The sequence below is a fragment of the Phocoena phocoena genome, chromosome 9 (assembly GCF_963924675.1).
Source record: "Phocoena phocoena chromosome 9, mPhoPho1.1, whole genome shotgun sequence".
NCBI lineage: Eukaryota > Metazoa > Chordata > Mammalia > Artiodactyla > Phocoenidae > Phocoena > Phocoena phocoena.
Genome location: NC_089227.1, coordinates 78874587 through 79018765, shown reverse-complemented (window position 1 = coordinate 79018765; position 144179 = coordinate 78874587). Strand labels below are relative to the sequence as shown.

Below are 144179 nucleotides of genomic sequence, written 5' to 3'. Positions count from 1 at the left end.
GTGACTAAATGCTATTATGCACGATGGTGATCCAGCATATTGTATTGTCTTGGTAGAGTTTTAACACGCCTACGGAAGTTCCTCTTCAGGATCTTAAAGAGTTGTCTGAATACAGATGTGCACTCATCCAGGTCATAAAGTCATAGTAGTGAGAAGCATAGGTACTTCTCAAGATTTCTTCAAGATCCTTAAATGGTATTTAAAGAACCTTTATATTTGGTTCACAATTATCTTGCCAAATTTACATTTGTCCCCTGTCACACCTAACCTACCCACAGCAGCATGAAACAAACTTTTCTGGCATTGCTTCTTTGTACAAACAATTGTCTTTGCCTGGAAATACTGCTACTCCTTCTGTGTCTGTGAGCACTTTAACGTTCTCTACTCACATAGCACCTCCTCAGTGAAGTACTTTTCAATGACCTTGGTGGGGTGGTGTTGAGCAGTTACCCTCTCTGTGTTTTACTAACACTTTGTTTATACCTGTGTTACAGTACTTGACAGGATAATGTGTGCTCTACCACTAAACTCCACTAACATTTACAGAATTTTGTAAATGTGACAAGAACTAGAAATACAATTAGAAAAAACAACCAATCAACCAAAACTTGGGGAAAAGTCCCTGATAGAGGAGGCAAATCAATCCATATAATTATGTGCAACTTGAGGCTAATGATCATGCCTGATTCATCTTTGAATTATCAGTACTAGGCCAGGACTTGACGTATAAAAGGCATAAAGTGAAAATTTATTGAATTGAATCAGAATTTCAGAGCTGAAACTCAGATTTCCTGATCATGAATAAAAGAGGAACATTTCCTTAAACAGGTATCTGTTCATGTCATTGCTACACTCTAGAAAAAGGCAGAGGTATATTATATATTTTATAGAGGTATAAAGGTACAAATATTTTATATTTATTTTCATAATGATAAAAAATAATTGCAACTATTAGTTAAAAATCTGGCCTTGAAAAATTCTAAGTATGGTTAAACCAGTTTTAAGTGTGTTCTGTGGGATGTTAATATGTATTACAGGAAAAAAGGAATTCCACAATTAAGTAAATTTAGGAAACATTGAGTTAAATGAAGTTAAACAAGTTTCTTTATTGTATAACTTCTCAACTGCTGGTATGTGTTGTAAACTTCTAAGAGAAGGATGGAGTGTGATTCATTTCCTAAACTTATCTGACGAAGGAATCTTTTCATCAATGAGGATTTCAAACTGAGCAACTGCTCTTGAATGCAAGAGAGAGCTGTTAATAATTATGTCAGGACAGTAGGTGTAAACTGGGATTATGCCTGGCAAAACAGGATGTATGGTCATCCTAATTCTACAGGATTAGTTTTCTTTTGGAATGCACTTTGAAATAAAACTAAACTAACAGGTCAAAGTTCAAAACTATTTGTATGTTAATACATATCCAATATTAGTATTTGAGTTGAAAACAGCAACAGGAAGATCACAAAACTATTAAACACAATGATATATTTTTATTTTTCCAGCACAAGAATCCTCACCATTTTTACCACTTTTCCTTTGAAACTGTATAATTTGAATGATGGAAGTGATGACAGAGTTATGCTGTTGGGGAAGAATAATACACAGTGGAATTCCTCACTTAGCAGCTGGGAAGATGATTGAAAAATATTGGCTTCTGCCCGTGAGGTCATCCCCATGCCACTCAAAATACTAGGATTGCAGAGACTAATGCTTTCTCCTTTCTTTTACATTATGAGCATTGACCATATTGTAAATGATTTCAACTACAGAAAGGTAGCAGTATTTCACACTTTGGTGCAAGGGTTAAAAAAAGCTCCATAAGCAAGTCAGCATTTGTGAAGTAACCCAAATTCTAGACTAGCACCGTCCATACAAACACAACGAGAGCCACTATGTAATTTTAAATGCTCCAATAGTCACCTTACAGAATGTTTTAAAATAACAGGTGGGACCTAGAGACTGTCATACAGAGTGAAGTAAGTCAGAAAGAGAAAAACAAATACCGTATGCTAACACATACATATGGAATCTAAAAAAAAATGTTCTGAAGAACCTAGGGGCAGGACAGGAATAAAGATGCAGATGTAGAGAATGGACTTGAGGACACGGGGAGGGGGAAGGGTAAGCTGGGACGAAGTGAGAGAGTGGCACGGACATATATACACTACCAAATATAAAATAGATAGCTAGTGGGAAGCAGCCACATAGCACAGGGAGATCAGCTCAGTGCTTTGTGACCACCTAGAGGGGTGGGATGGGGAGGGTGGGAGGGACACACAAGAGGGAGGGGATATGGGGATATATGTATACATATAGCTGATTCACTTTGTTATACAGCAGAAACTAACACACCATTGTAAAGCAATTATACTCCAATTAAGATGTTAAAAAAAATAATAAAATAAAATAAAATAACAGCTGGAATTCACTTCAATAATATTTTTAACTCAACATAGCCATAGTAATATTATTTTAATATATAATCAATGTATTATTGAGATATTTTCTTTTTCATACTAAATCTTTGAAGTCTGGTGTGTATTTTACACTTACAGCCCAACTCAATTCTGACCAGCCACATTTCAAGGGCTCAGTAGCCACATGTGGCTAGTGGTTACCAAACTGGAGAGCGACTTCTACTATCCAGATGATTTCTGGGTAAAAATAAAAATATATCATTGTTTTTTTGGCATTTCTTATTTTCCTACATGCTAGCCACTTGTGTCAAGTGTTTTACATACATTGTCTGATGTAATCCCTGTGCCTGTGAGGTAGCTACTATTTGTATCCCTATTTTATGAAAGAGAAAACTAAGGCTGAGAGAGAAGAAATAATTTGTCCAAGGCAGTTAGGTGATAAATAGGGCAATGTAGTGCAGTGGATAAAGCAAGGATTCTGATCCAGCTGATCCAGTGCCCCAGCTTCGAATTTCTGCTCAATCCCTTATCAAATGTGATCATTTGGCAGGTCATTTCCTAAGCAGAGTAACTTCTGGTTCTGTGGTAAGGATTCAGTGAATGCACTAATGTAAAGACTTAGCACAGGGCTTCCCTGGTGGCACAGTCGTTGAGAATCTGCCTGCCAATGCAGGGGACACTGGTTTGAGCCCTGGTCTGGGAAAATTCCACAGGCCGCGGAGCAACTAAGCCCGTGCACCACAGCTACTGAGCCTGTGCGTCTGGAGCCTGTGCTCCGCAATAAGAGAGGCCGCGACAGTGAGAGCCCCGTGCACCGCAACTAGAGAAAGCCCTCGCACAGAAATGAAGATCCAACACAGCCAAAAATAAATAAATAAAATTATTTAAAAAAAAAAAGATTTAGCACAAAACCTATCACATATTAAGCTCAATTAATGTTGGCCTTGTTAGTACGTTATTTCTGTTATTGTTATTATAAATATTATGAAGTAGCAGAGCCAGGAATCAAACTCAGGTCTTTCTGATTTTATGGTAATATATAGTTCACGACAGCTAATTCCAAAAATACAATAATATTACTTGTCATTTTATGAGTTTTTGATGTGTACTCAATGTACTTGTTTTTATTTTGCAAACTTCCCTAAGATGTTCAAAAGGTCAAAGAAATATATAATATTCGTGTTGTAAAGACCAGTCAAGGTCAATCAGTTTGAACTTTTTAGAAGAAAGATATTTACATAAATCCAAGAAAGTATAATTAACATGTTTTAAATTATTATGACATTTCAGGCAATCAAGCTTGATTCTTTCCTAAGTCCATAACATTAAAAAGTTTATCTAGAGATGAAACATTTAAAATAAATTTGAAAATCTTCAAACATACTCAAAATAGAATTTTATAATGAACCCATATGTACCAACCACGCAGCTTCAACAGTTAAAGCACAATCTCATTTCATCTATACCCCTACCACCACCACACCACCATTTTTGCCATTGTATTATTTTAAAGCAAATGTCAGACATCACATTATTCCACCTCTCATTACATACTTTTTTTTAACATCTTTATTGGAGTATAATTGCTTTACAATGGTGTGTTAGTTTCTGCTTTATAACAAAGTGAATCAGCTATACTTCTAAAAGATAAGACTTTTCTGTGGAGAATCTCAGGCTTATACTGAAGATACTACTGTCCAAAAGATAGACTTCATTTGAGAACCTCAGTTACAATTTCCCCTCATTGTCACTTTCCTAAGAAATTTCCAGATTATAGCAGTGATGTCAGCATTTCACTTGGTTCTGGACAATAGTTCTCAAACTTTTTGTTCTCAAGTTCCCTTTACACCCTCAAACTTATTGAGGATCTCAGAGAGCTTTGGTTTTTGTGAGTTCTTCCTATTGATGCTTACTATATTAGAAATTGTTGCTGAGAAATTTCTTAAAAATTCATTCATTTAAAAATAACAGTGAAGTTTAGTTGAAATGTGGAATCATAAACCCGATAATACATTAATATGAGTAGCATATTTTTATGGAAATAGCTCTATTTCCCAAAACAAAAATAAACTAGTAGAAGAGTAGCATTGTTGCACATTTTTGCAAATCTCTTATTGTCTGCTGGATAGAATTCATCTGGATTCTCATATCTATTTCTGTTATTTAATCTGTTGCAATATATTGCTAGTTGAAGAATATAAAGTATAGTTAATTCAGGTAAGAATCATCAATATAGGATAAAAATAAGGGTGAAAGTTTGAAGAGGAATAGGACATTTAGATAGTTAAAGTATCTCCCTCCTAATTATTTATGAAGTACAAATTCATAAAAATTAAAATTTGGGAACTGCAATTGTAACTTAACAGTGGAGAAACCTAGTGGACACCACCTTTATGGAGCTGACATCATCAAAATGGGAAACCGACATCATGTTCTCCTGATGTGGTTCCTGAGAAGATCACAGCATCACCTTTGTTATACTTGTGTCAAAAGATTCAAAATCTGCCTTCTAATCGCTAGGAAACTCCTATCAAAGAACACCATACAAAACAACTGTCCCAGACTCTTAAAAATATCACTGTCATGAAAGACCATACCAGAACAAACAAACAAAAGGCTGGGGAACTTGCTCTAGATTAAAAGCAACTGAAAAAGACATGGCAATTAAATGCAGTGCATGCTCTTGAATTGGACCCTGGATTGGTAGGGGTCGGGGGGTGGGGAAGTAGGGGGTGGGGATGGAGGTATAACACAAAGACAATTGCCAAAATTTAAATATGTATCGATTAATAGATAATTGCATTAAATTAGTGTTAAATTTCATAAGTTTGATCATTGTACTATGATCTTATAAGAGTATCCTTGTTCTCAGTAAATACTAACTTAAGTATTTTGGGGTAAAATAGTATGTCTATGTCTCTCTCTCAAATGGTTCATGAAAAAATTAATAATATGGATAGACAGATAAAGGATAAAATACAGAGTAATAAAGCAAATGTGGCAAAATGTAAATAATTGATGAATCTGATTGAAGGGTACACAGGAGTTTCTTGTACTCTTCTTATGTCTTCTGTGGGAAAATTATTTCAAAATAAGTAGTTAAAAATACTAATTTGGAATTTTAGAAATTCAGCTAAAATTTCTCCCAATTAGACTAAGTTATCAAAAGGCTTATAGAAATAAACACATTAATGAAGAAAATAGCCCTAATGCCTTTCTTAACTTTCATTTTAAAAAATATAAAGCAAGAAAATGGATAAATGAGCTCATGATGGAATTAAAGTAATTGTTATTTATTAGCACATTTTCTGAATTGAATACTTTTGATAACAATACCAAGTTCTGTTTATAACCAAAATACACTTATCTAGGACACAATCTAAAAGTATGTCACAGTTTTATAGAAATAAACAAATAGTCTTTTTAAATCAATTTAAATGAACATGCATGTAGTAAAACCTATCACATACTATCAGTGATACAAGTACCTGGAAAAAATGAAAAATAGAAACAGAGAACTTATCCTTAAGGAGTTTATAATTTTAGCAACCTAAAAATTTTTGTATGCATAACTTAAAAAGTAAAATAAATGGCATATGATTGATTGGCTAAATGTTAATTATCGGTTAGCCTTGTCCAATGGAAATACAATGTAAGCCACTTATGTAGTTTTTAATTTTCTAGAGCCACATTTAAAAAAGTAAAAAGAAACAGATGAAGTTAATTTTGGTAATCTGTTTTATTTAACCCACTATAACCAAAATATTACTTCCACATACAATCAATATAAAAATTATTGAGATATTTTACATTCTTTTTTTAATACTAAGTCTCAGAAATCATTATTTTATATTTACAGCACATTTCAATTCAGATCAGCCACAATTCAAGTACTCAACAGACCAGTATGGCCAGTGGCTACAATTTTGCACAGAGCAAGTACAGATCATGATGGGAGAATTTCTTCCATTAAAAAAAAAAAAAGCAAAAAACAAACAAGCAAAAAAAGTAGACACATATGGAACAGGATATGTGGAACAGATCAATGGAACAGGATAGAGAGCCCAGAAATAAACCCATGCACTTAAGGTCAATTAATCTATGACAAAGGAGCAAGAATATACAATGGAGAAAAGACAGTCTCTTCAGTAAGTGGTGCTGGGAAAACTGGACAGCTACATGAAAAAGAATGAAATTAGAACACTCCCTAACACCATATCCAAAAATAAACTCAAAATGGATTAAAGACCTAGATGTAAGACCAGATACTATAAAACTCCTAGAGGAAAACATAGGCAGAACACTGACATAAATTGAAGCAATATTTTTTGGGATCCCTCTCCTAAAGTAAAGAAAATAAAAGCAAAAATAAACAAATGAGGGGGCTTCCCTGGTGGCGCAGTGGTTGGGAGTCTGCCTGCCGATGCAGGGGACACAGGTTCGTGCCCTGGTCCGGGAAGATCCCACATGCCGCGCAGCAGCTGGGCCCGTGAGCCATGGCTGCTGAGCCTGTACGTCCGGAGCCTGTGCTCCGCAACGGGAGAGGCCACGACAGTGAGAGGCCCGCGTACTGCAAAAAAAAAAAAAAAAAAAAAAAAACAAATGAGACCTAATTAAACTTAAAAGCTTTTGCACAGCAAAGGAAACCATGGACTAAACAAAAAGACAACCTACTAAATGGGAGAAAATATTTGCAAATGATATGACCAATAAGGGATTAACATCCAACATATACAAACAGCTCATACATCTCAACATGAAAATAAACAGCCCAATTAAAAATGGGTAGAAGAACTGAATAGACATTTTTCCAAAGAGGAAATGCAGATGGCCAACATTTACATGAAAAGATGCTCAACATCGCTAATCAACAAGGAAATGCAAAACAAAACCACAATGAGATATCACCTCACACCTGGCAGAAGGACTGTCATCAAAAAGAACACAAATAACAAATGTTGGTGAGAATATGGAGAAAAGGGAACCCTCTTACACAGTTGATGGGAATGTCAATTGGTATAGCCACTGTGGAAAACAGTTCAGAGGTTTCTCAAAAAGTAAAAATAGAACTACCATATGAGCCAGCAATTTCATTCCCGGTTATATATCTAAAAAAAAGCAAACACACTAATTCAAAAAGATTCATGTACCCCAATGTTCATAGCAGCCAAGATATGGAAGCAACCTAAATGTTTATTAACAGATGAATGGATAAAGAAACTGTGCTGTGTATATATGTATACACACACACACACACACACACACACACACACACATATATGTATATATATACACACAGCCATAAAAAAGAATGAAATTTTGCCATTTGGAGCAACAAGGTTGGACTTGAAGGACATTACGCTAAATGAAATAAGTCAGAGAAAGACAAATACTGTGTGATATCATTTATATGTGGAATCTAAGAAATACAACAAACTAGTGAATGTAACAAAAAGAATCAGACTCACAGATATAGAGAAAAGCTTGCGGTTACCAGCTGGGAGAGGGAAAAGGAGAGGGACAATATAGGGGTAGGCGAGTAAGAGGTACAAACTATTATGTATAAAATAAGTTACAAGGATATATTGTACAACACAGGCAATTAGCCAATATTGTATAATATCTATAAATGGAGTATAACTTTTAAAACCTGTGAATCACTATAGTGTACATCCATAACATATAATATTGCACAGCAACTATACTTCAGTAAAAAATAAAACAACAAAATTAAAAAATAGCACAGGGCTTCCCTGGTGGCGCAGTGGTTGAGAGTCCGCCTGCCGATGCAGGGGACACGGGTTCGTGCCCCGGTCCGGGAAGATCCCACATGCCGCGGAGCGGCTGGGCCCGTGAGTCATGGCTGCTGAGCCTGCGCGTCCGGAGCCTGTGCTCCGCAACGGGAGAGGCCACGACAGTGAGAGGCCCGCGTACCACAAAAAAAAAAAAAAAAATAGCACAATGGTAGTTATGGCTTAGACTGTACCTATATGACCCTTTGGTAAATTTAATCCAAGTTTTCCCTGGTGTCATCATCCTAGGGATACGAAAGAGTTGTTTTTATTGATAGCAATTACTCAGATTTGGTGAGCTTGTTGTTCTTTACACTTCACAGGACAATAGTCTGTTGCAATATTCCCCTTCACCAGCATATTTTTTCAGTGTCCAGGGATGTCTTGCCTGTGTTCACAGCCAACCCCCATACCTACTTCAGTTAAGAAGCCACTTGAAGGCATGCATCATCATTGTCAAAAGCTGTGTCTCCCAGTGCATCCCAAATCTGCAGTTGAAGGATCAGAAGTGGCACCACATTCCAGTCACAATTTATGGTGCCAGTGCAGCAATGTCTTGCTCCAAAATGTAGAAAATGTCCCTCTCCCAAATCTCATCTTTGGTCATAAAAACAGCTCCTTCAGCTTCCACCCAAATCACTTCTTCCCCAAAGACTCTCATTTAATAGGAGATCGGGAAAGAGACATGGTGCCCTCCATAGCATTTGTTTCTAGAGCCCAGGCTCCCATGCACTAAACTTCCTCAGACTTCCCATAACTCCAAACCAAAGTCCTCCTGACAAGCAACCCATGAAAAGCAGGCTCTTCTGAGGCTTGTGCAAGCAGTTTTCAAGAGATGCTTAGTCAAGACTAAATCCTGGCGGTGGACCCAGTCCACTTTGAAGTTGAGATCCCTGTCACATAAGGATTTACATGCAAGTTAAGGTAATTCAAATGCAGAGACCTATAGAAATATACCTTACTTTATGTAGTATTTTCCTGAAACTTTTATATAAATTGAAAATTTGTAAATTAATTCCTATTTAAAATGGAATGTAGAATGGTAAGTATTTGATGTTCTCTGGGAATAGCCTCTTCTGATCCAATTCCTCTAATTTCCCAGATGAATAAAGTGGCCCAACCAGTTTAAGCCTGCCCTTGAGATAAATGTAGTCTCCCCTATTTTTCCAAATTGCTGCAGGTCTTCCACTTCTGGTTCAGTGGGCTTTCCATTACACCAGTTGTCTAGGAATGTTTGCTACTTTAAGGATTCATACGGAGAATGATGACAAAAAGGTGTGTGTGTTTGGGGGGGCACTCTTTTTGTGTGTCATTTAATGGGGGAAAAAAAGAAAAGGGAATCCAGAGATTGAAATTAAGAAACCTAAATCTAAGTCCCTGTCGAAGATGGGCTGCACTCAGCATTTTATACATGACACAAAGTAAAGTGACTCTATTCCTGCATGTATTTTTTTTTTGTCTTATTCCAGACATGGTTGAGAACTAACAACAAAGTCATTAGTTATTTTCTATTTATAATCCTAGTATGGAGTATAGAACATAGACTCTAATGGCATTTTTTAAGATTTAGAAGGTTTTTTTTAATATTTGAGATACTTGATGAGTTGTTCACGTGTTCAATCATTCATTCATTCAACAAGTACTTATTTAACACTTATAATGTAACAAGTACTAAGCCAGTTTCCAGGTATAAAGAGTGGAAAAGACAATTCCCTTGCCTCATAAAGACAAGAAGAGACATAAAAACAAGAAGACAAGGATATAAAGGATAGAAGGACAAGAAGAGTTTCAGGGAGGAAGTATCAAGAGATGAGGCAGGTGAGATATACTTGAGTCAGATCAGGAAAAGGCTTGAAGAATGTTAATGATATTGACTTCACTGTAGGAGAATGGAAGGTTTCCAAGGGGTTATGAGTAGCTGGTTTGCATTTCAGAAAGATCCTATGACTGCAGAGCTGAATAAGAATCAGAGGAAGAGAGATTCATCAGTCGTAGGTATCCCAATGACAAAAGATAGACACTTGATCTAGGAATGTGGTAACAGAGACAGGCAGGAGCAGCAAAGGACAGATTTAGCAGTTGAAAAAGAGGAGGACTTGACAGGATTTGCTCACTAACTGAAGGGCAGGGTAGGGGAGCATACCTCACTGGTGAGCAAAGCATAGAGGCAAGAATCTGGCTTGTGAGGTAATGTCCATTCACTGCCTAGCCAACTGCCATGCAGGACATAGTGTGAAGCAAATATTTTATGAACGGATGGGTGAATATGGATTCACTGATTGACTGACTACTTAAATTTATTCATTAAAAAAGCACAGAACCTGAGGGGAGAGATTAAAACAAAGAATGAACATTGCTAAAGAAGAAGAAAGCTTAATTTGAACAACTCGAAATTCCCATCTAGGCTGAGATTTCTGTGGTATCTTGTGAGATCTGAATCATAAGCTTAAGGGATTTAAGTAAAGCAAATAGTAAAGATTTGACTCAAACAATGCATTGGTTGATGTAAAGAGAACACACACACACACATACATACACTAATGTAAAACTGAGAAAGCTAATACCATGTGAGAAATGCATGCTAAGTAAAAACATTTTATGTGATGAGCATATAAATACACTGTAGTTATCCTTTTCCAAACTAGTATAAAATTGAGCTAGTACAATTTAATATAAAATTTAAAAACTAATAATGTAATCTCAGGTAGTGATACTTTATACTTATCTTATTTTCCATAGAAAAGAGGGAAAGAAATTAAAAAGAATAACAGAGCAAACTTTACATTATTCCTTCATATATTATTCATAATTATAATTATTAAATAACTGAAACAGTAAATGTCTAATTTTTTTAAAGTGTAAAACTAGGGACTTCCCTGGAGGTGCAGTGGTTAAGAATCTGCCTGCCAATGCAGGGAACACGGGTTCGATCCCTGGTCTGGGAAGATGCCACATGCCGCGGAGCAACTAAGCCTGTGCACCACAACTACTGAGCCTGTGCTCTAGAGCCCGTGAGCCACAACTACTGAGCCCACGTGCCACAACTACTGAAGCCTGCACACCTAGAGCCCGTGCTCTGCAACAAGAGAAGCCACTGCAACGAGAAGCCCACACACTACAATGAAGAGTAGTCCCTGCTCGCCGCAACTAGAGAAAGCCCACACATAACAACGAAGACCCGATGCAGCCAAAAATAAACAAATAATAAATTAAATAAATTTGTTTAAAAAAATGTAAAACTAAGGCTCAAGCCTGATAAACTACAGCTTGTGCAATTCTTTCCCATACAAGTGCACAAACAGGAACTCATACAAGAAGAACATGGACCATTGTATTAACAGCAAAAACTTCTGAATTGACTGCCAAATCTAAAGAAGCAAGTAATAAGACTGAGCGAGAACCAGGAAAAAGGTTAAAGGCTGCCAGTAGCTTCCACAGACAAGAATAGACTTCAACCATTGTAAAAATATTCTACTGAGGCAATACAGGTTCCAGTGACATAGAAAAAAGAAAATCAAATCAAGACAACCAATGAATCTTAGGAGACATCATGTTGTGTCATCAATAGTTGGTACTATGAATCTTCTTTCAGAGGTGTTGTATAGCCTGCCATCAAATCCAGTTTTTTAACTGGAACATCGGCTATCAGCTTCCATTGCTCATCAGTTGGCAGATAGCCCTCTGGGTTCTTTGATCTGCTCACCCCATGGCACTTCCACTTTGACTTGAGGCAGAAAGTGCCCAAGAAGCTTTCATCAGGCAAAGTTTAGTTTTAAGCCAGTTTTCTATAATTCTGTTCCAGAGATACCTAACTTACCATTGGTTTCCCTTACTATTCCATAAGTCACAATTTCTATACCACATAGTTCAACTAATGGGACCTCTGTGCTGTCCAGAATTCTCAGTTTCAATTCCAGTTTTTTGCCTAGTTGCTGATTCCCACCACTTAGATTAGGGGCCATTTATTTTTTTAAACTTCAGTCTTTGGGTTTGAAATTTTGTTCTAGGAACATCATTTTAATGGTTGGAAATGCTATTATTTGTGCACCACCCTCACAGATGACAATTACATCTAGACGTCAGAGTATCACATGTCTGATGATGCTTTTTCCACCCACTGTAAATTTTGGTGCCCACCTTACTTGAATTGTGACCGGATATTGCAGTTATCCATGGATTCTATCCACTAACCACTCAGCTTCCAGTCTTAGTGACCTCTCTCCAAATCCAAGTAATTAGAATCATGTACAAACTACCCATAACAAAAATGTCAAAATATTATAACAACCAAAATGTTCTAAACTGCAACCAATATACTAGCAGGAAGGTGAAATGCTATAGCATAGCTCAACTATAAGAATATATATGGAGGAAAATTATAGAATTACAAACATATGCAAATGATGAGCTGAAGAGAAGAACAACAATTGATATGGATTGAAATCAAATACAATTTCAAACATAAATAATGGCTGTAGAATTATGTGTGAGAGCAGCAACTGACAGATTCCCCTGATGTACAGTAAAGTTGTTTTCTCTCCTTTGTCATGCAAAATAATTATGAACCCATGAGGTAGAGATACAGAAGCACAAGCAATAAATTCAATAAATCTCAGCAGTGACCATACAACTAAGGATAGTCTTTATGTAGATGTAATAAGGAAGGAAATGTTGGTCATGGAGTAGTTATAATACCATCAATAGCATTTTACCATTAATCACAAACCTGGATCAGCAATGAGGCTCATTTCTAACTGTAAATGTCATTACATCTGTACATCTATATCTACATATATTGCAGTGGTTCTCAGCTGGGGAAACTTTTCCTCCCAGGGGGATTTGGCAATGTCTGGGAACATTTTTGGCTGTTACAATGGAGGATGCTACTGGCATCTAGTGGATAGAGGCCAGAGATGTTGTTAAACATCTTAATGCTGCACAGATGCTGCATTAAGCAGCATTTATTATATAAACATGGCTGCACTTATTTAAACAGTTGTCCTTGGGGGAGGGGGAGGGAAGACTGGGAGGTTGGGATTGGCATATACACACGACTATATATAAAATAGATCAGGGGTCCCCAAGCCCTGGTCCGCGGCCTGTTAGGAACTGGGCCACAGCAGAAGGTGAGCAGCGGGTGAGGGAGCGAAGCTTCACGTGCAGCCCCCCCATCGCTCGCATTACCACCTGAACCCCCCACCGCTTCCGTGAAAAAACTGTCTTCCACGAAAGTGGTCCCTGGTGCCAGAAACGTTGGGGACCACTAAAATACATAACAATAAGGACCTACTGTATAGCACAGGGAACTCTACTCAATACTCTGTAATGACCTATATGGGAAAAGAATCTAAAAACGAGTGGATACATGTATAAGTATAACTGACTCACTTTGCTGTGCAGTAGAAGCTAAACAACATTGTAAATCAACTATACTCCAATAAAAATTTTTAAAAATAAAAAAACACAACAAAAACAACAAAAAAGTAAACAGTTATCCTTGATTCTGATATTTCAACCAAACTTTTAGTTTAAAAACCCTCCAAAGCGAGAATTAGCCAGTCCAAAATATCAATAGTGCCGAGGCCCAGCAACCCTAATATATAGTTGCTGAAATCCCACTCTTGAAGGTTTCAGCCTCATGACCAAATTACCTCCCCAAAGCACCACCTCCTGATACCATCATGTTGGGGGGATTAGGATTTCAACATATGAATTTGGGGGAGAGGAGACATAAACATTAAGTCTATTACAGCTGGTAACCATACCCTTTTTTACTTTAGAAACTATCTACCCTAGTACTCTTATATCTGCTGTGGGTGGAACTGACCCATCTTCCCCAGGGGCATGATGCAAATTTATTAGTCAGACACTGCAAAACTCCGTGCTACAATGATTAGTTAAGTAACACGATGCTTGTCAGAGTAATGAGAATCAGACCTAAGACTTTTGCTCTAGTTGTGCGAAAAGAGGAATTTGCTTGTGTGTTTTCCCCTGGAATTATTGCTAAACTGGTAGGTGATAAGTCCTGGAGCTGCAGGGAGCCAGTACACTGAGAGTCTGACCAAGAATCATGGCCACATAGAACAAAGCTGAAAGGTAGAGAATGAAGGGCAGAGACCTACTGACATCAATGAATGACAGATCCAGCTAAGCCTTAAGAGGTCTATCTTGAACTTGTCAGTTACAGACCCAGTTCTCTCTCTCCCTCTCCTTTCTCCTTCTTCTTCTTCTTTTCTTTACATATGCTAGTTGCACTTAGATTCTGACACCTGCAGTCAAGAGTCCCTTTTATCAAAGATATTTTGAGGCAACAAAAAGCATACACAATAAAATTATTTAAAAGAAAATCAGAACCAGGTATAGGAGAGCAAAATAAACTAATCCTAAGCTAACACAGTTCAATGTTTTCTAGTGCATGATATGTGTACTACTGATAGTATGTGAGATGATTTTAAGCATTATACAAATCATTTATTTTGACAGTTTAATAATATTTTGATGTGGATTAAAAATATAGCTAGGGGCTTCCCTGGTGGCGCAGTGGTTGACAGTCTGCCTGCCAATGCAGGGGACGGGAGTTCGTGCCCGGGTCTGGGAGGATCCCACGTGCTGCGGAGCGGCTGGGCCCGTGAGCCATGGCCGCTGGGCCTGCGTGTCCGGAGCCTGTGCTCCGCAACGGGAGAGGCCGCAGCAGTGAGAGGCCCGTGTACCGCAAAAAAAAAAAAAAAAAAAAATATATATATATATATATATAGCTAGCATATCAAACCCAAGTTTTCTTTTAAAATACATTTGTTAAAGTAAAAAACTGCTTTGATTAAAATTAGAATATAAATTCTTCTGGAGGTAATGAGGATATAGCAAACGTCATGAAGGTATCATGCAAATGTCTGAAATTTTGAAAGCATTGACATAGTTGATATGATAGCATCAAATTTTGCTCTGAGTATTTGAGCAGCCTGAGGTGGGGCAGGTGGGGTTGGGAGGGGGTGTGTGGAAAGAAATACATTATTTTACAACTATCATCAGAAAAGAGAAATTGTACCAATGCTTCTGGACAGCTTATTCTCTGTAACTAAATTCTGAAAGAAACTTCTCACTTAGCACTCTTATAGAGAGACTATTAACTTATATTGCTTAAGGAAAATATCCTGAACAATAGTTTTATCATCAATATAAAAGAGAATGCATAATACTTTTTCTTACAATAATCTTCTATTAAAACCAAGAGTTTTTACACTATAACTTAGTGCACTTGATTCTATAAGAGGCTTAAGTTAATGCAGTACAACCATGCGGCCTCCCAGGGATTGAATTTAATGCAAAAATAAAAGTTAAGTTACCTAGGGGTTTCGATGGAGAGCATTTCCATTGAAAACTTTTCAAAATCCCACATTTCTCACTGGGTTTTGAGAGTAGCTGAATAGCAAAAAATTATGGTTTATGCTGTCTGAGGTGGTTTTGAAGGACTGGTGTTCTACATTTCTACTTGAGGACAGACTCTGACGTTTTCAAAATCAAGAAAACAAAGGCAACTATTATTGATGACCAAAAGAAAAGGCTTTTTGTAATTCAAAGAGTTCTGTAGCAACTACAATTAGGAACCTTGTCATAATAGGTAAGATATCAACATAATGTCCCTCAAAAGAGAAAATAAGCTATTAGAAATCCAAATTTAGTAGGCCTCTTCAGTTAGGAAATATAGGAATAGAAGTTGGAGAGTGGGAAACCTAACAATCTATTTGTTGGAGAAAGAATAAGTATTATAATGGAACAACAGCAACAGGCAAATGAGAGAAACATCAGGACTTGGTCTTGGAAAGCTTATCTTCAGAAGGAAATTAAAATAGCTTTAGGAAGAGTAAAGCAATAAAAAATGAAACCTGACCTAACAGAATAGAGTGATAGAACATATCGATAGACTAAAGCTCCTTGGGACGATGTTTTGCTATACTAAGGAAGCAAGAAGAGTATATTGCTTTCTATGTTTAGGTATGAAAATAGTTTTAATCATAGCCTTAGTTTAAATAAATATGAAGACTAGGATAAAGACCTGAACTGTTTTTGTAGTGAATTAGTTGAAGAAATGATGACTCTAGAAAGATGGACTACAAAAGCAGTTATTCCTTTAAGTCTTTGTTTCTGGTAATTTAAACATGTAAGTTATTTTTTCTTTTACTTGCATAAATATTTGCAGGAAAAACTACTTCATTAGCATATACTACTTCTCAGAAATTTATGGAAACTAAGAAGGGAATTAAAGGCAAAATATTAGAGTAAGAGACCATAAGTCCCTTTCTTATCATATTTCCCATAGAATTAACAGATACTCAATAGTGTCTTTTTTTTTTTTTTTTTGGCGGTACGTGGGCCTCTCACTGTTGTGGCCTCTCCCGTTGCGGAGCACAGGCTCCGGACGCGCAGGCTCAGCGGCCATGGCTCACGGGCCCAGCTGCTGCGCGGCATGTGGGATCTTCCCGGACCAGGGCACGAACCTGTGTCCCCTGCATCGGCAGGCGGACTCTCAACCACTGCACCACCAGGGAAGCCCCAATAGTGTCTTAAGAGCAGTGATTTCTCCACCCAATGATTACATTTTAAACCCTTGACTTGCAAAAACCCCTAACATACTGTATCCCCAACAACTATATACTGTCAATTTCTCTATTTACTTATACTGACATGGTCCCTCTTTCCTACTCCTGCCCAACTTGCTTAGAAAACAAGAAGATTGTTCTATACAGGCAATATCAGTGTGACAATTCATTTTCTTTATTTATCACTTGTAGCTTTGTTAATTCAAAAGAAATACAAGGCAAGAACTTCCAGAAAAATGTATGTTCAGTTTTCCATGAGAAACTGACAAGTTTTTTGACTAACATATACTTTGAATGGTGAATAAAATGTCCACAGTGATTAGCTTCTATGTCTTTAATGTTGCATTTTTGCAGTAGAAATATATTTAGACAGATTATTTAAATATAATATGTAATTCCTGGGCAATCCAGTACTACTATTGAATGTATTTCTATTATTCAGAGTCATTGTCACCTTCAAAATAAATTTTTGTTTTCTTTGCTTATGAGAGTGTTATGTATCAAGAGTGTCAAAGAAAAGCAAGTAAGATTAGAGAGGAAGCTGGTACCTGGCAAAAGATCTCCCAATGAAAATCGGAGAATTTTGAAGTCTTACCTGGCTGCAGAGGGTAGCTTCAGCATTTATATCCTGATGGGTGAGAACAGAAGTCTCGGCCGTGATTCAAAAATTTTGCATTGGGAGAGCCAGGATTATTTAGAAGAAAAGGATATTGAGAACTACAAGGATATGAAGCAGTTTCTTAGAACTCTGAACAGTCCTCCTTTAGTTTTTCCCTCCCTTCCTTTCTTTCCTCCCTTCCCTTTCATGTTTCTCTAATTCTTAGTCAACAACTATTTATTGAGAATCTGTGCTAGGCAGTGGGGGATCATGTAACTGAAAAATACACATATATGGGGTCGTATGCACATAAAAATACAGGATCCATCACCTTAGAGTCAAATGAGGAAACAAATAAATACACATCAGTTTAATTCATTTTAAGCTGTAGTGGAATTGTGTAGTGGAAGTTTCGATGTGGGAACCAAGGAGAAAAGGGCACCTTACCTGGGAAATTCAGAAAAGCCTTCACAAAAGTGGTAAATACTTGACCTGGTTGTTGAAGGAGGGCTTGCCACACAGACAACCTCAGGGAAACAGGAGAGAGGACACTCCAAGCAGAGGGAATAAGGTGTGAGAAATGTGGCCTGTTGAAGCAACTCTAAGCACTGACGGAGTGTGAAGTGTAAGGGTTTGGGTGCAGGGGGAAGAGTTACCAGAGCATGAGGCTGAATAAGTTGGGAGGGATAGATATTGAAGGGCCTTATATATCTGAGTGAGGAGCTTAAATCTTACCCTGTTAAGTAATGAGGAATCTCTGAAGAAATTTTTAGGGAGGCTAACATGATCGGCTTCTCACTTGCTTGCTGGCAAAAATGTACAGGTTGAACGGGGGGCACAGCAGTGAGACTTAAAACAGGGAGACCAAGAAGGCAGTCAAATATGGTCTGATTTGCGGCATAGGCAGAAGAGACGAAAAAGGGGTGATGATAGAGAGTGAAAAGGAGGTAAAGTTGACAGGCTATAGCGAATGGAGAGAGGACGGGGACAGTGTGAGGGATGGGACAGGACGGTTTTGAGGTTTCTGACTGGAAAAGAGTACACAGCTGTGTTATTCACTAAGACAAGAAAACACCTTAAGAAGAAAGATTTGCAGCAAAGATCAATGAGTTCGAATTTGTGCACCATGCCTTTAAGGAGCTTATCAGTTGGAGCTACAGATCTAGATTAAATCCAATGGTGCTTGGAGAGCCTGAGGAAGATAAGATTGGGATGTGTATGAACCTGCATGAAAACAGCAAATTGTGAAAGAATGACACATTCTCCTTATGTGTGTCAGAACACTATAGTACACATAGACACCATCATTACGTAGGAGCTGAGTCATCATACCAAGTCAGTTTGCATGCTTATTAGAACTTCCCTCTTTCATCAATTCAGAGTCCTAGTCTAATTGGATATAACGTAAACATACAAGAATTTCAGTATGAAGAATCTCAGTATGAAGAGTATCCAGGTAGAAAAGAAGTGCCAGTATTCCACTGTCTTTATCTTCCTACAAATCTTAAAGGAGGAAAATGGAAATGTGAGAAAGAAAATATGAAACTTAATTTTTAAACAATTTGTTCAAATTAGTTTAAAATGTTATCTTGGTCAAGGATCTTTTAGGTGCAGGTAATAGAAATGAGACAGGAGAGAAGGGGGCAGGGCACAACCATTAAAAGAATGACATAGCCATTGAGGATAAGACATAAACTGGTTGGAAACAACTAAGCCCAAGACAGTGGAAGATTAGACTTTCAGTAGACCTTGAGCCTCATTATACACTCATTATAATACACTAGCATGCTAAATGACACACCCACAGGTGTTATGACAGTTCTGAGGCCAACCATCAAAGGCCAAAACATAGCCCAGTTCCTGGAAATCCCCACCCACACCCCCAAAAGAGTTGGAATTATCTTCCTACTCCTTAGCCTATGAAATTACCCAGCCCATAAAAACTAACCACTCCTGCAGCCTGGGGGCTCTCTCACCTCTGGGATGGTCCACACTCTTATCTATGGAGTGTGTATCTCCCAGGGCTGTCTCACTTTCTGAGATGGACCCCATTCTGCCTATGGAATGAGTATCTAAGTAAACCTGCTTTCACTTTATTCTGGCTTGTTCTTGAATTCTTTCCTGTACGAAGCCAAGGACCCTCATTTGGCGGCCTGTCCCAGGGACTCAGCTGAGACCCAGGATATGACCATCCTCTCGTGCCCCATTTTCTTGCAACATCTTTTGAGGAAGGTGGTCTTCTACCCTTCCCCACTTTTCCTTTGATTATAAAAATGTAGCCCACTTAGTTCTTGGGGCAGAGCCCTCTTGCCTGCCCGCTTGAATCCTTCACAAGTGTCCTATTTTAATAAATCTACTTCTTACCTATCACTTTGCCTCTTACTGAATTCCTTCTGTGCTGAGACATAAAGAACCTGAGCTTCATTAAGCCCTGAGATGAGTTGTGGTTTTCAATTGGAAGACTGTGGGTTCAAGTTCCAGCTGAGGTGCAACTGGGTTCCAGTACCACCTGAGGTGCACTTTCAGAGAGCTCTGGAATAAACCAAAAAAGAGGAACTTACATAGGACGATGGAGAATCCAGGAACAAGAACTGATACTGGGCCTCAACTAGGAAATGGAAAGCTAGCAGGGATGGAGACTTCTCTTCCTTTTATCTCCCTCTCTAGAGATCACATGATCTCACATCTTTGCTTCTTTCTTTAAGTCCGCTTCATTCCAATTTCTCTCTGTAAATTGCTTTGTTCTTCTTTCATGAACACAGCAGAAAATGGCCACCCCACATTCCTTGAATTTATATGTCCTTAGTTTATGCAATTAGCATATACTAACATCTAGAATACATGATCCCCAGATCTCAGGAAACAAATTTGTTGGCCCAGAGATTATTTAGCCCTGGTCCAATCTTCTATGGCCAGAAGGGCCTTAAACCTTAGATGTGACCTTCTAAGGGCAAGGTCACAAAATATAAATGTGGCTACCACTACTCAGGATCATGAACATCAGCTTTTGAAAAAGAAAAGGTATCTATTACAGGAAAATATAGAAGAGTAAAGATGACATATGGATTCCAGTGATCAGTAAGTGATCTGAAAGCTAGCAATGAGCAGAAACTGAATGGGAAAAGCACAGCCAAAAGGAAATGATTTGAAAACATATATATATATATGCTGCTATGCCCAAAGGAGATACAGGGACTGGGAACTTAGACGGCCAAATACAACCTTCTAAGGTTATTTTAGCAAATAACTGTACTTGTCATTGAGAAATTGCTATCGAACCAATTTCTCACCCTGTCTCTGCTCGGTTCTGTATTGTAGGGGGGGTCACCCTTACAAGATACAATTCCCAGCTTCCAAATCAGCTGATTTCCAGCTGGGTTCACTCAGTGAGAGTGCTGACCAAGCAGAGAAAAACAATTATTGGACTTTGATGAAAAGATAACTCATATCCAAGTACTATTTCACTTTAAACATTTGTCAGTATTGCTTTCCTTGCCCTGCTCAGGACTAGTTATTGAGGCCCTTCACTTGCAGCTTATGCTTTAGAGCTGTCACTAGTTTATTCAATGCTTTTGTAGGAATTAGCAAAAGATGTCTCCTCTGGGTGCCAGGGCACACGACTTGTCTAACAGAGTGTGAGCCAGATATCAGCTCATACAGATATAGAAATTATCATTTGGCATCCTGTGAGTGCAATGGAAAATCATGGATTTAGAAACCTTCCACTTAAAGGAACTACACTGTTGACAGTTTCCCTTGACCAGTTCATGCACCCAGCTCCCAGCTGCTGGGAGTGTTGCCTGCTAACAGCTCACAGTTGCTCCCTTCTCCAGAGATTTGGCATTGCTTTTGGCTAAAGGGAGTCAGCACCCAAATCCCAAAGCTCCCTCTTCCCAAAGCCAATGGCTGAGTGTGTAATAAGTGACACACAAAAGGCTGATCCTCTTGCCTCAAGGTGACATTTCTGTGAAGTGAAATTTCATTTATGACCCAGTGTTTCATTGTCTTGGATCAGGCTAAGGCTAGACTTCATCTGACATGTCAACTGTGCAGTGATTTCCCCTTTCCTATGCAGCTTCCTTCATTCCCTTGTGTTTCCTGAAGAACGTTCTTTCAATAAAGCATGTGTGCCTGAACCCCTGTCTCAGGCTTTGTTTCTAGGGAATCTTCTCTAATACAAGCACTAATCATGATTTTTTAAAAAAAAATCTCTAGAGGACAAATAGATTCTGGAGAAACACAGGAATAATTTAAGCAATAAGATAAAATGGGTACTCTTAATACTAAGATTTAGGGATTCGATCCTTAAATAATATGCAAAGTTGTAATTATTGATGAGATGACAAAATATTTTGTTTGGTATTGGAAACATAAGAACTGAGAAAACAGAAGGGAAATAAGTTTTAAAACTTGTTCTACACTCTATAGGGTGTTCAGGTTACAAGTTTATGGCTGAGTAAAAAAAAGGATTCTTGAAAATCTTTTTTTTGGTGGGAGATCCATTAACTTCAGTTCTATTTAGTAGCAAGAGCTACCATTCAGTGAGCAACCATTAAGTGCCAGGTTTTGTAGCAGGTGCTGTTATATACGTTATTTCAATTTTATTCCCTACAACCATGAGATAGGCATTATCTCTATTTTACAGATGAGAAAACTGAGCTACAGTGAAGTAATCTGACCACTGTAGAGCTGGTCTTCACCCTAGGTCTGTCTGACTATAAGGACTGCATTATTTTCATTATATTATGCTGCCTCTCAGTGAAATTTTTAGACACATTTAATCGACAGCTGTTGCTAAATAACAAACCATATACATCCACATATTCTCTTATACTTTCCTGCCTTTTCCATTTTTAGACACGGGTGAACGAGGAGTTTGAACAAATAATTGCTAAGGCCCCTTGATTCCCAAACAAGGAATAAGGAACTTATTCTAACATGACCACTGACTTTGGCTAAATTTTTTGAGTGCTCAATGTTTTTCCTCAACTACTTAAAAAAAAAAAACCCAAAAATATTAACTTCCAGCTGTGGGGAATTGAGAGGCATGACTGATTTAACAATGATCAAGTATTATGCAATCTAGTTTTGAATATAAATGATACATATTAGAGCGATAATTCCATGAAACCACAGTCACAAATCACCCATTCCTTTCTACTGAGGTAATTAAAAGTAGGATGTTTATGCTCAAGGGATTGTAATTCTTATCACCCCCTCTTAGAGGTAGGCTTATAATAAGGTTTACATATTCATTTCTATACCATCAAAAGGTTGTTTGTAATAATAAAAAAATATTGTTTATATTCTCTTTTGCACTGCCTTTTTACCCATTACTTTTTAAAAAGCTGGATGTCTTTTCCCATGGGATTGATTATATAATTTTAAGCTGAAAAGGACCTTAGCAATCAGTAATTCATTCCTTTCATTTCACAAAGCAGTAAATGGAAGCATACAGAAGCTGAGTCACTTTACTAAGATTACATGGCTAGTTAATATCAGAACTCAGATTAGAACAGCTAATCCGTTTGCCCTAGCAGCTGTTTTGCCAGATGTGAACAATGAAGACATTGTCCCTACGGAGCCTACACTATCTAGGCTCCAAACTGACAAGAATATATCCCAGGGGGTTTTATAGTTCCCTCCCAAAAAAGCAATGGGATTCAGATACAGCCTGACATACACTACTGAGTGTCATGTGTTGGGGGAGGAGAGGGAAGGTGCTTGTTGGTGGAGGTAACTTGAATCTTGAATCCCCTGGACGCCCTCATGGAGGCCCGGCCATTGTAATCACCCAGAAGGTTCTTTTAAACATGAACTGATGAGGCCTACCTCCAACATTCCTAATTCAGTTTCTGATTCAACGTGGTACCTGAGATTCTGCATTGCTGACGAGTTCCCAAGTGATGCTACTGGTCGGGGGAACCACATTTTCAGAACTACTGGTCTATCCCCCCAAGATCCTAGGGATGGCCAGTCTACTATATCTTGTTCTGGTTCTTGTTCTTACTCCAGTATTTGCTTCCAGAGTTGCTTTCCCAAACCAAGTCAACGTTGATTTACTGTTCTGTCAATTGCACCAAGCTAAAAACTATTACTCCCAGAAACCCATAAAACATACCCTGTATTTCTCCTCTCAGACTGGGACACTGGATATCTAGGCCTGCTCAGGAAAAAGAAAAAAAAAAAAAATCACTTCATGCTCTGGATTTGCATTAGTTTGCTGGTCATCCAAGGTGGAGGCCATTCCTGTCTACTGCTGTTAGCCACGACCCCTCTCCCTGCTCCCCTTAGGTTGTGTGCTGATTTCTGCAGATTGCATTTTTTCTCCCAGGGCTCGCAGAATATCACATGCTTAATACTCTGTGGCAGAGTTTGGACAAGACTCTAAGTTTCTTGACCTGATTTCAGACCATGTATAGCTATCTTTATACCTCATGAAAAATATTCATATATTGTGCCTTGGATCAGATGTGATCACTTGATTTATAAGTATACATTTAATATTGTATAGGCTCAACATTAAGAAGATATCAAGATGAATAAGACATGCTCCCAGCTCTCAGACAGCCTTAAGACTAACAATGGAGACAGACATTTAAAAAGTAATGATAATTTCCAAATGGAAAATCTGTATATCACTGCCTCTGACAATATATTAAAATGATATACTATGATTTTCTTTAATGGATTAGCTAGGTAGCTATTCATAGATAAATGACATCAAAATGTATTATCTTATAGTACCAATGCATTCAATCATTACTAGTTTTCCAAGGGCAAATAACCTAATTAATGTGGAGGGGAAAAAAATTGCTAGTTCATATTAAAGACAAAAAATGGAATAAAAAGGACTCCTTACTTCGAAGAGACAAAGTTTTATAATTCTTTCAGGTATGTATGTTATATGCATGTAATGCAGTACACAAAATGCTATCGTTATCACTTTCATAAAATTGGAAAGCAAGTACTATTTATGTTTAATATTTTATATTTTTGCTTTGTCTAAAAAGACCTCCTCTCCAGTCATCCAGTGTCCTAAAGTTCCTACTGTCTCTTGCTAACTTCTCCCCAACTAAATTAACTAGTTGCTGAGTACCTATAAATACTCCTCCTATGTTCAGGGAGTTTCTGACCTTATGAATCTGCAGATGCCTAAAGATGAACCTGAAATCTCAGGCTCTCTTCCAGCTAGGGCACAGCTTTGTGACTTTTCTCTAAATAGACAACTCATGGGCAACTGTGACTTCAAAGCACATAAAGAAGCAGGTGGCACAAGGAATCCATTCTGGCAAAGGTGGCAGCAGAAATATACAGCTTTTAGAAACCCAGAAGAGTTCTAGTTTCTAGTTCTCAACTTTAGCATTGGATTTACAGTGTCTCTCCAGAGATGATAACAGATCACTGTTCACTGCAGCAGTTCCAGAGTGAAACCCGGGTGTAGTTCCTAGTTGCATAGAGAATGAATCAGGAGGCCTAACATATGACCAACAGGTATTTCAGAAAGAGAAGAAAAAAACTTCAAAAAAAGAAGAAAAAGAGTGGAGAAAATGATGAGAAAGTGACACAAGAAAACTTTCCAGTACTAAAGGACATGAGTTTTTAGATAGAAAGGGCATTTGAAATACCCATTTAATACAATAAATGTTAAAAGATCCCACTGTTGGTATATCATCAAATTTCAGAATTCCATGAGGAAACAGAAGATCCTAAAAACTTCTAGAGACAATAGCCACACACAAAGGACCAGCATCAGAATAACATCATATTTGAACAGCAATGTTAAAATTAGAAATCAATGGAATAACACATCCAAATTCTGAAGGATAGTGACTTTCAATTTGAAATTCTAGACCCTGTTAAACTATCAGCTACTTGTGAGATTAGAATAAGACATCTGATGTGCAAGGTCTCAAAAATTTTACTTTTTACATATATTTGTCTAGGGAAGTCACTAATGAATACATGCTATCCAAACAAGGGAAAAAACCAAGATAGTTAATACAGGATCCAAGAATCAGAGAGCCCAACACAAAAGAGGTGAAAGGAAATCCCAGACAACAGCCATGCAGTCAAGAGAGCAACAGTCTAGATTAAGCAGAGGGCCCTGGGAAACAGGTCTCTGATTAAAACAAACAAACAAAAACAACATAAGTACATCTAATAGATTCCTGATACATTTGATTATGTGGAAAAGAGTATGGGGAGGGATTTTACAGTTGTTAAAGAATACGGAAGAAATGAAAAAATTAAACGAAAGAAAATTTGAAGAAATCATCGAGGGGATAATAAACCCAACAAAGTAAAAGCCCTACAGGAATGTAAATATTGTAATGTAAATACCAAAAGAAACAGTTCAGAGTGGAGGATGACTCTGGAGGGGAGTAAATGCGGGTAGAGAAGGAAGCATAGAGCTTCTGGGTTATGCTGTTGTTATAAGCTTTGTACTATCATTTTATTTTTTAAATCATGTGAATGTATCATTTTTAATAAAGCTAAAAATTGATTTTTAAAAAGTTATATGTATTTTGCAATATGTACAAATATTGAATTATGTTGTACAACTGAAACTAATGTTAATTATATCTCAATTAAAAAAAAAAAGAAAATACGTAAGCTTAGATTTCAACTCTGAAATGGAAAATGAACTACTAATAAATCTGAAGAAAAGAGTAATAAAAATGAACACAAAATTTACTGAAATAGAAATAACAAACTTGATCAAAATTACAACAAAAAAGTTATATGGTAGAAGAGTCCATATCCTTCATCTCAATACTTTCAGTGAAGTAATCCATGGAGACTCAAGACATCGTCAAAACATCATAAGTATCCAAACTGCCTACTCATCCATAAGGCAGACTGACCTTGAGCACACTAAAATAAAGAAGCCAATGTCTGCCCTCTCTCATCTGGAATAATCCAACTGAGAACCACTGAGTGTTCATTAAAGTTAAAGAGCAGTGGAAAAGAAAAAAGAAAACAGTAAGCAGCATCCTGGGAACTATAACATATATATTTCAAATAATTTCTTGAATAAAGGTATGTATTAGGTATGTGGAGACTAGTGGTACTGGCCATATAGTGGTAGTAACTATCACTGGTTATTCACTAGCACAATTAAGAATTCAGTTTTCCACTAAGACCAATAAGAAATCAGAATGGGCTGTAAATAAGTTGTCTATTTCTAAAAAAGTAAGCCCCAGAGTGGCTTGTACTCAAAATGAATTTAAAAGGGAGAGGGAGTGGAATATCGTTTGCTAGCTTACTTTTCAAGATTTTAGTTGATGAAAAATAAAACATTTAACTTGGGAGGACAAGGACAAATTCTCTTAAACATTTCTATATGCAACATTCGCATAAACGTGCAGAGATATTTTACAAGGCGAATATTCTAAACCCATGGCACTTGGAGGTTGCATTTGGGAAGTGACATTCACCACTCCTGCAGCAGCCAGGTTTGCTGTTTTCTGTCTCTACAACTCAGCTCTGCCATGGAAAGCAGCAAGTCAGCATTGGTAATTATGACTACAATGGCTGTTGAATGTCACAGATCCCTGGGTGCAGCTACCTCTACATTCCCCTACAAGGAAGGGTGTCATTCCATTTTTAAGTGATTAACATTAGCAAGGGGAACAGGGTGCTTCAGAGAACTTGTAGCAGTACATAAACAATGATATTTGTAAAGGAGAAAAGTGGATTAACAGAGCACCAGGACAGGAGAAATTGGCAAAGTATAACAATAACAGCAGGGAATGCATCTGAAAAAAATGCCTTCGTTTCCGTAAATAAGCTACCCTAATGTTTTCTGTTAAAATGAGGACTTTACCTTAAAGGATTATAGCAAAGAGAGAAGAAAATAAAAGACCTAAAATAGATTCTAAGTGAGTCAAGGAAAGTCAAATAGGAAAAATTAAACATGAATTGCCTTATTCTGAGTGATATCCATAGACATTTTAAGACAGCTTATGCATTTTATACCTACAGGAAGATAGAATCCCTACAGTCTTCTTCACCTAGCTTACAAACTTCAAGATACTTAGTTGAAGGGAAATAGAATCCTTCTTATTTCCTGGATCAAATCCAGTCTCTCAAACTGGGTAAAAAGAATTTGAGATAAGAAAATAACTTGCCAAGGAAAACAGAGAGAAGGTTGTCTTGTGTTCTGCCAAATAAAGGATATGCTCTCAAGAATCAAAGGAAGAAGGGGACTTGCTAAAACCTTTCAAACAAATACAGCTGGTACTGCTTGGTCTCAGGATGATGGTGGAAAAATAGAATCCTTGTATGCATGGTAAGGCAGGAAAATCCAAATATTGCTTGTTCACATGTTCATGAGAGTAAGGAAGTCCTATTGCCAATACAAGGTCCACGCTTACATTTCCCACAATTTAAGAATTAAGAACAAAAAGTTGGAAAAAGCCTAGAGAAAAGCAAAAGCGACAATGAAGGGGTAGAAAATAAGAACTTAAATTGCAATTCTGTGGACAAAACCCTATTTAAAATTTTGAGGAAAAGTTAAAGACATGTTTTGGGCTTGAGACAAAAGCCTATGGTCGTTATAATTTCCCATCCTCATTTCTAAAGAAAAAAGAACAAGGGCAAAAGAGTCAGAAAATTGCATTTAGAAATAGATAAGTTGTTGAAAATTTCCTGAAAGAAAAAAAATCAATTAAAACATAAATAGTCTAGACTAACAACAGGTTGTGAAAGGATTGGAACCCTATAGTTGTCAGCACGGGACAGATTCTTCAACTCATAGCTACTGTCCATTCAACTATCCTCCTATAGCTTCTTTTTTCAGTCCTTTTCCACATCTCTCTCTCCTATCTTCAAAATAGTTTGGTAGTCTGCAACATTTAAAAGCTGGCATTCTGGCATAAAAATTGCTATCTTTCAGTTTTTATTAGAAATTATTATGATTCTGTCTCTAGATTGATAGTTTCAAAAAGTTTTGTAATTTCAGCGTACTGGGACACATAAACCTATGTGACATAACATATAGCCTAACTAGAAATTCTGCTAACAAAGAAATTATGCCCCAAATTCACTATCTATCTGAAGAACTATATAGAGTCCCAAATACGAAGGACAATTTTCAAAGTAGCATGCTTAGATACGACCAAGGTAAAAGTACACATTTCAGCTCAACGCTTGCTCCCTTAGCTAAGGGAAGGCAGAGCAGACCACAGGCAAGGATGGTCAATGACAGGACAAATAGTATTTGAGTAACCACTCTGTATCAGGTATTTTACACGTTATCTTGGTAAATTTTGTAACTTTGAAGTATGTTGAATTATCTGTTTATGCTATACCTTTATTAAACAGAAATTATTTTCACTTTATGGATGAGGAAACAAACTCAGAATAGCAACTTGGCCAAAGTCCATAAGGTTAGAATGACAGAATAAGAACTCCAACTTAGGCCTATCTGAAGCCTATACTTCTGTTACTATCCTGGTTCACAGGTTTGAAAATATTATGAAACTAATCTCTACTTCTCAAGAATTGGTAATGCTTTCCACTATCACTGTGGCTTTTATATATAGGAACCTCACTTTTTTTTTTTTTTTTTTTTTGCAGTACGCGGGCCTCTCACTGTTGTGGCCTCTCCCGTTGCGGAGCACAGGCTCCCTACCTGCAGGCTCAGCGACCATGGCTGACAGGCACAGTCGTTCCGCGGCATATGGGATCTTCCCGGACTGGGGCACGAACCCCTGTCCGCTGCATCGGCAGGCGGACTTTCAACCACTGAGCCACCAGGGACGCCCAAATATTTTATATTTTTAAAGTGTATTGATAATGGTTTAGCAATCTGTTTAGTACATCCAAGATTTGTACTGGGAGCTTTCAGAAATATTAAAATCAAATAGTTTTACCAAATTTCATTTGGCAAAGGATAGATGTCCTAAGTTTAATATAGGTAACTCTTTTGTTTTAACCGAATAGCAAGCAAACATGATGGTAAAGTTTATGCAATAAATGCTAATTTGTTTAAAGTGGAGATGCTTATTTATAATTCACAGCAGTGGGTATTATTTATCATTTACATATTCCAAAACTTGGTTTTAATACAGCTGTCTAGTATTTAATTTACTGAACAAAGCGGGTTATCCTAGGTGGCTTTCAGTATTCTGAGACATACAAAAAAAAAAAAAAAACTCCTGAGATCTATAAGTTCTAAGGATTAAATCACAATATGTATTTCCCTGGGTGACACCCCAAAATGGGCACATTCATTTTGGATAAAAAGAACACAAAATCTTTGGGGTTTGAGAGAAGGAAAAAGACGAGAGGGGGGAAAAAAGAAATATTTTTCAATTCACAAAACAGGCGGGGGAAAATGTGTGGAGGACTCTTGGAGAAGAGGATGAACTGAAATGTTACAAACACATTTGTCCTACGAGACACACCAGCGGGCGGTAGAGATCTTTTCTAAGTGGGTCTGCTTTCTCGGAACATCCATCAGCAAGATCTCTGTTTCAGAATTCTGGGAGAGACCTGGTCCTTCACTCCCACTCCCACTGCTGAAGTCTGGACAAACTCTGAGAAACCGTAAGCACCTGCGGCTCTGACGGAACCAGCAAGGAGCACGGGGGAGCGCGTCCCTTCTCCCATTTTCCGTCTGCAGATTCCAGACCTTTCTGACAAGTGGTGTGAACGTCCGGCTGTCGCGCCCCAGAAATGCGACCTCGTACGCGGAGCATGACCTGGGTCTGCACTGAAGCTCCGCAAAGGTGTGCGTCCGCAGAAGAGAGACGGGCAGCTCGGCCACGGAGACCTGACGCCTCCACCCTCCAGGCCTCGGCCAGCGGAAAACACCCGAAAAACGAGCCCAGACCCGGTAGCCCGCGCCTGACCCGCAGCCCCGCATCCGGCCGCCCCTCGGCCGGAAGGGGGCGTGGCCTCGGTCCGGCGCGGCGAAGCCAGCCGCGACGTTGGGGGGGGGGGTCCTCCCGGGGCCGCAGACGCGCGTTTCCGGCGCGCTCCCCCGCGTCTTGCGTCCTGTGGTCTCGCCCGTCCCCGCTGCCATGTTGAATTGTGCGGCCGCCGCCGCCGCTGCTGCTGCTGCTGCTGCCGCCGCCGCCGCCGCGGAAGGAGGGTTGGAGGAGGAGTTGGGAGTTTAGCGCAGTCGCCGGAGTGCGAAGACAACGAGCCTCCGGCCAGAGCCTGGGCCGGCCGGAGCTGGGACTTCCCTTTCTCAGCGCGGCCCGCTGTCGACTCCTCCTTCCCGTGGCCTCCTCCCCGCGCCGGCGGAGCTGCGAGATGCTGCGCCTCTGATTACCCTCCTCCCGCCCCTGTCACCGAGAAAGGGGACGAGCGCTCGCCCACTCGCTGGAGGAGACGGCCCTGGCCTCCCTACCCCACCGGCGAAACCATGAGCTCCGGCCAGCAGCAGCCGCCGCCGCCGCGGAGGGTCACTAACGTGGGGTCCCTGCTGCTCACCCCGCAGGAGAACGAGTCCCTCTTCACCTTCCTGGGCAAGAAATGTGTGGTCAGTGGCAGAGACCCGCGTCGCCGCCCCCGACCTTACCTCACGGGCCCGGGCTGGAGGGCCGGGAAGTGGGAGTGGGGAAGGAGGCGGGAGCGGCGCGGGTGGGCGGTGGTGCTGCCGGCCAGGCCTCCCGTCGGCCCTCCGGCCCCGCGTCGGTCCTTCGGCCCCGCGTCGGCCATCCGGCCCGGCTTCCTGGGTGCGGGCCGGCGCGGCCGGACGCCGCCTCCCGGACCTGCCCGGGGAGCACGCAGGGAAGTGTCACCTCCGCAGGCCTGCCCTGGAGCCCTGCTCGGTCGGACCCGGGTCCGTGCCCTTGCTGCTGACTCAGACTTTACTGTCAGGCCTCACGGGGATTTTCTTCTTGCCCGAGCTGCTTGGTCTTAGTAACTGGGTCCCTGGACTGGCCCTCGCTTCTCCACCTACAGCCGATCTGGGGGCGCCTTTCTTCACAATGCCAGAGGTTTCAGGAGTGGGTCGGTCGGGGACCGAGGCCCAAATATGAATGAATCGGACCATAAGGTGGTTTTTAAATTTCCTTTGAGGATCTTCATTCCTTTGAGGAATGAAGTCGAGTGCGTCTGTTCAGAATGAGGGCAGGAAATGCTACTGCTCCCCATTGCAGAGAAACGAGGTTTATTTCTCCAGCGGTCTCGCCCAGGCCTGGTTTTTCTCTCCTCTCCACTGTTTTTTGATTTTGGGGTTTTTTTTTGTTTGTTTTCTTTTCTTTCTTTCTTTCCATTGGTGGGAGATGTTGCTCTCCCACACCAAGCGCAGAGGAACCGCAGTCTCCAGCAGTTCTTGGCCTTTGGGGGTCTGAGCATGGTTCTTAGGTTCGTGCAGTGAGGCCTGGTCCAAGCCCCGATGGCCGGTTGGGAGCGAGCAGCTCTGCTGTGGGAAGGGGAATGTGTGTTGTTGACGGAAGCGTTCATTACACGGGCCGCTGGCACTTCTGCGGGTGGGGAGGTTCTGCTCTGCGGGATAGGCCTCGTTAGGCTGCATCTTACTGCGCTGGCTGGGTTGAACTGTGGTTGAGTTTGTTGGAACGCTGTTTGGGTCCCTTTCTCCCCTCTTTACCGCTTAACACCTGCGGAGTATGTGCCACTGGAACCCGGGAAGCACCGAGTGAAATGCCAACAGGGCTGTACCTTTTACAGCTTTTCTTAGTAGTGCTAAGGGTGTCAAACCAGACTCTACCTGCCTGTTTGAGAAGTTGGGATTAGACAGGTTCTAATTGTTAACTTTCTAGGAGTTTACCCTTTGTAAGGATCCTGTGCCATCCAGTAGGAGATTGAATCATTACATTCAGTTCAGATGTGTTTCAGATTTCAGAAGTTAGACCTGATTAGAAGAATAAAATGAGGGGGGTGGCTTAAAATGAGAACTGGGGGAAACAACTGTAAGGGCAGTCAAGCCCTTTACTCCCCACACACACTTTTTAAACCAATGAGAAAACTGAGCCAGTGAGCCCGAAGTCACCCAGCAATTTAGTAATGTAACCAGAACTAGAAAACCAGGACTCCTGATGCCTACTCTGTTGTACTTTCCACTACATCATGTTGTTTTAGAAGAGTTTTTTTTCTTACTTGTTATTGACTTATTTAAAAGTGGTATGAAAGGAATAGTAACTTCTGTTTTTCATCAGAAACTGATATAATTAAAGTGTAAGACTCTTAAAGCAGCACTAATTTTTGAATATTTTCAACTTAGGAAAATCATCAGTACTTTAAAAATGACATTATTTAAAGTTTGTGGGTTTACCACTTTTGTTGTGTAATCTGTATCAGAAAGCAAGTAGTTGTACCATGTGTTACCTACCAGACGCATTAACTTTAAGCAGGAAGGACATTACATTTATACCCAAGTATACTGACTAATTGCTCTGTACTTACCTGCAATGTTTACTGGTTTCAAAAAAATGACTGATGTGGAAGAATACAGCGATAGAGAATGAATTTCTGTCATTTAAAACCACACTGTTGTAGTTACCTGCTCTTGTGGTGTGAAATGGTTGCGGAGATTAACTTTAATATTTGAAGTCTCCAATTATTACAGAGTAAAGAATGATATGTTAATTTTCTGGAACAATCCTTTTTTTTCCTTTGCTGACTATGCAGTTTTTTGTACAATACTGAAATACATGGTCTCATTAAAAAGAAAAATGAAGCAATGAGATTTATAGGTCAGACCAGATTTGTTTAGCAAGATATATTCAGAACTCTATCTAAGAATTCAGGAAATGAAACAGGAGTAGTTGTAGTCCCAGCTCTCAAGGAGTTTCATTCCTTCTTTCACTCAGCAAATATGTATTGAGTAGCTAAATGTTGAGGTCAAAATCAGGGTTGATGCCTGCACTAAGGGAGCTTACTATATCTAAAAAGAGAAACAAATGTGTAAACTGATGAGTATGTCAGTACTTCAGAGTGATGTGCAAGAGGCTGCATGTCACAATGGAAAATCCTGTATCCTGGCTTTGTAATCAGCAGATCAGGGTTTAAACTCATATGGTCACTTTGGACAAGTTTCTTAAGCCCCCTGTCCTAGCATTGGTTTTCTCTTTTCTAAAATAAGGATACTATCTCTTGGGGTGGTTGTGTGGATTAGAAGGACTATATGTGTAGATGCTATTATTTTTATAAAAGTTAAGGAGATCAGAAGAGAGGATGAGTAAACGCTTTTTAGAATGGTCAGTACCTGAACATTTAAGATTAGTAGGTATAGTCATCATCTGTGCTCAAGTCCCTTGCAGTCAGCCCTCCGTGTCCAGAGATTTGGAGGGCCGACTACCCCCCAGGTTGATGCGAGGTATGAAACAGCTTGGGAAGTCAGGGGACCTCCTAATAGTATGTTATGGAGCAAGAAGGGGTCTCAAGTTTAGGTATGCATTGGAATCATTGGGGAGATTATTACAAATGCATATGGCTAGGCCAAATTCCTAGATAATATTCAAATTCATTGAGTCTGAGGTGTAATTGGACATTTCTATTTTTAGCATGCTTAATAGAAGTCTCCAACTTATATCACAGTTTGAGAACCACTGCTAAAATCCACTGTTTTCTAATAGGGTAATCCTGAAGCACATTGGAAATGTTAATAGGTTTTCCCTCAACCTTTGGTCCATAAATTCTTTCAGGACAGCATTTCTCTAACCCCTTCAGATAACAATGAGTATTTCATAGGTGTAAGAGATGCAGTTGAGGAAGTATTGCACTAGTTAGTGGGGTACCACAAGATCAGATTTGACTTTTAGAAAGTTTGGGGAGAAAGGTAGAGGCACTCTATTATAGAAGGTGGATTGAGGGTTGTTAGATTGGAGGCAAAGGAGATCAGATACGTGTTTACAATCACCTGCATGAAATATGATGAGGGTGTGAATTAAAGCAGTGCTAGTGGGATAAAGGAGCAAAAGACTCCAGTAGGATTTCATCCCCCTTAGGTAGAGGGCATGAAGGAAGGGAACTGGGGAAAAGGCAGGTATAAAACCACCAGCAGAAAAAGTATGCAGAAACATGCATGTGTCACTAGATGTAAATATGCCTAGATGTTAATGAAACTCTAGGTTGCTGATTGTTTTCATGGAGGAGGTGAATTTTCAGTAAAGCTATAGTTTTACCACAGTTTTTAAAAATAGATTTTGAAAAAGTTGAGGGTTTATTTAAAGTTATGTGTAAATATATGTTATGTAATTTTACATAAAGTTAATAGTTCTGTTGCAATTTATTAGCTGGTGGTATTTTCTTAGAACAATTAAGAAGGGTTAGAAACAAGATTACTAGGTCTAGTTTTGTAGTTAGTTCTGTTGCCTTTCATGTGTGTGATTTAACTTATTTTCTGTAAAGAGTATATCCATCTTGCCAAGAAAAGTTAAATATATACATTCCTGAATAAGTAAGAAATTAAGGATTGGGAGAAAACAAAACCTTATACTATCCCTCTGGTCCAGATGGATTGGGGTTAGAAATGTTAACTATTACCATTCCCTGCATACTCATTTGTTTTGTTTCAGGATTTAGTGATATTTAAGAAGGCATTTTTGTTAACTAAGTTTAATTTTTATTTTCTTTAGTTCCTCAGCACTTGTTTTAAACTTGCTTAAAGTCTTTAGTTTTTTGTTTGTTTTCTCACCCTATATATAATTCTGGGAGATTAGACCTTATGCCTACATAGTCTTCTATAATTTTTATAATAACCAGCATACAGATCACTGAATACTTACTGATTGCATAAATATAATAGCTAACTTGTTTACTCCTTAGGAGTTCATTCAGCATTTCTCATTGCTTGATCAAGTTGTTAAAACCTTCAGTTTCTAATACAGATGGTATCTGGACTTCAGTCTTCATTTATTAGGAGAACAAAGTGGTTTAATTCTTCTGCTGAACTAATGTAGTTGGTAGCAGTAGCTGTCCAACATTTGTTTCTGTGCTAAATTCTTAAATAGGTTTAGAGAGAGAGGTGCCTACGAGGGATGATTGTCTTGATGAAGCCCTAAATTGAGGCGGTCCCGGAGGGAAGTTAGTGCTGGGAATGTATTTCACCTTGACTGATATTTAAGGAGAAAAAAAAAGGTAAAAATTCACAGGATTTGGAATAGACAAAGACATGAAGGCAACCTAGGCTAGTGAAGAGGGAAAAGGTGAGTACAAAAGTGAGTGTCATACGGGGTGAACTATAAGCACAGGAGATTTAGAAGAATCCAGCAGATCTGGGTTTATATATCCTTTTTTTTGTTATTCTTAGCTCTATAGTATAGTCATATTTCTTAACAAGTATGAGCCTTAGTGTCTAGATTTGTAAAATGGACTTAGTCAAGGATTTCAGAGAATAATGCAATAATGTGTGTAAAGCAGTTAGAACGCCGGCCACTTACAAAGTGTTCTGGGAGTTGGAGAAGCATGTGAAAGAATGTTGTCATTAATACTATTCACTACTTGGTTTAGATTTCTTGTTACTGGCAGAAAGGTTTTAAAGTAAAATCTTGAACTGTATATTGTATTTGTTTTGATTTAGGTAAATTAATTCTAACATTTTGGCTTAAAGTCAGTACATTATAGAGTATGTAAATTAAGAGTTAAGCAGCAGCTGGAACAAATCTCTTTGGGGAATTTCTGGGCAGCCTAAGCCCCTCTGGCTGCTGACCGGAAAGGAAAAAAGGGATACTGGTATAAGAGATAGGAGTTCCTGGGTTTTAGTCCATGCTCTGCCACCAATTAATTGTGAATGTGAACAGGTATCTACCTTCCTGAACCTCACTTTCCTGGTCTGAAAAGGAGTGGTTGGACAGATAACACCACAGTCTTTCCACCTTTAATGTTCTACCACTCTAAATGTTCTAGTTGCCAGGGACTCTAGCAGGGAAAGAACAGAGCTGTTAACCTTGGCATATGTGTGTTTTGATCAGTGGAGACAAAGATAGTATATATCTAAGTGCAAGGTAGATAATCTACAGTCATTTCACTGCAGATTCCCATTTCTAACTCACCTTTTTCTTAGCATCATAATTTGATAGATATTTTACTGTAGAAACGCCAGGGTAAACAGAATTAAAAAGCATTAGTAATAGAATAATCAGCTCTTAACTAACTTTGAATTATTAATTATTTGTTCTAATTACAAGGAATTTTTGGCTTATTATAAGTATGCCTTTTAATTAAGATAGAGTTATTTTAAAGAGTTCCTCTTTTGTTAACCAGTTCCGTCTAGAACCTCATTTCTTACATGAAACTTTATTAGTGATATGATAGTTTGGTGTTACCTTTTATTGCTTATTACCTAAGGTTAAAAATAAGGTTTTTTTTTTTTAAGTTTTTAGTTTTAAGTGTTAGACTCAGTAGTTATAGTGAACTGACTTGGTTATTTTAGAATGATTAAAAGTTGAGGTTTAGAAGAGCAGATGGAGTTCAGCTTCATTATAAATTATTCTGTCTGAGAGTCATAGCTTTGATCCAACAGATAAGAACTCAGCATTATTAATAGAGTTCACTTTCATTGTAAAGGTTCCGGAAGCAAAACAAGTTTATACACTCTTCTCCAGAGTAATATAATATATATTGTTAACTGTAAATAAAATTCTTATTGCTGTATAACTGAACAATCTGGTATTTTTTTAAGTATTGTTTACTAATTAAAAGACATTTGGCATATTTAACTATATTCATAAATGTAGTGTAACAAAAATGTATTGTTTTTCTTTATTGTATCTATCAGTATTCTTGGAAATAGAGGATTACATCACTATAGTGTTAATATAAGAGAGTGGAATTATTAGAAAACATCAGTTTCCCTTTGGAGTTAATGTGTTGTAAAGGACTTTATGACCCTTTATTTAGAAAAGCATCTATTAAAAAAAATTATTTATTTATTTATTTATTTATTTGGCTGCGCCGGGGCTTAGTTGCGGCATGCGGGATTTTCACTTGCAGCATGCGGAATCTAGTTCCCTGACCAGGATGGAACCCGGGCCCCCTGTACAGAGCATGGCGTCTTAACCACTGGACCACCAGGGAAGTCCCTATTACCCTTTTTTTTTTTAAAGAAACCAAATAACTGGCGTAATGTTGAAGAGATGAATCTAGAAGAACTCCCTTTAGAAAATAAAATCAAATGAAAGATTTGTAGTAACTTCATATTTCAATTACTATGACTATCTGTTAGTTTAATTGTTCTCTATGTCCTCGGTTCCTCTGCCATGATGATTTGGCTTTTTAACTTATTTTTTACTTGACCTGAAGATTACTATAGAAATCTGTCTCTATAAAAGGAGTACTCATTAAAGACCAGATAAATTGAAACAAAAGGAAATTCGAAAGACATCTGGGAATATAAAATGCTGTTAAAAATATGAGGAGATCGAAATTATCATCAGACAAATACCCAGTAACTTTAGGACAATGAAATATTTTAAAGTTTGATTTTAAAGTTAAACTTTCATATTAAACTTGGAGAAGCTAAAATTATCTAGTGTTTTTAAGTATTAAAATAGAGGTGAAGTTGTTTATCATTTTTTTGGCTCCAAAATAAAAAATTTTAAATGAAATTCTCCCTCCAGTAAGGTGAATACTTTTGTTGCCATAAAAATATCAGAGGATACCTAAATACCTAAGAAATATTCACAGTAGTAAAGGAGCTTATTGATTTGTATGCAGTGCATGAAGCTAATCAAATGATTTCCTCTATTCTTATTAATAAAATATAGTCATGATCAAGAATTGAGGATTTGCTGAGTACATAACACCTTCCCGGTATCTTGGACTACATGGAAAGGGTAGGGAAGATTTAGTCCTTACCCCTCAGTTGTTCACTAAGCCAGGGAAGACAAAAATTATGCAGGTAAAGATAGTTTTACAAGCCAGCATATAATAAAGTTTTGAATAATAGGAGAGATAGGTGTATCACTGTGGGTTTTAATACATCATTGTGGGGTTTGAGCATGAGAACCTTAAATGGCCTACAGAATTTATGTCAGTACAAGGAAGTAGCCCAGTTCAAGTGTAGGAAAATGTGTGAGCAATTTAGGAGAAGAAAATTTTCATGGAGTGTTCTGCAATACGGAATAGACTGACTTGGCTAGAACTGAGAATGGTATTTGCTTGAGGAGATAGTGAATGATAAGTTCGAAAGATAAATTGAGGCCAGATTTTAGAAGACCTTGAACGTCAAACCTAGGGATTGAGCTTTAGTCCCTAAGTAGGGAGAAGTCACAAAGATTTTGATTCAAAAAATGTCAAGATAGGAAGGATCTAGAAATGGGGAAAACTGGAAATTATTATTCGTAATAAGAATAATTAACACTTTAAAGTTTACTAAACAGTTTCTTATTCATTATCTTAGCAGACCAGACCTGGCCTGGCTAAGGAACCTGAATTGTAGCAGCATCTGGTATGGAAAAAGGATTATGAAGGATAGTAAATCCTTGGCCTTTGCTCTCATGGCAGACACCACTTATCACTCACAGCATTTTTTCCTACTTTGTCCTACACACAGCCACTACCAATCAGTCCAAGTTCACAGTTGATGAAATCTAGTTGCCATTCCAAGGCTCTATTCTAGAAACATTGTGAAGAAAAAAATGTCAGTACTTGGTTGGCTCTTTTAATTCAAGATGACAACAGAACCTCCTTGTGGAAATGGCTAAATAGTAGAAATTGTAGGATTAGAGCTGTTGGAATCCTTTTTACAGTGTTGGTTATTGAGGCCTTAGGAGTGGAGTTAGAATCATGAAGGTGTGCATGTGAAGATTACAGAGGGAGGCAGTCTAGTCCATATTTGACTTGACCATCATTTGAAAAGGATGGGTTTCAGTGAGGAGTTGAAGGGGGAGAAGTGGTATTCTGCAACTTAACTTACCAGAGAAGTGGTATTCTGCAACTTAACTTTTTCACTTATATTGTATATCTTTCAAACATTTCCATGTTCATTTATATCTGGTGCATCCTTTTCATTACTACATCCTATATTTTATGTATTTCTTATAGCTTATTAACCTCTCATAGTTTCCTAGGGCTAGTTTAACAAGGTACCACAAACTGTGTGGCTTAAAAAAACAAATTTAATCTCTCTCATTTCTAGAGGCTGGAAGTCTAAAATAAAGGTGTTGGTAGGGTTGGTTCCTTTTGGTGGCACTGAAAGAGAATCTGTCCCATGCATCTCCTAGCTTCTGGCATCTGCTGACCATCCTTGATATTCTTCAGCTTATAGATTCATCAGTCCAGTCTCTACCTATGTAATCATCACAGGATGTTTTCTACTTGTCTGTTTCTCTGTCTTCTTTTTGTATAAGGACACCAGTCATTGGACTAGTGTCAACCCTAATGACCTCAGCTTAACTTGGTTACATCTGCAAAGAATCTTTTTCGATATATGGTCACATTCACAGATACAGGGGTTAGGACTTAAGTGTATTTTTTAGGGAGACACAATTCAACCCATAACAATGGGTATTTTTATAAACAGTGTATTTTTAGAAACAGTGCTGTAATGAACATTCAAATACCTATTTCTTTGTATCCTTTCCAAGTATTTCTATAGAGTAAATTCAAAGCAGTGAAGTCAGAGAGCATGAGTATTAAAAAATAGTAATAGATACTGCTGAATTATCTTACAAAACAGGTGTTACCAAACTCTGTATAGTCACATCAACACTAGAATTTAAAAATCTTTTTTTGCTTCTGACAGTTTCACTGGTCAAAAAAATCTCATTGTTTGATTTGTAGTTTTTAGTGAAGTTAAATATTTTTTCATGTCAGTCATTTATATTTCTTCTGTGAAATGCCTATTCTTGTCTTTAGACCATTTTTCTATTGGGTTGTTTTTTCTTAGTGACTTAAAGAACTCTTTAGGGATAGTAATTTTACAGTATTTTTTGGCAGTTCATCATTTTATTTTTCGACGAGTATTTTTAGTCATTGCATAAGTTTTAAATTTTGTGTAGTTAAATATGATAATCTTTCTAGAATATCAAGTTCTTATTTAATACTGTCCTAGTTGAGAACTGCAAAAATATTTACTCACATTTTCCTAGTACTTCTATGGTCTTATTTTGTACGTGTTATCTTTGATCTTTCTGGAAGTGACTTTGGAAAACAAGGGTAGTAGAAAGCCAGTGCTACCTTTTTACAAACAATGTCATTTATTGAGCAATTGATTTTCTCCCACCTATTTGAAACACTGTCTTACCAGATGTACTTAGATCCATTTCTCCATTCTCTTATTTTTTGTTTATTTCTTTGCCAGTATACTGAATTTTTAATTAGTATAGCTTTATAATTATGACATAGTTTGATTAAAGTCCCTTATTACTCTCCTTTTCAGTATTTTCTAGCTATTTTTATGTGCCTATGCTTAGTATTTTTTCAAGACTACCTCCCACCCCATCTCCCACCAAAAGAATATTTGCTTTAAAATAACATTGGATTTGTAGATGAATTTAAGAAAAATTGACATAGTGGGGATTTCCATTGGCAAGCAAGTCTGTTTTATTTGCCACTTGTCTTATTTCCTTCTGTAGTTATATAGTTTTCATATTGTCCGTACTAGCCATTAAAATTTTTTTTTTTTTTTTTTAGGTACCAAAGCGATACCCATTTATACTCATTGTTTAGACACACACCACACACACACACACACACACACACACACACACACACACGCGCGCGCGCGCGCACGCAGTCTGCACTATTTGGAGTTAAAACAGCCCTTTACACTTCTCATCCCCTAATACAATTAGGCTCCATAGAAAGCTCTTAAGGTTTTGATGTGTCTCTTTCCCTTCCTTTTTGTTTGTATGTATGTATATGAATACGTATCTCTGCATTTTACCTGAAAGGGGTCATATTCTGGGCAGATTATATTATGTACATATAGATTGACCTCATGCTTTTTTTTTTTAACATTTTTATTATGGAAACTTTTAAACATATACAAAGTAAAATAGGATAATGAATCTACGTGGACCTGTCACTGAGCTTTAGTGAGCATCAATCATGGCCAGTCTTGTTTGCTTTATATCGCTACCCACTTTTGCCTTTCCTGTATTATTTGGAAATAAATAGCAGGCATTATATAAGGTTTTTTTTGTCCTAATCAGTCTGGCTAGAGATTTGTTATTTTTATTGATTTTCTTAACAGATTTAAGTTTAACTGATTTCTGTTGTTTTTCTTGTTTTCTATTTTATTGATTTCTGTTCTGATATTATTTCCTTTTGCTTACATTGGGTTTAAATTGCTTTTCTTTTTTAAGGTGGTAACTACTCAGGTAATTGATTTGAGACCTTTTTCTTTTTCTAATGTAGAGATTTAGTGCTATACATTTTCTTGTAAATACTGCTTTACTGGCATCCCACATATTGGACATGTTGTTTTTTCATTTAATTTAATTAAATGAAATTTTCCTTTTCATTTCTTTGACCCACAGGTTTTCTAGAAGTATGCAATTTAGTGTCCAAAGATTTAGGGATTTTCCAGATGTCTTTCTGTTACTGATTTCTATCAGAATTTCTGTAACTTAATTCTATTATGTTAGAAAATACATGGATCCTTTTTATTGATAAGAATATGGTCTAAATTGGCATTGCACATGCCTTTGAAAATAATGTGTACTCCACTGTTGTGTGGAGTGTTCAGAAAATGTTAATTATATCAAGATGGTCCGTAGTGTAGTTTAAGTCGTCTCTCTCCTTACTGATTTTCTACTTGCTCTATCAATTTTTTGAGAGAAAGGCATTGAATTCTTCCACTGTTATTATGAATTTGTTTCAGTTTGCAGTTCTATCAGTTTCTCTTCACTTGTTTTGAACCTGTTTATCATGTACATAAACATTTACAACAGTTATGTCCTGTTTGAAGAGTTGACCATCATGAAATGACCCCCTTTGTCCCTGATATACTTTGCTCTGAAGTCAACTTTGTTATTAATAAAGCTACTGAAGCTTTCTTTTGATTGGTGTTATAATTTTTTTGCATTCTTTTATTTTTAATCTCTTTGAGTGTTCATACTTAAAATGGGTTTCATATAGGTGGCACATAGTTAGGTCTTGCTTTTTAAGCCCAGTCTGGTAGTATTTACTTTGGGTGTTTAGACCATTTACATTTAATTAGATGATTATTGATATGATTGGGTTTAAATCTACCATCTTGCTACTTGTTTTCTGTTTGTCTCACATTTTCTTTGTTCCTTTCCTCCTCCTCTTTCTGGCTTTCTTTAGATTGGATTAGTATTTTTTAATTTTCTTTTAACCTCTTTTTCTGGTTTATTGGTTGTAACTCTTTATTTTGTTTCTGTAGTTGCTTTAGGGCTTACAGTATATAACTTATTACAGTCTACTTTCAAAGGCTATTATATCACTTCACATTTAGTATAAGAACTGTACAATAGCACAGTTCCATTTCTTCCCTTCAAGCCATTATGCTATATTGTTGCCATACATTTTTCCTTTAAATTCCTTGATACATTGTTATTTTGCCATAATGATTCAAGTATCTTTTAAGGAGATTTGATGGTAAGGGAAAAAAATTCTTATATTTATCCACTTGTTATCATTTCTGTTGCCTTTAATTCCTTTGTCTAGATCCAGACTTCTCTCTGCTATCAGTTTTCTTCAGAGTATTTTTTCCTCTCCCTCCCTCCCTTCGTTCCTTCCTTCCTTTTCTTCCTTTTCTTTCTTTCCCCCCCCCCCCGCCCCCCAGCTTAAACATTTCTTGTAGTACAGGTCTGCTGCTGGTAAATTCTTTCAGCTTCGTATCTCTGAAAAAGTCTATATCTTGCCCTGAATCTTGAAAGATATTTTTTCTGGATATATAATTCTAGATTGATAGTTTTTTTGTTTTTTGTTTTTCTTCTTTCTGTAAAGATGTTGCTCCAGTATCTTCTGGTTTGCAGTTACTGCTGACAGGAAATTTGCTGTTGTCCTTTTCTTTAATCTTCTGTATACAACATGTCTTTTTTCTCTGATCACCTCTAAGATTTTTCTCTTTATTACTGGTTTTAAGGCCTCTGATTATGATGTGCTTTGCTCTAGTTTTCTTATTGTTTCTTATGTTGGGATTTCTTAAACTTCTTGGATATGTGAGTTTATAGTAAGTTTATATCAAGTTTGGAAAATTTTCAGTCTTTTTTCCCCCCAAATATCCATGCCCTCCCAAAAAAAGCTTGACTTCAAAAACACTAGACACATATAGACTGCTTGAAGTTGTCCTAGACTTCACTACTGTACAGCTCTTTTTTTTTCTTTCCATCTTATTCTCTCGCTGTTTCTTTTAGATAGTAGCTAGTGCTATGTCTTTAAAGTCACTAATCTTTTTTGTCTACAATGTCTAATCTGCCATTAATACCACTTAGATGTTAGTTTTTTCATCTCAGATGTTATAGTTTTCATCTCTGGGGTTTAATTTGGATTTTAAAAAGTATGTTCTGTGTTTCTACTTAACATGTTCTATCTTTGCTCTAGCATGGTAAGAGCTTTTTCACGTACTTGGTAACTTTTTTATTGGATACCAGATATTGTGACACTTATCTTTGAATTTTTAATGGTAAGGTGTTATTTTTTATTTTCCATCAAAGTATTCTGCATTTGCTAGTTGCTGTATTTTAAGAGCAGCCTCCCCCTCCTTTTGCAATAATAACTAATTAAATATATCTGAAGATACTAATTTTTTTTTTAAGTTCTCATCATTGAAAAAAATTTTCAATTAATATTCATGTAGTTGCTCTCTTCTTTGCTCCCGTTTCCTCAATTATCTGATTATTCTTGGCTGTGGTCCAAATTTATGTTTGAAGGTCTGATTTCTAATATAGATAGTTAGCTTGTATCTTTTTTTATTAATAGACTTTATTTTTTCAGCTGGTTTAGATTTACAGAAAAATCGTGTGGAAAGTATAGAGGGTTTATGTTACCCTGTCTCCCTCTCCCCACCCCTACTTTCCCCTATTATGAATACCTTGCATTAATATGATACATTTGTTAAAATTGATGAACCAGTATTGATACATTGTTACTAGCTAAAGTCCATAGTTTACACTAGGTTTTAGTCTGTACAGATATATAAGTTTTGGTTTTCACAAATGCATGTCATATACCCACCATTGCAGTATCACACAGAATAGTTTCACTGCCCTAAAAATACCCTCTCCTCCACCTATTTATCCCTCCTCTCTCCTGCTGAAACCCTAGGGTCCATTGATATTTTACCTTCTTTATAATTTTGCCTTTTCCAGAGTGTCATAGTTGGAGCCATGCAGTAGGTGGTATTTACAAAAGCCTTTATGTGGCTTGATATCTTGTTACTTTTTATTGATGAAAAATATTGCATTTTAGTGTGGATATACCACAGTTTATTTATCCATTCACCTATTAAAAGAAATTGCAATTTCTTCAGTGTTTGGCAGTTATGAATAAAGCTGCTATAAACACTCATTTGCTGGTTTGTGCATGGACGTAAGTTTACAGTTGATTTTGGTAAATATCTAGGAGCATGTTTGCTGTGTCATATGGGAAACCTGTGTTTAACTTTGTGAGAAACTGACAAACTGTCTTCCAAACTGGCTGTTGCATTTTGTATTCCTACCAGGGATAAATGAGAGTTCCTGTTACACATTCTCATCAGCATTTGGTGTTAGCAGTATTTTGGATTTTAGTTATTCTAATAGGTTTATTGTCATAGCTCATCGTTTTAATTAGCAAGTCCTAATGCCATATGATGTTGAGTATCTTTTTGTATGCTTATTTGCCATCTGTGTATCTTCTTTGGTGAGGTGTCTGTTCAGTCTTTTTGCCCAAGTTTTAGTTGGATTGTTAATTTATTCTTATTGAGTTTTAAAAGTTCTTTGCCTGTTTTGGATGTACATCCTTTATCATATATGCATTTTGTATATATTTTTATTTGGTCTGTGGCTTTTCATTCATTTATCAGTTTCTTTTGCAGAGCAGAAGTTTTAATTTTCTTTTTTTTTTTTTTTTTTTTTTTTTTTTGCGGTATGCGGGCCTCTCACTGTTGTGGCCTCTCTCGTTGGGGAGCAACAGGCTCCGGACGCACAGGCTCAGCGGCCATGGCTCACGGACTCAGCCGCTCCGCGGCACGTGGGATCTTCCCGGACCAGGGCACGAACCCGTGTCCCCTGCATCGGCAGGCGGACTCTCAACCACTGCGCCACCAGGGAAGCCCCAGAAGTTTTAATTTTAATGAAGCCCAATTTATCAGTTTTCTCTTTGACAGGTTGTGCTTTTGCTCTTGTTCCTAAAAAGTCATCATGAAACCCAAGGTCATGTACATTTTCTATGTTATCTTTTAGAAGTTATTTAGATTCACACTTGACAATTAAATCTGTGATCAACTTAGAACTAATTTTTGTGAAATGTGTAAGATCAGTATCTAGATTTTTTTTTTTTTTTCTGTAAGTGGATGTCCGTATTTCAGGAAAGATTATCCTTTCTCCACGGAATTGTTTTTGCTCCTTCGTCAAAGATCAGTTGGATATGTTTGTGTGGGTCTACTTCTGGGCCCTGATGTTATTAATTTGTGTCTTATCTCTTTTTTGTCTTTTGATTTCTTTCCTCCTGTTTTCAATTGCATTGATTTCTGCTATAAATTTTATTTTTCTTCTTTTGTTTACTTTGGATTTAATTTGCTCTTCATTTTCTAGTTTCCCAAAGTAGATGCTTAGGTTATTGATTTTAGATCTTTTTTTCTTTTCTCATACATGCATTCAGTGCTATAAATTTCCCTCTAAGCACTGCTTTTGCTGCATCCCACAGAATTTGGTAAGCCATGTTTTAATTTTCATTTAGTTCAAAATGTTTTAAAGTTTCTCTCGAGACTTCATTGATCCATGTGTTATTTAGAAGTATATTTAATCCCCAAATGTTTTGAAAATTTCCAGCTGTCTTTCTTATATTGATTCCTACATTGTTGTCTGAGAACAGACAACAGTGTATGAATTCCTTGTTGTTGTTGTGTTTTATGGCCTAGAATGTGGTCTGTCTTGGTGATTATTCCACGTAAGTTTGAGAAGAATGTGTGTTCTACTGTTGAAGTATTCTATAAATGTGAACCAGATCCAGATGGATGGGATTGAGTATTCTCTAAAAGATGAGCACTGTCTATTTTTTAGGTTCACTTGAAAACTACAACATTGTTTGTTTATTTAACTGAATGTACTGGAAATTATTTCCTGCTTCTGTGCTCATCTTACTGGCCTTGACATGCTTTGAAAATTAGTGGGGAAAGTACATTCTTATTTTTAAAAATATGTTTTGACTTTGGTATGCTTTTTTTGTCCCCAAACCCTTGCTCACTCCCCTTTTCTGTGGGTGGAGGTTGTGGTGGCAGCAAATTCCTGTGTTTTGTGGCATTTAAAATATTAGGAATGTGGTTGCATTGACTGAAGTTTTTCACTATGTCATGTAGATGTTTTTTCGGTCAGTGAAGTGCCAAGAAGAGAACTGTTGTTGTCTAAAAATAATTTAAATAGCACAGATCAGCAATTTCTACCTTTTTGAAAAAGTATTTAAAATGATTTTGATAATGTAGCAATAATTAATAAGATTCTAAGAAAGAATCCTTTCACTTTTCACCTTTCTCAGTTTATTTCATCCAGTGAATGAGTGCACACTGCATTTTAAGTACTGTGCTAGGGCTGAGGGAACATACATGGCCCTTGTCTTTAGAGGATGAACAGTTTATTGGTGAAACATACCTCACATAGGAATCTATAACAAGTCATTCAGTGATAAGTGCTTCATTGGATGTGTAAATGAAATGTTATGGCTTAAGGAAAAAGGAATATATTGGCTACCAGAGGATCCCATGGAATCCAAAACAGAATTGAACAATAAAGTTTCAGGAACAGCAGGAGGCTGGGAAGCTCTGAGAACAAGAGTCAGTGGAACTTCTCTCAACTCCATTCATCTCTTCCCTGAACTCCTCAGTCTTATGACTCAGTTTGGAATTCTAAAGTCCTGGGAGAGAATCTAAACTGACTGAGCTGTAGCACCTGTGCTTGTCCCTGGGAAGAGGCAGCAGTTCTCTAACAATTAGAAGTATTGGGGGTGGGGGACAGGCAGGACCTGCAAGGTAAATTTATCATATATATAAAAGCTAGTGAAAATCCTACCAAGATACAGTACATGATTATTTATTTGGTCTCTCACTGACCTAAACCTTCTTTAGGTGCCATTGTTAAAAATGTTTGCTCTCTACTATACTGGCGTACTTTTTTAGTCACAACTTTGATCCTAGATTCGCAGGTAGTAAAGGTGTAAGAGTGTCTTTCGTGTTTTTGGAAGCTTGGGGTTTTTCCTGGTTCTCTTTATTTTCATTGACCAACTTGCTGAAAACTGAGGAATGCTGGAACTCCAGTTACTAGTTTTTATAAGCTGGTAGTAGAGCTGTTCTTATTATATAAAATCCTCACATCTTCCCCACTCCCCTGCCCCTGCTACTCACAAGTTCTTGATCTATTAAATGGTAAAGTTCTTTAAAAAAAAAAACTAATATGATATACCTTTTAAATACAGTCAGTTTCCTACTCCTTTGTAGGGGTTGCAGTCTAACATCTAGTTATGCATGGTCATTCGATTTCAGTTATAATAACCAGAGTTAGAGATGTTGGCTCATGCATTTAGAATAAAAATTGCCTTTTGAAACTAGCAACATTGAGCTTTCTGAGGAAGTATATAAACCTTGTTTTGTTGAGTAAATTTATTTTTCAAATTACTGACTAGATCATTATTAATGTTTTACACTACAATTTTAAGTCTCTGAAATTGTAATAAAGTGTAAATCTTTTTTTTTAATAGGTGCATGGAAGCTTGTACATATCTTTTTTTTAATATTATTTATTTATTTTTGGCTGTGTTGGGTCTTCATTTCTGCACAGGCTTTCTCTAGTTGTGGCGAGTGGGGGCTACTCTTCGTTGCGGTGTGCAGGCTTCTCATTGTGGTGGCTTCTCTTGTTGTGGAGTACAGGCTCTAGGCATGCAGGCTTCAGTAGTTGTGGCTTACGGGCTCTAGAGCGCAGGCTCAGTAGTTGTGGCTCATGGGCTCTAGAGCGCAGGCTCAGTAGTTGTGGCTCATGGGCTTAGTTGCTACGACATGTGGAATCTTCCCAGACCAGGGCTCGAACCCGTGTCCCCTGCATTGGCAGGCGGGTTCTTAACCACTGCACCACCAGGGAAGCCCTATAAAGTGTAAATCGTAAAAACAACTTCAGAACTATTCTTGCCTATCTGCAATCCCCACCCCCCTTTTTGCCTATCTAATTCTTATGCATAATGTATGGGAGAGTCTCAGATGTTGTACTTAAAGTCCTTAAGTTAGGTTGTACATTGAATTTAAACTGTTACTTACTCTTAGATTAACCTTCTCTTTGCATGTCCTTCCCCAGCTTGATTGTACATATGAAAGTCAAGCAAATTAAATGTGCTTATATATATAATATATAAGCACATTCCTGTGATTATCTTTAAAAGCTTGGATAATTATGAATTGCTGCATATATAGTAACAAATATGAGCGATAGAGCCAACTGTATTTTAAACTTGCTTACTTGATTAGTCATGTTTAAGAGTTCAAAAGACTCAAAGGGAAAGTTTGTGAAAGAAATCATAGACTTTGACCTTCATTACAGACATAGGCTATCTCCTGGTACTAGCCAAAGTTTGCTTTTCTCTTACTTTATAGCTTTAGACACTGTAGTATGTTATTTTCATCAGTGTTCACTTCTAATTCTTTTTAAGGGGAAGGCTTTTAAAAGCTACTAGAAATGCTTCCTCAGGTATAGTTTTCTAAATCAGAAAGATGATGTTTTTATTTTTCTCAGACTTACACCACGATATGACACGAATAGGTCTTTTGTTTTTCTTTTGTGTGGTATTTTTCAAATCAATATTTAATTTTTTGAAAAGCTAAAATATTTACATGGTTTAAAATTAAGTGTATGAAAGGTAAGTGAAAAGTTTCTCTTTCATCCTATCCTACATTTATTTGCCCAGTCCCTCCTTGCCTGACAAAACCCATGCACACACGGAAAACCCTTAAACAGCTGGCAACTGTTACTAGCTTTCTGTGTCTTTTTCCAGATGGTTTTATGCATATTTAGGCAATGCAAATTATTTATTCTTGCTTCTGCTATTGCACATAAATGTTAGCATACTATACCCTTCATTTTATATCTTGCTTTTTTCTCACATAACAATGTATCTTGAAGGTCTTTCTTTATCATGAGTTAAAGAGCCTCTATTTTTTTTTTAAGCAGCTGTATAATATCCCATTGTATAGCTGAATTATGGCTTATTTAATAAATTGAGTGGGTATTTTTCTTGATGATCTAGAAAATTCCAGTTGCCTGAGTAATTTTGGATAATTTTAAGGTTCTGAAGGTTTGAATTAATAAATGTAAGATCTGAATTATTTTAATAGTTTTGATGGAAGTGTTTCTAAAATGAGTTATTCCTTTACCCTGGTTTAAATAGACCGAACTGAACTTATTTTAACGCCTATATGATAAGGTAGGTCATCTATGTGAACATTTTGGGTACCATATATTTTACTGTGTTGTATTTCCTTGCCCCAAAGTCTGTTGTTACTGTAGGATGCAAATTATCTAATCATCTTATGAATTTATTCATCTTGACCATGGTAATACTTTTTAGGGTTATTGCCAATCAGTTATAGCTCTTCTTTTATACTGTATGTTATATTATCTTTGATTATGTAATATTTCTCATCCCTGTTAATTACTAAAAACTTTTCTCTCAGTGTTTTATAAATTTATTACTGTTCCACATAGGCAAGATTGTTTGAGTAATGCTTGCCTATATTTTTTGAGTGCATGGGCTAGACTGCAGAGGATTTATGGCAACTCTGCTGTCAAGGAAACATTCCATTAGGCTTCCTTCTAGGAGATTTGTTCTTAGTATCTGTGAGTGCTAATGGGGAAACCCCTGTACTAGCTACATCAGAAATTGTAATTTTTCCTGTTCCAGGCTTTTTTTTGTTTCCAAATGAACTTTAAGTTTCTCAGCATGTTTGCTTCTTGTTGGCTTTTAATTCTGTATTTCATTTTATTCTTTAGTATTTACAGTCCACTAAAAAATATTTAACCCACTCATTTGTGTAGTTTGAAAGGACCTAATTACCTAACCAGTCCATTGGCATTTTTGAAGAGTCTTCTTTGTTAAGGCCTAGTGAAAAGAGGCACTGCTTTCTCCCTCTAATTTTTGATGGCTGAAGCTGACCAAAGTATTTTGTTAGGCAAGCTCATGTTGCGTATCCTCATAAGTAGTAGGCTACAATAGTAGGTTAAGTGTTAACACTTAAGGCATCCCATAGATGACCCCTGAACTAAGATTTGAAAGATGAATAGAGTTAGCTAGGTAAAAGGAGGGTGAGATGCAGGGTGTTTTGCCTTTGGGAGCATGGAATTGAAATGGAAGATCAGGATATGAGAAAGGATAATGAGTTAGACAAAGACAATCCCATGTGTCTCCAACATGCAGTGTGATAGATGAGAATGAGGGTGTACATGCATTCCTTTTTGTGATTGGGAATAAATTATTTCCCCCATCATTTAGCTAATATCCTGCATTGATGAGACCACATCTAAATATCATCTACTTCATTTTACCAGACTGATAAGGAATCCATAAATCGGGTCAGATGATGAATGATCGATATAAATTTTAGCTGGAAAGGAGATGACCTGAGGAATAGGGTTGTGGGGACACATCTCTAGGGAAGTGAATGTTCTTGCTGCTACACAGGAGTCAGTACGCTGTAATTAGTGAGGACAGTACACACCTCCACTTCTATATTGCTGTAGCTACAGTACCTAGCGCTGTGCCTATCACATAGCAAACACTCAACAGGTGTTTAAATGGATAATTAAAGATTAAAATACCTATGAGTGGTAATTGCTAGGAAAACAGGTTTAGGTTACATATTAATAATTTTCTAACTGAGCTGCTCCATGATGAGATAGTTTTTTCCCTCAAGTTGTAAGCTCCTCATTACAGCAGGCGTTCAAGCAAATGCTATTGAGTCATCTATTAAGAATGTTATATGAAGGATCTGACTATAAAAGCATCCCCTCCCTCCTTCCCCCCCGCAAAACACATAACTGGCCTTTCCAGCCTGTTTTCTTAGTGGGAAAGGTCATTGCATGTTAAAAAATAGTTATGTTAAATTTGGTTTGGCAAAAGGAATATATTGGCTTAGATAGTTCATTTTCTTTAGATTCAGAATTTTGTTGCTCTAATTGATGCATCATTTTCTCACTCTAGGTAAGGCTGATCCAGGTTTTGTGGTCTGAAACTTATTCAATTTGGAGAGGCTGTCTTTAAGAAAAAGAATCAAAAACTAAATACAAAAATGAATGGTTATTTAGTATGAGAAAGGATCACAACAAGTAAAAAATACCATAAACATTACAAAATTCAGAAAAGTAGCTCCTTACTATTATAGCTTATTTCTGCTACTACTGACTGATACACCTCCTTAATACTTTTTATCTACTGTTTTTGGCCACATATTTATCAGTCGCCTCTTTACATGACAACAATCTTACGTTTTCTATAGAGAAAATCTTTCCTCTTGTCCAAGGCTTGGCAAACTATGGCCTCTATACCAAATCCAGCCTGCTTGAGTTTGTAAATAAAATTTTATTGGAACACAAGTATCTCCAAATTATCTGTGGCTGGGTTTGCACACTACAGTGTAGAGTGGAAAGAGACCACCAAATGGCCCACAAAGCCTAAAATATTAACTGTCTGGCACTTTGCAGAAAAAGATTCCTGCTTAGTACATTTGATCAAAATTTATTGTTTCTTATTATTTATTGATAGTTGTAAAGCTGAAAGAAATTTTTTGAAAGCAGTTACAGGTAATGGCACATCTCTAATTTCCTTCACTTTGCTTAGAGGGTGCTTCTTGCCTTGGGAAAACTCCACCTCTTTGATCTCAGTTGGCTGGACCGCTGCCACCACCCCCAGAAATGTCCGTGAAGTTTGGTCATAGTATTCCACCCCCAGCAGGGAGCTGGACAGCACTTATTCAGATCCTTCTGCTTCGAGTTAAAGGTTGGGTCTGCGTGGATCATGTGGTCCAAGAGGGACAGGTTATTTCTGGGGCTGGGCAGATGTTGGGATAAGGCATCATTGGTGGAAATACCAAGATCACCGCCAGGGATAGCTGGAGAGGATCCCTTGGGAATGAGAGGGGTTGCTGCTACTTCAAGTGTCCTCAAAAGAGAATAAGCTAAGCCTTATAAGGGACTTTTCCAAGTAAAGGAAACTTAACTTAACCTGACTTAAACTTAATTGACTTCATGGTAAATCTGCCTATAACTTAAACTTAACTGACTTCATGATAAATCTACCTGTGTCCTCAGGACATAGAATGTATATCTGTTTGAAGTTTTTCTTTTCACAAAGATCCTTTTCTCTCAGGCACTAGCAATCTTCTATTTCCCACCACCTTCACCACTGCCAGCCTCTCCCTTCCCTCCCCCAAAATAAGGTAAGAATCTTAAACCAAATGGGATCAGTAGAGAAATAAAATTATATTAAGGGTATATTTTTCTTAGAGAATCATTTAGATGGGATAGGGCAAAAATATGACAATATAGGAACTAGATGAATCAATGAGTACGGTGTACAGTGAATAGAAAATGAGGAGCTAATTGGAAAATGCATCCAGAGCTGACCAATGTATGACCTTTGGCAAATAAAGTGACCTCATCTATAAAATGAGGGGATTGTTTGTCATCAGAGAGCTTGGGTCTCAGCTGGTAACGTTAAACTTTGGTTAGCTGAGGTGAGCATCCTAGGGAACCCTTCCCACCTTCATTCCCTGAAAACCCAATCCTAAACTTCAGGTTTTACCATAAGCCAACTGACCTTGCAAGAGAGAAGCAGACAAAGGGAAGAGGCAACAAGAGAAAAACTCCTTTTAAGTAGGTCCACTTAAGCGGCAGGGAAGGGAGAAGCAGAAGAGAGCAAGCCATACCTGTGTGCTCACACTTTTAACAGTGTCCTCACCTGCTTGCAAACATGACCCAGTCTGTAATGAGATCAGTATCCCTCTCAGAGCCTTAATCTGTGTATAGTTATCCTTGAAGTAGAAAATTAAGAATACAGTAAGCCTTGCCATTTGTAGTTTTAGCATCTGTAAATACCAGCATTTGCAGGTAATGCTGAAGATCTGTGCCATATAATTTACAGTGTTCTAGATGTATGAATTTAAATCACAGGCACCATATGAGATGATGTGTGGCTGTGAGTTTACTGAGTGAGCTTCGTCTGTTGCACAGCGTATATCTTGTAGTAAGGCTTTCATTTATAAAGTGATTTCTTAAATGGTTTCAAAAAAGAGAGTGTACTGGTAATGAGAGTGAGCTCTAGAATTTTTATGATTTTACTTGTAATTTTAAACACAGGTCCAATATAAATGGAATGGAGGCAGGAGCTACAGTTACCTATTATAGGTTACTGTGCTTTTTAGTATCTTAAAACAATCCCCAACATCTGTTATGTATTGCCACAAACAAAGCGTCTAAAATTTTTGTGATTTAAAGCAATATCAATTTATTTTTCACGATTCTGTGGACTGGCTGGGTGTTTAGTCTTCTCCTGTCATCTGGGCTCACTCATGCAGTGGCATTCACCTGGCAGGCCTGATGGGAACTGGGCTCAGCAAGGGCAGGTGACATGATTGGGCCCATGTTCTCCATGTGGTCTTTTACCCCAGGGCAGCAGTTCTAAGAAGGCAAGGCACAATGTGCAAGTACTTTTCAAGCTCTACTTTGTTGAAATCTTACTGGTTAAAGCAAGTCGTATAGACATACCCAGCCCAGGGTCAGTGGGGGAGGAGAGTTTATAAAAGAACTTGGATTCTGAGAGGAATCAAGGGCCAATACAGGAACGATTAACCCGCTGTACCACATCTCCAAACTGTGTATCTCTGTTTATCTCTCTCAACCGGAGTTGAACTGTTTGATGTTGCTTTAATATTGGCTGTAACTTTATTCCATACCACTCTTTCTTATCTCCCACCCCAAACAGCTTCTAAAACTCCCCTAGCACTTTCCCGTGGTAGGGTCTTTGTTGATGTGTCTACCTAGAATGCTGTTTCCTCTCCACTTCCCCCCAACTCTTTGCTCACCTGACTCATCCCTTTTCATCCTTCAGGTGTAGTGTCACTTTAGGGAAGCCTTTCCATGCTCGGTAGACTGTACACACTCCTTGCATACTGGATTTTTCCTTTATAGCATTTGTAGTAGTTATTAATGTCTGTTTGCCCTTTAGAACTCATGTTTCACGAGGACCGTGTCTATCTAATTCACTTTTGTGTTTGACCCCACTTTTATTCCTCCACCCCCATTGATCAGTCCTGTGTTCATAGTAGGTGCTCCGTAAACATTTGATGAATGAATACATCCAGCACCAGTTTTCTTAAATAGCTAATAAGACCTAAAAGACTACTTGTGCTTGGTCCTAAGGCAGTAGCTGCTTTTATATGGCTCCATTTTTCCTCACTGTTGGGATCCTGCTTTTTACTTACTGCTTTTGTGCTCCTCCTCTTCCAGTCCTCCAGCTTTGCTTTTTTAAGATTACTACTCCTTGTGGAGCCTTTTGTCTTTGATGTATTCTTTTTCAATCTCTACCTTTTCTATTGTTTTTTTTTTCTTTCTTCTTTTGGTTATTTCTCATTGTGGAAATTACCAGGTAATAAAAATCTCTTCTTTCCAAAGTGAATTATTTGTTTTCTTTTTCTGGATAATTTTTACTGGTACTCACCACTTATGAATCTTGTTTCTGTTTTTTAAATGGGTGGTTTCTGTATTGGGTTTTTAGGTTGCCATGTAACTTAGGTGGTGTTTTAATTATTTAGGAAATTGTTCTTTGAGATCACTGTATAATTAAGTAATTATAAGAATTCAAATTTTTTACAGTTAAATTTTTTTTAATTGAGGAATAACCAAACTCCTTATCTTTCTTTACTTTTAAAATTTCTTTTATGTTTCATATTAAAATTTCATGTTCAGGATAATAATGGGACATTTCATGTGAATGTGTCATCAGAGTATCTAGGAACATATTTAAAGCTTAGTTTTTATGTATTAAGAAAACTTAGGATGGATTTTCCCAGATTCATTTTTAGGAACTTGGGACCACACATGCACGTAAAAAAAGCTGAAATCTTTTTTTTTTTTTTGTGGTATGCGGGCCTCTCACTGTTGTGGCCTCTCCCGTTGCAGAGCGCAGGCTCAGTTGCCGTGGCTCACGGACCCAGCCGCTCCGCGGCATGTGCGATCTTCCCGGACCAGGGCACGAACCTGTGTCCCCTGCATCGGCAGGCGGACTCTCAACCACTGCGCCACCAGGAAAGCCCAAAAGCTGAAATCTTTTGACTATTAATCTAGGCCATTGTGATTGCAGAAAAGACTTTTATTTATTCAATCATATGATTTCCTTTTCCATACTCAGTTTATTTTTCATATTCATTGAAAATATATTAAAAATTTTTTCTTTAACACCATTGTATGTTTTTTTGATTATTAAAACAGTAATCATTGTAGACAATTATTCAGTATTAAGTCATAGTACTTGTTGTAGACAGTTGTCAAGCAAGGATCTGTAACTCCTGGTGTTTTTCAGTCTTTTCCCTGTCATTAGCTGATTCTAAAATAAAAATCTATTTTCTTGACCTAAAATTCTTATTCTGACCTGTTATATAGTGTGGTTGTTCTGATAATATGATTTGAGTCTTATTCAAGATGAAACTCCTTTTAACAAAGTTAGTATTAGTATAGAGGGACTTGGAAGAAGTGGCAGGTTTCTTAGTTTTGGGTCAGAGTGGCAGTGGCTAACATGTGTAGAGGTAGCATTGACTCTGAGAAGAGAGCCACCTTCGCAAGCCTGTCATGACTGTGGAAGGGGGTTAAGAGTCTTGCATTGTTTTGAATCATTTGTGCTTTTAAAAATTTTCTATTTCAAAATAATTTCATAACTTACAGAAAAGTTGCAAATGCAGTACAAAGAATTCCTGTATATCCTTCGAATATATTTGTCAAACATTTATAACATTTTACCATGGGTTACCATTTTACCATTTATAACATTTTACTCTCTGTGTGTATATACGTGCATAATATTATTTTCTGAATCATTTGAGAATAAGTTGCTGATATGATGCCCCATATACTTCAGAGTGTGTATCCTAAAATAAAGGTCAATCTCTTTTTCATTATCATAGTATCATTATCAAAATCATAGTATGCAATTTTTAATTTAATTTAACACGTGTCTGCTTACTTGGGGCAAAGTATAGGTGACGTAGAAATATAGGCTTACAAAACTATTTTAGGTGCTTAAGGGAATTACAGTCTACTTAACGGATAGTAAATCAGTATAGAAAATTCTATTTTAGAATAAGATCTGTCACATGACAAGATTTTATACAAAATACACAGAAAGGTACTCTAGAAACACGAAGAAAAAGCAGTCGTTTTCAACCTAGAGAATCAGCCAAATACTTCTTGACTGGTGCAGTCAGCCCCAGAGAGGTGGACATGCCATGCTGAAGGAGAGTGGGAGGGATTCACATCCTAGAATTCATCCTCCATTTTATTTCTGCCCTTGACAATGAAAGTTCTGAGGACGGATGTGCTATTTATTGCAGTAACTCACTACTGAAATATCAGGAATGTGTGAGATAGGGCAGGTTCTGTTTCTACAAAAATTGATAGAGTACTTTTTTCCCCTTTTAATTAACAAATTTTAACCCTAACATTATTGAGCTAATAAGAAATAGGTTTCCTTTTCTAAGCACTTGTCCTTAGGTTGTTTTTCAAGAATACCTTCTTGATTATGAAAGACAAAAAGTAATAGAGTTGATTAGCTATAATTACTTTAAAGGAATGGAAGGAATGTTTTTAAAAACTTAATTAAGCCACTGTCAATCTAGAGTTCTAGGGATAGTCACTGTTGTTATTATTTCTGGCATCTGTATATTAAATGTTATGCTATTCTTGCATTTACTATAATTATTCTGAACTAGTCAGAAAAGGCTTTTATAAGGTGTTATAGTATATAATATTCAGACTTTTGACAGGTTAAGATAAGAAGGAATGAAATAGGCACACTTAGACTGACAATAACATTGTAGCAAAATTTTGAAAATCCCATTACTGAAAATTGCTGGTTAGTTGGGTTCTTTAGTATTAAAAGTTTATGAATTGTTTATAATGCCAAACATGTTTGTGTGGAAAACTATAACATTGTTTCCAGGGTCTTTATTTCTTAAAAGCAGATGTTTTAGATTTTGTTTTAAATTTATGTAAATGTTTAAATGGGATTTGGGGGGTTTTGTTGTTGTTGTTATTAAGTTCACATATACATCCAGACAGTGTTTTACATTGTTAATATTTGGTTCTTTTGACAAGGGGATTTCCATAATGGAATTTCATACTCTATTTAATAGCACATTTTTTTCTTTTGCAAGCTGTAACTTCTTATTTTCCAGTTAAAACGTAAAGTAAGGTTCTTAGAACTTTTTCTTGGTATCTAGTTTACTAATTGCTTTTCTGTTTAGAAGTGACTGCAGTTTGACAGCACCATACTAAAAAGGGCTGTAATTTATATGAATTTTCCTTGGAAAACAAATTTTCTCATCTGATTTTTAAATTTTTCAGCTTGGTCTTTAACATCTTTGTATAATGTGTGCAGAATCCATTTTTCTGATGGTTTCAGTGCTAGGGCTTTAGGGTCGGGGGCCTGTGGAGGTATCATGCTGAGGCTGTGCACGTAGCACACTGGTGTGTTCCGAGCAGGCCAACGGCACACCCACATTCTTCAATCTGCTTTTTTAAAACCCAATGTCCTAGTTTCTAAGCTATCTACATAATTTTTAAAATGGCTCTTGTGGAACTTTTCCTGCTGCTTTGTGTCCTGTTCATGACTGTCTATGAAATTCAAAGATGAGTTTGGTCTGCAAAAGTTAAAAACAGCATCGATCACTGTTATCTGGGAAAGAAAGTTCTTCTGAAATTCTGATCTCCAGCAGTCACTGATCTTACATTTCTGACTTTATTATTATTAGAAAAGACTCATGTGTAGAATAGGTCTTTGGAATTCTCTTGTCAAAGGAGGGCATTCCCTAGGCATAGTTAAGTAACCCAAAACAGTGTCATCTCCAAATCTTAATGTAGTCTGTTTTTTATTACAGTGCCCAGTATTCATTGAACTGATGTACCAGGTTACTTAATTGTCTCCTATTTCTGGTTATTTAAAAAACCATAATTAATATATATTCATATAACTATTTTGGTTTTTATATTTATATTAAAAATACAATTTTTGGTTTTATTTTAAATTGTTTCCTGAATTTCTAATTTAGGAGTGAGATTGCTGGATCAGAAAAAATTACCATTTTTAGAAGATTTGTAAGTGCTGTACCAGTAATGGGTGTATTAACTCTTACAGAAACTGGGATTGAATAGTTAACATTCTAGATTATAATATACAGGAAACTTAAATTAGAGTTAAATGAAAGTTTCCACTGGTTCATGATATAGTCATGAGGGAGGTGGCAGCGTGGTGTACTGGAAAACCCTAATGCACGTTCTAAGGTGTCCGTTGTATGTAATGAATTAGCTTCTTTACTGTGCATCTAAAAGAGTACTAGTTAGGTATATCCTTGGGATAATTGGGACAGTCGTCACTCAAAGCACTTTCCATATCTTCAGTATAGCTTTCAAGCTGTATGGCCAGGTGCAGTTCACTTTAAATCTTTTTTTTCCCCTCAGTTTTATCATCTTTAAAAAAGATGTTTGGGCTTCCCTGGTAGCGTAGTGGTTAAGAATCTACCTGCCAATGCAGGGGACACAGGTTCGAGCCCTGGTCTGGAAAGATCCCACATGCCGCAGAGCAGCTAAGCCCATGCGCCACAACTACTGAGCCTGCACTCTAGAGCCGGCACTCTAGAGCCCGTGAGACACAACTACTGAGCCCGCGCTCTAGAGCCCACGAGCCACAACTACTGAAGCCCACGCGCCCAGAGCCCGTGCTCTGCAACAAGAGAAGCCACCGCAATGAGAAGCCAGCGCACCACAGCAAAGAGTACCCCCCGCTCACTGCAACTAGAGAAAGCCTGCGCGCAGCAACGAAGATGCAACACAGCCAAAAATTAATTAATTATTTTTTTAAAAGGAGATGTTAGAATTTATCTTCCAATATGATAATATGTTCAAAGTTTCCAGCACTGTAATTAGTAAACATAAATCTTGCTTTCAGGTTTGACTTAGTATCTTTACTTAAGGGGTTAACTGCTTCATGGATGTCAGACTTTACTGATACTACTACTTTGTTGATCAAATGTTCATTTTATTGGAAAACAGTATATAGTACAGGGAGTAAGAATACAGGATCTAAAGTCACAAACTGCCTGGATTAGAATTTCAGCTCAGCTGTGTGATATTGGGCAAATTATTTATCCTCTTTAACCTTGGGTTTCTCAAGCATAAAGTGAGGTTATAATAGTAATAACAATTGAGTTATGTTGGGTTGGCCAAAAGGTTCGTTTGGTTTTTTCCATAAGATGGCTCTAGTAGCACTCAGTTGTCTTTAACTTCATTGCAAACAGTTTTGTTAGATTGTATGTGACAGTTGTCATATCAGTGTGCATTTAAAAAAAGACTTATCAAAATTGGTGAATTTTTGTGTAGCCATTTTAATATTGAAGATGGAAGAAAAAAAGCAACATTTTCAGCATATCATGCTTTATTATTTTAAGAAAGGTAAAAACACAACCGAAACGCAAAAGAAGTTTGTGCAGCATATGGAGAAGGTGCTGTGACTGATCAAAAGTGATCAAAAGTGTGACTGATCAAAACCACTGATCAGAAGTGGTTTGCGAAGTTTCGTGCTGGAGAGTTCACACAGGATGATGCTCCATGGTCAGGTAGACCAGTTGAAATTGATAGTGATCAAATCGAGACATTAACTGAGAACAATCAGTGTTATACCACAAGGGAGATAGACGACATACTCAAAATATCCAAATCAAGCGCTGAAAATCATTTGCACCAGCTTGGTTTATGTTCATTGCTTTGATGTCTGGGTTCCACGTAAGTTAAGCGGAAAAAAACCTCGGCCATATTTCCACATGCACTTCTCTATTTAAACATAATGAAAACATTCCATTTTTAAAACAAATTGTGACGAGCAATGAAAAGTGGATACTGTACAATAATGTGGAGCAGAAGAGATCGTGGGGCAAGCAAAGTAAACCACCACCAACCACACCAAAGGCCAGTCTTCATCCGAAGAAGGTGATGTTGTGTATATGGTGGGATTGGAAGGGAGTTTTCTATTATGAGCTCCTTCCGGAAAACCAAATGATTAATTCCAATAAGTACTGCTCCCAATTAGACCAACTGAAAGCAACACTAGACGAAAAGCGTCCAGAATTAGTCAACAGAAAACACATAATCTTTCATCAGCATAACACAAGACCTCATGTTTCTTTGATGACCAGGCAAAAACTGTTACAGCTTGGCTGGGAAGTTCTGATTCATCCGCCGTATTCACCAGACATTGCATATTCAGATTTCCATTTATTTTGGTCTTTACAAAATTCTTTTAATGGAAAAAATTTCACTTCCCCGGAAGACTGTAAAAGGCACCTGGAACAGTTCTCTGCTCAAAAAGGTGATAAGTTTTGGGAAGATGGAATAAAAAGATGAATATGTTGTTCAATAAAGATCTTGGTGAAAATGAAAAATGTGTCTTTTATTTTTACTTAAAAGCCGAAGGCACTTTTTGGCCAACCCAATATCTTAAAGTGCGTATTAGCACATTCCTTACACATTTTAAGCCTAAATGAATGTTAGCTTTCAATAATTATTTTTAGTATAGTTATTATATTAGTTATTACTACATAAGCAATTACTTCAAAAAGTAGTTTAAAATAACAATAAATGTTTATTTCTTCAGGTCCAGAATTTAGGAGCAGGTTGGCAGGGGGTCCTGGTTCAGGGTCTCTCACGAGATTGCAGTCAAGGTGTTAGCAGAAGCTGTGGTTATCCTAGTGTTATTTTGAACCTAATGGCTATACATTTTATATTTTGCAGACTATGTCTTCAGCAGTGGTACAGTTATATGCAGCAGATCGGAACTGTATGTGGTCAAAGAAGTGCAGTGGTGTTGCTTGTCTTGTTAAGGACAATCCACAGAGATCTTATTTTTTAAGAATATTTGATATCAAGGTGAGTTTTATTTTGCTTCCACTTAAACTGTAGGGTTTTCTACCTCAATTGTAATTTATAATAGTATAGATTTGTTTATCCTGTATGTAATATTTATGCTAGAAGAGTGAAGCTTGCTTTTAGATATTGAACCATGGGCACTGTGACCAAATTGGGAATACATTCTAAACCAGGACATGAATAGTTCCCCATTTTATCTGTCTGCACATTAAAGGTTTTGTTGGTTTGTCTGTTTTTATTCCTTTGGGTCTTGAGCTTTTCCCACATTCTCTCCTTTTCTAATGATACTCTTTTTATCCCATCCTGTCCATTACAGACTAGTGTATATAGTTCTTTCAGAGAGCTACAAAAGTATATTTAGCCTGGTGTGTACTTAACTTACTTCGGCCTGGGTTTAAAGCATTATACAATATCTGTAATAAAGTATTTGCTACCCATTTTATGTTGTTTGTCAACATAGGTATGTTCCGATTTTCACAGCTCTGTATCCCTCACTCTTAAACATAAATCCACCTTGTCTTAGATTGGATGCCCTTTGTCAGGAATTCATCTCTGATAGTCACTAAAAATAATTTTTTGGCTGAGATGAAGTCTCCATTTATCTTTTAAAATCTTTTCCGTGGGTAAGCCTCCTTGCTTAATATTCATATGTGGCTATAAGTATAATGGGATTGTAGTTACAGAAAAATAAAACGGAGTTTGAACTCCTGGACGATACTTATGGTTAGACAGATTGTATTCAAACTGGTTTACTTCCCTGGGCTCCGGCTTACTTATTTGTAAAATGGGATAACCATCTGGATCTGTTGCAGAGTATTCCCCTGAGATTAAATGATATTTAAGTTACTGCACTTTGTACATTAGAAATTTGTAACATCCCCTTCTCCATACCCCAAGACAGCTGAGAGATGTGGCATACTCCTGTTACTAACAGTAGCTTACTTACTATGGCAGTGATTCTGGGGGATGGGGAACACATGCATAGTTTGAAAGACACTCCTAAGTCCTTGGATATATTTATTTCTCACCACCAAGGAGAAGCACTGTTTAGAAATCAAATGTACATATAACTCCACTGAGAAGAAAGGGATTCTATTACAATGGTCATAATGTGTGTACAGCATTTTAAAATACTTTAAAATTGTGGTCTATGTAGAACCTTGCATTTCAGAATAGGGCAATGGGGGCTTCCCTGGTGGCGCAGTGGTTGAGAGTCCACCTGCCGATGCAGGGGACGCGGGTTTGTGCCCCAGTCCGTGAAGATCCCACATGCCGTGGAGCGGCTGGGCCCGTGAGCCATGGCTGCTGAGCCTGCGCGTCCGGAGCCTGTGCTCCGCAGCGGGAGAGGCCGCAACAGTGAGAGGCCCGCGTACCGCAAAAAAAATAACAACAACAACAAAACCAGAATAGGGCAATGATTATATTTCTCTAACCATTCATCTCCAATTATAGATAGCCATTGCTAAATACTTGGAATTAGCCAAGTAGAATTGGCTACCTTTGGTTTAAGGTTAATTATATTTCTTGTACTACAGCTATCAATATGACAGTCACCATGGATCTCTTAACCATAGTTTAACCTCGGTGCACTTTAATCCTCAGTCTCCTTCTGCACGTGATTGATACTGTTTATACCAATGTTTAATTAGACCACTCTGCAAAACTTAGAAATTCAAAGATTGTTAATGAGCAGTACAGAGAAGACTTATTTGACCCTCCCAGCATCTACAGAATTGAGGAAAAGAATGAAATCCTTCTGTAATATTTGATAGCATACAGTCTAAGTACTGCTGATGGAACTATGCATTGATAATCAGTGCATATATAAAAGTATCCTACCCCTTCTGTCTAACGTTGATGATCTAGTAAGTGTTTGGTTATGTATTTGGCCAAGTAACTATATTTGGAAATGCTTGGCTAATGAGATTATATCTTAGCATACTGAATTCAACTCACTTGGTATGTAGTTTTTATGAAAGAAACATTATCCAGTATTTACTGTTACTACTTACTAAATTATGTGATATGTTACTTACGTATTATACATATATGTGGGCTGTGTGTATGTAAAAGCTAGTATTAATATAAAGTTTCTTTAATATGAGTCATCTGCTTTTTTTTTTTAATTGGCTGCATAGGGTCTTCGTCGCTGCGTGCGGGCTTTCTCTAGTTGCAGCGAGTGGGGGCTACTCTTTGTTGTGGCGTGTGGGCTTCTCATTGCCCTGGCTTCTCTTGTTGCGGAGCACCGGCTCTAGGCACGCGGGCTTCAGTAGTTGCAGCATGCAGGTTCAGTAGTTGCAGCACGCGGGCGTTAGAGCTCACGGCCTTCAGTAGTTGTGGTGCGTGGGCTCAGTAGTTGTGGCTCGCGGGCTCTAGAGCGCAGGCTCAGTAGTTGTGGTGCACGGGCTTAGTTGTTCCACGGCATGTGGGATCTTCCCAGACCAGGGACTGAACCCACGTTCCCTGCATTGGCAGGTGGATTCTTAACCACTGTGCCACCAGGGAAGGCCCATCTGCTTTGTTTTTGTGTGTGTGTGTGTGTGTGTTTTTTTCCAAGAGGCTTACTTTTTGGTAGTTCTTACTTTAACTTTTACTTTTTTCTAGGATGGGAAACTATTGTGGGAACAAGAGCTATACAATAACTTTGTATATAATAGTCCTAGAGGATATTTTCATACCTTTGCTGGAGATGTAAGTCATATTTTCTTTATTGCCCTGTTTAATGTAATTACTGTTACATTTGTCTATGGAAAGTAATTTTGAGCTTTTTGTGTAAACATTGTATAAAATATAAAGAATTATTTTACTTTTAAAAGCCTCCATATTATGGCTTAGTAGGAAGCAATGGCTAAGATTTTAAAGGAAAAAAAAAGGTTTCAAAGTGTACTGTAAATGTAATTTGGTATGTAGAAAAGAGGTTTGTTTTTTCGTCTTCTCTTTCTTTAGTCAGATAGTTTTACCTCTGTGTGACTTGGGACAAATAGTTTAACCTCTCTTGAGTTTTAGTTTTCTTATCTATAAAAGTGAAACCACTAATCCATGGTAACTCTTAAAAATTGAAGATTATATTGCTGTTCAAATTATTTTGTGAAAGAATATGATCTAGAAGAGTACTAAAATATAGTAAGTAGAAGGATTTTTATACCATACACTCACAGGACTTGTCTGAGTGACTGGATTATGGGTGACTTTAATTTTTTTTGTTTTCATATTTGTATTTCCTAAATTTTCTACAATAAAAGGTTGGATTAGATGATATGTCCATCTTTTCAAAAAGTGTTTTCTTCCTTATTTGTTATTTTTCACATTTTTCTGGATTGTATACAAATATATGTACATATATAAAAGTGTGGACTAAATGCCATAATAATGCAGGGTGTTTCCACACTTCTAATAATTTACATGAATTAAGGTTATAATTTAAATAATATCTGAAAAACGTAGGGTTGATCTGCATTTGATCAATGTTTCCAGCGTTTGCCTTTTCAAATCCAAATGTTTATAGAGCTCATTTGAAGGATCAAATTCTATTTACTATTTTGTTCTTTTAATTGAAGATGAAGTATTCAGTTTAACATTTGAGTGTCTACTGTGATAGGTAACCTCTCTAATAGTACTCTTTTACTCTACCTTCTCTATGCTTTTTGCCTTCTTAAGTTATAAGTTATAACTTTAAGTCATAAAGTAAGTTCTTGTCTGCTAATAAAGTGAAACTTTTCTTCTTCAGAGTGTACTTCTATTGGTTATTAATTTTTTTGTTAAGTAAAGCTAGATTTGTGGTTTTTGTTGTTTACCTTTTTTGATGAAAATATTTCAGACCTGTCAAGTTGCCCTTAATTTTGCCAATGAAGAAGAAGCAAAAAAATTTCGAAAAGCAGTTACAGACTTGTTGGGCCGTCGACAAAGGAAATCTGGTAAACTTTTTTAAAAAAAATTCCTTTAAACAGGAGCTGGCTATGGCTCATGGGGCAGATCTGGCCTGCCATCTGTTTTTGTAAATAAAGTTTTATTGAAAAACAGCTATGCTTGTTGGTTTACATATTGTCTTTGGCTGCTTTTTTTCCACAACACAGTTGTCTAGTTATGACAAAGACTATGTGACGCATATCTGGCCCTTTACAAAAAACAGGTTGCTAATCCTTACCTTACAAGAAATACTATTTTTATTGAAAGCTGATTTTTTTCAGATTTATTAAAGAACTCATTCCAATAGCCTTTTCTGTTGATAACATTTTACATATACTGACTCTTAACTTTGCATTTTTATGACATTATTTGTAACTGACATTTACAAAAATATTTTATAGTTTGTGAACAAATACTTCAGGCAAGCCTAGAAGCAAATAAGCAAAGTTGCAAACAAGATCTGTAAACATTGCCTTGTCTCTATTTTGTCCCTAATGTTGTATATTGTAAAATTATAAGGAGCTTAGTTTAATGCATGAGACTTTAATACATATAAGACAATTAGAGAACGACGCAGGATAGTGTAAAGCTTTAAATTCATTGATGTGGAACTATTTGACAGCTGTCACATACCAGGCCTTTCTGTTGTAACGTGGGAGAAGGGTGATTACGAAAAGTGAACCTCTCCAAAATCATCTTCTTAAGCAGGTCACTTTTAGGAGAAATAACATATGGGAGTTGAGATCAGCAAATAAATCCCCTTAAAACTAACCATGCCCATATATTCTTTGAAAAGTCTGTACATCCAAGTATACATGTTACCCCAGTCTGAAAATCACTGTATTCAAGGATGTGCTTTACCAATAGGAGGGAATAAGTCATGAAAAAGGAAGGCACTGGATCCTGAAAACAGAAATGTAAACATGTGTGTTACATTTTATATATGTTTATTGTTATTTTAATGGGTTTCCGAGAGGAAGGTAATGTAAAAATGAAAATGAAATGAACTAAGTTGTTGCCTTACTTACTGCCATCTTATATATCCCCCTTGTAATGAGTGAATAGGAGAATTATTAGGAGCCTATTGTTTTTTGTTACTTCTTTTTGGGGCCAAGGGTGTTTACCACTTGATTCCATGCTGTGGAAGAATTTAATTCTATGGAATAATTCACGGTTCAGTTCTTATTTCAATGACATGTTGTGGTGCCAGGCCAGGGACTCCCTGGGACTTCTTTTAGTCAAACTGTGTGACTAAATTTTCAATTAAAAAAAAAGTAAAAAAATACTTCTTAAAATATAGAATAATTGACTTTTGAAATAGATAGGTCACTTGAAGGTGTCTTTTAACTGGTATGGGAATTCTGTTTTATACAATTCCTAAGCTTTTAGGCATAGTGTTTTCAGAAGCAGAAGATCACAGCATATGGGAGACAGCTGATTGATTGTTGGGTAGCCCCTTCATGCTAAGTCAACCTTCAGCCTTGCCTCTCTTTAACTTAGATGCATGGGGTCCAACTTTTGGAGCAACAAAGAATTAGTGTTTTCTTTTCCTTCCATTAGCCATTTAATGTTGGAAGCCATCTACCATGCCCTCCTTAGGCCTACACTTCTTTAGCTTAACCAGTTCCAGTTTCTTATTCCTCCCATGATATGATTTATAGACTCATCATACTGTATAACTTACAGACTCATCATACTGTATTCAGAGCACTATATACTGTGCTCTGAATGCCCTGTACATTTTTATGTCTTCTTCAAATGATCCAGATTTGAGAAGATGGTCCAGCTCAAATATGATGTCCAGATTTGAACACAGTAATCCAACAGTAGTATGACTAGTACTGTGATACTAAAAACGTCCCCTAATATGATTAAACACTGTTCTGCTAATGTTTCTAGCAAATACATCACACCATCAACTCCCATTCTTGGTTCAACCAAACCTTCTCTTTTTTTCATAAGAATGGCTCTCAAGCCAGGATAGTGTCATGTTTCTTAAGTAATTGCTTTTTAGAACTTACACTCTGAACTTTACATCATCTCAGCATATTTCCATATTTGTGGCATCGCCAATTTAAGAAGTATTTCCTTTGTGGATGCAGAGGTAACATCACCTTGGAAATTGGGGATTTGACATTCATTGACATTAGATAGGATGTGCTTACATCAAATATTTCAGAAAATTACTTCATCAGACCACCAGATGGAGTAATACATTTATATTTCCCATTGCCAGGATTTTCAACTTGTCCCTCAATTAAATCCTATTAATTTTAGGATTGTGGCTGTTTATAAACTAAATATTTTATTATATTATTATTTATGGCTATTTGTCTTATAATTTTGGAAAATTTTGTATTAGAAAAATCTGTGGAAATTATATTTGTTGAAAATTCTTCAACCAGTTTTGAGCTTTCTTGAAACCAAAATTGTGTCAAACCTGGTATGTAAGAGTATGAATGCAAAGAGTTAATAGAAGTTCTCCTGGTATTACTCCTACTTAATTGGCTATAGCTTCTAAGTATTATTTTGGTCTCGCCCATAGCTCAGGCATCTCTAGGTATTTTCGTTATCTTTATGCTTTCATTCAGTCCCATAGCTTTGAACACTGTCTATATACTGCTGACTCCCAAAGTTTTCTCCTGTTGACCTCGCCCCTGACTTTCAGACTTGTGTGCTCCAGCTGGGTATCAGAATAGCCTTCAGACCTAGTATGTGTGAGCAGAACACCTGACCCGTGTTCCCCAAGCCCCAGTTCAACCTGCTCCTCCTCCTCTCCTAGCTGTCCCCGTCCCAGTAAAAGGCGTTGGCTCCACCTTGTCAGTCTGGCTCACAGTGGTTCTTCATAAACCCTATCAGTGAGTCCCATTTTCTCTATCTTCAAAAACAAGTCCTGGATCTGTCTCACCACCTCTGTTGCTACCACCCTAATCCAAGCTACCGTTGTCTGTCATCGGGACTACCCTAACTCTCACTCGTCTCCCTGCTGTCACTGTATGCCCCCTAGTAGCTCTCTCCCACATAGTAACCAGGCAAAACTTTTAAAAACATAGATTGGATCATGTCACTTCCCCTATTCAAAAGCCTGTAAGAGCTTCCTATCGTATATAGAACACAATCTATATTCCTTAACCCATGCCCTGTGGGACCCTACACGCTCCAGTTCCCTGGTTCTCCTTCTGACTTCTCTCCTTCTGCTCTTCCTTTGGCTCACTGCAGTCCAGTATTATGGTGTTCCTTCATGCTCTTCCCTCCTGAGGGCCTTTCAATATGTTGTTCCCTTTCTTGCTTTATTCAAATGTCTGCTCAAATGTCAGTTCCTCAGAGAAACTTGTTAACCACTTATATATGGACGTAGGAATAAGACAGTTTAGATGAGTTGATTTTTTATGTTGATTTTTGTATTGCATATGTCTAATAATATTCCTTTAATTTATTTCCTAACAGAGAAAAGACGAGACCCTCCAAATGGTAAGCTCTTTGATAATTATTGATCAAAAAGATTTTAGATTATAATTTAATCCTTGTGGAAACAGGTATCATACATTAATACCTAGTATTTAATATCTACGATTAAATACTGTAGTTTATTGTGTTCTTATTTTAAAATAAATAACAGAGGGGACTTAGAAATGTACTATTCTTTGGCTTTTTTCTAGTATGAGGGAAGACTATAGGGTGAATATCACTATTATATCTTAATTCCTTATTCACAGTTGTTTAAGTTTAGAAATTGTACAACCTGGTCTTAATGTCTTCCTTAAAAGTGGTAAATTTTTATCTAGCATATTTGTTCATTTCCTATTTTCATGTTAGTCTTTTTTCTTCTTATTTCAAAAGATTATTTCACACTGGGAATATAAAACTAGCCCCTTTCAAGAATGAGCACTTAACTATTCTGGTGTGTTTAAACAAATAGTAGCTGTGCCTACTGTGCTGGTGCGTTTAGAACACATAGTAGCTGTGCATAATTCTCCTTAATTTGCTAACGAATACTTGAAGTAATATGGATTCATTTATTTAATATATATATATATTTATACCAAAGAATAAAAGCAGAATACGAAGGTCCCAGATCTCTAGGGCATAGAGTCTCATCCTGGGCCCCATAAACCCTCGCTGAAACTTTGTGCCAAATATTGTAAGTATATATGTTCTTTTCTCTGGGGAGAGAGGATCCTTGGATTTCATTAGATTGAAATGGGACCCCTGACCCTATGATAGTAAAGAACATTGCTCCAGGAGCCTTCGTTATAATGGGGAATATAGCTGCTGCGTTTTAAAGGCATCTCAAATTCTCTCATCAGAATTTAGAGTGATTATTCAGGGAAACACTTAATATAGTACAGAGTCCTTAATATATGACAACTGTTAGTGGTTGTTGGGTTTTTTTCTTTTAAGCCAATATATTGCCTTCTGATTTTGTCCTTAAATTTGTTTTCCTGATACAAAAACATGAACCAAATATTGCTGTATTAAATTTTGGTTTACTTTAGTATAATTTTAAAAAACTCTGTACCTTCAGTAGTGCTTACCATGTGCCAAGTGTTGTATACTTTGACTTTCTCTTTTAAATGGAAATTTTTAATACGTTATAGGGCTGCTTGGAGATAAATGAAGTAATCAAAGTGTTTAGCATGGTGCTTAATCAGTATAGTTATCATGATGAAGACGATGACAGTGATAACAATAGCAGCTACTATTTAGTGATCACTTACTACCTGCCAGGCACTGTCCAGAAACCATATGAAGTAGCTGCTCTCATCCCTACTTCAGATGAGTAAACAGGCACAAATAGGTAACTTGCTCAGGGTCACAAAACTAGGAAAGTGGAGCAAGATTCAGTCTCAAGTGTTCTAACTCAAGAGCCTGCCCCCTTAACCACTGTGCTGTGTCAAGATGATTTTGAAGGAGAAACTGAGACCTGGAGAGAGTAAGTAACATGCCTTGAGGTATGCAGCTAGTGTGTCACAGAAACAAAGGAAGCAGAAGCAGCTGAGCCAGAAGTCCTTCATCCGTGAACCTTTAATGTGGCGTTAGAATTTTTCCTCCTTGTCCTGTGCTCAATATTTTAATGTCTTTTTAAATTTATTAAACTATTTGGCATTCTGTGAGCATATATTAAATACCAGTGCAGAAGGCTTCCTAGTGGTACCATCTTTGGGGAAAGTAACCTGAGTGAGATTTTAAAGTGTAGATGTTGTACAAATAATATGATTAAAGTTAAGGATGTAAATGTTTCATGATTTTTTAAAAATTTATTCTTTTTAATACATATAAAATATATTTTTGAAAAGGCACCTAATCCATAATAGAATTTGGATATTCTTTATGTGACAATGGTGTCTTACAATTTTATTACCCATAGTAAGAGAGATACTCATAATTAAATGCAGTTTCTTTCTCTGAATTTGTTCTTGGTTTTAAATCTTTAGATCTAAAGTTTTAACCCTTTGATACAGTGGTGCCAAACTTTTTTTCATTAAATGAGAGGAGAGTTTTAAAAAATGGCATTGTTAAAATGCGAAATTATACAGCATGTCTTGACAATATTTGCATACTTATATATTTTTAAAATATACATAACATAATTATTAATAGAAGTTTTAATATTTTCTGCTGCTGTGCAGTGGGTTGCCTTGCTCTCCTCATGGTGTGGAGACCACTATTTTGCAGGTGGCATATTACTTTTTTGCATTTGCTGCACTGCCACTAGGTGGCAGTGGACACCTTAACTGCCTAGCAGTGTCCATACAGGAGCTTTGTCCCAGATCCTCATTTAGAAGATCAGTTTAGCAAACCTTTTTCACATTGTTAACTATTAAAAAGACACTTTATGTAGAAGTAACATATATTCCTGAAATACAATTCAGTGTCTTCCTCATTAACTCCTAATCCATATATTTTTCTTTTTTTTCTTTATTGGTCAGTCTCACCTTTTAGCCTAGATGCTTTCCAATGATGTGTTCTCAGCTTCATGACTGCTTGACATTAGAGGCCTCTAGGCCCCCTATTTCTCAACTATTTTACCTTGGTGAGAGCTCTCTGCTTTTTATGTAATTAAGGGGAAGACTTTAGTTCTTTTAGTTTTAAAATTAACTAGAAATGCTGTTCAGTGAGAATATTAAAAACTCTTTTCTCTGACAGTTGTCCTTAATCAGAAGAAGATAATTTGCCTTTTGACTGCTTTTTGAAAAAGAAGGGAAACAGTCCCCTTTATTATCTTATTTACTTAGTACATGTTCTTAGGATGAGTGTAATTTCAGAAATGGAATAATTAAACTTTACTAGATATGATTTGAGTATTTCCGTTACCATATCTTTCATAAACTTTATTTAAAAATGACTCTGTGCCTTATACAACTTATCACTTTTTTGGTCTGTCACTTTTGAAACAAATATTTAATTGGGCTTTAGAACATTATTTTAAATTTATTTCCTAACATCTTCAAACTGTAAATGACTCTTGTCAACAGAAATATCCAAATACCTAATCTCTTAAATGTGTAAAAAGCCTTTTTTCTAAATTTTGAAAGTTATTCGTAAGTAGTTCTTGAATGATGAACTGTTGGACTGCAAACTAAGAGAACTGATAAATTGGTAAAGAAATAAAATATAACATTTGTAAAGTTAGCACGATCAATCACCTTGTCATTTAACTTTTGTGAAAAAAGTTATAATAGTTAATAATAGAAAGAGTAGTGGAGTAGGAACCAAGATAGCAGAGTCCACCTTTCCCTTTGTCACTAATTGTGTGACTTTAGACAGGTCACCTGACTCTTCTTGTCCTTAGTTTTTATCTATAAAATGAAAGATTTAGAAAAGCTCTTTAATTCCCAGCTAATATCAATTTTCTGTACATCTCTGTAATCTGGATTTTTCTATGTAGACTTAATTAAATAATGTTTTAACCGGTACTAATGAAGTTCATGTGTGAGGACACTAAGGAGCTAATGCCACAGCCTTATGAACGGCTTGGTGAATGCATAACAATATATCCACACCTGATTTTGGGGTGGAGGGAGGAGGGGAAACTTTGGTACTCATTCTGCGTATCACTTACATTTATTCCTGTCTTCTTCATCCTTGAGCTTTCTTCAGAGTTGGCTGAGTTATTTTCTCTAGCGAGTTATAAATCAGGCTTATAAGAACCTTAACCTTATTGTTTCCCAGAAAAGAATTTACTGGTTTGGATAATTTAAACTGTTAACCTTACCAACTCTATACCATTTAGGACATCCATAGTATAATTGGTTACTTTTATGTAAACTGAAGTAGCATCAAAATGTTTTTATTTTTGTTTTCTTCCTAAAAACTAATTATAATTTTTAAATTTTTGTTTTCATTTTTTTGACATGCCACATGGCTCGAGGGATCTTAGTTCCCTGACCAGGGATCGAACCCCGGCCCCCTGCAGTGGAAGCGTAGAGTCCTAACCGTTGCACCGCCAGGGAATTCCCAGATTTTTCGTTATTTTTTAATGGTGAATCTGGTTGTTCCTTCATTATTACTATCTGGACACCTATTTCAGGAAGGATGACATGAATAAAGAGAGTGCCTAACTCTGACTTACCTAAATCTGTCTCAAGGAAGTTCTTTAATGTTATTAAGTGTAAAGATAGGAGAGTAATAATTTGCAACATCTTAATTTGGATGGTGTTGCTGATGATTATTGGTAATGATAAACTATAAGAGGAGAGAAAGCAGAAAGGGAAGAATGAGAAGTGAAAACATATCACTAGATTAAGTCTATGAAAATGTTAGTATCACCCAATTCAACCCTCTAACGCTCAAATTCTGGATATTTTTAATAAGTCCCTTATTTTGTGAAACTACAGTGAATTCTGAAATCTTGAATCTGAACCAATTTGAAAATCCAGTTCTTTATCTACTATTTAATAAGCCTTCTATATTGTTTAACTAACCTTTAACTTTTGATCCAATTATTTTCAGATTATTCCTTGACACTGAATCAGCTTTTAAAGGTTTTATCCGTATTGTTCACTAGCTTCCATTTTTTCCAAGAAGAATTTTTATTTCTTGCCAATATGAGCAACTTCCCATGGAATTTTGTGTGAAATTATAAATAGAACTTTAGACATTTACATATTATAGTTATGTAATTAGACTTTGAATATTAAGGGAAAATAGCTGAATTTTGCACCTCTTTCAAAATTGTTTGTCTGATAAAGTGGCAGATGGCATTTATAATTTTATTTTAACTATATTTTGTCTTTAATAGTAGAGTTGAGGGAGAGAAAATTAGTTATATATAATTTCCCATATAGGTAAATATTTTATTTCAGACAACTTTTATGAATAGGATGCATTTGAGGTTTTCAGCATAATTGAAGAATTATAGTCAAGTTAGCATTTAGTGATCACTCGATATACATTAGCCTGTAATGTCTTGGGATTTCTGTCTGCCATTCTATGCTTGCGTTGGGGATTCCACAGACCACTCTTCCAGTTGGTGATTCATTAGGGCTCACAGGACTGAGCACATAGAGGCACTCATGGCAAAGATTTATTACAGTGAAAGGATATAAAACAAAAAGTAACAAAAGGGAAAGACACATGGGGTTAAGTCTGGGGGAAACTACACACAAGCTTCCAAGAGTATTCTCTCATTGGTCACAGGGGATATGCTTAATGTCTCCAGCAATGAATTGTTGCAACACACATGAACTGTTGTCTAAAGAAGCTCAGTGCCTAGGGTTTATTGGGGGCTAGTCACGTGGGCATCTTCTGTCTAGGACATACCAAGATTCTAGACTCCCAGAAGGAAAGCGAGTATTCAGCATAAACCATGTTGTTAGCACAAATAGTTGAGACACAATGAGCCCATCTTATCAGGGGATAATGGGAACCCTCTTGAAATCCTTGATCCTAGATGCCAGCTAAGGGCCAACCTTGCAAAGCAGGCCTTTCTAAAGATAGCAGCCTCGGGCCTGCTATGTTGACTGTTTCTCTGCACAGTAGTGATTATATTTTATACAGTATTTTAAAAGTCGTCATTAATATCATCTCAGAGGGATTTGGTCTAATAGGAAGTTATGTCAGAGAATCATATGTTAAAATGGGATCTCTAAGGAACATGTGTTGCCCTTTGGTTAAATTTTTTAAGGAATTTTTAAGATGAATATATTTCGTGCAGACTCTCATACTTTTAAGACCAGAATACTTTTGTGAATTATAAAACAAATTTTTGTGTGCTGCGTTTAGTGTCATTCCTGAAGATGCTATTAATAATACCTGAAGATGCCTGAGATCTTTTTACTGTTGATCCTTGTGGAAGATGGAATGTTTTGAGAATTTTTCTATTTTAAATTTTTGAGCTCTGTACTTCTGCTAGCCAGAGTGTATGTATAATAATGGGGAGAATACTACTAGACTTAAGTATGACAGTTTTGGAAAAAAATGGTAGTAATATTTGTATAAATTTTTTTTCATCATAGACTAATAAAGTTGAAATAAAGAAGTAACACTAGACTTCTTTACTAGATTTAAAACAAAGTAGATGCTTCTTATACTCATCCTATGTAATATATATCACTTTACCAATGAGTAATGTGTTGGATGTGAGGCTGTTATAGTCAAAATTTGATGGATCAGATCAATTAAATTTAAATTCTTGTTGAAAATTTATATTCATGAGATTTAATGTTATAAAAAGAGTTTGCTTTGAAATAATGTATCTATGCTAATTTGTTTAAGAATTTATTATAGTTGAGGTCTATCCCGATGGGGCTTTTTCTGTAAACCTACATCATTGGAAACGCCTCATAGATTAACTGCGTGGTTTCCTTTACTCATAGAACTACCTGTTAGATCTGTGGGAAAGAACTACAAGACAGAGCTGCCAAGTAAACTGTGAAAAACCTAACAAACTTTTTATCTTAGGTATTGGCATATCCCAGTGATCTGTACTGTTCTAGGGTGTGATGGCTTAGGAGTGAATATGATTTGAACATAATACGTTTTTAGAGGGTGTCAAATTCAGAACCAGGCAGATCCATCTCCTGACGCTAAACATGGTCCTAAAGTAAATTGCTTGAGGAAATTGGATCCCAAAGATTACAGGTGGGGAATTTTGAAGTGTGTCCATATTTCATTGGAGATCAAAGAAGCCTAACTAAAAGAATTGTGGGCTGACTCACATGATAACTCCTTTTTGAAAGGGCTGTTTTATCTTGAAGATTATGAGTTTGGAGGAACTAAGGTGATTGGCAGTGGAAAGAATCAGAACGTGTGAAATTCCTTAAAAATTTATTGACTTAAATAACTTTGTGTTACACATAATAAAAAAAAGAAAACCCTTTACACTTTGTGCGGAAAGTCAGCATATATTTTTGGCTCGAAGTGTCTCTAATGTTTTCTGTGGAGGGAATAATAACATTTATCAGTTATAGTTCTGATGTGCCTTAGACATAAAAAATTGGGGGGGGCGGTGGCTGCTCACCTCATGAAATTCTTTTGCCCTTGCTCTGTTTTGGGCATATGCATCTGCTTTGCTTTCTCTTTTGCTTTTTCACTTCAGGTAACTGATGGTATAATCTGTAAGAAAGTTATATGGAATTAAAGACAGACACTTAAAAAAAAAAGAATTTATTATAGACTTTGGAAATATAGGAATTTTTGAAATTATAAAAAATTAACATGCAGGTTTAAAATTTAAATAATTTATAGTAATGAAGTGGTCCTACCGCAGGAAAAATATATTTAAATTATAAATTATGATTGTAATAATTGTTATCTTAAATTACATCCCTTTTATATTATTTTGACTTTATTTGCAGGTCCTAATCTACCCATGGCAACAGTTGACATAAAAAATCCAGAAATTACAACAAATAGATTTTATGGTCCACAAGTCAACAACATCTCCCATACCAAAGAAAAGAAAAAAGGAAAAGCTAAAAAGAAGAGATTAACTAAGGCAGATATTGGAACACCAAGCAATTTCCAGTAAGACAGTTCTTTTATTATTCTTATCTTTACTTTTGATTTACTCGTTTCTGCTCTTGATTTTTTAAATTGTTAGAAAGTTTGGTTTGCTTTTTGGGAGAACCCTTATATTTATCACTTGCATACCTCTTTAGCTATAAATTTTGTTGGAGTTTTTTAAAGGCTATTGCTCAATAGATGTTTCATTAATCTTAGTTTATTTACTTTTCCACCCATGAGAAAAGAAAAATTAGAGTTGTTTTTTCAACTAATTGTTGGACATGAAAAGGAAATCTCACTTTTCCCTATAAATGATATTTGGAAATTGCCTAAAGGCATTGTCCTAATCTGTTTGGGCTGCTAACAGAATACAATAGACTGGGTAGCTTATAAACAACAGAAATTTATTTCTCACAGTTCTGGAGGCTGTGAGAAAGGAAGAGGCAGGCAAGATTCGGTGTCTTGTGAGGTCCCACTTCTTGGTTCATAGACAGCCATCTTCTCACTGTGTCCTCACATGTTGGAAGAGGGCGAGAGAGCTCTCCAGGACCTCTTTCTTAAGGGCACCAATCCCATTCTTGGGGAATCCACTCTCATGACCTCCCCAAATCCTCATCTCCAAGAACTATCACATTGGGGATTAGGTCTCAAGATAGGAATTTTCGGAAGACACACTCAGTCTATAGTAGGCATCAAACCTTTGGTATTTATTTGACATTTTTCAAGCATTCTCTTATCCATTATTTCATTACTTCATTACAAAACTCCTGTCCTCTCATACATATAATGCTTGTGTTCTTATGCTAGTTTGTCAGTTAAGGAAATGGATACTCGGAAAGATTGTGTAAAAATGTTACGGCTCAATTAGTAGCAGAGCCTGGGCTAGAATCCTGGTTTCTTGACTACTTGTATGGTTTTTCCCTGAATATGGTTATGTCTATGAGAACTGTTAGTTCAGGCCAAAAATTCACTGAGTGGATTGGATTTCATATATATTAGGTTTTTAATACCATTTATGCATTTTATTTTTCTATATTTTTCTATCTACTGCTTTAGGCACATTGGACATGTTGGTTGGGATCCGAATACTGGCTTTGATGTAAGTGTCTTTTCAAGCCATAAGCATTATTATTCTAAATATGTGGGAATGTCATGGCCTATCTTTAGACTTTTATTCTTATTCATTTTTGTTAACTCTAGTGTTTATTGGAATGTGCTTGTATTTATGTTCATATTCCACTGAGGTTTTAAATCATAGACTGTTCTATCATTGATGGCTAAGTCTCTAAAGAGAAAGTTTTTTTGTAACTCCTTGGCTTTATCTACTATAATGTAAAAACTCTATGTTTTGAAAGCCAAGAGAAGAAAATTATTTCTGCAGAGTGATCATTCGAGGGGAATATATGCCAAATTACTGGAAAGTACTATAATAAAATTCTGAATATCCAATTGTTAAAATTATCTAGATCTTTTTATTCTATTCTTTTTGGCAATTTCATCATTCATTAATTTATAGCATTGTGAGCAAAATAGTTGGAACTTGGTTACCTAAGTTACGTATTTAACATTTGGCAGATAATCAGGGTTTGGAAAAATTATTTGAAAAGAAATATTATTTGTGATTGGGGTCAAAAATTATTTTGGTTATTTTTGTTAGAACTACAATGTTAACACCACAATGTTTTTGAGTGCCTCTTTGTGTTGGGCACTGTACAGGGTGCTTGGGTCATAAAGAGGTCCTTGACCTCAAATTTTCAAATGATTTACTTTTTTTGTGGTATTTGTGATTATACCTAAATCTTATTTAGGACAAGGTGGAATAGTAGGTGAGCATTAGAGATGTCTGAGTCATGAAAGGATTAGTAAAACTTTAAATGAGATGCCTTCTTTTTAAAGGTAGGGAACAAAGAGATGAGATAAAATATAAAACCTCTTCTTTGTTCTTATCTTTTCTATTTTTTGTAAGACAGTTTAGTTAGCATATAAATAATCTAACTATATTAAAAATTTATAAATATAAAAGAAAATAATTTCATAAAGGGCATAGATATGAGAATAATATTTCAACTTGCTATTGTAAAAAATTTGACATAGGTTTTATAGTTAGCAGTTATTTTGTCTGTTGTAGCTGAATAATTTGGATCCAGAATTGAAGAATCTTTTTGATCTGTGTGGAATCTCAGAGGCACAACTTAAAGACAGAGAAACATCAAAAGTTATATATGACTTCATTGAAAAAACAGGAGGTGTTGAAGCTGTTAAAAATGAACTACGAAGGCAAGGTAACTTTTATTTCTATTCAGGCATTCTGATTTTTTTTTTCTTTTGAACCTTTTGAGGTCAGTTTCATGGACGACAGCTACATACATTCACGTGAACCTTCCTTAAGCAGAATGTTCAAATTTATGGAGAACTAGTTTGGCCCTGTGTACTGTGTTTTACATTATTTCAGTATAATTGAAAAACTTGTCAAGGCTTTCCTTATTATTAAAAAGTCTTACATTAAATTAATGAAAATTCATACAAAATCCTCTGGCTATTTGTTTTAGAATAAAAAATAATAGTTGCGTAATATTTCACTTACTGAATCTTAGAGACCACTATCAATGTTGTTTTTATTACAATTCAGAAGTAGTAATTTAAATATAATCATGAATTCTGTAATGTATAATAAGCATTTTCAGAATATAAATAATGAAAAATCTATTTATTTTGAAATACATCTTTTTTCTTGGCTAAAGTATAAAATTTGTCATTTGGTACCTGAGAGCACAAACAACTTGCAGCCTTTTAAGATCTGATATTTTATTTAAATCACCTTGTTTTTTGGTCATATCTTAATAATTATCACAATAAAATGCAAATACAGTTAATTCTGAGTTTTCTAATATGACTGTTATCTCTTTGCCACCTTATTCATTTGGGGTTACTTTTCTTCTTCCTAGTCTTTGCATACTCATGATAGATAGTGTAGCAAAACAAAAGCTCCAGTTAATCATAGCATTCTTCTGAAGAATTTAACTCATTTTCAATTAGGTATTTGACTTACCTGTATCTTTTTCACTGCTGATGTTCATTCATTCATATATTCAGTAAACATTGTTATGTCAGCACTGGTCTCTACTCAGGATATTTAGATATAAAGGTACGGTTTCTGCCCCCAGAAATCTTAGTCTGGTGTGACAACAGGTATATAAACAAGTATACAGTCATAATTACTGTTGTGGAAACACAGTGCTACTTCCACTGAAACTAGTATGATGCTAATTTATCTTATTTCATGGAAAGATTACATTTCCAAATTCTGTGGATTTTTAATAAAAACATCTGGGGCACCGCAACATTATTGTTTTTTAATGCGGCCAGAATGAGTTGTAGTTACAGTTAGTATACAGATGATGGAAGGTCTTGAGGACCCCTAGTTTGTTCCTTGACTCTCTTTTTCTCCACTGTTACCACTCACCTTCACCTTATACCAAAATATTTTCAGGGTCTCTCTGAGTTCTCTGAATTTATAAGTTTATAAATACTCTTGACATTTGTTAGTCCATACTGCTGCCCTCTCACCTGAATATCTGTAACTGAGAGTTGTCTGTATTAATTGAGTTTGTTTTTTAAACTTATTATTACTGCTTTTTATTCTAATTGCTTTTAAAACATCAGATTAGGCAAGGTCTTTCCTCAATTAAATTACCTAAAACAAAAAATATTCACAGGCATTACATAAAACATGCTTTGGGAACTTATACTCAAGATTCATATACTCAAGAATCTAACTCCCAGTTTGAAACCTTTTAGACAACCAAGATTGATTTTATAGAAGGTACATTTTTTTAGAGGAAGAATAAAAAGATTAATGATTTTTATTAAGGAAATGTTTTCAAGGCAAAACATATAGTGTGTTCAGAAGTATGAAAAAAAATTAGAGACAGAGAAGTTTATGAAGTTATCATAAAAATACATTTTGTAAAACTTAAATCTCTTGAAATTTATTTTGTAAAATCATGTAATCAAATTTGTAAAAAGTAGGAGACCTTGTGTATGTTTTTGTGTGGGTGTCTTTGCAATTGTTCGAAGTCCATTAATTTTTAATAATCTGTTCTTAGGTCCACCACAGTGGAGTGGTATGTATGGGGGATGTTATTTGGCCCAGTGTACTAAATTATGCATGTGTTTATTTTCAAAGAAGCTACAACTCATTTATCCTGCCTCCAAATCTAACATCCAGTAAGGTTTTCTGCCTTCTATTCAAACTAATGTTTGGGGCTGTGTAACTAATGTTACATAGATGCTAAAGTAAAAAAGGAAGTTTATTTCTATATGAGTCAGAGCTCATATTTCATCTGTAATTTAGTTAATTTTTTTGAAATTCTGTGGATTACCTCTTAACAGCACCACTGTTTTTATTATTACTTAATATACTTATTTTTAGTGATTGCTTTTCACACTTGGCATTATTTCAATAACCTACATAAAATATACTTATATTTTTACATTAATTTGGGGCAGTGGGGAGGACTAAACATAAGCAAACATGCAGTTATAAATGACTATTCAGAGAGTTGTTAGTATTCCCATAAGTTTAAATTTGTCTTGAATAATACTTGCCTGGTTTACTTCATCTTCATGAGAGTAGTTTCCTGAATTCTATAAAACTACATTTCTTTTAAATATTAGTTATATTTATATTATTTTACAATTTCTGCTTATAATTCCCTTAAATAAATATCTAGAGTTATCTACCAATTACTCTTAATATTAATTTGATCTGAAAGTTAAGTATATCAACTTTGCTTTATAGTGCAGCATCAAGACGGGGTTTTTTCCATAAGCCTCAGTCTTTCCTCTTTTCTAACTAAGCTTTGATAGTAAGAACAGTTTTATTTGTTGTAACTTTTGTGTCATGCTTTTTACTTTATGTATTTATTAAATATCTAAGAACTATCATTGTCATTCTGATTCTGGTGTTTGTGTGACTCAGTTTTGAAAATCTGTAGGCCGCCAGACTTTCTCACAGTGGTGTGTGAGCTGCTCAGCAGACATTTTTGTGCATGTGAACCTAACTAACTAACGTGCCGTCTCTCCTCTCCTCCTGTTTTAATTCTTTCACATTTTTACCTTGGTATGATATGGCATATGTTTTGCATACTTTCCTTTTTTTATGTAGGCATAATACAGATTGTAAAAATAGAAAGTTGGTAATAGATGTTTTCCTCATGAAAATATAGAGATGTTTCCACTCACTTTTCAGATAATAGAAATGCTGAACTTGTGCTGTACCCAAACTTCGTGCAGTTGATAATTTATTCACTATCAATTAAGGCTCTCCCTTTGCCTGAACAATAATTTACTGTCTCCTTGAATGGGTATTAGCTGAATCCCAAATTATTCCAATAAATGTGCTTATTCCCAGTTCAAAAGAACTTTAAATCTATCTATTGAAGAGATACATCATTGTACATAGAAAAGATTATGGTTCCAGAGTCCTTGTGAAACCACAGGAAATGATGGACTAATACCTTTTCTAGTAGAATAGAGTGGGTCCTTTTCCTCTTGATTAACAAACAACTAAATCATAAAAATGCTAGTTCAGAAAACATTGTTTTTTGAAATGTAAACCTCAGCTGATTAAAATGAAATCTTTGTATCTGCTTGAAGGATTTGATGTACTGTCTTATTCAGGGAGTGTACATAATATACACATGCCATATCCTCTTGGTTTTACCCTGTTATTACAAATTATGTTAGGAAAAGAATTTGGTTTTAGCAAGTTTAAATCTCCTTGCCTTGGATCTGGTGAGAAAATTAGGTGAACCTTAGCTGCAACACCCAGATCTCCAGTATGCCTTGAGTGTAAATCATAGGAACTTCCCTCAGTGATGGCCCGTATCCAAGTAGGATGACTGTCCTGTTTGCAGCTATATATTATTTCCAGTTTTAAAAGTTTCTATGCCAGGAGACAGTACCCTTGTGAGCTTTGGCCTTTCCGTATATTTCATCTAATGTTTATGACTATATTTGATAGCATATTTTAGAGTGTATTTCCCATGATAGTCCCAAATAAAATCAGAAGATAATGTTTGATTTCCTTTGAACTGAGGGGGGCTTTTTCTTCTCTGGTATCATTGCATTATTGAGCATCTGAGCCTATTATTATTTGAAATTAAGGTAGGTATTTTGATTATATAGATTGTAGAAATATCCATCAATAATATATTAGTTTGTACCAGTAAATACAAGTAGCTGTTATGGGTTTTAGGATTTCTTTATTCCTAAAAATAGTTGTTTTTTTCTAGTCACTCTTTAAATGAATGGAGAAATAATGAAGTTCATTATTATGTAAGTTTGTGTATGCTGTTGGTAAAATCATGTCTCTAGAGATGTGATAAATTTTGTACTTTGAATTTGTTTCTCTATTTTAGCTTACATATTCCCTTAAGTAAAATAAGAATGTATATGTCATTACTACCAGGATAATGTTAATATTTTATTAATAACTTTAATTTTACAGTGTTTAGAAATTCTCAGTTAATTTGTTAATGGATAAGTAGTTGAACATTTCAGCTGAGCAACCAGCCTCCCTTAATGCCATCACTGGAATTGCTGACCATCTTTTATTAATGTAGTACAACAGATACAATATATACATGATATATTGTATTATATATCACTATAATATATATTTATTACATAACTTGTATTATATATTATTATATGTTCTATACATGTAAAAATGTAGGACAATATAAATTACAAATGTAAGTTAGGTGACAGATTTACATTGTCAAAAAGTTTGAGTTTAGCTCAGATTAACTTGAATAAATTCTAATAGATTATACTACATTAACTATTTAATTCTGAATGTAAATTAATTTTATAAAACAACTAAATATACTTGATTCTTTAAAGAGGGAAGGTATCCATTAATTTTTATGAAAATGTAAAATGTCGCTTATTGCCCAAAGTGTTTGATATCATTGTTATAGTTTTATTATTATTACATAAAAATGTGTTTATCCCCTTACCTTGATAAGTGGTGCTGATTCCTAAAAACTAAATTCTATTTTAGCTAGTATGTTTTTCAGGATAGACAAGGAAGGCGATCTTCAGGCCGAGTAGTCCCAAACAGAGTTGTAAGATATCATCTGTGCCCAGATATCTTTGTAAAGTAACATACAAAGATGAGGCCTCTTTTTTCCCCCTCATATTGTTTTTTTTTAATACATGTTGAAATGAGCCGATTTTTCAGTATCATGTTTGCGGGGTGGGGAGGGAAAGCATGCTTTTCTTTTTTTCTGTTTTCATTGCAGCACCACCACCTCCACCACCGTCCCGGGGAGGGCCGCCTCCTCCCCCGCCGCCTCCGCACAGCTCGGGCCCTCCTCCCCCTCCTGCCCGGGGAAGAGGGGCTCCTCCCCCTCCCCCTTCAAGAGCTCCCTCGGCTGCGCCGCCACCGCCGCCTCCGTCCAGGCCAGGTGTCGGGGTGCCTCCGCCACCGCCAAACAGGATGTACCCCCCCCCTCCTCCGGCCCTTCCCTCCTCAGCGCCTTCCGGGCCGCCGCCACCTCCTCCGCCAATGTCGGTGGCGGGGCCGGCGGCACCGCCCCCGCCGCCTCCACCTCCCCCGCCGCCGGGGCCGCCACCTCCCCCCGGCCTCCCTTCCGATGGTGACCATCAGGTTCCAACTTCTGCAGGAAGCAAAGCAGCTCTTTTAGATCAAATCAGAGAGGGTGCTCAGCTAAAAAAAGTGGAACAGAACAGTCGACCGGTGTCCTGCTCTGGAAGGGATGCGCTTTTAGACCAGATACGGCAGGGTATTCAGCTGAAATCTGTAAGTAATCTGTTCCTTTCGGTTTAGAGTGCCTGTCTTAGTGGAATTTTTAAGCAATTATAAGACATCTTTGGAAAAAATTTTTTTACTTTTTCTCTTGGTGTGTCTTTTTCCAACCCTTACATACCCTAAAATGCGTAAGTTTATACCTTTACCTGTGTGGTCCATACTTCTGTATCAAAATATCACCCCAGAAAGTTCCCTCATGCCTCTCCCTTCTGATTTCTATCACCATAGGTTTAGTTTGCCTATTCTAGAACTTCATATAAAGAATATTGCACTATGTTTGCAATCTGTCGTTCTACACTTTTAAATAAATTTTAAAGAAAAATCTTTATTAAACTATACAGAAGTAAAAATAGCCCTGTTGAAACCAATTGTAATCATTTTGGCAAAGTCAAACCATTAACTTTATGAAAACTAAACCATATTTTAAAGTTTCTGTGTCTGAAATTTAGATGAGTAGAGAATCAGACTCCACAGAAAATTCAAAGAGTTCTAATTAGAATTTCTATAGTGACAGATAATTTTGGATTCTCGGAATTGGTTGAGGTCATCGTTTCATCTTCCAGAGCAGAGGTTGGCAAACTTTTTTTTTAAAGGATCAGATAGTAAACATTTTAGGCTTGCAGGCCATATGGTATCTGTTAACAGCTGCTCAACTCTGTTATTATACCACAAAAGCAGCAGCTGTAGACAGCACATAAGTGAGTGGGCATGATTGTGTTCTATAAAGCTTTATTTATGGACACTGAAATTTGAATTTCATGTAATTTGCACATATCACAGATATTCTTCTTTTGTTTTCTTTCAACCATTTAAAAATGTGTAAAAAATCATTCTTAGCTTTAAAAAAGTTATACAAAAACAGGGGACAGGCTAGATTTGGTCCATGGCAGTAGTTTCCTGACCCCTGACCCAGAGCCTAACCTGGCTAACATTCACATGCTTCCTCTGGGCCTTTATGTGTGGTCTCTCAGTTCCAGGAGGAACATTTGCTCTGCAGGGCTTCAGGCAGGTTATGGATGGTAGATTTTTCTATGAAGTAAATGGAGCTGAAAGGAGATTTTAATTGAAAATTATTTTGCAACGTGTAGAGAATTATGATAACTTACTAAAGCTCAGAAGCTTTAGCTAGGAAGAGAATGTTGGCTAGGGAACACAGCTAATCGAATGAAAGCATTTAAACATCAACCTAGCACAGATTTAAGAAACTTCTTTAAAATGTGTCTACATCTTTTCTTAATATGTATTCAGGATGATACTTAGATCAGCCTGTGAACAATCACCTCTGCTCCCTCTCCCCATTTAGTTCAGACTACAGGTTTCTCAGGAGCAGTTGAAGAACTTTGAATAGTTGTTGGTGGGGGGAATTATTGTCAAAATGACCACAGCCCAGGTGAATAGCAGATTTTAATGGGGTCATATACTTTAGAATTTCAAATATATAAGTTGACCCTTGGACAGCAATGGGAGTTAGGGGTGCCAGCCCCCTGAACAGTCAAATCTGTGTATAACTTTTGACTCCCCAGAACTTAATTACTAGTGGCCTACTGTTGACTGGAAGCCTTACCAATAACATAAACAGTTAATTTAACACATATTTTGTATATGTATTATATACTGTATTCTTACAACAAAGTAAGCTAGAGAAGGGAAATGTTATTAAGAAAATCATAAGGAAGAGAAAATACATTTATAGTACTGAACTGTATTTAACGATGCTGTAAGTAACGATGCTGTAAGTTTACATCATCTGTTTACAAGATGAATAATCTATCTGTTAGTACCTACATCAATTTGGTCAATATTGTCTTATTAATATAATACAGACACTGTAGATGTTATATGTAATACTAACAGTAGACATCAAAAATGAAAAGAATGTGAGAAATTTATATTTATTTACACGTATAATAATTCACGCAGCGTTAACAGAGAGGCAGCCATATGATTGCTTTATAGTAGCCTAGCATATTGTATGTGGTTGCTTCACAGTAGCTAGCCTATATACTAGTGAATGAATTGCTATAAAATTTTTATGGCATATGTTAGTACAGTCATATTCATAATACTGTATTGGGAACATTGTTATATTTTTTTTCAAAAACCACTTGCCTGTGAAGGTAGGCAGATACGCAGTTTCTCCAGTTACGAGAGAGAGGGGCATACTGTATGGTAATGTAGTTCTTCAAAGGCAAAGTTGTAAAACAGTAAGAAAACTAACACAGTATTAATTTTATATTAAATATCCCTCACCTTACGCCTATGTAAGGAGCGGCTATCCACTTCAACTCTTACACACAGTGTTCTACATGATGAATACTTAGGTGATGATGATGATGACACAAAAATATTTCATACAGTTCTTGCCATATACTTATTAGATTTTCACACAGAGACACATACACAACAGATAAATTTATTAACTGTACAGCATGATGATTACTATTCATTAAGTGGAAGTAGGTCATCGTAAAGGGCTTCATCCTTGTTGTCGTCACGTTGAGCAGGCTGAAGAGCAGGAGGAGGAAAAGGAGGTATTGGTCTTTCTTGCTGTCTCAGGAGTGGCCTCAATGGAAGAGGTGGAGGGAGGGGTAAGGGGAGGCAGGAGAGGCAGGCATACTAATTTTATAGAGCTATATCATACTGGGTTGGCCAAAGAGTTTGTTCGGTTTTTCCCGTAAGATGGCTCTAGTAGTGCTTAGGTTGTCTTTAACTTCATTCAAAACAATTTTATTAGATTGTATTGTGACAGCTGTCATATCAGCGTGCATTAAAAAAAAAAACTTACCAAAAATTGGTGAATTTTTGTGTAGCCGTTTTAATATTGAAAATGAAAGAAAAACAACATTTTCAGCATATTATGCTTTATTATTTCAAGAAAGGTAAAGACACAGCCGAAACGTAAAAAAAGACTTGTACAGCGTATGGAGAAGGGGCTGTGACTGATAGAATGTGTCAAAAGTGGTTTGCGAAGTTTCGTGCCAGAGATTTCACGCTGGATGATGCTCCACGGTCAGGGAGACCAATTGAAGTTGATAGCGATCAAGTCAAGACATTAACTGAGAACAATCAGTGTTATACCACACTTGAGATAGCCGACATACTCAAAATATCCAAATCAAACGTTGAAAATCATTTGCACCAGCTTGGTTTATGTTCATCGCTTTGATGTTTGGGTTCAACGTAAGTTAAGCGAAAAAAACCTTCTTGACCATATTTCCACATGCAATTCTCTACTGAAACATAACGAAAACATTCCATTTTTCAAACAAATTGTGATGGGCAATGAAAAGTGGATACTGTACAATAATGTGGAATGGAGGAGATTGTGGGGCAAGCAAAATGGACGACCACCAACCACACCAAAGGCTGGTCTTCATCCAGAGAAGGTGATGTTGTGTATATGGTGGGATTGGAAGGGAGTCCTCTATTATGAGCTCCTTCCAGAAAGCCAAACAATTAATTCCAGCAGGTACTGCTCCCAATTAGACCAACTGAAATCAGCCCTTGACGAAAGCATCTGGAATTAAGTCAACAGAAAACGCATCATCTTCCATCAGGATAATGCAAGACTGCATGTTTCTTTGATGACCAGGCAAAAACTGTTACAGCTTGGCTGGGAAGTTCTGATTCATCCTGCATATTCACCAGACATTGCACCTTCGGATTTCCATTTATTTCGGTGTTCATAGAATTTTTTTAATGAAAAAAAATTTCAATTCCCTGGAAGACTATAAAAGGCACCTGGGACAGTTCTTTGCTCAAAAAGATAAAAAGTTTTTAGAAGGGCTTCCCTGGTGGCTCAGTGGTTGAGAGTCCGCCTGCTGATGCAGGGGACACAGGTTCGTGTCCTGGTCAGGGAAGGTCCCACATGCCGCAGAGCGGCTGGGTCCGTGAGCCATGACCGCTGAGCCTGCGCGTCTGGAGCCTGTGCTCCACAACGGGAGAGGCCACAGCGGTGAGAGGCCCGCATACTGCCAAAAAAAAAAAAAAAAAAAAAGTTTTTAGAAGATGGAATTATGATGTTGCCTGAAAAGTGGCAGAAGATAGTGGAACAAAAGGATGACTGCATTGTTCACTAAAGTGCTTGGTGAAAATGAAAAATGTGTCTTTTATTTTTACTTGAAAACCAAAGGAACTTTTTGGCCAACCCAATAATTCCTTGTTTTAGTTTTAGTACCCATATCATAAAAGGGTCCATGTTGTAAAGGAAGTCAAACGCAGTCTTGAATAATCCAAGAACCCTTCTTCCAGATTGTGTCATGTCCATTTGTTTTCCTGGCACTGCTTCTTCTACATTTTCTTCATCATCATCTGCCACTGGTTTGGAAACACTCATCTTCATCAAGTCATCTTCTGTTAATTTTTCTGGTGTGGTATCTGTTAGCTCTTTTATTTCTCCAAGATCCATATCTTGAAACTCTTCACCACCACTGCCACCACCCCCCGCCACCTTTTTTGCCATATCAATGATCTCTTTCATGATTTCCTTGCTTGGCTCTGTTGTAAATCCTATGAAGTCATATAGAACATCTGGACACAGTTTCTCCAGCAGGAATTTATTGTTTCGGGCTTGATGGCTTTCACCACATTTTCTGTAAGAACAATGGCATCTTCAATGATGTAATCCTTCCAGACTTTTCATGATGTTCTCTCTCTCGGAGTTCTCTTCTATAGTTGACAGTTCTTCACATAGAGTACCAGGTGTAATGAGCCTTAAAGGTCTTTATGACCCCCTGATCTAGAGGCTGAATTAGAGATGTTGTGTTGGGGGCAAGTAGACCACTGTGGTGTTGAAGTCATGGGGTTCTGGGTGGCCTGGGCACTCTCCAATATCAAAAGGACTTTATAAGGTGGTCCCTTACTGGCAAGGCACCTCCTAACTTCAGGGACAAAGCACTGATGAAACCAATTCAGAAAAAGTGTTCTCCTTGTCCAGGCCTTTTTGTCATCTAACCAAAAAGACTGGCAGCTGGTGTTTATCTTTTCCCTTCAACAAGAGTTAGCAAATTTATAGATAAGGGCAGTCCTGATCGTAAACCTGACTGCATTTGCACAGAACAGCAGAGTTAACCTATCCCTCCTCAATCCTGGTGCTTGCTTCTCTTCCTTACTTATAAGTGTCCTTTGTGGCATTTTTCTTCCAGGGCACTTCTAGGGCACTTTCGTCTACATTTAAAACCTATTCAGGCAGATATCCTTTCTCCTCTATTATTTTCTTAATGGCATCTGGGAACTCCTCTGCTGCCTCTTGGTCGGCAGAAGCTGCTTTTCTTTTAAAGGCAAACCTCTTTCTAAAATTATGAAACCGTCCTTTGCTGGCATTAAATTTTCCAGCTTTAGATCCTTCACCTTCCTTTTCATTTAAGTTGTCATGTAATGACTTCACTTTTTCTCAAATCATTAGAGTCTATAGGTATGCCTTTCTTATAGCAATCCTGCATCCACATGGAAGCTGCATTTCAATATGAGATATAAAGTTATTTCACAAAAAGTGCAAGGTTTTTGCACCTGATGATATAGCTGCAGCGATGGTTTCATGAGTTTCTTGTTCTTTTTTTTATTATGGTCCTTAATGCCGGATTCATTTATCTTGAAACAGTGGGCAGCTGCAGCTGCAGCCCTCAGTCTACAGTACATATCACACAGTTCAGCTTTTTCTTGTAATGTCATGACTTCTCCGCTTCTTGGGAGCACTTCCAGCATTACTAGTGGTGCTTAGTATGGGTCCTGTGGTTTTGGTCAAGGTTTGCAGTATTGCACTAAATACAATGAAAAATACACGAGAACTGCGAGAGATCACTTTTTACTGTGATACGCAATTTATTGGAGGGACAAACTGCTCACGCTAATAACATCACAGGGAGTGTTAAGCGTATACTCACAACACTTGAGCATACTGAAATAGCAGTAGGAGGTGGGTACAAAATTATTACAGTAGTACAATGTGCACTGCAGTCAATCTTATGCAGTTATGATTTAAAACTGCATCTTTATGTTTGTTTACATTTCTCTCAACAGGGAATGGTGCCGTGTACAGTCGGTGTATAAGCTTTAATAAATTCTATCTTTTTATAATAGATACTTGTATATATTTTATGGTAGTAAATGATAAAATAGATGTGTATATATGTTTTATGCAATCATGACATATCTAACTTTTTCTTAATTTTTTCCATACTTCTAGGCAGTGTGATTCATCTGTAAGTTTTTTCAAATGTAGCTAATCTTTAAAAAGTTTTCCAATATATTTGTTGAAAATAATCTGCATATAAGTGGACCCATGCAGTTCAAACTCGTGTTGTTCAAGGGTCAACTATGTGTGTGTGTGTGTGTGTGTGTGTGTGTGTGTGTATGTAATTATTTAGTATAGCTGTGCTATTTCATTTTTAATTATACCAGTATCATCCCAGGGACAAAGTTAACAAAATGACTGTTCTGTATAAACGACTGCTCATTTTCGTCAGAGTGCACATACAGCAATAGTTTCTAAATTGTATTTTTTTTTCTAAATCTCTACAAACTTCCTGTAGTCTCTTTTTTAATGAGTGTTGGAATCAGGGATTATTTTATATAGAAATTAGATTTTAATGAGACCCCTTAATATTGATTTTTTTCCCCCAAATGTAGTTTATATTAGGTAAAGTAGTTTAGTTAGGGATAGTTAGTTGCCTTGTGAGGTACATTTTGAAAGCTACGCATCTGATCTCCTCCTCCTACATGATATGAGAAGGAAGGTTCATTTTGAATTCTAGTATATATATTATATATTGTACATATTTACATTATAACTTTATATTAAGTATAATATTTAAAGTTATAAAGCCTATTAGTAAAGCTGAGTTTTTCTAGGAAACCATAAGTCTCTTTGATTGCTCTTAGATATCCTAAAATGTTCTTCTCTCATAACTTTAGGAATCTAAATACTACCTTAGTTTTGTAAAATGATGTCCTTTTATAATCGTTTTAAAGTTTCTCATCAGCCAAGGCTTTGTGTACTAGAATGAACAGAAGTAACCCAGCTGTAAGGGCAAGTATTATTTAGGAAAAAGTTTGACTGTTGTATTAAATTTGGAAATGTATTAATGGCTTATACATTAAGGAGGGGAAATGTATCTTGGAGATATTAAATTTGGAAATGTATTAATGGCTTATACATTAAGGAGGGGAAATGTATCTTGGAGAATTATTTTAAGGCAGCAATTTTTTTTCTTCTTAATTTTGTTAATCCTATTCTAGGCTTGATTGTTTGCTTTTGTTGTTTTGTTTTGTTTTAAAATAATAAAGTGATTCTAAGAGAGAAAGATTTTCTGGAGACAGAGATTTGTTGCTAAGGATGTGTTACTAAATTTTGCTGATTTTCCTTTCCAAGGTATCTGACGGCCCAGAGTCTACACCACCGACACCTGCACCCACTTCAGGAATTGTAGGTGCATTAATGGAAGTGATGCAGAAAAGGAGCAAAGCCATTCATTCTTCAGGTATATTTGCATGTGTATATATATATATTTAAAAAATTTGAATATTTGAAGTTCTGCTTCTCTTTTTATTCTGTGACACAGTCTTTGCTAGATTTTCCCCTGCTATTGAATAACTTATTGATGTAGGTTCTAGGATATATTTTAAGTTGTTGCAACTGTGACTAGTCTATTTGAAGCTTAATGGATGTCAAGACACCACTGTCATAATCATAAATTGGAAGAACAACTTTAGCAAAATGACAATTTTGTTTCCTGAACCAGAAATACTAATAGAATGCCTGGCAAACAACTTGTAAACAAGGCTGGAGAGTCCTGAATCTCATTCCTGTGACATTCTTGTGACATAAGAAATTTAGGTTTCCCTGATTTGCAAGAGTTGGGGCTGAGAAATGAGATAATTTATACTGTTTCTAGGGTTTAGTAAAGAATCCTAAAGTTTTTTGTTTCCTCTTTTTTTTTTTCCTAAAAGGGTTATTTGAATAAACTAGTACTTATTTGAGGTTATTAAACATATGCACACCACCACGTAAATGAATATCACTTTTAAAAGAGAGAAAGAATATGGGTTTTGCTGATGTGATGGTTGAGGTTTACTGGAGAACATGATGTACTAGAAGCAGATCTTTGTTCTTATTAAATCTATTACTTACTCCCTGTAGTGGACCTCAATTCTCCAGTTTGTTACATGTAGAGAATTCATAAATCAGATGATTGATATGAACAGTAAGTAAATTAATATGCAGCTAACCAGCAGTTTGCCTAGCACATAGTAGGTGTTCAGTAAATGTTTTTTTCCTTCTCTTTCTTTCTCCTTAAGGACGTGGGTATCTAAGATCTTTTAGCAACATTTGTTTTTCTTAAATAGGCATTTTTATTTCCATACCGTGTTACAAAGATAGGATAGGTTAATTCAGTCCACAAATATTTATTGTGGAATAATAGTAAAATAACAAAACAACAAAAATTCCTACCTTCATGGACCATGCATTCTAGTGAGAGAGAGACAATAAATAAAACAAATTAGAAAATATGTATATTAAATGATGATTATGTACTAAGGTCAGAAATTAAGCAGAAAAGGGAGATATAAGGACTAACAGGCCATGAGAGGGAAGTTCATTTTGAAATAGGATAATGAGGCCTACCTAAGATGTCATGTGAGAAAAGACCAGATGGAGTTCAGGGAGTAAACCATGTAGAAAACAGGAAAGTGCGTACAGCCGGTACAAAGTTCCTGAGGTTGAGGAGCAGTGCCAATCAAGGTCAGTAGGGCTGGAATAAGAGAGCAGGAGAAAGAAGAAGGAATGTAGTTTGAGAGGTGGCAGGGGGTCAGGAGTAAGGCTTTGGAAGCCATGAATGTGATGGGAAGCCACTGGAAGGTTCTTAGCAGAGGAGTGGCAGTGATCCAAGCTAGAGATGATGCAGGTTTGAATCAGGTTGGTAGCGCCTGAGAAGTGGTTGGATACCAGTTATACTTTGAATATGGAGGTCATTGGGTTTGCTGATGGATTGGAAGTGAGGTTTGGAAAAAAAGGAGTGATGGATAACTCTGAGGTTTTTGAACTGAGCAGCTGAAAGAGTGAAATTTTCTTTAACAGAGTGGGAAAGATTTAGGAGTAGCAAGTTGGAAAGGAAGGATTAGGAATTTGATTCTGTACATATTAAATTTGAGATACTTATTAAAAAATTAAAAGTAGATTTTGAGTAGACATTTGGTTATGAGTCTGGAATTCAGGGGAGAGATGTGAACGGTTAATATAAATTTGCATGTCATTAAGATATACATGGTATTTAAAGTTATGGAACTGGATGAGATCATCAAAGTGGGTATAAATGGAGAAGAGAAAGTTTAATGAGTTCGGAGCACTGGAGAGTGTGGTATCTTAGAAGTCAGGTAAAGAAGTGTTTGAAGGAGGATGGAGTGATCATCTGGGTCAAGTGGGTGTGATGGGTCAGGAAAATGAGAACAGAGAATTGAGCTTTAGCTTTAGCGACGGTAGGTCCTTGGTGACCCGGAAAGAGCAGTGTCAGTGGGTTCGAGGGAGAATAGGGGGAAGAAGAGGAGATTAGGTACTGGGACTGCCTACTCCGTTTCCTTTATGGCTTAGTGCTGATGCGGTTCCCACCTGTCACTGGGATTATAATTAAAATTGGTAGCCAAACAATGTGCTGGTTATATTTTTTACAACTTTTCTTTAAAGACAGTCATTGAAGGGGCCTTTGTTGGGTTTGCAATATGTGAGCCTAAAATTCAGAGAGATCAACTCAAATGTGATTTTACATATAAAGAAACACAGGTTGAAACTGGTTACATAGATACTTAGGAACTAGAGCCCAAGTCTTCTTAGTCATGTTCTAATCTTCAACTTACTATCAAATACTCTTTAGATGTATTTTACTGATTCATTTTAAGCCATTTTAGTAACTAGATTCCTCCAGGTTTGTGTTTTAGAAGCTGAATAATTAGAGAAGTTCCCTAAGAATTATGAAATGTCATTTGATTTATACATATGTTTTAATTGTTTGTATTAATGATTCTCTTCTAGATGAAGATGAGGATGAAGATGATGAAGAAGATTTTGAGGATGATGATGAATGGGAAGACTGATCTATATATTATATATATATTTTTAAGGTGAAATACTAAACACTGCTTTCTGTCTATGGATTCTGTAAAATTATCATGTAAATGTTCTACCAATTTGCTGTATATTTTTGTTGCCTTTTTTGCTTTTTTTTATTAATCTGTGCAATACCTCATTTAATCTGTAAGGGTTTGTCATAATCCTCTGCAAAGCTACTCCCTGTTACTGTGTGCACGTTTACACCAGGATGCTCACTTAATTTGTGAATATTTCTCATTCCATCAACAAGGGAGTTTAAATATTATATGTGAGACTGACAAAAACCTTAATGTAATTTAGTTATAATGCCAGAAGGAAAACACTATTTTCATACCCTACTTTTTCTGTACCTAAATTTTCTTATTAAAATCTAGTATAGCACTACATTCTTTTTTAAGTGATGCAAACTTTAGTTTATTTAGCCCCTTCATTTCGAACACATGCCACATGAATGTTGAAGCTGATACATTGCACAGTTCTCCAGACATCACTACACTGATGCAGTTTCTCAAATTTTAGCAATATGCGCTATGTAAAATCACTACAGAGATGCTAGTTGGGAAAATGGTAACACACCTCTTACAGCAGTATTGACTGTTACTGTACAGGTGTGGTATTTGGAGGCTGGAATCATAAGGAGCCCTTGCATACCTATGCTTGACTGAGGTTATTTTTGTGCTATAGCAAATGTGGCAGGCTCTTTTAGGCAAAAATTTTTAAAATATTTTTGGTACTATTCTGAAACAAAAGTTGTTAAGGTTTGGGGATCTTAGAGATAATTTCGTTCTACATGAACTGAAGGAGGCTATACATCGTGGTTACTTCAATATTTGGTTAAATATACTGTAAAAATCAGAACATCATAAAAGTGGTGTGGAATTAAGTATTTTTATTTTGCAGTCTGTATAGATTGAGGTATTCAGAAATACCAGACATAAAAATCTTACCTATTTGGCAAAGGTATACACTGTAATGATGAAACTATTATGCTGTTCTTTTAAAGTTTGATAATTTCTCAAGATTTTTGTCAAATGTCAGGTGAAGGGTTACATTTTTCTTAAAAGATTGGTGGTCCCAATGTCAAATTTCTTGAAATACAAAACTGAATGACAGATTTAAGAAAAAAAAACAAATAAAACTTTACAACCTGCACATTTGTTACGTATGCTAAATGATACACGATGCCTCTCTACGATACACTAGTCTGCCTAGAGGTGGTGGTTTCATATTTATAGCATTAATTATCATACCTACCTACTTTAAAGTTTAGGTAGAAAAATTATCTGATTTACATACAGACACCTATTTTTCTCACATTGAGTCATACTCAGAATGTAGTTCCAAATGTATTTCATTACTATAGTCACAATATCCAACTAAAAATTAAGCTGTCTATAATTGTACCGACCAAAATCTGGTGTTGGCATGATCTTGACAGGCTGGACCTGCAAGATGTGGCTTGAATTTTAACCAGTTATCACATAATCTCTAGTGATAATGCGTCTAGTTATCATGAGAAGTAATTTAAAAGGTTTTGTTGCTGAAAGCAGTAAGTGGTGCAGTAAAACAGTTAAGTTATTCAAAGAATGTTACCTACCTTGCAGGAATAATTAAGAACGTGGGAAAGATTCTAGACTTTTTGTTTCTTGCAAAAACAGTGCCCTCTGCTGCTGGAAACCTTTTTCTGCTTACTCTCATTTTTATTGTGGCTTGAGCTCTGTGGGTCTGGTGTGGATGAGGCTGGACAACTACTAACCAGTAAAATTAGAAATTTGTGCAAATGGTAAATAGAACATTGTAATTATTTTAAGTAATAATAAACGTGTTCCTTTCTTTTGTTTTAGACATTATACAGAATTTTTTAAATATCTTTAAAGTAATGCCAATTTAAGATCTCTGTTAGCTTTGGGGCAAGGAATTCAGGGTTTCCCCGCTGACTTTGTTATGATAAAGATTTATCAGGAGCTGCTCTGAGCAGAGGATATCAATTCTTTGAATTGGAAACGCAATTTAAAATACGTCAGGTGGGTATAAAATTTGCCAGTGATAATCGAGTTTATTCTTTCTTCTTAAAGGAAAAGTAAAAGACTTTGTTGTTTGTTGTTGTTGCACAAAGTCTGAGTCGCTATTGGTTGAAACACAGCAGCTGTGGAGCTCTGTCCAGCCACGAAGACTAAATCCGCTTTAGACGTAAAGGTTGCATGTTTCAGTCCCCCACTGCCTTGCGTTGTGGACAGCACTACACCTGTGCACAGCCTGAGGGCCTCCCACGTGTGCTCCAGCTACATGATTGTCTGACAGCCTTCGCCTTTAACAAACTAGCATGAGGCTTTTTATATCTGAATGCTGCGTGATAGTTTCAGCTAGCCACATGCTGTATGTATGAGATTCATAAAGACTCTCAATCATTCACTTCCATTTATCAACCGAAATTTTGTTTAGTATGTGAAATATTTTTTTGAAATGTATAGTGAATAGGATGTTGCACTGGTGGCAATTCATCATGGAGCATAATAAAATTAATTTGACCCAAATAGTATAAAATAGTGTGTTTCTTATTTGTTTATTGTCAAGAGATTAAAATGGGTAAAGAATCTTAAACTGTATAGTAACGGGTTCATAGCAGTGAACAATAAGGGTTGAAAGTTTTAGCCGACTGCATGCCCTGAGAGTTGGAGCGTGCCGTTAAATAAACATGGTGAGCAAAAGAATGTTACACCCTGTTCTGGGAAACGTGACGGCTGCTCAGCTGTTCTCCTGGGGGCCACTGCTGTGGTACACAGAGCATTCACATTGCAAGGTCAAACCGGAACTCTCGTACACCAAAAATGTTGCAGTTTCCTAAATCAGAGTAATAGTGGAGTTTACTGGTAGTTGCAGTAGAAACCAAATATAAAGTTCATGTGGGACTTAAATAGCTTTTAGTAAATGGTATCAAACATGGTGCTTCCTTTTAAATAGGAAATTTCAGTTTTTGATAAATAGAATTTTCTGTTCTCCTGGCCCTGGCACAAGTGGGTGTCTAAAGATTAAACTGAGTTACGGAATCCAGCGTGTAGGATGCTACAAAAATGATGCCTTCTAAGAGTGTTAGTCAAATTTAAACATTTCCTATTACAAATTTTGTTTCTTAAAAATTTTTTTAAAGAGGGAAGTGCCTCAGAATTGCTCTCGTCGCATTATATTAATCTATCAGTGAAGAAGTTCCTGAAACAACTTACTCTGCTTTAGAAAGGGAGTTCTTAAAGGACAGCTGTAGAGATAAGGCCTATTTATAGTACAATAGAAAATTATTTATGGAAAAGTTGAGAAATTTTATTTTGCACACCTATCTTACTGACATTGTCACATCATACCTCCAAAACACAGCATACTCTTTGTAATCACTTGTTCTTTTATTCATAGATTGTTTTTTTAACTTTGCTTTTAGTGAAGCCACTGGAAAAAGGTGTAATAACTTGGCTGTTATGAATATGATGGGGAACTTACTTTTCAGTTAATACGAAGACTGCCTTTACTTCTATATGTGATACATGGTATCCTCCCTTGCCATGAGGGAACCCATTGCAAATTTTGGCTTTAGAACAAAATCTAGATAAATCAACCATAGCTTAAAAAAACATTTTTTAATACATACCAATGGCCATACTAACTATTGATACACATATAGTATTACTTTTTACACAAGTCCAGTGTATATCCAAACTGGTCATGTGTACCACCATCACGATTGACAAGTCGAGATATGAATAACAATTATTTTGAGTAAAATGTAACAGTAGCTTATGGGTGGTTTCTGGCTTAGATGTTTGTGTATTGGGGAATTTCTAGTAAATCGAAGTAGCCCCTTAATTTTTTAACAACCAAAAAAATTTAAGGATTTAAAATTTTTTTTTATTTAAGGAGAAGTACAGCTTTAGCAGTATCAAATTGCGTTATGGAACTTGAAGTTCCAAGTGTCATGTTGGCATTTTCTGCCTTGAATTGGTTGGCGTGTCCTGACCTAAATTCAGTTTTATCTTAGTTATTGCTAGATGTGTGAGGACTTGCATCAAGGCCTAAATTCTAAGATTTTTGTTTTTGCAGTACGCGGGCCTCTCACTGTTGTGGCCTCTCCCGTTGCGGAGCACAGGCTCCAGATGCGCAGGCTCAGGGGCCATGGCTCACGGGCCTAGCAGCTCCGCGGCATGTGGGATCCTCCTGGACCGGGGCACAAACCCGTGTCTCCTGCATCGGCAGGCGGACTCTCAACCACTGTGCCACCAGGGAAGCCCAAAAGTTTAAGAATTCTTAAGCATCAATATCACCTTATTTAAACAACTGTTTATTAAAATTAACTATGTGATGGATATTGTAAAATACAACAGTTCAATCAGCTTCCCTCCCTCCTGAAGTCTAAAATATTTAACTTCACAATTGAACGACAGTTGGAGACAATCGAGTTATATCAAGCCTATTCTCCTTTCCTGGGTGAGAGGGTATCCAGGGTAGTTGAGGGCCTTGCCTGAAGCCCATTAGAAAGCTAGGTACTAGAAGCCAGATCTGGCTACTAGGTCAGTTGCTCTTTCCCATTTATTACCATAATACTGTTTTATCCTTGTTTTCTCTATTTTCCTTAAATTGTGGATAAATTGCAGATTTACTTTGTTTCTGAAAGATTTATGGCTACAAATGTCACCCTTTCTCACGTGTCAGCTGGGTGTTGATAGAAGCCTCCAGCACATCCTGTTGTCATCTGCCCGGGAAAGCTGGCTTACTTTGAGGAGCCAGCCTCTGACTCTAAGGCATGTGGTAGTATTCTGGCTCAGTGATGGTGGCCACCCTACATTGTCCAGGCATTCAGTCGTCACAGGACACTCCTGTCATTTAGTACTGGGTCGAAATGAAATTGAGCTTTTTATTCTACATCCAAATTATTTTCATTCGTTTCTTATATATGTAAAATGGGCATTGCCTTTATATAAACGTACGTATTTTGTAAAACCTTAAGTCAACGGCCTCACAGAAAATTACTCTGAGGATGTATTAATCTTTCTGTATAATTTCCAATCAACAGCTGTACTGTCAATGTAAAGACCAGGAGTTCTTCCAAGGAGTACAAGGACAAACTGAACACTTTAAATCCAATTTCCTGGTTTTCTTGTTAGTGAGACAGGGGAGATTCTAATTTGGTTGCATGTACTTCACCCTTATTGTAAAAGGGCAGGAAAATAAAACATATTTAGTATTTGTGGTGTTGAAAGAAACAAGTGAAAGGGAAAAGCATTATGTCCAATTAACTGTAGGGAAACAAATCATCAAAGCTGTTCATAATATCTCAATTCTGTAGTTGTCTGTAAGACAATTCTGGTTCTTAAATCAGTTTCTGGGCCTAAAAAGAAGCAACCTTTCCTTTTTCTTCTCTTTCTTTTTTTTTTTTTAACTAGAGTGGGACTCCCAAGGAGGCAGAGAACAGAAAGGAGGATTTTTGTCTGCTGCCAGATTTTTGTTTTAAGAATGGGATTGGGAAAACATGCAGCAAGTAAAATTAAGAAGTATATTCAAATCTCCATTTTGAAGGATGATAAGTAGTTAGGGAGAAGCTGATGAAATATTTAGCATATTTGGGTTTTGTTTGTTTATTGCGTAAGGATGTATATGTAGAAAGGCCAACATCTTAGTTGTATATTCAGCTAAAGCTCAGTCCATACTAGCCCATTCAAATGGAAATTTAAAATATTTTTTTTCTTTTTAAGACTCCTGTGAACTTTGCTATGGATATTTGCTGAAGGTTGTGATGTAGTTAACATTAATAGTTAAGTGATTATGAGAGTCGAGACTTCCCTGGCGGTCCAGTGGTTAAGGCTTCGCCTTCCAAGGCGGGGGGGTGCAGGTTCTATCCCTGGTCGGGGAGCTAAGATCCCACATGCCTCATGGCCAAAAAAACCAAAACATAAAACCAGAAGCAGCATTGTAACAAATTCAATAAGGACTTTAAAAATGGTCCATATCAGAAAAATCTTTAAAAAAATAAAACCAACTTAAAAAAATTATTAGAGTCTAACTTAATAAGCATAGTCCTAGAATTGCAACCACTTTACAAGCCACCTGTAAATGGATTCTCTTCTGTAAGTGGTCTTGCTTTGTTCATGCATAAATACCTCTGGCCCCCATGGAACATGTTTATAAGGACCTGTTGCCTCAAGATGTTTAGAAAGTTCAAGTAGATTCTGAGCCCGATGAATGCTTTAGATCTGTACCAGTGCCCCACGGTTTTACAGCCAACATGTCTGGGACAGCCTGATGAGGTTTATGCCAGTTAGACCACCAGCAAAGAGAAATTCTACACACAACCTGAGCCCTTTCAGCATCCTTCTTTTTACTTTCCATTTTCATCACTTTGTTTTCCAGAATGCAGAACAACAGAAAAACTGGTTTGACGGGGAGCACTACAGTCAGCTAGCTCTCTGTTCCCCGCAGATGTCATCCTCTAAAGACAAAGGGCCAACTCTATTCCCTGTGCTACTACATTTTATTTTATTTTATTTTTAAATTTTATTTTATTTGACTTTACTTTTATTATTTTATTTTATTTATTTATTTACTTTTATTTAAAATTTTTTGCCTCACCTTGCAGCTTGTGGGGTTTCAGTTCCCCAACCAGCAATCGAATCCAGGCCCTCGGCAGAGAAACCACAGAGTCCTAACCACTGGACTGCCACTTTATATAAGGGACTCGAGCAGCCTCGGATTTTGGTATCCATGGGGTTCATCTTCTGTGTATACTGAGGGACCGCTGTATATTTTTCATATATGTTTCTTCATTTCCCAGCTAGCTAAATCTGAAACCAATCATCATTACGTTGGCTATTCCAATAGCCTGCGTGGGAGAAGATGGATAGGGGGAAACATTATGCATTTGAGTTCAGTTGTAATTCTGTAAAGCTTACTCCTCAAGTGGGATTTGGTGGTTGTTGGAAAAGATAGGATACTTGTAGGAAAAAAATGTGGTATTCTTTCCACTGCATGGCTGGTTAACATGTAGATGTAGCGCTGTTTTCATATCTTGGTCTCAGTTCATGATATATGGTAAATGATAATTGCAGTAGTGACCCCGCATATGAACTGTCCGACATTATAATAAAACTTTGGAGCATCTTTCAACACATGAAAATCATTGCTGTGTCTTTATGTTGATAAGATTTTCCACAAAACTGAGGATGGGGATAGGTGTCGTACAAACTGTTAACATTTTTGGAGAATCTTGCCCCCAAAACCTTCAAATACACAAGTTTCTTAAATATTAATAGGAACCGGTGAATCAAGCAAGAAGAAACAGAAACATAAGGAAATGTTCTCCTCGATCATGTTCCCAAGTTGTCACAAATTCCCAGACGTCGTATTTTCAGAGCTACTAGGTGAATGCGCTTGAACGCCAGTGTTATCCTAATGTCCTATCCTAAACCAACCTATTTTAAATGATTATTGTTACTGTAAGTTGGAAGTAGGCTTCAAAATAAAACACATCTCTCATTCCATGTATTAATATATCTACATCAGGGTAATAGAGGAAATTCATGTGACCACGTAATTCTAAGACCCATTGAGAAATCAGGCTCCCCTCTCAACCCCGCCTGCCAGCTCCCTAGCAGGTTTTTGTAGTTTACTCAGTTACCTTCACACAATCAGGAATAGAAGGTATGCTCATGACTGATCATGAAAGAATGGCAAAAAGGCACACGGTGAAGAAGAAAGAAGGGCTGGAAAAAACTCGACACTAGATGTTGGAGATACACTTGCGTGGGTTCCTCTAGCAGGTCACTGGGGAGCCACTTGAAATTTTCTTTGTGTTAGTGTGTATGAACAGGAACATTTATGTATTTTGATGTATAGAAAATGTATTTATGGAACCATCCTGGCCTGTGGAAATTACTAACTTGCCCAGGTATAAGTAGGAGGAATTAGTGCACTGTTTCTCAGCTGACTCCATTTAGATAGAGAAATAACATTTTAGCCATAGGTCATGATTCTTAGGGAGTTCACAGGACTGCACTCAGCATCTAATGAGAAAATGTGGGGAAGACAGAAAAAGATAGGGAAAAGACTTCTATTGGTAAGCGTTACGCACAAGATTGGCAATGAGCTTAGTGATGAAAACTTAGGCTAGTTTAAAGATTTGGTGACTCCAGACTGTTTTATGTAGGAGTGTTAACATCAAATTGCCATAAGATTTATCTCTAAATATGGCAAGAGTTTGAATCACTGATGTAATATAGGAAATACATCTCAAGCTTTGTCAACGCTATGTCAGCAGCTCTCCATGGCTGTTTGTTCTCTTATAATTGGGAAAAATGACCAACCGTTAGACATGGACAAATCTCGATACCCTACACACTATTCAGTGAAATGCAGGCCCAGGCAACATTTAGACTGTCATCTATTTCTTCTGGAATAACTGGCCTGAATAAATGTGCACCTTGACGACGGTATTAATTGACTCGAGATCTGTTCTAACAAGTCTGAAGGAACAAAAATAATGCCATGTAAAGTTCAAAATACACAAAACTTTTCCCCAAGTTGTTTGGTTTCCATACCTGAATTCCCAATGGCATTTTTTTTTCACAGCATCTCCCCCAGAGATAGAAATTACTACACAATGTTGAATAGGGAACTGGAAGCAACAACAGGTTTCAGAAAATTATGGGGGCTGCTTCCCAGTCTTCAGTTACTGCTTCTCTTGAAAGCATTGTCCCCTTAAATCGTCCTCCAGCTCTACTCTTTCTCTGACTATTAAAGCAATAACCTCCATTCTGCTTACCTCTTCTAGAAATTATCCAATACGATGTTTTTCATTGTTGTTTTATGGTTCCTGTCATCCCTCCTACATCTCTCCCCCATGACAGAAGTTAACAGTAATTGTCTGGTAACCAAGAGAGCAAAGGGGTATAAAATGCACAGAAGAGGATTTGGTTTCGCATGTGTGGGTTCTTGAGACTTGTGAGTTGATGCTGGGGTTTGGGGAGCACAGTGAAAATTCAATGGATTTCTTGTATAAGAAATGTCAAGAACACCTTCAAATAGGGACTCCCCTCGCTGTCCAGTGGTTAAGACTCCATGCTTCCGCTGCAGGGGACGCAGAACTAGGATCCTGCAGGTTGCACGGCACAGCCAAAAAGGAAAAAAAATAAAATAACACCTCCAGGTATTGGTTCTGCTTTGTACAGGGAGTACATTCCCTGCCCATACAAGTGTTTTTCTGATAAACACCTGCACACTTAGTGTGCAATTCCCAGTGTAGACTGCTCTCTAACTTCCACAGGGAAGCATCCCCTGGCCCTGTCTCCTTTCTGCAGGGGTTACTGTAATGTGAGCAATCAGCTAGTTCAGACCAAGCCACTTTTTGATAATAATGATGATGCCATTTAAAGGGGCTTCCAGAAGCCCCTTGGCTGTGCTTGTTCCACTCCCGGACCTTTCATAACTGAGATGTTTTTCCTTTGAGAAAAGTCATGTTTAAAAAGACCCATCGTAATACTAACCACTATTTATTGGACCACTTATTAAGTGTTGGGCATTACATGAAATGTTTTACATGAGGAGGTTATTATCCCAATTTTTCAGCCAAGGCAAATGAAACAAACAATTTGCACCAAGTTAAGTAGTAAATGGCAGGGCTGAGCATCAGTCTTAGGTCTGTCTTAATACAAAGGATGTACCGTTGACCACTATAGTTCCTGGCCTCTCAGGTGCATCAAGACACCAGCAATGATCTGGATAAAAAATATTACTCCAATATCTTTACTTCAACTGTAGAAGGCTTGGGATTGTTCTGCTTTTGCACATGTAAAGACCCAAAGGGAAACGCTGTCATTCTGTTTTCCAAAAGAAAAAAAGCAGGAAGGAAAATATGTTAAAATCATGCAGCCAAGCCAACAGCCACTAAAGCAAAAGCCAAGGCGCCAGTTTTGAGATTGGTACAGCCTCAGATGGTTGGAGTATTCAGTAAATAGAATCTTTCATAATTGTTTTGTTTGCTCATCCCCAATCCCCATTCCTCCTTCCATCACCATTAAAATTTTTTTTCCATTTAAATATTAGATTAGGTAACTGGCATGTTTGAGTAATCCCAAATGCTTAATAAATGATTACACAAGAATTTATTTGGAATTACCTCAGAATCTTCTCTCTGAATTTCAAGTAATCTCTGTCAGGGTGTCTCTTTCCTTAAGCATTTTTCATTGATTTCATATTTTTCATCACCCCAGTGGTGACTTTTAACTTGTGAATATCACGTGTGGAGAAGAAGCTGGATTTGTATTGCCTTTTTTTTTTTTTTTTTTTTGCTTCTGTTAAAAATAATTTGCATTTCTTGAAAAACAAATTTATTAATGACAGCTTCTGGGGTAAAAGCATAGTTACCATCCCAACCAGTTCTGACAGATCAAGACTCTTGTTAACCTTCTCATGAGTGTCGCGGAGAAGAATCACCAAAACTTCCTGGCAGCATTTATATATATATATATATATATATTTTTTTTTTTTTTTTTTTTTTTTTTTGCGGTACGCGGGCCTCTCACTGTTTCGGCCTCTCCCGCTGCTCCAGACGCGCAGGCTCATCGGCCATGGCTCACGGTCGCAGCCGCTCCGCGGCATGTGGGGTCTTCCCGGACCGGGGCACGAACCCGTGTCCCCTGCATCGGCAGGTGGACTCGCAACCACTGCGCCACCAGGGAAGCCCCCTGGCAGCATTTAGAGAAAAATAACTGAGCACATTGGTGAGTATGATCTTGCTCTTTCTGACTGTGATATCTTCAGCTTTCTGCTGGTCTCCTGCATAGTCTGCAACTATGAGGCAACAGCTGAGGGCAAATTTCAAATTGTGACTTGAGACTGACTTCAGATCATTTGTTTTAGTGTTTATGTAATGATGATTACTCAGATGGATCAGCTGAGATTTCATTCAGGAAGACAGAGAATTTAGCTGTGGGTACGAGTGACAACAGTATTTCGATCGGAGGAGATGGCTAGACTTCAAATACATGCTTACTTTTTAAAACTTCTAAATCTGTAACCCCACAAAAGTCGTGTTGCTAAGAACCTGCTGAACTTGTCATAAAGACTAGATGGCTAATTACACAAAGTTCCAATATGGAACAAGTGATTAGTCATCTGAAAATTAGTGCAAAATAGCCAATGTACAAATAGATAGTATATCAGAGTAAAGACTTCTGCTTCGGCGTGCAAATGTGTCTAAAGAATTCAAGGGTTAGGGTTTAAGGATTATACTCATTTGACATCAGGATGTAGAGAACAGGACTTCCACCCGCCAGGTGTCAGCCCTCAGCTTACCTGAACACTCTCCCGACTGTAGCTTGCGCAGCCGCTCGTGACTACATCCTGACCATGGCCCCAGATCACATGGGAGAAAGAGTGGAGTGAGGCTTTGAGAGAGGAGGGCCAGCAAGAGTGGATGCAGATATTCTTAGAGCTCTGGCCCTGCAATGCACACAGAGGGAGTGCCTACCACTGGCTGCTCCCTAGTGATGCACTCCTTGGAGCCCCTTAGCCTCCACATGTAGGTCCTGCCCTGTCACAGACCCTGGGGCCAATCTCGCCTCTAAACTTGGTTTCTCAACCATGATCGTTTTTGGTCCCGCATCACCCTTTGGCCACCCTGGGAGGGATGGCGAGAAGATACTGTCATTTGTCTCTTCATTGTCGCTGAGCAGCTAATCCTCTCCATCTATTCAGGTATATGCGTTGAGTGCTTGCTGATAAAGTCCCGGATCTCCAGGATATAGAATCCAGTAGGATAGTAGGAAGATTAAGACATCTACACAGGTATTATATAATGCAAGGTAAAATGTATCGCAAGATAGTGGAATACAGAATATAACAGGAGCAGGTGTTGGAGGAAAAAGATGAGTTCAGCCTTAAATACGTTGTGTCTGAAGTGCCTGTTCTTTTGAACGTATGGGTTTAGAATCACGAGGGTGGTATTTGTGCTGGAAGTAAGGATTTGGGCATCACGTGGTATGAGAGGAATTTAAAGATAGGAGTTTGGTTGAGGTCACCAGGGAGAGTGTGGAAGAGAATAGAGTCTCCTTTGAAAGGCGCCCTGTTCCCCATCTCCTTGGTTCAATCAGCTACTCATCTTTCAAGGTCTCTTGAAGAATGAGTAGGTGCTCCCCCTGAGGTAAAGAGTGGGAGGGGAATTCCAGGCAGGTAGGATGGTATGTGAAAGGTGCGTGTCAAGAGGCAGCATCACTGCTTCAGTGAACTGCATGATGCTAGTATGGCTTAAGCACAGGGCACATGAGGACAGATGAGGCCGAAAGATCAGCAGGGCCATGTCTGCCAGGCCAAGGGGTTTGAAGTTTATTCTGCAGAATATGGGTTACCATGGAAGAATTTCAAGCAGGTGACTGATGTCAACAGAATTGCATCTTGGAAAAATCTCACTCTAGCATGTGGAGGATCAATGTGGGGTGAGGGAGAATGGAGACAGAGAAACCAGTTAGGAAGCAACTGGTTAGGAACCAGTTAGGAAGAAGCCAGTTCAGAAGCAACAGTCGGCATAACGGATTGTGAGTGACCCACCAAAGGTTTTTGTGGCGATCAATGAGAGGATATGCCATTTTCAAGGGGAGAAATTCTATTCACAGCCATAACCTTAGGGAGGCTCCTGGTAAATAAAAGCATCTTTTGATCTGCACCACTCTGACCAGTTTGGATATGCAAAGGTAAACTGGAGCTGCCCTTCGCCAGGGGTTGGAGAGAGTTGAATTTGCTGTGCAAAACAAAATGAAGAGAATCTGGAATTCCCAGGAGTGATTTAGGAGGATAGTAATGAGGGTGAATCATGAGAGAAGAGGAAAGTGTAATAAACTAACAGGAAAATACAGACTATTATGTGGGATAAAATAGCCATGGGGGAAAAAAATCTCTGATGGGGAACTAGTCCCTCTGTTATTGTTGTAACATCTCATGTTTGATATCAAGTCATTTGTGTTGCTGTAATGTCAACCTTACCTTTATTTCCCAAATTTTCATGTAATGTTGAACCTGGGAAAACCAAGAAAGAGGGCTGATTGCCACAGGTCCATTTCCATGTGGTTTGAAATAGGGCCATTAAACCATAGGTTTGCTAGATGCATGCTTGGTGCGTGGAGCCAGAGACAACGATGGGCAGATAAACCTCCGGCCCCCAGCCCCTTCATCCCAGAAATTCTCAGAAATCTTGCGGAAGACTTTGGACTGAGGTTTCCAGTTAACTTTATCTAGACTGTATATATACATGTATGTGCACATATACATCCTTTCTATTTGACATGAGGAAAAGTATGTATATAATATATAAATGTATTTACAGAGAAATATATATAACATTTTTTTCTCACATAAAGTAAAAATGATAATGTATGTATATATTTGTGTATGTGAAAATATAATATAATATAATATAATATAGTATAATATGTAATGACATGCCAGGAAGATGTGCCTTTTTGATTTTGAGATTTGTGGACTGGCTGCCTCTGCAAGAGACCAGCACACCCATTATTTGAAGTATCGTGCTACATTCTTCATTGCAGTGGTAGAGTCGCCCCACTCTACCCCTGCAGTCTAGTTTCCATCTCCACGGCTCCCATGGACTTGCTCCCACCAAGATCACCGGCTCAAGTAAACCCTGTCAAGCTGCAGAGCTCACCGAGGCATCTCATGCTGCCGACTGGCCCTTCCTTAGCGCAACTCTCTGCTTTGCCTGAGAGTTGTCTGGTTTCTCTGTGGACATACTCAGCCTCTGCCCTTCTCCGCGGTCTCCCTGAGTGACCTCGTCCAAATCCCCATCTTTAAATGCTACTCATATACAACTCCCAAATCCTCACTTCCAGCCCGAATCCCACCCCATGATTCTAGATCCCTACTTTCAAATGGACAGGCACCTCAGACACGATACTATTCAAAACTGAGCTCACCTTCTTCCTCCAAGCCTGCTCCTGCTGTGTGCCATCGTCCCGTTTTGTGGCACCACTACCCACCCAGGTGGCCCAGCCAGGATCGGATCCACCTAGACTTCTCTCTTTTGTTGCCTCCTGCCCCCTACGTCTAACCAGTAACTAAATTCTATGGAGCGTGCGCTTTCTCAGTCTCTGCTCTGTCTGTTCTGACCTCTTCATACCTACACAGCGGTCAGTTCGTCTGCATTACTTTGTTTCTAGATCATTGCAATGGTCTCCTAACTGGTGTTCCTGTCGCCAGCCTGGGCCTCACTGAGCCCATCCTTCTCTCGGTTACGCAAGCCCTATTTTTGTAAAGCTGTATAAACATCATGTCATTCCTCCTCTTGAAATCCTCTGTGCTCTCCATGACTCCCATAATGAATCCACATTCCCTAGCCCACACTGAGTTGTTCAGGACGGACTTTTGTGACGCTCAGCCCCTCCCAGGCTTTTTATTCAGACATAGAAAATTGAATGGACTTTTTGAAGTGCGTCTTACCAAAGCATGCCTCTGTGGTTCAGATAGGCGTATAATTTGACTGATAGGAAACTGGTAAACATGACAATTTGGTTGAAACCTAATTTCCAGTTTTGGTATACCACAATGATGAGGTACTCGCAACTCACGTCTAACTGGGAGATGGCTTCTTAGCTGTGATTTGTCAGTCAATCCTTTCTTCTGAGGGCTTTTTGGAAAAGTTAAAAGTTAGAATAACTCAAACAGATAAGTTGGAACAAACTAAATTCCAACATCAGCGGTCTAATCAGAATAAACTGAATATTCAAGCTATTGAAATTGCTTAAATAAAATATGCTAGGCTACGTAATGGCATGTGTGTTATTTTCCCCTTTTTTGTAGAAAAAAAGTTATATGTGTGTTTAAGTATGCATTAAGAAGGATCTAAAAGGATATACACTAAAAGGTTATCAGTAGTTCTGTGTGGGTGAGATTTTGGGGATTCTTTATGTTTTTTGCCTTATCTATATATTCTAGTTTTTCTTAATGATCACATACTATTTTTGTAAAAAGAAAAGACCATACTGAAACTGCATACTACTACTATTCTTAATCCACCAAAATTATCAATACCAGAAAAAAAAAAACTAAAATATTAAACCTGCCAAATTCTTGTTTTTATAGAATTACATTAACCCTATGATTTTCTACCATTTTCTATAATACCCTGTTTTCTCAAACTTAAATCTCTCTTCATTCATCACCCCTACCATTTGATTCCTTTTTTAGCCTGGCATCTTCTCTATTCTTTAAAAATCCAAAACAAGTGTCACCTTCCCTGAGAAGCTTCTCTTGACCCCTTATCTGCTTTCGGTCAAGGGTCTGTGGTAAACTGTGGCTCACAAGTCAGATGCATTCAACATTTGTTTTTGTCCAGCCTGCAGACTAAGGAGAGTTTTAACATGTTTTAATGGCTGAAAAAAAATCAAAGAAGAAAATTAACAACACATGAAAATTATATGGAATTTAAATTTTAGTGTCCATAAATAAAGTTGTATTAGAACACCAACACACTCATTCACTTACGTATTGTCTATGGCCGTTTTCACCCCACAATGGCAGAACTGAATAGCTGTGACAAACACCAAATGGCCCACAAAGTCTAAAATATCTAAATATTTTATATGCTATTTTAAATATCTCTGGCTCTTTACAGAAAAAGTATGCTAAGCCCAGCTTGAGGTAATTAAGCTGCCTCAGTGCTCATATAGGACCTTACACCAGCCTCTAGCTCAGTTCTTACTGCGTATTCTGGAAGGAATGAGGATCCTCACTGCTTGGCATTGGAGGACACTTTCTAATTCAACTTGGTCTCCCCAGCATCGAGGAGAGTGCCTCATCCACGGGAGGCACCTGATACAGACGCACGATGCGTGAAAGAATGGTGTCAGCTCCCTCTCCTAGACTGTAAGTGACACGAGGACAGGCGTCTTATCTCCTTCATTCACTGTGTATCCTCAGTATCCAGAAGTATCTGGAACATGGCAGGCACTCAGAAAATAGTTGTGGAAGTTGGGTGCGTCCGTATTGGTACCACATTTCTGAGTTTTGTAATTCTTACCTCAGTTCTTTGTCTTTTACATCCGCTATTTGATGACTGATGGAGACAAACCCCCACCTTCCAAACCTCAGAGAAACAAAGAAAAGACAGTGTGAACTTGTCTGGAAATGAAGTAGTTAAGAGGTCTTTTCAAGAATGTATCGATTTATCCCAGTCTTCCGTGCCTCTCAATACTGGCCACTGCAGTCTGTTATGACCTCTTCCCTCTCACTCACTTGGAGCAACTACATCAGGGCAGGGATTAAATCACTGAGTTATTGAATACCTCTGGCAGCAGGGCTCAAGAAGCAGGGTGAGACTCGGCATCCTGGCCCTGTTTCAATCAGGATGAGGCGTACTTTAAGAGATTAATGTGCAGATATAAATCATGGTCTAAACGCTTCATCTGGTCTTGGACAGCCTCTCTCCCAACGAGCTGAACGCTCTTTAGAGACGATGAACTAACTGGCCTTCATACCAGCTCTGTGAGTTTGCAAGAAGGATGAACTAAGGATCCCTGTTCTGTGCTGAGGAGTCATGACACCTTGCCTGTTTACAGTGCTGTATTCTGAAATCACATTCGAGAAATGCTTTTCCTGAATGAAAAACGTGCCAACTTAGTGCCTGACCATATCATACTTGTCTTATTAGGGGCTTTATCATATTTTGTTTTGTGGGTTGACTGTAAGGATATCTTTATTTACATTTTGTGAAGTGCCTCGTAAGGGCACGCTGCTCTCTCCCGAAGCCCAAAAATTTCCAGCAAAGCGGTCTTTTAAAATGTGAAGGAGATGGGCTTCCCTGGTGGCGCAGTGGTTGAGAGTCCGCCTGCCAACGCAGGGGACGCGGGTTCGTGCCCCGGTCCGGGAAGATCCCACGTGCCGCGGAGCGGCTGGGCCCGTGAGCCATGGCCGCTGAGCCTGCGCGTCCGGAGCCTGTGCTCCGCAACGGGAGAGGCCACAGCAGTGAGAGGCCCGCGTACCGCAAAAAAAAAAAAAAAAAAAAAAATTGTGAAGGAGAGAATGTTTGTCTGCCAATCACTCACTTCTGGTGAGAAGGCCTGGCAGGTTTCCACAGCCCTGGCGGCTCCCGGCAGCCCAGGAACTCGCCTCTCCCTCCCGGTTCTGCACACCCTCTTTTTCTGGGATTCATACATGGTTTTATCAAAGGACCCTTTTATCAGCAACCATTTGCCCCTCTGCCTCATCATGATGGAGCTGAAAGCTGTTGGCATTCAGAAGAGCCCCGTCCTCATGCACACACAAAGGTCAGGGGAAAGGAAGGTCAGTCTTGGCCTTGCACACCTTTGCACCCATGCACACCTTTTAAAAACCTACATTTTAGCTTTTATTTCTTTGTGCAACAATAAGGAACATGATTGCAAACACTAGTGGAAAGGGGTAAAGTAGTTGAAGTCACTACTAAGGGAAACTGAAATCCCCACTGTTATTCTAAGAACAGGGAGCCTTCGTGGGGTGGGGCGTTTGAGCCCCGATGCAAGCAGAGACGGGCAGCGATGCAGAAGGAGCACGGGCTTCTGAAACACCCAGGCTCCCAGGCAATCCCAGCCCCCCTGAGCCTGGGTTTCCTCATGGACTAACTGGGGAGAGCACCTTTTAATGTTGCTGTGAAAACTACACAACTTAGTTCTGAAAATGTCAGTCACTCCCTACACAAAGTCAGGAAACAGTTATTAAACGGGTGGCCCAGGGAGCTCGCCAGGACCACTGTCATACTCTGTAGGACACAAGGGAAACATTGCTAATCATAGATAATACAAAGGACTTCAGAGGAGATTTATAGCTTTCATAAATTGGAGAGGAACACTAGGGTGGAATGAAGGGAATCTCTGATAGGTCTTTCTCTTATCTGAATTCAGATCTTTCTTGAGTGAGAGGGAGGTGGGGTAGAATGATTGCAAATACATGTACCCTTGTCCCTGGATGTGTGTGGTGGACTCTGACATCATCACTATGTATCCAGAGCACAAAAAGGCTGAGACCCATTAAACTAAAGCTCATCCAGGGAGAGCTTAAAGGAGAGTTGAACGGTGAACCTTTAGCATCAGCCTCAAGACAGCTCTGAATTCAGGGGAGCCCCTATCTTCCAGACGTTCCCTTAGCACTTAGTTCCTCTCTACCAAGAGATTTCTTTTTTTTTTTTTTTTTAGGTACGCGGGCCTCTCACTGTTGTGGCCTCTCCCGTTGCGGAGCACAGGCTCCGGACGCGCAGGCTCAGCGGTCATGCTCACGGGCCCAGTCGCTCTGCGGCATGTGGGATCTTCCCGGACCGGGGCACGAACCCGTGTCCCCTGCATCGGCAGGTGGACTCTCAACCACTGTGCCAGCAGGGAAGCCCTACCAAGAGATTTCTAACTTTCAACTGTTTTTTGTTTTTTTTTTTCTTCCAGTAATAGTTGGTGTTAATTATAAATGACTGAATGACTTCTGGGTACCTATCAGCCTTATGGAAATATGGGAGTGTCAGCTGCCATCCTGGGTCCAACATCCATGCATCTAAGATGATAATGGTCACTTTGGGGTCATTTCCCAAGCTTTTATCTCACTACCAAAAAGACTTTTAAGAAGGTTCTTGATTCCAGACCTTTATAGAGAGCTCTGATCAGATTTTCTTAGACATGAGAAAACAAAGGCAAATGCTAAGGACCCAAACCTTTTGGGGGGGCTGAGAATGTAGTATTTTTAATATTTAGCAAGGTTACAAACACACCTGACAGATGTGAATATCAATTTACAAAAAAAAATTAGTTTGTTTAAAAAAAAAACGAAAAACTTCAATCCAAATTTATTGGGATTACAAAAATAACAGCACATTTCATTAACTCGTTACAGCTCAGAATTACCAACACAGCCAGAGCATGTTTAAATAAACTGCTTCTTGCCAATACAAATCTCATGACATAAAAAAGTTTATTTTCATATTTACAGAAGAAACATGGTGATAGTTTCTTCAAATTCTCTTTGGAATTAATGGGTGAGGCTACTTTTAAAGTCAGAGAACATTTCAAATTAAAGAAGGTATTTTAGAAACATCTCACAATGCATTTTATCTAATACCACTGAATAATTCTGCATCCTCTTCTAAAGATCGGGTTTTTATCGCAGAGCTTCTGGAACTTCCACCTACAAAAATAGGGGATTTTCTTTCAATAAAAACAGTACAAATGATAAAGTGAAAAAAATATCTGTAGAGTATGTCTTTAGCAGTATTCTCCAGGAAGAACTCAGATATAGATTATTGCCCGTTGGTACTCAAATTTTATATTATAAAGTAGGTTTTAAATCACTTGCAACTCTGTGGTAAAATTTTTGACAAGTGATGAATCTGTTCTGGAATGTAGATGATAATGCCCTGATTTTCTTATTAAGGAAATCGGGGTTTTTTTTTTAGATTGAAGTATCTTAAGATGAGCCTGGCCCTTAAAAGACTGAGATGCCAGGAAGGTGGACCAGGCACATCTCTCAAATGGAAATGTGCTATCTGGCGACCTGCTTCTGAAGCTCCAAATTTGGTAGCCTGCTCTGGCATACTAAAACATTTAAAATATTAAGTATTTGAGAGGCGACTTTGGTACCCTTGTGCGGTGGAGGCCGGCTCCTTTACGAGGTCTGCGCCCCAGGGTCTGCCCTCGGGTTACTTACGCGCCTTAGCTGTCTCACGCTGCTGCCCCGAATAGCTTCCATGAGATTCTCATGAGCTGATCTCTGTGGGGTAGAAGGTCGGGAAGTGTCTTCCATTTTCTTCTCCTGCACTGACCTCAGGGAATTTCTAATTTCCTTTAGGCTACTGTTTGGCTGTTTCTTTGCCTTTTTCCCTTTTTTCTTTTTCTGTCCATTTTGTAAGGCCCGCTGGGCACTCTCCTGCTGTTTGATGACTTCTGCGATGTTCCGCGTGATGAGCTTCTTCTCTGGGGGCGGAGGGGGGGGCGGTGGAGGAGGGGCGGGCGGCAGCCTTTGGGGAGGAAGAGGGGGCGGTGGAGGGGGCGGGGCCACCGGCGATGGAGGACGGCTCCTCACGCTTTGGACTGGCCTGGGGAGTTTGGGGGATGAGCGGGGAGAGTGCCTGGGGGATGCGTGCGGTGAAGAGCCGGGCGTCCCTCTTCGCCAGACTTTGGTCCTAAGGTTGGCTCCCCCATCGTACCCCTCCTGCTGCTTTTGCTCCTGCATCCGCTTCTGCCGCTGTTTATCCATGTTTCTGGTCAAGAGGCTGGTCATGCTCATTCTTGGTCCTGGGAGCTCGAAATGGTAACCCAGCCTCAGCAGCGTGGTGTTCTCCCTCAGCAGCTTGACGATCTCCATCTCCACCTGGCTGCCCATGATGTGCCTTTGGTTGTGGAAGCGCAGCTCGGTGAGCAGGGTGTTGTGCTGCAGAGCCCTCATGATGGCCAGGATGCCCTTGCCCGTGATGAAGTTGGACTCGATGTTGACGCTGGTGATGTGGCGGTTGACTCGCAGCATTTCCGCAATGGCGGTGGCCACGCTGTCGTCGGCGCGCGTGTTGGCCAGACTGAAGGTCTTCACCACCGTGTTGGCCTTGAGGGCCTCCGCGAAGCGGATGAGGGTCTGCGACGTGATGTTCTCGATATTGTTCAGATTGACGTCCGTGGTGTCGGGGTCGTTGTTTTTCATCTTTTCCAGAGCATCCTCGATCACCGTAGGGTTTCCACAGGGGTGGATGGCAGCCGGGGACTCTGTGTTCCTTCCGCTGTGGCCGTTGGTCAGATGTATGTTTTCAATTTGGCTTTTAAATGTCTCTGGCCTCGAGTTGTCAGAATTGACACTACCGTAATGTACAGATCCATTCATCCCTTTCTCATTTTCAATTGTTCTTTCCTCTCCTTCGCGGTCCTCTTCCTCCTCGTCCTCATCCTCGTCCTCGTCCTCGGCCTCGGCCTCCTCTTCCGTATACACCTCTTCAGAAACCTCACTGTTACTTTCAGTAAAGATAAGCTCTTCCTCACTCTCCTCTTTGTCTTCTTCTACAACCTAAAGAGCATGGTATCCTCATTAAGTTTGTCATTTCTAAGCACATTTTTTAAATTTACGAAAGTAACACATGGTTTTGCAATACATACATGGATCAAATCATCGTGTTGTCCGTCTAAAACTCGTACAATGTGATATGTCAGTTACATCTCAATAAACTTTTTAAAAAGTAACACACAGCAAGTAATACGGAAGTATATAAGACAAAAAAGTTCATCTCCACCTTCTGAGCTCTCTAGTTTGGGTGACCAAGGTTAGTACTTCCTTGCATAGCCCAACAGCTTTTTCTACAAACGATTCTTTTGTTTTCTGCAAAATAAATATGCAGAATTCAGTTTATTGACTAAAAGTTTGCTATCATCTTACCAGTTTGAACAGATATGTTGGAACTTCTGCTCTGGAAAGCCCTTGATAAAATTTTTATTCTCTTGACTACCTCTTCTGAACTACTTGACTCCTAGTCCATTACAGTTTAGCAAATTCAACTATCCCTTAGGGAATCACCCCTCCGTCCTTCCTTATTTCTCCATCCGAAACATACGAGTGACAACGAAAATATACAACAGGTGCATGGGTTCCCTTTCTTAATGTTCAAAAATTCTTCCCCCTATTTGCCTCCTATAGCCTATGTGACAGGAGCCCAGAACCCTCTGCCCTGTCATGTCTCAGTGTAGACAGAGGCAGGGCATGTCCCTCTGGGGTAGAGCCTGGCACAGGGTCTCGGAGACCCCACAGCACCTGAAGGCTGAGGCTGTCTCTGTCCTTTCTCTGGGGAAAGAAGCTGAGGGGACAGGGCTGCTTGTTCAGGGGAGCAGCAGGTCAAAACCCAGCTCTCTGCAGAAACTCAATCAGGTCACCCTTTTCAGCAAATCAGCTTGAAATCTCACGTTATCACAGGGTTAAATGAGACAGGACTGCAGGAGTCACGAGATGGGAAAGATAATCGCCCTTGGCACCAGCTAGATTCCAACCCGTAATGTGGAACAGCAGAGAACAGTAGAAAATCTTGAAGCAAGCCACTGCCTCAGCCTGATGGTCTTAAATTAGTTACCAGGTGTCAATTCTGAGAGACTTTCAGGCAAACACACTTTCATTCCATCTTTGTCTTCCCTGTTTACAAGACTCTTTGTACTGAGAAGCTCACGTGACCCCATCTCTCTTTTTCTTGCTACCTTTTCTGATAAAATAAAAATCTCGAACTTGCTGACAGAGTCCGATTTTCTCTAATGCAATCTTTTTAGTCCGTTATTTTCTCTAAAGTCCTGAGATGCTTTCCTGTCCCCAAAGCCTTGATTCTTCCCTCCACACTGGAAATGTTTTTGACCCCAGGCCGAGGCGTATGGAATGAGCTTTGGAAAACACTGTGCTGGTCTCCAGGTTTGCTTGCCCAGTTGCTATCACAAAATAGCCTCCAGTTATCCACTTGCTTGGAGTGGCAGGCACCACGTGATGGCCTGAGGAAGGGGTCAGCCGCTCCGCTCCTCGGTTGCCTCCTCCAGTCTTAATTTTTTACTCACTTATTCAGGAGGAGGAGAGAGTGATACAGTGTGTGTGTGTATGTGTGTGTTGTAAGTATATGTTTTTAGCTGTTTCAGTATTTGGAAGAAAGGGACCTGTCACAAAATTCAAGGTATACTGCCTGTCATACCACCATTAAATTGTAACCTCTAGTTTTTAAAAGAACTTTAGGCTTTATCTGCAAGAGATGTTTTCCCCTTAAATGTATCTGGAGAGGTCATATGCGAAACTGTTATCCAGCAATGAGTTGTCCTGTAACATCTAAATGACATTTCCTCCAGAAATGTCTTTGACACCTCCTTAAATTATCCTTGGGACGTGTTCCCACAGTGTTGTACTTCCTCCTAAAAAGTACCTGTTTAATGATTTGTCATTTTTCTCAAAAGACTGCTTGTGGGGTAAGGAGAAGGATCATGTCTGTTTTGTTCACCTTGCACAGCGCTCAGCACGTAGTAGGGACTCAATAACATTTGTTAACGGAATGGCTCTAAATTGACATTGGTTTTAACAGCCGCTGAGAGTCGGGACAAGTCCTAGGAGAAAAGTACTGATGGGGCTGGGGTCGGGGGAAGGTGACCGACCGTCCTGGTTTGCCCAGGACTGAAAGGTATCCCAGGAAGCAGCATTTTTAGTTCTAAAATCTAGATAGTCCCAGATAATCTGAGATGGCTAGTCACCTTAGGTGGGGGACATCTAAGAGAAGAACAGCAGAGGGGAGAAAGGTGTCTAGAGGGGGAGGAAGGAGGATATAAAAGCAATCATTGCCTACTTTCAAAATTATTCTGGCATTTGTAATGACTGCACTGTTCCAGATCACCTATCTGCCACTGCTCTGTAGTTAACCCAGATCCTTGCAGGAATATAGGGGTGGGAAGGTGGAGGGGGGCATGAGGTGCTGGGTGGGGGGGGGGCGATGTTGGTACCTTTAGGGCATAAATTAGGCAAAAAGAAGAGGGTGTCTAACGATTTCTCCTCATTACCTCCCTGGAACCATTACATGAAAAAGGAGGCTTGGCTCCGTTCTGGTTCTGGTCCTATGCATAAAGAGCGGGTTGATCTTAGACAAGTCACTAAAACTCTGTGGAGAGGAGTCTCAAAGAAACTGCAGTAGAGTTGAGTGGTTCTCAAACCAGTGTGTGTCATAACCACCCAGAGGGCTTGTGAGGCCGCTCAGTGCTGGGCCCCATTCCCAGAGTTGCTCATTTGGCAGGTCTGGGGGAGCCCTGGAATTAGTAGTTCTGAGGAGATCCCAGGTGTTGCTGGTATACCCACATTCTGAGAATCACAGTCTTTGTGCCAACAGAACTTGGTTTGAATTTCAGCTAGAAGCTGTTTATCTCAAATGAGTTTCTTCACCTCTCCTAGTCTCAGTTCTCATGTCCAGAAGGTAAGAATTCAGTGAAATAAAATGAATGTACTCATTGGCACCTACGCCTGAAGCCCGGCAGACACTCAAGCTAGGGGAGCTACATCTTTGGGTCGGCATGGCCCCTTGGAGCTGTTTAATGCAGGATAAGTTTGTGTGAGTCCAGCTGGGCAGAGGCTGTCATTTCCTAGGGGTTGAACAGGATTTTCATAAGTGTTTACAGAACCAGGAGGAGCCTAATAATTGTCTCCTTCTCACGGTCCGTACTGGGCTGCTCTTCACTTACGCTGCCGTCCCCCTCCCCCTCCTACCCACCAGTCAGCTGCTTTGAGCTTTTTCCTGGAGTGGAAATGGATTGACACCCTCCACTGGCAAGCTTCTGCTCAGCACTCCTTGTGACTCCGGAGACAACTAGCCAGCAGGGAAAGGGTAGCGGGAGAAAAGTTAACTAGCTGAGATAGGAATCAAAGTTCATCAACATAAAGCCTCTCTAATTGAGCTGATAAGCTATTGGCAGGGATCAGGGATCAGCAAAACCTTTGGCAGGAGCTAGTGGGTTTCATCAACAGCTGACAACAGGCTTTGCCCTTTGTTTTCCACTGATCTCAAGACATTATGCCATTAAAATGCCTTTGCTTGGTTATTGCTCCAATGGCTATCTGTCCTGGACATTATGAGGCAATTTTAATCTTTTTATTAAGGAACATCTTTAAGAACTGTTAGGAAAATGTCATACTTATATTTGATCAGATTTTGGACACACATTTCCACATCAGAAAAAGAAAAAAAAAGACCTCTGAAAATCATGGTTGTGGAGGAACTGACCAACCCAAATCCTGGCCCATCATGTGTATCCTTCCTTCTCACCACCACCCACCCCACTCCTTCAGCCCCTCATTGCAGGCGGCCACCGTGGCCTTGGCAGCTCCTGGCCTGATCCCAGTGGTCCTTCCTGCGATGATTGACATGGACAAGACTCACACATATCTTGCTAAAAATGTGGCCAACACACCCTATCACCAAGATCATCTAACAGCGCCTAGATTAGTACCATGGAAGTCTCGCCATTGGCTTTGGGCCATTTTGATTTGAGACAATTCCAGTGGAGCACAGAGGTATTAAACTGTCGCTCCTGACCAGTGTTCTTCCACAAATTCAGGAATTTGATATTTTGACATTCTTATTGTCATTACTATAATATTTTCCCAGAGCCTAGTTTTTTGAACTTCCTTCTGTGAATGATTCATTTGGCAAATTCAAAGTAACTGTTTACAGGTCAGAGAACAAGAGCTTAATAAGTCTGACCTCTAATATAAGCACATTTCCTGGCCTTAGAATCACCATTATAAAATAGAACAGAATCTTAGAGATCATCTACGCAGGCATGCTTAACTTGGGTCCTTAGGTGGGTTTCAGGATGTGTGTCATCATTTTGAAATTCTATGTAAAATGTGTGTATGTTTACGCAAGCACACGTTCATTTTCTTTAGAAGGTCCATAAGTTATCAAAATCTCAAAAGGGTGTTTGATTCACAAAAGAAACACTGGATCCAATGTCCTCCATCGACAGATGGGAAAGAGAACCCTGCAGAAGCGACTATCTGTTTAAGATCTTACAAGTTATGCACAGAGCAGGGAGTAGAAATAAGGTCGCCTGACTCTCTGCCCCATTATACTTCTCATCACCCCACACTTCCTGCTGTTGGACAAAAAAGAATTATTTTTACTATAGTCACCATCACAGTCCAAGGAACCAGAGTACACCCTTTCGTCTTTATAGAAGAAAATAAATTTAGTTAACCACTATCTATATACACACACACATATCTATACACATATATAATATATATACATATATATATGTGTATATATATATACATATATATACACATATATAAATCCATCTACATTTCTATTATGCGGCATCCCCAACTTATAACTCAAAATATTTAAACCCATGCTTTGCTTGTGAATTATTTTCTTCTTGAAGATCCCATCCTTGTCAATCATGGGACCCCAACTAAGAATTTTACATATAATCCATTGGGTGGCCATAAAAGTTAGATGACTATTTCAGCCTGAGAAGATTTTCAATAGCAGCTACAAGTGGGTTATAAGAAAAGAAAAGTGAGGAGGGCTGAAAAGTTAGAAAAAACAGCTTCCTGGGTTCGGGGTAGGGCTGTGGGAGCAGCTAAAGAAAAAAAATCCAAGAGCCTACCTTTCCACACTCCCCCAGCCTCTCCTGCTCCAAGAGTTTCTGGGACTCCTTTTCCCAGTAGGCCATCAGTGCCTCTCTGCTGAATGTCCCTGTGGGTGTTTTCTCGGTCAGGCTCTTTTGCCTCATCCCCACGGGAAGGCTGCGATCAGGTTCAATATCTTCCAGCTCCCTCTCTAGCTCCTTCAACTCCTCGGCTGACAGGGAAGCCAGGAGTTCATCCTCATCAATGGATTCGTATTTGCTAAGTCCTCTCCTGTAGCCGAAGGTAGACATGGTCCCTGCTCTGTCAGACCCACAAGGAGCTCAGAGCACGAGGCATTCAAGGCAGCCAGCAGCAGGCAGGGGAAACAAGTGGGTAGGCTGGTTAGCAACTGGTTCCGGGAGTGCCTGCGATAGCCTTTTAAGAGTGGTGGTACAGGCTGTGACAATGCAGAGAGAGGTGAAGACATAGGCTGTTTTAAGCATCAGACGTCAGCTAGACATTTGAACACAAAGAATGTCACATCGGTGGTGGATGGAGGTCTCGGAACCAGTGGGGATTATTCACATACTGGCCAGGGACATATTTAGCTGAGCCTGATAGCTCATGAGGACAGGCAGGCAGTGCTTCAGATAGGGAGTAGCCCAGTTCTTGCTTTGTATTCAGACAACAAGGGGGTAACATTTATTTTGAAAATGCCTCGCTACCACCACCACTGTCATAAAAAGATTCTTTCCTTATAATCTCCCAGGATAAGAAATGACTGCACATCCCTCTAGTTATTCTGGTTCTCCTCAAAACATATTGTGGGTGGCGTTGATGGGAACAGAAGACTATAATAATATAGCACTTTCCTATTTACCTTGCATTTTGCAGTTTGCAAAGCACTTGAATGTAATTTTCCTGATCATAAGTCCTGTGAGATGACTTACATTATCCTCCTTTACAGATTTTGGCAACTGAGCCCCTGAGAAATTAAGTGAAAAAGTCGGACAGCTAGAAGGGGAGATGTAGCTCTCTCCTCTGCACAAAATGGCTTCCTTCTTCTCACCCCTGAATATTAGTAAACAACTAGATTTGCAACTAAAACTCCAAAAAGACAAATAATAATACTGGGTGTGATTTATTAAGGACTGACACCGTGCCAGCCTAGTGCTAAGTATTTTATCTCATTTAATCCCACAGTCCTGGAAGGTGTACACTATTACCCATATTTTACTAGTACAGATTCAGAGAGGTTAAGTAACTAGCCCATGACCACAGAGCTAAGAAGTGGTGGAGCTAGAAATTTGCAACTAGATTTGCATCTGGGTTGAAAAATGAAGAGATGCTAATTTGAAATTATATATGTGCCCATATTCTTATGAATGTGATGAAATATATACATAGTTTACAGGGCTTCATAAATATATCATTTTAGCATAGAGATATATAAACATCGGTTAAAATGTATATGCACAGAAATATACATTTATCAACACAAGTATAATTATGTTATTTTGTTTATGCATTCAGCAGTCGGTGAATATTTGGGTTGTTTCCAGGTTTGGGTAGTTATAAATAATGTTGCTATGAACACCTAATGTGAAAGTCTTTGTGTAGCCATGTGTTTTCATTTCTCTTGGGTAGGTATGCAGTAGTGGAGCTGCTAAGTTATACGGTAAATTTACGTTTAACTTTTCATGAAACTAATTATTTTCCAAAACCGCTGTACTAATTTACTTTCCCACCAGCAATGATGAAAGTTCCAGTTTCTCCACATTCTAATTTGTCATTGCTCTTCTTTCTGATTATAGCTATTTTAGTGCCTGTGAAATGGTAGCTCATTATAGTTTTAAATTTCTTTCCTCAAATAACTAATGGCACTGAGCACCATTTCATGTGTTTATTGGTCATCTTATATCTACTTTGGTAAAATATTCATTCAAATCTTATGCTCAGTTTTAAATTGGGTTATCTTCTTATTACTGAGTTATAAGAGTTCTTTGTATATTCTGTACTTTATCACATATATGATTTGCAGATTTTGTCTCCCATTCTGTGAACTGTCTGTTGGTGTCTTTTGAAAAGCAAATGTTTTTAATTTTGAGGAAGTCTAGTTTCTCAATTCCTTCTTCTATTGCTTGAGCTTTTGGCATTATAACTAAGGAATCCTTTCCTAACACAAGGTCTGAGAGACTTACTCTTATGTTTTCTTCTAAGTTTTATAGTTTTTGATTTTTATATTTAAGTCTATTACTCATTTTGACTTAATATTTGCATATGTGTAAGGGATGGTCTAAATTCATCTTTGTGTATACAGATGTCCAATTGTCTTCATTTTTTGTTTGTTTGTTTTTTGTTTTTGAGGACTAGGCCTTCTCCTATTGAATTGCACTGGTGCCTTTGTGGAAAATTAATTGGCCACAAACGTAAGGGTTTATTTCTGGTCAATTATGTTCTATAGATCTGTAAGTCTATTTTCTTATGACAATACCACCTAGGCATAATTACTATAGCTTTGTAGTATGTATTGAAACCAGAAAGTGGAAGTCCTCCAACTTTTTTTTTTTTTTGCAAGAATGTTTTGGCTAACTATTTATGACCTTAACTCATTGTGGTAGTCTGCCTCCCAAAATAACTATGACTCTTTTCAATGATACTAGTGAGAGAGATGATTATGATATTAGAAATGATGAGTTCATTGTTTTTTTTGTGGCTTCTAGCATATACCTTTGTGTAGCCTTAGTGGTGACACATCTTTTTAATGTGAAAATGGATTTGATTTTTGGAAATGACATCAAATTATTATATCCAAATCTGGTGAATAAGATGAGTTATTTGGCTGAATAATGACATTTTAGGTTAAAAAATGATGATTACAACTATGTAAAAACCTATGTGTTTTTTGGAAAAAAAGATGAAAAAATATATTAAAATAATAGTACAGCTTCATTTCTTCAACAATTTTGTATTAGGCACATATGCTATGTTGATCAGTATACAAATTTAGAGAGATGCACTTATGTACCAAAAAATGAAATTGTGTTTTATTCTTTCTCTCTTGTTTGTAACTTTTCTGTAATATTTCAGTATTATTTTTATTCGACAACTTATTGAACATACACTGTGTGTCAGATTCCAGTTTAAGAGCTGGAGTTAGAGCACTGAAGAAAACCAGCAAAGTCCCTTCCTTTGTGGAGTTCATAGTCTTGTTGGGGGAGACAGACAATATGTGAATAAACAAGTAAATACAGAACATATCAGACAGAAGCTCAATGGAGAGAAATAAATCAGGGTAAATGGGAAGGAAGAAGATTGTGAGAGTAATATTTCATGTAGGAAAGATCTCTGTTTTAATACAGTGACGTTTGAGCACAGACCTGGAGAAGTGAGGGCTGGATGCAGATTATACACAACTAACGTGACTATAAACTAATGACTCAGATATTCTTGGAATCACAGATTCTCAGCTTTTTAAGGGACTTTGAAACACATTAATCCCCTATCACTTCTATAAATGGTCATCTAGTGTTTGCTTGAACACTTTCAGTGAAAATTGTACATTACCAAAAATTCACTCCATTGTAGGATGGCTCAAATCATTAGAAAATTCTTTTTTCTATTGTGTCAAAACTGATCTCTTGAAAAATCACTACACATATATTTTAGTTTTCTCATTGGAACAACCCCGAATAAATATGGTCTCATGTGAGTTTCTTCTCCCAAATCTTGGGTGGCCCATGAATGACTCTGAAAATAGCTCTGGAAGAGGAGACATTAAAGTGTTCTTCTCTGTGCCAGCATCACTGAAAAAAATTATGGCCTCTCAAGACACTACCTTAAGAACAATGGTCATTCAGATATTCTAATATATATGTTACAAATCACTCTGATCACGATAATAATCACAACTCCTGGATGAGCTTAGTTCACTGGATCCCTCTTTACGTTTTCTCCAGAAACTTTAAATCCATTGGATAAAGTTCTGCTGAGTAACTAAACATCACTGCCTAACCCTGGCCAGACCTAAGTATGATGAATAATTTAGATTTCTTTGCAAACTTGTCTACACTGAGGGAAAAAATTCCCAGTCATATGTGTTCCTAGCATCAGCATTTTCTGTTTTGGGATTTTTACCTGATCGCACTGTGTTTTTGAGTAGAATTGCTTTTTAGAGTCCACAATACTATAAGCCATCTGAAGATTTGCATTTTCTCTTTAAAAAATTCTCTATCTTGGAGAGAATTATTTTCATGCTTCTTGATTGTCAATCTGATACACAATATTTCCCAGGACATCAGCAATTCCCTTTTTGGCGAAAACAGTTGTTTTTTTTTTCTTTCAACCCTTTTTTCCCTTTAGTTTCCTCTCGAAAATGCTATTATTTGTTTCTTTAGTCAACACCCATTTACCAAATACCTGCTGTGTGGCTAGGTACTGTGCTGGAAGCTAGGATTATAAACAGAAAAATAGAAATTGATCTAGCCCCTGCCCTCAGGAGCTCATACTCCAGGGAGAGAGGCAGACAGCTGACAGTAACACAGTGCAGTGACAGCTTCGCCAAGGTGCCAGCAAGACAAGAGCCGTGGAATAAATACAGATGGAGAAGCAGGGCAGCCCACGTGGGTGCAGTCAGAGAAGGCACTGGAGCCCTAAAGAGATTTCCTGGCAGAGAGAGCAGCCTCCGGAGCAAACGCACAGGGGTATGAAAACAAAAACGTAACAAAAACAGGGCATTCTTTGGTATAGAGGTGGGGAGGAGGTAGAGCTAGGCAGAAACTCGCCTCCCCTGCAACTCTTTTTTTTTTTTTGTAGCCACCACCGTCATGCCTGGCACCTGGTTGATGCATATCGATGTTGAATGTATTTTGTTTGAAGGGCCAGGTCAAGGAGTTCGGGACTTTATTATCGTCTAAAGTTAAGTGGAAAAAATCTCTAACATTATCCCATAGCCAGAATTTCCCTTCTTAAATACAGGCAACTGTTAATCAGCAAGTGTCTTCGTGTTAACGAAGACTCAACAACAGCATCTCCAGAAATCAGCACTGCCAGCCCTGCCAGCACATCTGGTATTTCAATAGATACTATTTTTAGGCAGCGATCAGAGACCTCTAACTCTACTTGTAAGTAATAACTACTTCAGCCTAATGGTCGGCAAGGCGGGAGACCCTCTCCCTAAAGGTGAGTTTCTTGGCTTGTACTTTTGGCTCTTAATGTTCAGAAATGCTGAAAGGTCCTAACAATACGTTTTCTTTAATAATCCCCACATTTCAGGAAGAATTTGGTAATTTCAGGAATTGTTCATATTTCAAAATGTTTTGCGCAAACTAGTGTATATAGGATGGATAAACAACAAAGTCTTACTGTATAGCACAGGGAACTATATTCAATGTCCTATAATAAAGCATAATGGAAAAGAAAAAGAAATGTGTAGGCGTTTCTTATCTATAACCATAAAGCAGAGTTAAATGAATGTACTGCAGGAGCACATTTATAAGTTTCATTTCCCCTGGTCCTCGGCTTTGTTCTGCCGTAGGCACTTGTCACTCACAGATTTAATGTATGTAGTTTCAATGATTTGAAAGTATCGCAAAGGGCCAAGATTTATAATGACATGTAATTTTACTGAGCTAAAATCTGTGTCCTCAAGTTCAAGAATGATTTATGAAACTACCAAGATAAACTTCATCTGGGGGTGTCACCAGCACCAAAAACTCGACTTGCTCCAAATTTGATTTCTTTCTTTCCACCTTCCCCCCCCACCCCAAAGGCTTTCACATTTCTGAAAATGGTATCCTCATCCACCCAGTTGTGGAGCCTGTGTGTCACCTTCTCTCACCAACATTGTCATTTTCGGTCCCAAGCTCTTGAAACCTACTTCATGTGTGACCGCTCCCCTGGTCCCAACTTGAGTCTAAGCTCCTGTCCTCATTTTCTCTGATGACTGAAAGTTTTCCCTTTGCCACAATATAGCCAGAGTAATTTTTTGAAAACACAAATCTCAACAGGTCATTCTCGGCCTAAGACCCTCGAATGGCTTCCATTGTCCTTCAGAGAGAATCTTTCACGGTGCCCTCTGGCCGCTCCAGGATCAGGCCCTGCTCACCTCTCCAGCCTCAACTTGGGTTGCTTTCTCCACCCCTCACCTTCAGCCAAGCTGGGCTTCTGAACTCCAGGCTGGCTCCTTCTCCAAGCCACTGCGCATGCCCTCCCCTCTCCTGCAAGGCCGACACGTCCTCCTCCTTGCTCTTAAGTAACACTCCCGAGGGGAGGCCTCTCCTGATGCCCGAGGCCAGCTTAGTTCTCCCAACTGCCACAAAACTCTATTCCAGGGGCTTCCCTGGTGGCGCAGTGGTTGAGAATCTGCCTGCTAATGCAGGGGACATGGGTTCGAGCCCTGTTCTGGGAAGATCCCACATGCTGCGGAGCATCTAGGCCCGTGAGCCACAACTACTGAGCCTGCCTATCTGGAGCCTGTGCTCCGCAACAAGAGAGGCCACGACTGTGAGAGGCCCGCGCATCGCGATGAAGAGTGGCCCCCGCTCACCGCAACTAGAGAAAGCCCTCGCACAGAAACGAAGACCCAACACAGCAAAAATAAATTAATTAATTAATAAACTCCCACCCCCAACATCTAAAAAAAAAAAGTTAGCCATTCTTATAAAAACAAAACAAAACAAAAAAACCTCCATTCCATGCAGCATCCCACTTGGGATTGCTTCATATGAATTCATCTTCACAGGAAAGGCGTTTTCTCCCAAGGAAGGAACCATGTCTGCGCATTCACCGTCCCCAAGGCCTAGCATAGTTCTCAGGTGTTCAGGAAGTACGTTTAAAAAAATACAAAGCCCAGAGGGTTTGCAGTGTAGGCAGGGGTAGATCCGGGTCTTATAGAGCCTGGAGATTTTACAGTGTTGGAGGCCTCTTTAAGAATAATAATAAAAAAAATTAAATACAAGATTAGTTATGAGGCTGTATATAACACACTGATAGAATCACAATAAACTACTAGATTTTAGGTGATTCGAGCTTTCTTCTTCTGAAGCAGCTCATGAAGTGCTTATGGAGAAATGCTACCTAATTATAACCTGGCTTCTCGGCTGTCCCACCCTGCTCCCAACACTCCACTACTCCTGGGACCACCAACAGCCACAAGGGCCCAGAAGCTCCTGCTTCATGATCAGTCTGCCTCTAAGTGTGGCCCCCAAACTGACAAATTAGCCCAACTTGTCACTATGTGTTCATATCTCATGAAGCCATTTTTGTTCATTTCACGGATGCCTTTCTTATTTAAATTGTCCTCAACTGGCTGACGAGGAAGCACAAAAATCTATGCCACAGGGTCACTTGCAAGATTAGGAAACTGGAAACTCTCTTATTTTCACAAATGTCAACTGTCTATCTACTGTTAACAGTCATTCCTAGCTTTTTCTTTCTTTCTTTCTTTCTTTAAGGCTTAGCTCGTCTCTCTCATTGTACAGGTACCATGTTGTTTCCTGAACCAGATCTAACCTGTTTCTCACTTACGCAGAAGCATTTGGGTTTTCAACATTTCCTGCAGATGGTTGGTCCTAAAGCTGCTGTACCAATGCAATGACCCCTAAGGAAGTTAAGCTTCCGACTTCACTCAGTCTGTCTGCTGGGAGCTTCTCAGATTAGCTGGAGACAGGCTCCCGGGGGAATGTCAGGCAAAGGTCAGCCTCAGCACAGACAACAACAAGGCAGGCCACGGGGATCAGATGAGAGCTGGCAATACCCTTATCAAGTCTTCTCTCTCGGGCTTGGCAGCCAAGCCAGTCTCCCAGCGATGCCAGCCTGTGGTCATGAGCGTGAGTCAAATTTAAAATTATTAGAGCTATTTATAACAATACTATCTTGCAACTGTATAATTTATAGTTTACAAAATTCAATGTGCCAGGTAGTCTAACATAGCAATCTGATCTCCTTTTAAAAAATTGTGTGTAGCTGACATTTACTGCGTGCGAGGCAACACTTGATGAAAGAGATACTATGCCTTTCATTTTACAAAGGGTGAAAATGGGTTCTGAAGTTCTGAGAGGTTAAAAAGTCCCTTTAAGCATACCCAGCTAGGAAGTGATAATTAGTGTTATGTTCTGTAAGTCCAAGCTGCTTCTCATACTGAGATTTGCTAGCTTGTCATTTCCAAATGTACCATAATAGAAGACAGATGGGATGAAAGACAGAAATTTGTTAACAGCACAGATAATGCTTTCCCTCGTGTGGAGTAGGTTCAAGTATCTTTTGCTGAACTAATTCAAACATGTGAAAATGAGCCCCATGCCAGTAAATGGAAAGGTAAACTGATCATGTTAAAATTGTAAAGACAAAAAAATGGTTTGCAGAAAAATACAATAGTGAGGAAAGAAAAGCTGAATTTCCTCAATCAGGTTTTCCAGCTTATAACACAGGTCATAAAAATGGAATTCCACTTATGGAACCGGGAGCAGATTTGATATATATTATATGATGTCCTAATAAAGGGAATTTTACTTGGGGCATGCTGGAAGTTCTGAGGCTTTCATTCATTTCATCAACTAGTTTAGCTGTAACCCTGGGTGTTGATATGACAGTTTTAGAAGGTTTGCTCACTGTGTATTAGGAAGAATGATGTGGAGGGTCGGCACCCAAGACCACCGGAGACTTGGATCTGTGCCCCGGGAGGGCTCCCTCCTCTATGCATGACATTTTCCCATCTAAGCACGACAATCTTCAGACTTGTGCCATAAGACCTAGGTTCTTGAGGCCTGCAACTCTGGCACTGGCATGGCCACTATGTAACAATAATAATGAGAGCTTGAGTTTCACATGCACTTACTCTGTGTTAGATTTGGTGTTTTTACACTTATCATGTCTCGTTCAAAATCAAACAGCCAATAATTAGTGGAGCCTGGTTCAAACTAAGGCCAGAAAGTTCTGTTTGACTACAAAGTATATGTTCTTACCTACTACATTATATACAACTGTAGTAATACACCACACTATAATGCATGCATGTATATATGTATACTAGATGCGGATATGTCATATATATATATGTGCATACACGTGTGTCTGAAAGTATGGATATATGCATGTGGTGTTTGATTTTGTCTCGTAAATAACTACCACTCCAGTCCTGAAGGGAAGTGGTAACTGAAAGGGCAGAACAGCTGAGATCCCACTGTGAAAAGGGGCTAGGAAGGTAAATTCAGTGTCAAAGTCCAGGAATATGGGGACTCGGTGCGCCCAGTGTTGGGACAGTCAGTGCTTGAGAGCTGGTGTCTGGTTACTGAGCTTTTTCTTTGGCAAATTTATCCAGAAAATCAAAGGCACTGTCTTTTCGCACAGACTCACAGTTGCTCACTGACCTTTCCTTCCACAGTTCCCCTGTGTTCTTGAGATCCACAGCCTTTTGAAAGTTTACCTTCTCTGATTTCCCCTGGAATGCCGTCCCTCCCCCCATTTCTGCTTGTTTTCCTTTCCACTGAACACCCAGGGAATCAGAGCTAGTTTTCATGAGTGTTACAAAGGGACCCATCCCACGATAACATGATTCCTTGTCAAGGTATGCCGTCAATGGGACAGGAAAGCTTCATTTTTAGCTCTCCAACCTGTATGTTTTTGTGTGTTTTGTAAACAATAATAATAGTAATGGTAATAATAAAAGGTGGGGAAGTCATATTACAACCAGCATGAAAATGTCAGAGGTCGGCAGAGCAGCCTGCGTTTGTTTGTGTTTGAGAGCCAGTGAGATTGGTGCACGCGGCAAGCATGGTGCTGCCCTTGAATGCTGTGTCCTCATCTGCTTTTAATGGTCTTATCAGCAGATGTGCTGCCAGCACAAGAACCAAGTGCTTTCCCATGAGCCAGATGATTCCATTGTTTAGCTGGGCGACCTCAGCGAGATTGTAAACATGGTACCACCTGTCAGTGAGAGGCATGCTCTTCTTATTTTGTTTTTGTTTTTTTTAAGTGATGTATTCAGATGTAGTTCACATATTATAAAATTCACTCAACTTTAAGTGTAAAGTTCAATGATTATTTTCAGTACATTTACCAAGTTGTGCAACCATCGCCACAATAGAATTTTAGAACATTTCCAGTACCCCCAAAGATCCCTGTGCCCACTTGCAGTCACCCTTTGTTCCTACCCCCCGAGCACCAGGCAACCGCTCATCTGTTTTCTGTCTCTATGTACTTGCCTTGGCTGGACATTTTATATAAATGGAATCTCGAAATAGTGTTCTTTTGTGTCTGGCTTCTTTCACTCAACCTAATGCTTTTGAGATTTGTCCACATTGTAGCATGTTTGAATGGTAATCCATTGTGTAGATTGGCCATACTGTGTTTAGCCATTCACAGTTGATGGGCGTTTGTGTTGTTTCCACTTTTTGACTATTCTGAACAGTGCTCTCCTAATCTGTACTAAAAATGATGGGGTGGAAAAGACTTGGGATTTGGAGTCAGAAGTCCCAGACTGCATCCTAGCTCTGGCATTTACTACCTTGGTTAACTGTAAAAAAATGATTTCCTTATCTATAGAGTGGAGTTCATGAACTCCTTTACTGTCCTCTCCTACAGCAATTGTAAGACTCAAGTGGGATGATGTATGTGAAATGCTTTGTGAGCTGTAAAACACAGGACATATGAAAGGCATTGTTTATTGAAGTACTCTTGCTAGAGCATATTAAAATGAACTAGATTTCTCTCAAGATTCTTTCCACATTCATAGAACAAATGATCTGTAGGAAATAACTACCCTTTTCCTTCTATAGACTTGGGGTTCTCACCATCTTTCCCTTACCAAACCCTGTCATTTAGAAAGGTTTTAAAATTATTCTACCTCTCTTAAATTTACTTGTATTTTAAACTCTATTTTTGATTGTCAAATAAAAGTCTTTTTTTCCTGTTGAAGAGAGGATCTTCAGATTTCCTAGAATCACTATAGGAAGTTGGACTCTGTACAGTTGCAGTTCAAATTTAATCAGGTCAACCTCCAACCCGTAGATTCAATTTTGCCTCTTGGGTACCTCAGGTGATTGTGAAGGTCAGGCCCCCAATAAGGGAGTTGGGGACAGAGTTGAGTCCAGTTGAGGGGCTTCCAATGAGTTAAAGTCTAAGCAAATGTTTCCATCCTCCAGTCAAAGGTGATTAAAATTGTCACTTCATTGAAACTATATTAAATATTGGTAACTAGATCGTGAGGGCTATTCAAACATTCAGGAACATAGACTGTTGACTACTAAATGTCACGTCTAGTTATTTGACTTCCACAAAGCATGAAAAAGAGTTTCTCTGAGAAGCCAATTCAGACTTTGCTTCAAACAGAAAGAACCGGACACTGGTATCTCACACCCACTCAATCCCCAAGTAAGTATCACATCTATCACCCTCCACACTTTCTACCTTATCCAACACTATGGGCTGCTTCCAAGAAGTTTTATCTTAAATCTCATTGGGACATCCTGGGATGAAAGACTTCCAAGGCAAGAGAAATGGCTGTCCGTCATTTACTAGAATTTGAAAGCACAGAACATGAGCACCCATCCAGTGCCTCTGGTGGAATGCCTTGGTCAATACGACATTAGAACTCAGGCGTTCCCAGTGCCCAGATTCAGATTACTAGACTGTCTCCTTCCAAAAACAGCAAATCCCCAGACATTTTTAGCATTCCCTGAGATTACACAACACAGGCCATTGAGGTCAAATAAGTCTGTTCCTTCTACACATCTTCTCCCCCGAGAAGCCCTTTCTTCCCTTTTAACGATTGATGATTGGAGCTTTACTAAGCAACAGCAGATGTGGGGTTTTATGCGCTAGGGGCAATTCTCTGTGCTGTTTTCATTCTGTGCATTTTCTCAAGGTATTTACAGATGATAGTGAGATGCCATCTATATCTCTAACATTATTTTTTTTTCATATTTTCCCATCTAAGCATGACAATCTTCAGACTTCTGCCATAAGACCAAGGTTCTTGAGGCCTGCAACTCTGGCACTGGCATGGCTACTATGTAACAATAAAAATGAGAGCTTGAGTTTCACATGCACTTACTCTGTGTTAGATTTGGTGTTTTTACACTTATCATGTCTCGTTCAAAATCAAGCAGCCAATAATTAGTGGAGCCTGGTTCAAACTAAGGCCAAAAAGGTCTGTTTGACTACAAAATATGTTCTTACCGACTACATTATATACGACTGTAGTAATACACCACACTATAATGCATGCATGTATATATGTATACTAGATGCGGATATGTCATATATATATGTGCATACATGTGTGTCTGAAAGTATGGATATATGCATGTGGTGTTTGATTTTGTCTCGTAAATAACTTGAAGCAGATTAGAGTTTTTTTGCATTCCAAATAATTTCTGATTGGAAGGTGCCTATATACATAAAAGTAATATGACTTGAACCTAAAATTTCGGTAGGAACGTCTAATAAAACGTCAAGGTTTAAGTGTGTTCTCTACGTCATAAAAGACTCCATCTTTCTTGGGTAGTTTCCATGCTGTCTCACCCCTATGTACTGACTTTTCTAAAACCTGCATCAAAGGGAATGTTACCTATGAATATTTGCTGTACCACATTTACACAACTGTGTTCACATCTTCTGCGTTGCCATCTTGTGCATGGAAACATGTCCTGTGATTATCTAAAATGATTAAACCATATTCTTCAGGGGGCACTTGTTTTCAATGTGCTTATGAAATTACTGTGAGTCAGAAATTGAAATACTATTTAAAGATCGCCTACTGAAAAACTAAACAAAACACACACAAATGAGAAGCCATATCTGCTTCTTTCCAACCAGAGACTCTGTATGATACAAACAAAATCCACAGTCACCAAAACAGCCATGATCATCTTGGCAGCCTGGGAAGATGTCATCAAAACTCTATCATGTTGATTAAACATGATAATGGTTAAACAGGCACCACTGTAGAATGTTTGGCTTCTCCTGAGGCTCACTGGGGGGGAGCAGCTGTTGCCCTCTCCCAGATAAACTGACATATTCTAGGAGAAACAGAGTCCTAATTAGCTGTAAATTACTTCTCTTACCATCCAGCCCACCCCAAAACAAAAACACTGCTAGAAAATTTCAAAATGTGATAAGAAAAAGACCCAATCCATTTTGGATATAGTGATTGCCTCAGTTTCATAGGATATATTTTTCTCCTGCTTCACAAATACCAAAAGAGCCACTTTCAACCCATAGCCTGTGCAGTGAATTCATACCCTTACCTTCAAGTGTTTCTTGAATATATTTACATAAAACACATTAAAGCCAATGTCAAACTTTTGCGTACTAGAGTCTATTTAATATCTGAAGTATCCTGAACGTATTTATACAATAATACGTTAAATATCAAAGTTTTAGTTTATTTAATATCTGAAGTATCTTATGGCACACTTACATCCTTATTTTTAAAATTTATTGAGAGCAATATTTATAGGTAACAATGTATTTTAGCCACAAGTAGGAGAGCAACAGAGGAATCACGAAATCCCATACACAAAACATTATAGTTCTATTTAAATACATTAGAGCTTAATCTATAGGAAAATATATTCTTTAGAGAATAAAAGCTGTTAAAACTATAGCTCTAATTATATAGTTTTTTTTCATACCTATAACTAGAGCTAAATACAATTTGAAAAGTTCATAAACCAGTGAGGTATTACTATTGAAAGAATACAATAACCCTTAAGATAAAAATAAGAAAAATCTAAGAAGAATGAGTCTAAGTAATTACATTATAAAGCTATATAACCAATTCAGAGACTCAAAACTATCATTTTACCATGAGGTCACTGATTACTTTTGTCTGGCTCTCATATGACATTCGCTTCTTCAGTATATTCAACAAGTAATTTTTGCACTTTCTCTATGCTCTTAGGGAATGTGTTTGGCCCTAAGAAAACACTGCAAAACAAATCTGCCCTCATAGAGCTTACAGTCTAGTGGGGCAGACAGATGGGGAACATAGGCTCCTGTAATACAGCATGAGAAGGGCAGTTCTGGGGCCTCCCATCCTAGAGGAAAGAACATTTAAACTGAGACCTGTAGGATAAAGGATGGAGGGGGAAGAAGGAGATGGAAAGAGGATTCCAGGCAGAAGAAGTAGAACATGCAAAAGCCCTGAGGTGCAAGAGAGTATGGTTTCTTCTATAACAGTGGTTCCCAAATAAAAGACCTCAGAGACTTGTCGGGACAGAATGAAATTTTAACTCATCAATGAGGAAATGAAGACCAAACTTTAAGTCTTTTCAAAGCTAAAGTCCTTCAATTATTTTTTTTTAGATTTTTAAAACATTTTATTTATTCATGTATTTATTTATTGGCTGTGCTGTGCGGCATACAGGGTTCTTAGTTCCCCAGCCAGGGAATGAACCCGTGACCCCTGCAGTGGAAGCTCGGAGCCCTAACCACTGGATTGCCAGGGAATTCTCCTAAAGTCATTCAATTTTAATAACTGAGTTTAAGGCAGCCCCATTTTCTGGCATTAAAATGGCCCCTCTTTTATGAAATGACAGTGATAAATAGATGGCCCTATTTTAAAAATTACTAAAAACTACTAACATATGAAATCGAAAAATCTGGGAATCACTGTTCAAAGAATAAACTTCTAACAGGTGTTTAACATGGTTAAAGAGGACAGGTAAGGGAGATATCAGGAGATAAGGCTAAGGCAGGCAGTTAGATCATGAAGGGCCATGGAAGAATTTTGGACTTTACCTAAGAGCAATGGGAATGATTTTAAGCAGGGGAGTGAAACTTGCTTACATTTGTAAAAGATTACTCTGGGATGTTATGTGTAGAATGTGTGTTAGATGAGGCAAGATAGCAGGGAAAAGGACCAGCTGGGTAGCACTACAGTGTCCCAGGAAGAAAGGAGATAATAGCTGGTATTTGGGCTGAATTAGTGAGACTGAGTAGAAGATGACTTCATGAAATAAACGTACCAGGACTTGGTGATTTGTTCTATTGGGTAAAGAAAATGAGATGGTCAAGGTTGATGTCCAGGCTTTTGACTTGGGAAACTGAATTGATAATTGGGTTAACTATTGAGCTAGAGATGGTAAGAAAAGGAGCCTTTTTGTGGAGGAAGACAAGTGAGTTCATTTGGGGACATGCTGCATTTGAGGTATCTTTGTATTCCAAGGTCCTTTAGGCCAATTGTCTACACAGGTCTCAAGCACGTGAGAGAAAGCTGAACTTCGGATATTAATTTTACATTCGACAGCATGTAGATAGTAAACGAAACCATGGACATGGATGAAATTTCCCAGAGAACTTAGCATAAAAAAAGGGGACTTAAGACGTATTACTAAAGAGTTGGCAGGAGATAAACAATGCAGAAAGAAGCCAGAGACAAGGAGGCCAGAGAGGTGGGAAGAGAGCCAAGAGAGCAAGGTATCTGGAGAACTGTTTCCTGGAGGGAGCAGGCAATCAGTCAGTTGCTGCAGGAATCAGTTGAAAGGACTGAAGGATGCTCATTGAAAGCAGCAACAAGCAAGTTGTTAAGGACCTTGGGACGGGCCGTGGAAGGAGCAGAAGCCAGATTACAGTGAGTGAATCTGCGGACAGGAAAGAGCCCTTTTACGCCGTGTGGCGATAAAAGAAAGGAGAGAATGGGGCAGCAACTGGCTGGAGATGTGGGTTTGAGAAAGTGGTTCTTTGTTTTATAAACATAGGAGAGACTTGCTCATGGATATTGTAGGGGTCACTTGATAAGGAGAGTTTGAAGACTTATCGCAAGTGAAGACAATCAATAGAAATTCAAATGCAAAATATTGACTAGCTTTAAAAAATCACAATGTAAAAGGTCCTTAGAGATGTAAAATATGGTGCTCCCAAAAGAACCCAGGATCCAGTTATAAAATTGTCAATGGATTTAAATACACATAAAGATATAAAATGGTTCCAAGAAATTCTCTGAAGGAATCTCATTTAAACACATTTTTAAAATCACATTTTAAAATATTATTTTAAATTAGGGCAATTTTAGCTCTTGTCCATAGAGATCATACTCTTTAAATAATATATATCTTTGAATAGTTGGTGGCAGAGAGAGCTTCTCCATTAAGGCTGGCTGGCAGAGTCGCTGGAGTCCCATAAGTCTTCGAATTCTTAACCTACATAAATGCTTTAAGGAGCAGGGATTCTCTAAAGTGAATGGGAAAAACAAGCGAAAAATAAAAACAATATTAATGGATTAACCTGTAAGATACAGACTGTTTTAGAATAATATTAATAGTGTCATTCTAAAAAACAGGCATGCACACATTAGCAGCTGCTGACTTTAAGTAAAATTCAAATTGCAATTAAGCCTTCCAGACCATTCCTCTAGAACGTAAGCTCTATGAAGGCAGACGTTTAGTCTGCCTCTGTGTCAGAAAGGGTCTGGCTCCTACAGGGTGTTCAACTACAATATGTTAAATGAATGAATGGACTTGATTAAAGAAAGCAAAGGCTCACATCTCCTTCTATTTATTTTTTAGAATTGAGTATTTGAAAGATATATTTCTTTACTTCCGCTCTCTCCTACCAATCTTTCTGATGAATAGTTATCTGTGAAACATCTGATACAAATGATTCCATATATCCATTATTCAATCTTAGCTTTGTTTCAGGGTCTGATACCTAAACATTTTATATTTTCCAGAAAATCTACTAATGTTATTCAAATAGCTGACGTTAACCTTTATTTTCAACTCTTACTTTATCTCTTAGTACCTTTATCTATAGTATAATTACAGTACCGATATATTATCCCAGCAACATGAGCTAGTGAAAAGGCAGCATTGCACATGGACTTAGTTGTGGGCTCTGGACTCAGTCGGCTTGGATTAAAATCCTGGCTCTGCCACTTCGTATTTGTGTGATCTTGGACAAGTTATTTAACCTCTGTGGTCTCAGTATTCTCACCTGGGAAATGTGGATAACCCTACCTTACAGGGTTGTTTAAAGATCGAACAAATTAATTCATGTAAAGTATTAAAAAAGTGCTTGGTACATTGTAATCATTCAATAATGTGAACGATCACTCAATTCAATAATCAAAGAGATCACATTTCTGCTCTATTTGAGATCGTAAACATTCAAATTATCTTGAAAAAATTAAAACAGTGTTTTTGAAAAACCATTGAGGCAAAGTTATTGTTACCAAAATAGGCAGAATAAACCCATCTTTTTTTTAAAAAATTACCATTTTATTTTTTTCCCTAACAAAGCCTCTGCCCTACGTATACCTGGAGGAATCCTGACATCCAGTGGTTAACCATACTCATAGCAATCAACTGACTTAAGCTCTAGTTGCAATGATGTGTGACTGAAACAATAAAAAAACTTCCTGGTCTTATTCTTACTTGGATTGCTTTTCTAAAATCATAAGAATTGGTCATTCTTTTGCAACACAAACACATGGACAATGAATTACCAATTAGAAGCAGAATCTGTTCTATAACAGGAAGCACTGTAGTATTGGAGAAAGAGCCTTTGTTTTGACGTGAGACAGACCTAAGAGTTCACATCCTTGCTTTATTATTTTCTGTCTATAACTTTGGGAAATGAATTTATCTAAGCCTTAGGGTTTTTTCCTTTACAATCTCCAAAATATTTTAACTCGTCTATTGTAAAATAAAATATAGATAAAGCCACTGCACAAACATACAGTTTCTTAAGTTATTATAAGTCATTATCGGGTGAACATCTTTAATCATTTCCCAGGTCATGAACAGAAGAACTTCCCCAGCCATAACAGAATTCTCTCCACAATCCATCCCAAACTTCATTCCTTCCTCCCCTATAAGGAACTACTGTTCTGATTTTTATAGTAATCATTTCCTTTAGAGCTTCATCATCTCAGTGTGCTATCCCTACCCTATAGTATTGACAATATTTTTTTGAATTTGATGTGTTTTTTAAGGCTTTTTTAATCTGCAAGTTCTTCTCTCTATCCCCTTCTTCCTTTCAATTAATCTTTGAATATCCAAAATGCCGTATTTCCCACAGCCTGAACTTTGAGACTGCATTTTCATGGTGCACTTCTGTGTCCTACTGCCTTCTCTATTTCTTGCAGATTATTAGCTGGATCCAGAGGCTTGATCAGACTCAGGTTTTATCTCTTTGGCAAAACTATAGCTGGTGCTGTGTTCTTGCACCAAGAACCACATTACAGGGTATTAGCAGCTTACTGAGGGCTGCAAGATGGTGATATCTAATTATATCATTTCTTTTTAATTTATTATTTGGAATACTTTTATAAAAGGATACGTTTGCTCATGTATTCTTTGGTTACTGGTGGCACAAATCATACAGGTATGGTGGAATAAATGTTTGCATCTTTTCCTTCATTAATTTTCAAGATGATGAATTGATTTCCTTATCCTTTGGAGCTGACCAATTTTTTAAATATTATATTTAAATATTTTAATTGGTTTCAATTCATTGAAATAATTATCCTTTTGAAGCTTAAATTGTCCCATATTTGGCCAGTGGGAGCCTCAAGCTGGCTCCTGAATTCTTTGGACATGAGTCTGTGAGAGTTTATCTGGCATGACCAGATATACCTGAGTCATCTTGCATATTTCCTTCCCCAAACCTGAAATCATCCATTTCTCCAAGAAACTTTGGTTTATTTTTCTAGGAAATGCTATTTCAAAGCCACAGTATGGGTGCTAGGGATATGCACTGCTAATGGGCTTGTCGTTATTTCTAAGACTCTTCTGTAGACAGACACACACACACGCTTTCAAGGTAAAATAGTTTATGAGTTCATACTAGTAGTACCAATTCAAATTCAGAGCTACAGAATTTTTCTTTAAGCTCTTCCATATTACGTCTGTATTCCCTTTCTTCCACACTGGCAATCCTGGTTCTCAAGGACACAAAGAATAATAGAATTAGAATATCCTAGGTACTGACTACATCTCTCATTCTCAGCATAACAATATCATGCTACCAACCAGTATAATTTCTGAGCTCTGTTAAAAATGTCTTTGTGTGTGTTCTTTCCATTTTTCTCCCATTAAAAACAGTTGTGTCATATCTACATTATCTGACAGTATAACCATTACATATCTTCTCCCTTTTAACTGGCACTTAGTCTTGGTTTTCTGTTTAATGCTCGTTACTGGTCCTATGTCATTATCTCTTTAGTTATTTTGGTTTGTCTGAAGCTTATTTTTTAGGAGATTCTTGAGAACGTGATCAGAAGAGTAATATTGTTTAAGATAACCTGAATTTTTCCCTTATAAGTCACTGGTTCTTTTTACCTACATGACCAAAGGGTATAGTAATTTGTAATTTTCAGCTTCAAATTTTTTTCATTACAGAAAGTTTTTCACAGTACACATTTTTGTATTTGCTCTGTTCCTTTGTTTGGTTTTCTTTTTCTTTAGCTGTCTTCAAAACTGTCCCTGTCTTTCAAAGCCTTTTATATATCCCTTTATTTCCACTTTATTTTTAAAATCTTCTTTAATTTCATCTTCTATTTCTCCTAAGTCATTATCTATTGCATTATTAGTTCTGGCTTTCATTCCAGTTCAGTCTTTATATTCGAAATTAATTTTTTGTTTTTCTTTCTAATTCCTTCCTCGGTACTGTTACCTCATTTCTGAATTTTTCTAATACTGACTTGTGTTGTTCTTTCATGTCTTGTGTCATTTTCCTTATGCTTTTTAGCTTGTTTTGAAACAGAGGGTTTCAATTTTAATCTGTTCTGAGGGCATCTTTTTCTGGTGTGCTTTTGTTGTCTGTGGGGATGTTATTCTGTTCCTCTTTCTATTTTTTCTTATAATATATATATATATTTTGCTGTACGCGGGCCTCTCACTGTTGTGGCCTCTCCCATTGTGGAGCACAGGCTCCGGACGTGCAGGCTCAGCGGCCATGGCTCACGGGCCCAGCCGCTCCGCGGCATGTGGTATCCTCCTGGACCGGGGCACGAACCCACGTCCCCTGCATCGGTAGGCGGACTCTCAACCACTGCGCCACCAGGGAAGCCCTAGCCTTAGTTTTTTATTTATAAAAATTAGCAATGATAACACTTAACGCTACAAGTTGTGGGGATTCGTGACATACTTTACATATACATTTCAGATACTTCATGTAACCTTACCATAATAAAAATACATAAAATGCTAATAATTTAGTTTTTAAAATAGCTAAATTTATAAGTGTTTTTAATGCTGTAGGCTTTATGCTAAACACCTCACGTGCATCATCTCTTTAAATCCCCACAACAACCTTATGAGGTGAATACTATGCTAGCCGCATTTTGCAGTGGGAAAACCTTCTCATAAAAAGGATAAGTAACTTGCTCAAAGTTACACAACTAGTATGACTATCTTGGTCTTTTTACAGGAAATAAAAAATTCCCCTCCCCTCAATGAAACAAAAATGATGCAATAAATTATTGCTTATTTCCATGAAAATATCAGCCCTGAATGACATATACACTATATGACCCAGCCATCCTACACCTAGGCAAGGCCAGAGTTCCATCCCATTCTAGGTCTATCTGACCCCAGAGGTCGATTTCTAGGCTCACGGTACTATATGATTCATCAGATTCTCTAAGGTTCCTGTTTCAGTTGCCACAAAGTCTCTCGTACCGTCCAACTCATTCCAGTGGAAGCACCATGTGAGGAAAATCCAAGCTTACCTCCAAATCTGCATTCAGTTGAACTATCACCCTTTCTAGCCCATCAAAGTCTCCATCCTTCCTCCAATTTATGTCTCTTGCTACCATAGTCAAAATGGCCCAAATTCAGATTATATACTTTAATGTATGAGACTCTGATGGAAACAAAGTGCTTAGATGAAAACCACTATATTGCCCGTTTCTTTTTATAGAACTTTATACCTAACAAATATGGTATGTGAATCAGCTCAACGTTTCAGTTTCATCTTCTTGCCTATAAAATATAATCTACTAATTTGCATAAAATTTGGCTGATCCTAAAGGCTAGGCTGTCACGGTTTTTCACATTTAAACTTGATTTAGGTGTATTAAGAGTGCCAGAATATTTAAATGTAATGCCAAGTTCTATGATGCTTCTTCGGGCTCTATAAAGTGATGTCCATGTAGGTTTTGAAAGTTCTTTTTTCCAAACTCATATTTTGAAAGAGAAAACCTTTCCAGCTTATGATTTTTTTTCTAGTTTCTATTTGAATTTGGAGTAATTTTAGATGTACTTTAATTGAAACTTTTGCAATATGATGCACTTTTATGATTATAAGTAAACTTTAACCTAGATAATACAAAATGGCCTGCTTGTAATACACACTTTTGATGGTAGGAATTTGTCAATAAAGACCCAGAAGAGAGCATATCAAAAAGGATAATTCCAATTCATTCCATTCATTCATTTACTCAATATTTATTGAGTATTTACTGTTTATTAGGCATTATGCTAAGCCTTGAGAATACAAAAATAAACAAAACAGATCCTTGCCCACATAGAGATTACAGTCTATATACTTTATGATATATAGCAGTTAACTTTTAAAAAGTGAGTTCTAGTCAGAATATAATATAGTAATAGGATTACTCATTATACAATTAAAGAGTTAGAAATTATCAAGGAAAGCAAAAAATTAGTATCTTATATCAGAGGAAGTATTAAAGATGATTTGAAAAAACAGATAATTCTGAAAACAAAGTAGCTATGAAAAAGTATCAAAAATGACATTAAGAAATATCCCCCATATGTATAACTGATTCACTTTGTTATAAAGCAGAAACTAACACACTATTGTAAAGCAATTATACCCCAATAAAGATGTTAAAAAAAAAAAAGAAATATCTCCTATATTCATTCTCCATAAAAAATTTTGTAGGAAAAACTTTTGCTTTTACCTAGTATTTGACGGATTTCTGGCCATTCTCTCTGTACTTCTAGTGCAGATTTCAGTTTAGCACACAGAGGGATATAATCCATGTAATCCATTAATACACGAATAACACTGCCTACCAAGTGTTTCATCCAAGGAACTGTAATAAACTCACAGAACTGAGAGAAGTGATGAAATTTAATTTAGTAGTACTTTTAATATACTATATACAAAAACACTTAATTTTGTTCTGAAAAATTATTATCTGTCATTTTACAGGAAGTGAAAGTTCCCTCCTTGTAATGAACAAAAAAAGAAAAATAAACGGTTTGCTTGTTTCTGTGAAACTATGAGCCCTGAAGCACGCGTGGCTCTGATGCGATTGTATTCAGCACGATGTGGAAGAATCATGCTTCTTTCCATGCTTCTAGCCCCAACATTCCACCAAATAAGCATAAATTATTGATATATTTTCCCACATTCTTCAACATTCAGTTTCGAATTCAAGAAAAATACACTTTTTTTTGGCCTAGTTTTATGCTTATTTCCCCATATCATTGCAAACAAAAACTCAAGAACAAGAAAAATATAAAAGTTGGAGTTGATTTTTCTTTTCCTCTAACATCCCTGATGAGCAAACGTTAGGATGATGACCCAATATGAAGAAGAGAAGGATGTAACTCACCGGGTTATCTTTTATGACACAAGACGTCCATCCCGGCAGTATCTCTTTCTCTATCTCTGACCATACAAACGAATTTCCAAAGATGTCCCCGTGCATGCAGTCAAAGCACATCTCCACTTGATAGCCGTTATTCAGCAACAGCCTGAGCATTACCTCGTCATTTAGGGCATACTGAATGGCACTGGGGAAATGAGTGTCATTCACATGCATGAAATAACAATTGACATTAGCTCCATGGGCGAGAAGCAGCCTGACAATTTCGTGATTATGGGCCCTCACTGCCACAAGAAGACAGTTGAGGGGATCTAAGTTTGGGTCTGCACCTGCAGCCAGGAGGACTTCTGTGCAGTGGATATCATTATTGCAAACGGCAAAATAGAGAGCAGTCTTCCGTTCATCATCATAGCTCTTGGAAATGTGGTCAGCAAGCAGGGTATTGACATCAAAGCCATTTTCAATAAGCAGTTCTAGGCACTGTGCATTTTGTCCATCTGCTGCTGAGTGAATTGGCGTTAGCCCACTTTTCTGGATTGCATGTTTGGATGTTACTGGAATAAGATATTTCAGTGCACTAAAAGAAATCAAATATCCACATGGCATGAAGAAAATCAAGAAATTAAATAAACCAGCTTCCTCACTAGACAAGTGAATGCAATTTACTTAGTTTCCTTTATTTTCTCTAGATAACCTTACACAAAAACATTTAATATTTGTCCATTGACTTACTACTTTTCAGTTTAGTGTAATTTAGTTTAGTTTTGATTTAGCTTCCCAGGCTAAATATTCCTGGGGAAAATACTGGATCTTATATATTTGGTCCTAGAATTGTAATTATTCAGGAACCCTCCCCATCTTTCAGTTCTTCTCTGAACAGCATAATATCTATAATCAACCAATGCTATGTAACGAAAAAAATATAATAGGAAAGTAAGTCCATTTGATGCCATAGAAGAATGCTTCACACTCTTGACCATTATAACATGGAGTCACAGGAAGTTAGAGATGGAAGTGACCTTGAGCGTCACTGAGTTCAACCCCTTTATTACCAGCAGAGCCATATGAAGTCTTGAGAAGTGAAATGACTTGTC

General features: G+C 37.9%; 3 protein-coding genes and 1 non-coding gene across 4 annotated transcripts in view; 2 read left to right on the top strand and 2 right to left on the bottom strand.

Moving 5' to 3' along the window:
- The first annotated feature begins 30429 nt into the window (after positions 1 to 30429).
- On the top strand, positions 30430 to 95603 carry WASL (WASP like actin nucleation promoting factor). Its single transcript, XM_065883755.1, has 11 exons — positions 30430 to 30902; positions 61522 to 61656; positions 64261 to 64347; positions 65474 to 65570; positions 69010 to 69033; positions 76362 to 76530; positions 77566 to 77608; positions 78638 to 78791; positions 83820 to 84340; positions 91719 to 91827; positions 94374 to 95603. Exons 1-11 carry the CDS (start codon positions 30786 to 30788, stop codon positions 94433 to 94435), a joined length of 1518 nt encoding a protein of 505 aa, XP_065739827.1. The 5' UTR covers positions 30430 to 30785; the 3' UTR covers positions 94436 to 95603.
- Positions 75291 to 75421, top strand: LOC136128626 (small nucleolar RNA SNORA18). The gene has a single exon (XR_010656217.1). It is a non-coding gene; the product is annotated as a small nucleolar RNA SNORA18 (small nucleolar RNA).
- Positions 95604 to 113606: 18003 nt separating the features above from the next.
- On the bottom strand, positions 113607 to 120871 carry LMOD2 (leiomodin 2). The gene is made up of 3 exons (XM_065884235.1): positions 120595 to 120871; positions 114153 to 115489; positions 113607 to 113633 (listed from the first exon to the last, which is right to left on the bottom strand). Exons 1-3 carry the CDS (start codon positions 120869 to 120871, stop codon positions 113607 to 113609), a joined length of 1641 nt encoding a protein of 546 aa, XP_065740307.1.
- A 15689-nt stretch (positions 120872 to 136560) lies between these two features.
- Positions 136561 to 144179, bottom strand: part of ASB15 (ankyrin repeat and SOCS box containing 15) — a 20480-nt gene continuing 12861 nt past the window's right edge. The window contains exons 7-9 of the mRNA XM_065884102.1: positions 143092 to 143662; positions 142432 to 142585; positions 136561 to 136733 (exon numbers count right to left, since the gene is read on the bottom strand). Coding sequence (XP_065740174.1) covers positions 136561 to 136733; positions 142432 to 142585; positions 143092 to 143662 — 898 coding nt within the window. The remainder of the gene's footprint in view (positions 136734 to 142431; positions 142586 to 143091; positions 143663 to 144179) is intronic.

Coding starts and splice junctions, on each gene's coding strand:
- LMOD2 (XM_065884235.1), bottom strand. CDS start 120,871: ATGTCTACCTTCGGCTACAGGAGAGGACTTAGCAAATACGAATCCATT. Junction 115,490..120,594: donor GGGGGAGTGTGGAAAGGTAG/GCTCTTGGATTT, acceptor TTTAGGTTGTAG/AAGAAGACAAAGAGGAGAGT. Junction 113,634..114,152: donor GCGTGAGACAGCTAAGGCGC/GTAAGTAACCCG, acceptor CTATTTTTGTAG/GTGGAAGTTCCAGAAGCTCT.
- WASL (XM_065883755.1), top strand. CDS start 30,786: ATGAGCTCCGGCCAGCAGCAGCCGCCGCCGCCGCGGAGGGTCACTAAC. Junction 61,657..64,260: donor TAAGAATATTTGATATCAAG/GTGAGTTTTATT, acceptor ACTTTTTTCTAG/GATGGGAAACTATTGTGGGA. Junction 64,348..65,473: donor TTCATACCTTTGCTGGAGAT/GTAAGTCATATT, acceptor AAAATATTTCAG/ACCTGTCAAGTTGCCCTTAA.